This window comes from Heterocephalus glaber, unplaced genomic scaffold, assembly GCF_053883595.1.
Source record: "Heterocephalus glaber isolate CG9 unplaced genomic scaffold, H.glaber_assembly_v1.0 deba00001666, whole genome shotgun sequence".
Classification (NCBI taxonomy): domain Eukaryota; kingdom Metazoa; phylum Chordata; class Mammalia; order Rodentia; family Bathyergidae; genus Heterocephalus; species Heterocephalus glaber.
The window spans coordinates 21,754,811-21,876,706 of record NW_028258406.1 but is presented as its reverse complement, the minus strand read 5'-3'; the positions used below and the strand labels follow the sequence as shown (position 1 = coordinate 21,876,706).

Genomic DNA, 121,896 nt, shown 5'->3' with positions numbered 1-121,896 from the left:
ATTTCTCAGACAAAGAAGTCAAAATAGCAAATAAATACATGAAAAAATGTTGAACATCACCGGTCATTCGAGAGATGCCAATGAAAACAACACTGAGATTCCACTTCACTCCAGAAAGAATGGCTGCTATCATGAAATCAACCAATAACAAATGCTGGCCATGCTGTGGGGTAAGAGGAACCCTGCTCCACTGCTGGTGGGCGTGTAGACTGGTGCAACCACTGTGGAAATCAGTATGGAGATACCTCAAAGAACTAGGACTGGAAGTCCCATTTGACCCCACTATTCCACTGCTGGGGATCTTCCCCAAAGAATTAAAAGAATCATACCACAGTGATATATGTGCACCCATGTTCATAGCAGCACAGTTTGTAATAGCTACAACTTGGAAACAGCCCAAATGCCCATCAACTAGAGACTGGATAAAGAAAATGTGTTTTTTTAATAAAATGGAGTACCACTCAGCCATAAAAAAATGAGAAATTAGAGACATTTATAGCTAAGTGCATGCACATTGAGGTGATACTCTTAAGTGAAATAAATAGGACACACATGAGTAAATACCGAATAATTTCTCTGGTGTGAGAAACTGAAAGTGTAAATAAGGACTAAATGTATAATAGGTAATGCGCAATAGGAAGAAAAGGGGCAAAGGGGAAGGGGAAGTAGGACAGGTGGGGCAAAGGAAAGCGGAGAGTGGAATTAATATGAGAAAATGAAAAAATGGAAGCAAAGTCTTTGTGAATTGGGGGGGGGATGGAGGGGTTGAAGGGCGGGCAGGGGATGGGGGAAAAATAAGAACCAAGAGAGATTATGTAAAGGTGCAAATTTCCAATGATGAATGTCATTGTACTGTATACCTAAAATGTACCAATAAAACGAATTTTAAAAAAAATCACAGTTTCTTGGGAGGCTGAGGCAGGATGATCCCAAGTTTTATGGTGGTTTCTGCAACTTTGTGAGACACTGTCTCAGAAAAGGGGAGGGGAGAGAGAGAGAGAGAATGGCTTGGGATGTAGCTTAGTGCAAAGGCTGTGGGTTAGATCTCCAATACTGCAAAAAGGAGGGGAAAGGGGGAGGTCGTCCTTTTGTGTGTGATTGTGTTGTACTTTGGTGTGCGTTGGTTTGGGGACACAGGAACACATCAAATTATGGCTATGCAGCAGGCAGCTAAAAAGTCAAGTCTAGCCCTTAGGAAAATGTGACAATTGGACTGGCAAATTGGGCACACAGGGTCAGAACAGAAAGGAAGACCAGGGCAAAATGAAAGGACACGTTCAGTGTTTCTCAAATCTGAAAGCAAAGGCTGAGTAAGGTCCAGAACAGAACATGACCAGCCAAGTTCCCTGGAATGGTCACCCGTGGTTGGGTCACAATCCTGACACTGCTGCCAGGTACCTGAGCGCACAGACAGCTCCCTTTTCCCGGCATAGGCAACACTGCATAGAAAAAGCACTGCTAAGGAGCTGGGAGAGGGCCTTGAGCTCTAAAACTGACCAAAGAAGCCAGGAGGTCCCTGCAGGCATGCAGAACCAGCTCCTGTGATGAGTGCAGGCCCAGACAGTCACAAAGCTTCATGGCCAAGGAAGATTCCGGGGCTCCTGGCATGGAGCAAGCTAGCTTGTATTCGGCACAAGAGGTTCATTTTGCAGGAAGTAGGATATAACTCTTAGAGTAGAATAGGATGAAGAGTTTGCTGCTGCCTAAGTCAGTTCCCTTGGTTCTTCCAGGTTACAGATTTTTCAGTCTGCAGACCATGGTCAAGGGCAAAGGCCCTGGCAATAGATTCATTCTATTCATTAGTCTCTTCTTGCACCTATGTCATAGCATAAGGAAGGATCTTCCTTATAGCATAAGAAAGGAGCTCGGGAGGAAATGGAATATTCTGGCCTTATTGCACGGAGGGCAAGATTAGCTTCTGAGCAGAGCAATCTGGGGGATTGGGGGCATTTGGGAAGTTGGAGCAGGTTTGCATCATTCAAGCATGTGAGAGATGAATGAAAATAGGGCAAATAGCAGAGGGGTGGTGTGACGAGAGTGACTCAGCCCTGTGTGGTCTTGAAGTTATGGGATGGAAGCAGAGCAACTTCTGAGAGGGCTGGGGCCTGGGTTTTAACACACACGCACATATATATTATATATGAGCTGAGGCTCAGAGAAGTGAGATATCTTGCCCTTGGTTCACATAGTGAGTAAGAGAACAAGAATTAAGAGCCAAGTCTTTTGGTGCCAAAATGAGACTCTTCTTTGTGGCTGTAGCAGAGGTTAATTCTATTTTATCTGTCAGGAGGGTTCTAAAATCTATGGGTAAATGGTAAATAGCAATGATGGTAGTAGGAAGTTAGTCGCAATGGCCCAGATGATGTCTCTCCCATCCAATCCTGTGTCTCCAGCACCTAACTGGCTGCCTGATGTATAGTTGGGACACAGTAACTACTTGTTTAATGAGTGACAAGAAGCACTTACACTCAGAGAAATGAATTAAAAAGAGTAGAAGTCCTCCACTGATAATGAAAATCCTATCAGTTTTCAAGTGTCTCAGGGGAGTGTGGGGTGAGAGGTCATAACTTATCTGCCCAATGCCTGCACTCTCTTCTCACTGGGGAGATGAGCAACTGGAGTTGGCTTTGTGGTTGCAGATTGTGGATGGGCATGCAGAACGGGCTCCGCTAAGGGGGATCCCCATATACAAAGGCTAGCAGAGTGGCCAGGAGCCTCCATTTTCTCATCAGGACTCCAACCTCGTCACTTGCCCTCTGCTTTTCAGATTTTAAAGACAGAAGACTTCAAGATCACTGGAGACAGTCAGTCCTCCAGGCATGCTGCCAGCGGTCACTCCTCCTGGCCCTGTCCACGGTGTGGCTGGAGGACATCTGAGGAGGCACAGCCAACACTCATGGGCCGCTCTCTCCCCCCCCCCGGTGTTGTCAATTCCATCCCCTAAGCGTGGAGGCCTCCAAATTGGACCAAAAGAGTGACCCTATGGAGAAAATCCCTAAGGAAAAATCTGCTCTCAAAAAACTTAATTTCCTATGAGGAACCACATTGAGGAAACTTAAATGACAGTGAAATGAGAGTGCACACTAGATTCTTTAGTCTTAAATTAGAGCTACAAAGCTATGCACCTTTCCCTTTTTGCCCTGGCTTCGAGGACATTCAGTTCCAGGAGAGCAGTTGTGTTTTGCTTTACTAAATATTGACATCTCTGTAGACTCCTTTTTCTTGGCTGGAACTTTGTTACTATTTACCTTGTCTTTTTTCAATGTAATTTAGGTTACATCAATAGATATCAACAAGACAGAAAATTGAACACCAAATAATAAACTGAACCTTCCTAGTGGAAAAGGGCAGTGAGGGAGCCTCCTGGATACAATGGCCACCAGGTGGCACCAAAGCCTCCCCATGGCTGTTTTCAGTGGGGCGGTGCCCTGAGTTTCTGTGCAGCCCACCATATCCTGGACTACTCCACACGCAGTCCAAAATACTCTGGGCTTACCTGTAGGGACAGCAGAGCTGACCCAACAGGAGTCGGGGTGGCCTTATAAGATAAATGTCACAAATGTTTCCAGTGGGCCGGGATCGCTCCCTTTGGAAGCTGGCCATCACAGGGCTATGGAGCAGCTTCATTTTTCTAGGCCATCATGGGCACCTGGAGGTGACAGTTTCATCCCAAATGGAGAGTTCCAGGAGGCTGTCAGAGAGCATGGGAGGAGTTTTCTAACCTGCGCCAAATGTTCTAGCGCTTCTGTCTGCAATGAGTACTGTATATTGTTCCTAATATTGCCACATCACTGGACAATCATTATTGCCTCTGAACTACAAACCGGGTGTTAAAACAACCCATGTATGTCAACACTGTCATTCATGTTTGCCTCCACTATCTATTCAGAGAAATTATGTCATTTAAAGCCACTTTGTCATTATACCTTTATGCCCCAAATTAGAAAAAGCTTTGGTAAAAATTGCAAGAATGCACTTACGTATCATCTTTACTTTCAGTTCCTCACCTCGCCTGAATTCATTTGTTTTAGTAATCCATTTTTCATGCTGACTTCTCTGTGTTCTCTCAAATCTCTGCAGTATCTGATCAATTGTATTTCTAGAAGATTAAGGAGAAGTAGAATCTGACAGATGAGGAGGGTATATATGCCCAGGCCAGGCCCATGCAGCAACGTGGCCTGGAGTGAAGAAGGAGAAGGTCACTGGTCAGACATTGCTATCTTCGAATTGAGACCTGGGCTTCACTGGCCAGAACTAGTCATGATACCATTCTCAGAGTGTGGGAGGGAGGATTCTCTGTGGTTGGTACCATAGTGCCTTTTTTCCCGTTCTCTCCCCCTCTCCCTCTCCTTCTCCTTCTCCCTCTCCCCACTCCTTTCCTGTGCTGGGGTCTCACATGTGCTCGGCAAGTGTTCTGCTACTGAACTTCACCCTCAGACCTCTATACTTGATCTTATTTGTCCTCAAAACTCTTTTCAGGAACTCTGACTCTACTCAAGTGCCCTTAGCTGATGGCTTGCAGTATGTGTTCATTTACAGAAAGTGAGGGGATGGGAAGATGCCTGCACTACTCCTAATTTCCTTGGGGATGAAAATACTCCCTGAAGAATCTTCACAACCATAGCAAACACCTGGTCCAATGCTCCACTTTGATATCCTCCTGTCCTTTAGGCTCAAGTATCCTCAGTACTAAAACCCAATTTGTTCTACCACGTCACCCCTCCCACTGTCACAAAAGGCTCATAGCCTACCGATATGGTCCTTCTGCTCATTTTAACCAATTGAGGTGACCCAAAAGGACTCCTGTAGTGTTTGCTAGTCAGTGGGGACAAAGTGACCTGGCAGATGTTTCTATCTACTCTTTAAAGTGTACCTCTTTAAAGGTGGTGCTTAGTATAGGCCAAGATAGGACCCTCAGCAGGAATTTAGAAAAGAGGCAGATAAGGGAAGAGGTGTGAACTTGACCAAAACACTTACGAACCCAGCCCTCTAGGCAATGATGGGGGTTGAGGGTGCAAGGCCAAGAGATTGGTTTCCATTAAAGTGACATAATTGATACTTCCAATATCATAGAACCAAGTCAGGAGAGGAATAACTTAGATCTTGAGATGACCTCAGAGTTTTTGAATTGAAAAAACTTAATGAGCACCTATAGTATCCCAGCATCTATCACATGGCTAATCAGGATCAGTACTGGGTGAACCCTTTTGCATAAGGGACATGTTAGTAGTGCAGCCAGAGATGGAAGCCAAAACACTGCTAAATGTGTGCTCATGGCTCCTTCTCCATAGAAGCATTGCCACCTCCAGACTACAGCACAGGAATGCCTACATTGTGGTCTCTAGTGGGCTCTCTTTCCTTCTTTCCTAGTTTTATGGGGGCATTTATCATCCCTTCTTCCAAATGGTGTCTTTGACATTCTTTTGGGTCACTCAGCTTGGTGGACTTCACTTTGAGGAGGATGAGGGTGGAGAGCACGAGTCTAGGCTCTAAAGCAATTCTAGAGGGGCATGTGAATATGCCAAAATGGGGGTAGCCAGTGAAGATGTAACCAGAAGCCATCACTTGGCATGTGGTCCACCCATTTTGGCCTAATTGGCTTTTTCCATTTTTTTGTGGCACTAGAGATTGAGCCCAGAGCCTTTGCACTGAGCTACCTCCCCACCCCTTTTTATTTTTTGGAACAAGGTCTCACTAAGTTGCCAGTCAGGATGTGAACTTGTTATCCTCCTGCCTCATCCTCCCAAAGTGCTGGGATTGCAGGTATGTGCACCCGGCTGCCTCATTAATGTTTGCTACTTATGTGCTTGCTCCCCTCTCTGCTGGAGGCTATGTCATCATCAATAAGTTATTTGTTTCTCTCTTCTAATGTGAGCATGCTGCTTTTCATCATCAGCTACTGACTCTGACTCACATTTCCAGGCAGGCAGCAGACTGCTAGTAGCTAAGAATCAGCTCTTCAGAAAGATGACCTGTACCATTCTGAACCCTGTGGTTCTATATTCATTGGCTTGACTAGAGTGGTCCATTTTCTTGGTGTTCCACACACACAGCAGTGGGTGCAGACTTAGACTTGTTGACTGCAGCTGGACTCTTGAGTTAACTTTAGGCAGTAGTCTAGCTCAAGGCTTGGCCCACTATCTACCTCCCTTGGGCCAAATCTGTCCCCACCCACTCGTTCTTGTGAATAAAGTTTTATTGCAGCTCAGTCATGCCCATTGCTTTACATTTTATTGTTCATGCTACAATGGGAGCAGGTGCAACAGAGACTGACAAAGTTTAAAACATGACTGACAACATTTAAGATATTATATAGCCCTTTTCAGGAAAAGTTTCATTTCAAGTCCAGAATTAGAAAAGACCATATTTTTTAAAATTTATTTCTATGGGAGCACAATATTACAATTCCAAGTCTTGGGAAGTCCAGGATGTGGGATGTAGGATCTAAGGCTCTCATTTCAAGGATGGCAGACCTGAGGCTGCCTGGGAAGCCCAGGTGGGAAGGACTCTGGGGCTGTGTTCAAGCTGGTGTGGGCCCCACCAGACAAATGAAAACTGGGCCATAAGTAATTTAGACAAGGAGCACCATGCTGGGAAATGAACAGTGCAGATCCATGTTCTTCCCCAAAGACAAACAGCATCCAGGGGCAGCTTGGCATTGCCCCTGATGCCAGCACTTGACATGGCTGAGGATGGAGTTGTAAACATACCCCTACCAGGCAATTTCAATACCATTCACACTGTGACAGAAGCAGACAACAGACAGGGAAAGTCAAGATCAGGCTAAAGCACCAGCTTTAATTAAGGCTCCTGTGATTCATGGCAGGCTAGCAGTGCACCAGTGATCATTCAGGAGAGCATTTTGCGTGGTGTCCCATTTTGTGGAAGGAGGACATTTGTTCATTTGTGCAATCAAAATGCCAGTTAAATGTTCCATATCATTTCGAAATGAAAACCACAGGGTGTGGCTGTGCATGTTTCCTGGAGAAAGCATTATAAAATGTGACTCCTATCATTTATATACAGAGATATATGCAGCCCTTAAATTGTGCTTTTTAAAGCTAAAGAATCTTAAGTCTGTCTACCTATTATGCCAAGATAATATTATTCTGTAACTTTAAAGAATGAGTCTTTCTCAGTGACCCAAATCAGTCCAGAGAATGGAGGTGTCTTCTGTAGCTCTTCATTCATTACAGGAATGTGTTGTTGAAAGGTGTATACAAATTTAGGTTTTAGAACTCATCATATTTTATGTGCACCAGGAATCTGTTATGGTAAATCTTTAAAAAGTACATTAGCCACTTTTGCATAAATCCAGATTTTCAGATGTTGATGAATTCAAAGTAAGGTGCTCTGCAGTCTGACGTATTCTGACTGCTGTCTTAGCACCTGGCTTGTCCACTATAAGCAGGACTTGTCAATTCCTGGGGCCACTATTCACTGGTAATGTAAATATAAGAGCATCTGTAGAACCTGGTAAGGAGTAATTCTGTTATTGTGCACTACTCTCTCGTGCAAGTCATTTAGTATCTTTCCCACATTTTGGCATTGACTGCTTTTCTTTCACAGCATGAAAAATTGCCAAATCAGCTCTGGCTGACTGGGTTTTCTTTTCATTTCAAATAATTATACGAAGTATTTAAATTATATAAGGGGACTAAACCATGCCTCAAGTTGAGTATTCAAAAATATATTTTATGACTTAAATTTGTTGAGAATTTATTTGCATAAATGTCAGTGTTTTCACTGAGTCCCTAGAAATATACTACCTCTCAGCTAAGAGCAGCAGCATGGCCAATGTGCTAATGTTCCCCCTGAAATAGATAATTAAGTTCCAGACAGCCCTGGAGTTGAGAGTTAAGAACACTAGCGTGTTCAGAGGGCAGAGGGGTAGGGGGACCTGAGTCTGTGTATCTCAATGTGTTTAGAAAACAAGAAATGTTCAGATGTAGAACTCCTCCATGTCATTATCCTTAGGATCAGCTAATGCTGGGGGTGGTGGCACATCTTGACCAGTCTGTGTGGCTTTGGGAGCATCACAAGGGACCTCTGAGGATGACTCTGTGAGGGAGGGGGCCTTGGAGGCCAGAGGAGAAAGAGCAGAGATGGCTGTCACCAAGGAGCTGGAAGACCCTTTGGTTAGGAAAGGGAGAGAAGCCCAGGAAGCCTCTGCAGTTCCCCCACTGCCAGTGGGCAGTGGTCCTGCTCTGGGACCCTTATGTGCTGACCAGTGGCTGATGTATCCCTCAGAGGGGAGGGCCGTCTCCCCTGTGCCACAGAACTGACTGGGTGCAGAATATGCAGAGACCACAGACAAGTCTGAAGAGGACAGCTGCAAGCCCGTGTCAACATCTGTCTCCTGAGCTCCCTCTAAGTCATCCATGGAGAGGAGGGGGCCATGCCTATGTTCGTATGCCCTTTGCCCCAAGGGACCTGTGTTTGAAGACCACTGTGGTTCAGTGCAGGAGGCTGAGGTGGGGCCCACTGTGGGCAAACAAAATAAGGACTTGCTTCTTGGGAAAGACCAGGGAGGGCTTGGGGTGCTTCTGGCTCGTCTGGCACATTCCTCTTGGTGTCCAGAAGGCAAGTTCAGTTGGTTGGGGCCCAGGAACAGGGCATCACACAGGGCTGGCTGGCCACTGCCCAGTGTGTGGCTCAGTGCAGTGGCACTCAGTGAAGGAATAGAACAAGGCTGCTTCTCAGAGGAGTGGTGTGCCCTGCTGGGCTTGGGAAACCTTTTGTGCACCCTCTGTGCCTGCAGGGGGAGAGAACATACCTTGTTAGTCAGGACAGGGGTTCAATGGTAAATGCTGCATGAAACACAATGTTCATCACTGGAAACTTCTAGCGAGGTCCCAGAATTAAAGTGGTGTCAGAAATTTGGCTCTTTAAACTTGAGGGCAAAGAGAGCAGTAGCAGAGGTTGGAGGAGCCCAGACGGAGACCTGTCTGTCTGAGGAGCCACCTCATCGTTGGCAGCTAGCTTCTTTTCATGACAGGAAATAATACTGCTCAAAGTATACAAGTGCTGGGCATGGTGGTGCACACCTATAATCCCAGCACTCGGGAGGCTGAGACAGGAGGATCACTGCGAGTTCGAGGCCAGTCCGGGCTACACAGTGAGTTCAAGGCCAGCCTGAACTACAGCAAGACCCTGTCTCAAAAATAAAATATACAAGAAATTAACAAAAAGAATAAGGGCCTGGCCAAGCATGCTAATGGAAATAAGAATCACCATGAAACACAAACAGAATGTGTATGGGTTTATGCTTCCCTCCAACCAAAGCATCAGCAACAAGCTCCCCCTGTAAACACTGTTTGAAAGTATTGAGAGGAGGACACAAGGGATCAGGATGGCCTTGCACAGGCAATTTCTGATCACACCAACATGGGACTGCATTCCAGTACCTGTGTAACCTCAGGACACAATGCTGGGGGTGACCCATGGCTCAGGCAGGAAATCTTCCACAAATGAGAGGTTCTTAGGAAATTAGCACTTATTTACTTGATGCTAGGAACTACTGCTTCTGGTCTCTTGTCTTTCAGGAATTAGGTATAGCAAAAGGATTACTGACTAAAAAATCCTCAGGGTGCTCAGTAGGGTGAGCAGTTTCACCCTGTGACATCTCACCTGTCTGCCTATTGTACACCCCAGGCCTCCCCTGGTCAGCAAAACCCCTTTCCAGGAACCTGGTTCTGGTGCACTAAACTGAGTACTTCTCTTCCAAAGCATATTTCCACTTGCTTTGCTTCTCTCAATTCTCCTACAGGACAAAACTACAGGCCAACCATTTCAATTAAATAATTGGTTTGAGGATAGTGGATCAGGCTTTATTTAGTACAGGATCATGTGACTTATGAATATCTGAAATAACAATAGGGTTCTGAGTAGGGTTTACTAGGAGGCATATTTCCTTCTAGTAAATATACAGTAGGCTGAGACACTGGCTTTCACAACAAACACTCCTTGTTAATCTGGAATCTGGTTTCTCATGGCCACATATTTATTGAAGATTTATTATGGGTAAAGGAGGAGAAAGTACAATGAGATTCTGCCTTGACCACATGAAATTTAAACTTCATTGAAAGGATCAAAAATGACCAGGACTAGAAAATGTGATGACAGGCTCCATGCATGGCACTAAGGAGGAGATCGTGCCTGCCCACAGGGTAGAGTCCTCAGTGCAGAGGGCCTACAGTAGGTGTGCTCCTAGAGGATGGCATCAGTGAGAGGCTGTGTGCTGCGAAGAGAGGCCTGTGAGGATCCTGTGGGGCAGCAGCAGTTTGCAGCCTAGGTGCCTGAAGAGCAGTGATGGAAGGTCAAATTGGGATGAAGTCTAGGGCCATGCTGGTTAAGGGGGCCTTTACCACCTGGATCAGAAATCCACTAACTTATCCTTCTATTGGTGTCATATTCAGTCTTAATTATTTGTTCTCTGTGATTATTCCTTTCATTGATTTCTAAGATCCTTATTTGCCTGATTCCAGAAATCTCTTAATCCTAGAGACAAACTAATTGACTCACTCTTTCAACCAACTCTAACTGAGGGTTTTTTATGAACAGGTTCTCACCTGGTGTGTTCAGGCTTCACATGGGTGATTAAAGATGTGACAAGATATTGACCTCCTTCACAAGCAATGTTGTGTCACATATATATATATATATATATATATATACACAATATATATATTTGGTGGATATATATATGTGTGTGTGTGTGTGTATATATATATATATATATATATATATATATATATATAACACCATGAGCATTTTCTGTGTATTCTTTGATATAGAAAAGGTCCAGAAGGCCAGACACAATTAATTTTTAGAAGACATAATCTTAGGTCCCAAGAATGGACAACACAGCATTCAAATATAGTAAAGCCATGATTCAAGTCTGTCTAGGGCAGGCTGGGGCACAGAGGAAGGGTGGTCAATTTGATGGAGGAGGAGGCAGTATGAGGAAGCAACACTTGCCTTGGAAATCATGCTGGACAAAATCTTGGAAGCTGACAAGGTGTGCACGGGGTGGAGGGCAGTATGTGCAGTATTGAAAGGGCATTTTTATGGTTTGGATAAAAAATGTTCCCCAAAGCCCAGCTGTTGGGATTTTGAGAAGTGATAGGATCATGAGGGTGCTACATTCTGCAATGGATTAATCCATTCATTAATTCATAGCCCAATGGAATATTAGGAGGTGGGGCCTAGACAGCAGGTCATGGAGGTGTGACCCCAGGGACTGTGTCTCGTTCCTGCACCCCCTTTTGTCTTCCCTGAAGTGAGTAGCTCTGCTTTAGCATACCATAGGCCCAGAACAATCGAGCCAGCCAGCCATGGATTGAAATTCTGAAATGATAGCCCAAACCAGCCTTTCCTCCATTTAGTTGCTTTTCTCGGGTATTTTGTCACAGTGACAAAAAGCTATTTTAGGTGTGCAAGCATTGAACCAGTCTGAACAGAGGCTGGGCCATGAACCAGACCAAGAGGGGAGCCTGAAGAAGTACGAGGAGTCAGGTCATGGTGGGTTCTGAATCACAAGCAAATATAAGACACTGCACTTCAAAACCTGAAGACTTTACAGCAAGATGACAGCACCCAGCTGAGTGAAGGAGAATGGATTAGATGGAGGCAGGAGACCATTTAGAAGACACCAAAGTCATCTTTCATTTCTTATGCGTTGGGTCAAATGAACTACATTTGCAGTTCACATGAGATTCTTCTCAATCATGGATTTGGATATCGAGGATTTTCTAGGAATTCTATGGCTGGCATCTTCTCTGCAGTCCTCAGTCTCTGCATTCTGTTTGTGTCCTAGACAGGTCTTGCCATTCGATCCCCTGCCTTAAGGCTATGCACATTAGCCTATGAAATTCCTTATGATTTATGAGAGTCTGAATTATGGGTCCTTAAAGAATGTGATGCAAAATTGTTTTAGTACAGGTGGTAACTTGGCAAGGTGTGGATCTTCTAAAGCTCATATGTCATAGGGCACTATCACCATGCAACTTCATTCAGGAGCAGCTCCAGACTACATGGGCATGGGAACCTTGCTAAGTAAGGGGTAGGAATGTTCTGGGCAGAGATGGCTCTTCCTGGTGTATGACCTACTCACCAAGGCTTGCTGTCCCTTGGACTCCCATCCCGTCCCTGTGACTGCCCTGTCCTGCTCTGGTAGACGCTCTGTAATTCTCTGCAGGGCTCTGTACTCTTATGAGGGAGATCCTTCTCAGCACATGTGTTGCCCACTCCTGGCCCAAGAGCATGAATGCAGAATCACCCCTTGTGATGGGATCAGCAGTAGCCTCAGAAGGCACAAGTGTGCCTGAGGGGTGTCACAGTGGGGTGGCTGTTGGAGAGAAACTAATTTTCTCCATCATTTGAGCTTGGCTGAGTAAGAGAGAAAAGGAGAGATTCAGCTGTTGGGAGAAGAACACATTTTGAGGTGGAGGCTGCCTCTGAGGTAGGGAAGAAAGCCATATTTATTAACTAAATATCTATTTTATTTTTTCCAGAGGCCAATTTCCCTGGGTCCCCTAGTGTCATTTTTTCATAGTGGAGGACCTGCCCTTGTGAGTTGGCAGTCTAAATCTGCATGAAAAAGGTAGCCTTTGTAGGCACTACTTCAAAATATGCAAAAGGTCAAGGTTCCCATGCAAGGAATGCTGGGAGGCATCTAAATCTTTTCACTATCAGGGAACAGGGTAATGTTAAGTTCCGTTTAAAATTAGGCACAACTGGCAAAAGACAAATACCTCATGGTTTAACAAAGATTTAAATGACTGCAATTACTTCACAGAAACATACCTATATGCGGTCTAATTTTTACTTCATGATGAAGGCAGGAGTCCAGAGCAACACTTTAATATGTAGCTTTGAAGAGAGGTGGCACCTGGTCTTTTTCACTGAGGGGTGCTCACATACAAATGGAGTGCCTGCTGGGTGAGGGGGAATTGGGGTTGGCACTGTTTTGTGAATAAATGCAGGCATCCCGGGGTGGGAGCTGGAGGCAGGGAGGTTGCAGGGCCTCCCTCCCCCATCCCATCTCTGCCTAGAGCCGATGTGTACACGGGAACCGCCTGGAGCAGATCTCGTAGTGTTCTCTGGTTCTTCCCTGTGGTAGAAGAATCAGCTAGCTTCCAGAAGTAGGGGCTTATCTGACCTAAAGACAACTTGTGTGTACAAAGCATGGAACTCCTTTATGTACTGTTCCCATGCTGCGGTTCTATTTCCTGCCTCTTTTGTCTGCTTGTTCAGGAACACTAGAGGCTGAGAATGAATCATGGCAGATGTGTTCAGAGACTCTCCTTCAGTGGGGCCTCTCAGGGTGAGACTAGAGGCTTTGTTTTTCTTGCATGGCTTTCAGGTCTTGGGGGCTCCCCTCCCGAACTCTCTGAGGGACAGTAGGCAGCATGAGGCCATGGGAGCAGCTTCCTTTCTTCTCTGTGAAGAATTGCAGCCTAGATGCCTCCCTGGAATCCAGAAGTTCCCTTCATTGCTATTTAAGGAACTTTCTCTAAGGAACAGAATAGTGCTACATAAATTAATTTTCATAGGGCAACCAGCCAGGGAGTTCTGGTTATGTTCAAGCCACTAGAAAATTGGAATTCATATGGCTCACTGAGCCAAAGCGTCTTTCTCAAGGGCCTGTCAAGAGGCTCATTCTCTGGCATATGGGGAGAATCTTTTCTTCTTAACTTGCTGGTAAAGGTGGTCCTGCCCCTCTTCCAGTAACCTGGCAGTGTCTTGTTTGGGGTCAGGAAGTTCTCCCTCAGCTTCACCTCTCTTTGAGTAAAGCCATGTCCTCTTTCTGTCCTTGGCAGAAACATGACCAGCGTGGCACTGTCCATTCTCTAATGAAGCAGTGATGAATTTTTTAACCCAGGAACTAATAAATACTAGTCTCAAAAAATTGGGCAATGGGGTCACATAAGGAATCAGAATTTTGCTTTAAAGAAACACATATTTTGCCTCTCCTCATTCTGCTCATGGTGGTTTCATATACTTGCTAGAGAAACTGCCCACTGACAAAGCCTGTGTTGAATAGTCAGAAGAAAGGAGGATTCAGAAAAAAGCGCAAGGTAAACTTAAGTGGACAAAGCCTGTGCACATTTTGTAAATCAGTGACATTTTTAGGTCAAAGGTTTGAAAATTGTCAAAGGGATTCTTGGTTATATAGGATGGTGATTTAAGTAACATGGCTGGACTCATTTGCCTATTTGCCTTTCCTTTTTGCCATTAATGGAAATCTATGGCTTTCCAGAGAATCATCAGGTCCATTCCTCATAGAATAGCAGGCAGTATAATTCAGGCATAAGAAAAGCACTTATTCTCCAGAATGGTAAAATGGCAGTAAAGTGATAATCATCCATCCCAATTGGCTTCCTAAGTTTTATACCTCTTCTAGCTTCACCCAACATCTGAGTGATTTTCCCCAAATAGATACCCAAACATATCCCTTGACAAAATCCACTCCTTTGTAAAACCCCACTCCTTTGGCACTGTGTCCTTTTGGAATCCTAACCTCTAAGTTCCAGCCACTGGGAACTGCTATCATTTTCAAACACCCTGGGTTCATTTATATCTCTATGACTTTTCAGGGTGCTCCCTATGTCCATCTGCTTAGAGAGAACATCTTCTTGCTTAGAGAGAACACCTGCCCATCTTTTGAGACAAAATTCAAGGTGATGCTGTGGGGCCCCATCTTGCCACTTCCCCTATTTTGCAAAACAATATGCACTTATTTCTCTTGGACATATTGCTAGGAGAGCAACTGCTCAGTACAGGGTGAGGATATTTTTAGCTTTAGTATACTTTCAGGTATTTCTAAATTGATGGTATCAATTTGTAATTCTACCAGGAATTTATAAGTATTGTGACTGCTCCACATCCTCACTAAGAGTTAATATTGTCATTGTTTTTAATTTTAGCCATTCTTGTGGGTAATGGTATACATTTGCATTTCCCTTATGATTGATTACGTGGAGCATTTTTCTATAGGTTTATCGCTCATTTGGAAATTCCTGTTCTTTATACATATTATAGATTCAATACCTTTCTTAGATAATGGATTGCAAATATCATTATCCAGTCTGTAGCTCACCTCTTTAGTCTCTTAGTGTTTTCTTTTGATGAACTGATGTTCTTATTTTCAATACTTATTTATCTTTTTTCTTTCAAAGATGGTATTTTTTTCATATTAAGAACTCCTTCTATCCCATCTAGTAGCCTATTTGAAGCAGGGGGTGAAGGGCAGCATAGAAAAGAATCTGGATCCGTAAGGACTCTAGACTACCACATGGAGGAGAGAAAAATATGCAATTTGTTTTATTAAGTCACTATTTTTTAATCCTTGTGATCTCCACTTGAACTGGAGCAAGGGACATTTTACAGAAATGTACATTTATATGTTTAGAGGAACTGTGTTAATTGCAACATCTTTACTTAATGCTGTGAGACTTTTAGAACCTTAGTTGATTGACCTCTGGTACCTATGGTTATATAAGTGTTCAAACAATTATTCATACTTGCACATACTAGGCACTAAATAAATTCCTGCTGAATAAATCAAATACACAAATATATATAATATATAATATTTATCTTCTAAGACAACTGTTATAAAAATTTTAAGGTGTTTTATACATGTATAAACACACACATATATTGTAAATAGCATTTATTTATGAACACAGGGCTTTGCACTGAGCCCTTTTAAATTTTTTACTTTGAGAGTGGGTCTTGGTAAACTGCTATGTTACCCAGGCTGTCCTTGATCTTTCAATCCTCCTATATCAGCCTCCTAGAGTGCTGGGATTACAGATCTAGTGAGAAGAAAAAAGTCCTCAGGAATCTGGTATTATGGGCAAAATAATAACAATATCTAATGATAACAAGAATTTTTCCTAGTTGAGAAATATTTGAGGGATGCTTCAAGGATCCACTTTGTTTACTATGGGAGCAACTCTTGGGAACATGTGCCAAGTGTCATAGGAGATACAAAACAGAAAGGGACTGAGCACCTAGAAGTACTAGGAATGAACCGGACTATTGATCTGATATACAGTCTAGTAAGAAAGAGGAACAACAGAGAAAATCAAGGTCATGTCTGAGGACTAGGAGCTCAAGCTGACAGATCTAGTGATAGAATCTGTAAAACTAAAAGACTAGAAAGAACACCATGGCCAGGTGCAAGGCTTTCTCTTTGTATAAGTTCTTTATTCTCCTTTGTCCATATCATTTGTGATTTTCTCTGCCCATTGGCTGTAAGGCACAGAACTAGATGGAACTGACAAAAGATTGTCAGAATTTCATTAAATATCACTGACCCATCGACTTTTTTTTTCAACTCCTTTTAATAAAGACTTAAACCAATGTTCCAATTTTACCACCTCCTCATCTGTGCACAAACACTATATGGAATCTGTCTGTCTCCCCTACAGCTTAATTACCTCCCTTTTCCCCTTCCTTAGAATTATTGCAGCACCAGGCCTGGAGCATCGAGTCTTCCCCATTCCATGGCTGACAATGATAAACACAAGAGACAATCAGTGAGGGCAGGAAGAAGATATGGTTTCACCTTGCCGGGAACAGGGGGATGGATGCGTACTTCCAAAGATACTCTACTGACCTCATATGCCCCTGACCCCTTATATGGAGCTGAGGTAGAGGAAGGTCTGGTTCTGTTTAATTGTGCCACCCAGCCTGCCTGGAGGAGGGAAGTGGCTGGTCTGGTGGGTAGTGCTCCTCTGAACTTCAAATGTGGGATGTTTGTCAGTTTTTGGCTTGGGCTCCAATCTGTAATTCAGGAACGACTAGGCACCCACTACTATCATCTGACATAGATAAAAATGGGTTATCAAAACCCAAAGACATTACAATTACAGAGCTGAGCTACCTGACCATATCAGAAAAGGAATCACACTTAAAACTGTGTGAACACCAATGAGGTAGGTCCACTAACTATCTTAAAACTCTCTACTGCCTTTGGTAAGTTCCTATCACTGCTTAGATGACAGCCGGTCATCCATTTCCCTCCCTTCCACTCTCAACTGGGACTACTTACACCATCATTTGAATCACTGAATATATATATTTTCTAGAAAAGATGCTAACAAAGAGGCCTCAAAACTGATACTATAATGAAAATATGCCAAGTACAGAAATGAAAGCAGAATTTATGTGGTGACTTCACAGTATTTCATAATCCTCGCAGCACTTAAGAATCTTCTGCAAAGATTAAAAAAAAAAATACCCTACTTGAAAGCAGCTGAAGCCGAATCTCTGGGCTGAGTTCCAGGCCAAAGCTCTACAGAGACTGCTGCCGTGGGCTGGCTTTCTGATTTCTCCTATGCCCAGCTACCTTTTTTTTTCTTGAAGGGGCCCATACCTATTTTCATGCTTACAGAAGTTAGCATGTTCTGGGTGACTATATATTTTCATGATTATGCAGTCTTCAGAACTTTAAAACCCTCTCTCTTGCTCTCTGTGAAGTAAACTCTTGCAGCCTTTCACCTCTAAAAATCTGTGCTTTTGGAAGGCTGTAAAGATGAAGAAAGACTGCCTTTCTCTTGTACAATTCAGAAAGCTAGAGAGAGGTGAGGCCAGCACAGAGAAATATTTTTTTCTTTTTGTCTTGCCCTTTGCTATGCTAATTTATTTAGCATTCATTCCCCCCCTTTTTGTACAATTATTTTGGCTAAAGTATACTGAACTTGTCTCCTCAATTAACCTGTTTGGAAAATGATACGGACAATGGAAATTCCAGAGAATGAGTTTCCACTTCCACGTTCCCCCTCCATAATTGTTCATTTTCTTCTTATCTGCAAAGCTGTTTTCATAACAAAACCTGCTTTTTAGCCTTGAATCCTCATCAGTTCTATGGCTTGCAGAAGTTTGCTCGGACAGTATTATCTGCTAACTCACTTGAAACAGAAAACAACTGAGTGTGCTTGTAATGTGTATGCCAGAAACACAGGCTACTTACATCAGAAGAGATCAACTGACTGCCCACAGAACAAAGGCCAGGCTGAACAAAAGCTCCCTCCAGCCTTGCTCAGAACACATGGACATCATTGCCGTTGGACATTATAAAGAGTAAAGACAGATCTCATCTTTTCCATAAACCTATCTAACTGGAGGGAGGCAATGATTGTTGAGATTGGTTTTGTAACAACAATACCTCTACTCAGCAAATAGAATTTAGACCAGCACCCTAAAGATTGATAAGTTATTAAGAAGCACGCCAGGAATATGTCAGGGACTCACTTTTGCTATTATCCACAAGGTATCAATTCTCATTGTATTCTGAGTTGCTTTTCTGGCCAGAATTCTGTGTGGCCTTTCTTGGTTGGTAAAAACATTAAATAATAACTTTTAAATTCTATCTTTCAAGTGCTTATTATAAAGATACAGATGTAGAAACAGAAGGACTTAAAAACAAAAGAACTCTATAGATAGTCAATAAAGATGCCAACTAAGTATCTTTGGACAAAGGTAGGATGTATCTCTTTTTTTTGTTTTTTTTGGTACCGGGGATTGAACTTGGGACCTTGCGCTTTCGAGGCAGGAGCCGGAACCACTGAGCTAAATCCCCGGCCTGGTAGGATGTATCTTTGAGGAGTGTAAGTGAGGAATTATCTCAGGTTTACATTTTCAGATCTGGTAATAGCCTGATGTGTGGTCAGTTGGCCAGCTGTCTAAGGAAATACCTGCTGGGGACATGAGGGATGGAGGACAAATCTGGGTCTTGGGTGTCTGGTTCAGGTTAGGTCCATCTTGGAGTTGCAGAGGACCTTACAGAAGATTGGCCAGATGCCCATTTCCATGGGATCTTGGAAAGCCCAGAGCAAAGAGAACACTCTGGGAACACTGTCAACTAGAATGGGTCCTCAGAATACCTCAATGATCCTTAACTCTCTCCATTCAGTAACTGGTTCTTGGTATTTCTAAGTCTTCGGGGCCCATCCCAGCTCTATCTAGACCAGTCTTGGCTAAGATTAAACTAACCCTCCATTATTCAGGGTAAGGGTCTACACAATCAATTAAAATTTGAGAGTGTTAATATAGGTTTTTAGATCTGCCTTCATGCACAGAAAAAAATCAAAGCTACATTTAAAAATTAATATTCAGTGCTCGGCACATAGTTCACTGGTAGGACACTTGCCTAGCATGAGAGAGGCTGCGAGTTCAATCCCCAGCACCCCCCACACAATTCAATTAATGTTATCAATTTCTGTTCCATTTTCTCTTAAATATATTGATTTGACTTCAATTTATAAATCTTATTACTCTTTTGATAAATCCAGCAAATGTTAACAATTAATTATTTTAAAGGGCCTTTTGAAGCTTAATTTCCTTTGACATCCTCAACTGCTTTTATACATTTAACGCATTGATTTTCTTTAATTTTTGCTTTTCTTTTTTTTTGCCTGTGTTGGGATTCACACCAGGGACTCATGTGTGCTGGGAAAGTACTTCACAACTGGTGTACCTGCAGCCCCTTGATTTTCTTTTTAAGTAGTTCAGTGGTCTCATTAATAAACAAAATATTTGAAGCATGTAAATAATTCTTATAAATCTAATTAATTAGATATAAACAAGTGAATGTTAAATCCTCTTAAATGGTTCAGTGTTACAAGTTTACTAAAACTTTATTTTTATATCCGCTAACCTGAAAGTACAAATGTAAATCAATGCTAAATTACATTTAAAATTGGAATAACAAGGTTGACATCTAGTTCTAAAAGGTCACATGCTCTAAAACACAACAAATTCTTAAAATACCAAACATGAACAAACTGTTTTTGAACTTATCACAAAAATGCTGATATTAGTAATTTGTGATTTTTTTGGCCTTAATTCTAAATGTTTCTAGTATTAGATAAGTGTCTACCAGGGAGGGAATTATGTCATTCCAAACAGTTTGGGGTTGCTTTTCTAGCTAACTGAAATTATACATGGATGGTGATTTGGCTTGGAGGGGTCCCAACAAGGAGGGACAGGTAGAGCCTTCTTTAATGGTTACTTTAGCAGGGGTTCCAGAGTTGAAAGTGGTTGTTTACATGGCCTATCTCCCTGGACTTGCATCATTACCTAATTCCTCTCTGCAGACAGACTGCTGCAACCCCACTCAAACTGTGGCTAATTTCCATCGATGCTTCATTAGCTTGCCATGTCTTTGTTTCTCTTGATACCTACCACTCAGTTGGATTCTACATTTCTCTCAAGCCTTTACTGGCTTTGTAGTCATATAACAAGCAAGTAGTCTTGGGTTAATGGAAGAGACAAGCGAGTTGAACTTGGAAGGCCAAGATATTTGACACGTTCCACTCCAAAGTGGTACCAAAGGAGCAACCTCACACATACCAGCTGGGCAACTGAAGTGGGAAGCAGGATAAGGAAAGAGAGCAGGTAAAGCTGCTCATAATCGCATCATTAGACATAAGGGGATCTCAGAAAGCAATTTCCTTCCCTGGCTTCCATAGGTTTACAATATGGTGTCCCTTGAGAGCATTCACATTCCACAGGCCTCCAAAGAGCCAACTTTCTCCCAAGGCCCTGGTTCTACAAGTTCATGCCAAGTGATCCTACTCCTACCGTCTGATGATTGAGCCAAGGGTGAATACTTGATTTTAGAGAAAGCAATAAAAAGATTAAGCTGAACCCACTGGACTCACCCTCCTGACCAGACACATACTGTAGTGGAAGGGGGTCACAAGAACAGTACAGCATGAGACTGAAGTTGTGTCTAATGGAAAAGTTACTAGTTCTGATTTAACCCCATTTCTTCTGGTGGAAAGGAGACTAAAAAGACCTTCTTATAACATAGCCCTTTCAAAGGACAGAGATCAGCACTGAATTTTGTCCACTATTTTACTCTTTTCATGCACAAGGACAGAAATCCCACACACACTAAAAAGAAGTACCCTGGGAGGCTGAGGCAGGATTGCAAGTTTGAGCCCAGCCTGGGCAACTTAGTGAGACCTTGACTCAAAATAAAAAATAAAGAGGGCTAGGAATGTAGCTCAGTACAAAAAGCCCTGGGTTAAATCCCTGTACAAAAAAAGGGAGACTGAATTTATATTAAATTTAATTTACATCAATACCGAGGACTGCAGACTTGCAGGTGACCCACAAGATAAGTGGAGCTTAGAGATCGGACACAATGGGGCTAGTGCCTTCTTTTCTCTGGTCTCTCTGTAGGTCAGCACCATTTGCTACTGAGCACTCCCAGGCTTTACATGTTGGAGCTTTGGCTATCAGGAGGGAGAAGAACTTTTCTTTTCCAGTACCAGGGCTCTAATGGCAACATGACAGCAGGTGGACAGAGTCTGGACACAGCTACCACCAGGGAGGCAGGAGTGGGTCATCCCAATACGGCGCCCCAGCTGTACTCATGTGAATGGTGAGGGAGACTGTCAAGCAAGGATTGCTGGGAAGGGAATACCTTACGTGGCCTCAACATGGAGCTGACCAGCACTCAACTGCAGCTGACCCATTAAATATTAGGAGAAGGGCATCTTGACCTTTCACTCTGATGTCTGCTTATATGGTTCAAGAGCAGCTGTTTCTCATACACAGCTAAATTACATTTATCATGCATACTGTATAAATGTCTTGAATTAGAAAAGGAGAATATTTCTTTTAAAGCTATGTCACAAAAAAACCTGTGAAACTTGATTTCTTGAAATTTATAGGAAATAAACAGGCCAATAGTCTAATGATGTAGGTGACTTCAGCCTTGTAATATGAAGTATTTTCTTTGCTTCTCAATTTCAGGAAGCTATTTTCTTTTTTTAAAAAAGTAAAAATCTACTTGCAATTCCTACAGCAAATATTTCAGTAAGCAATATACTGATATCAAACAAAAAGGACATTTTGTAATTTTTAATTTACTATATATATTTTGTATATGCAAAAGCAGATGAATGAATTTGAAAATGAATGTGGTTTTTTTCTTCCTGGGTTACCAGGGAATCTCAGCATGTGTGAGGACAATTCTTGCTTCAATACAGTAACTAAAAATCCTTAGGCTTTGACATCTTATGTTTTGATAAACAAAACCAGCCTCATATTACAAGTTTCAGAAAGCAAATTGAATCTATTTCTCCCATAGCACCTCTTAACACACTATATAATTTTTATTATGTCTCTCGTTTATTATCTACCTCCCCCTGTTGGAATATAATTTCACTAGGGCAAAAACATAGGTCTGTGCAGGCACTTTGTAATCTGACTGAATGAACAACTGGTTAAATTTAGGCATGATACGGATTCCTCATGACCTAAAGATTACAGGTCTGTGTGATGCCAGCAACTGCCCCAATGATGAATTATAGGAGCAGATGCTGTGGGAGGACTTCTCCTGTTCCCAGGAGCCAGCATGAGGGCAGCCTGCCCAGTGGCAGCCAGGGCCCAGTGTAAGTAGAGGCTAAGGAACACAGCCACACAAGAGGCAGGCCCCTCTTCCTAAGAAGGCGGCCTTGTCTTTTAGAGTGACAATACTCAAGCTTTGTGCCCTTACCACTTTCACTCCCACTTACAGACATATTTTATGATGGCTATAAACTTGCAGTGTTATTGGTAAGCCATTAGTCTATGGGGCTCATATTGGCCTCATTGCCTTCTAAGACTTAGCTGTCAAGTTCTGCCATAAACAAACACCTGTGCCTATATCCTCAGAGCATTACTGAATTGGTTCTGGGATGGACAGGTAGATTCTTGGGCAATAATGCACATTTAAAGTACAGCTTATGAATACAGAAACATTGTATTTATTTTATATTGTACTAAGCATCTGATAGTTTTAATGTATTCTAAATAGATATCTGGCAATGTCTAATCAGTGGGCTCCATAGGTGAAAGGCTGTCAAACCCTCTCCTAAAAACGGTTGAAAATGTGTGATCTTTTCTCCAGTGTTTATTACAAAACTTTTCAAATACCCAAAAGTGTTGAAAAGAACAGAATAAGAAACATCCCTGTGACTACCATTTAGATAAAATTATTTTCTCTTACTTTAATCTATGTAAGTACATGTATACCATTGTTTATCTATATGTTATACATACACATTTAAGAACATTTGTATTTAATAAAATGTATAATTTTTCTCTCTTTTGCTGAACTACTTGAAGGTAATTTGTAGCTTCTTCTTTTTTTTTTTTTTTTTTGCAGTACCAGGGACTGAACTCAGGACCTTGAGCTTGCGAGGCAGGCGCGGTGCCACTGAGCTAAATCCCTGGCCCTGTAGCTTCTTCTAAGGGTGAATCATTTAAGTCCTGTGTATGAGGTATGATCAAAGTATATAGTGAATGTTTATGTTTTAAAAAATTATTATAGTTGAAAAAACATTGCCATTAATCCCCTTTGAAATACCCTTCCCTCAATTTGAACACATTCACGCCATCATTCTTGCCACTGTCTGAAGCAGTTCTGGAAGTCCTCTTTTATGTCTTTTTGTGGCTGCCTCAATATCCTGAATTGATTCATAACATTTATGGAAATTTCTGTCCTCATTAACTTTATTATTTTTTTTTCCAAGATCTGGCCCCATGAGACTTCTGGCTCTTACCCAGAGTCAAAATGACCATGAAAGGTAAATGTTCTGAATTGATTCAGGACATTGCGGCTGCTGTGACAGTGCAACGAAAGACATTCAAAAAAAGACTACCTTGTATGTGACTGAGATAGGAACATGTCCAATCTTGAATTCTTGTCGCAGGAAGGAAGGTGCTTTTTTTGTGATACAGGGAGAGGCCTATTAGAAGACCTGGAAAGCTATTAAATTTAGGTAATGGTAGAGCCATCTCAAAGAATTCTTACTGGGCCATTCTAGCTGGGACTCTTGGGGTGAATGGCTTGCAGGCTCAAATGATGATAGTGATGGTGACAATGATACTATTACTAATAACAGCAGCAGCAAATTCTTAATAGTCCTTACTGTGTGCCAGGATTTATTATTCTAAATCCTTTCTCTATATTTTACTTATTTTATTCCCATAACCACCGTGTCCTTGAACTGTGTTGCTTTAGCTATACTGGAAGTACATTTCCCAGAATAAAGCTCCAGAGAATCAGATGGAAATCTCCTTGAAATCAAAGAATCTAAGAAGGTAATCTATATGGATGGGTGGAAGATTGGTAGAGGAAAGAGAAAACTAACAAAGAGGCTGGAAGCCCATTTAGTAAAAGGTTCTTTTTCTAGATTTTTTGGCATAAGTGAGGAAGAAAAAGTGAAAAAATTTTTGGAAAACAAAAATTGGCACATACTGCTCCCATGTAACTAAACAATCTGTTAATGTGGTAGTACCATGAGTAGATTTGTTTTTTCACTAACTCAAAATTTGGAGAGTTAATAGTTTTATTACTTTCTAATAAAATAAAATGTGAAAACATCAAGGGGAGGCTAATTGGTAGATATTTAAAAATATATTAACAAAGGAAGAAAATTCACTGGAAATTACAGTAGGCTTTGATTTGTGGAACTGTCCAGCCATCAGGCACACAGGATTTGGGTCTCTACAGCCCAGTGTCCTACTTGCTGCTCCCATAGGGTGCTGTTGTCATCTTCCCCTGGCCCCAGGGCTGGAACAGCATGTTTCTGGAGTAGCACCTCACTTCTGTGTGCTGAGGCTTACATCATGCCCACATGAAATACTCTGGACCAGCTATGAAATTGGGGCTTAGGACCGTGTAGCTCATTTTTTCCCCCTCCTGGGTCTGGCTGAAAGGAGATGTTCAAAGCAGAAATGAGTCCACCACAACTGAGGAACAGTGAGCAGGACAGGCCAATGTGGAAGGAGCAGAGTGAGCAAGGGGGAGATAAATAAAGCCAGAGAGGCAAGAAGGGGCTTGCTGATGGAAATCCTTGGCCTCGGTAAAGATCTGGAATGGCCTGTCTCTTCTACAGATGTTTTCCATAGACTCAGGCACCACTGTTACTTACTTTGCTTCTCCGATGGTAGAGAACAACCTGCTTTCAACATTTTCTAGCCTAAAATTGCAGCCTCTTTCTCATTGTGGAATTGGGCTTGGGGTCCTTACCTGTGCCTTTGTTTGTGTGTCTGAATGGACCCCAAATTACTTCTTAAGAAGAACTGTGGTCCTGTTCACATACCTCCCTAGCAGTGGGTGGCCTTCTTTTCAGGCCTGTGTCCTTGTCAGGCTCCTTAGAGCTCCCTAAGAAGGTAACATTTCTGCCAGCTTGGCCAACTTGTAGCACAGACTCTCCTTTACCTACTGGGGACGGGTGTTCTCCAAGAACCTGGCTTGGGATAAGAAATACAAACTCACTGTCAATGGCTAGCTTTGAAAAGCTTGCAAACAAACTTGGGAATTATCTGAAGATAATTATCTAATTATCTGAATTATTTCTCCCTCTGGGATTCAGCAAGGCCACCAGGAGCTATAGGTGAGGATCACCTGGTTCTGCTCAGGCTCCCTGTGCAGAGTCTTCTCTGAGCTACACCTGGCTGGCATGCCTGTGGGCACCACATGACACAGAGCCTTGCAAGCCCCAGTGTGGTGAGTCTGGAGGTGCAGTTGAGGATGGGCTGTTGATACCCCTGTGCACACGGGAAGATGGAAGACTCTGCTCGTGGGATGTAGAACCAGGGATATTTCTGCACTGAATGCATCACTGATTTTTCTCTTGTGGACTTTGCATCACATCACTGATGATTTTCCATTTTGCTTTTAGTACTAAGAAACCCCAAGTCAAATTTGGGACCTACTTTGGGAAAAGGGCTGTCCAATTGAACTTTCTGCCGTGAAGGAAATTTTCTGTCTCTGCATGGTTCAATATGGTAGCTGTTAGCCACAAGTGGCTGCTGAGCATCTGAAATATATTTAGCATGACTAAGAAATAACATCTTAAATTTAGCTTAAAATTTAAATTTCAGTGGCCACACATGGCTAGTGACTACCATGAACAGCACTGCTCTGGAAAGTATATAGAAAATTACATGCTTTCCAGATGTTGCACATGGTTAATCTTATTTTTCTATCAACATTTGGTCTTTCTTCAAATTCTTCTATAGCTATTTTTGGGGGTTAATTTTCTTGTGTAGTATATATCTTGGTCAGCCATTTTAAGTTTCTTTTTCACAGTGTGAGATCTATTTATAAATTTAAAAAATACTAGAAAGATAACAGTTATATTCCCAACCCTTTAGTATAATAGAGATAATACCATGTTCATTTAGGGAAGAGAGTCTCACATGCAGGAGAGCAGCCTTTTCTTCTGTCTGTGTCTATGTTTTGTTTCTTTAGTTGTGTGCTACTCACACAAATGTTTAATCCATGAAATTTGATGAGTTGTATGTTTATGACTTGTACACTTTGCTGTATGTATATTTATATTCCTCTCTTTTAAAAGTAAACAAAAACATCTATAAGGAGAACCTAATGCATTCAAAGTTCAATGTCAGTTTAATACTATGGAAGTAGAAAGTTTTATTAAACACAGTCCTTAACTCCACAAGGCTATAGTTTAGTATCACGAAGCATCAATGCATTTCTAAAATGCATGGATCTCTGATAACTCCTGATGCTAGTGACTTTCCACTCTCCCCTAAACTGGGCAACATCAAGAAGGAAGGAGAGATGAGTATCAGGAGAAGGATAGCTTTCCTCTCATCTTGTGAGATCTTGGTAAAAGATATCTCCTAATTCTTAAGCTCTTAAGCCTTTTTTTTTTTTTTTTGGTACTGGGGATCGAACTCAGGACCTTGCGCTTTTGAGGCAGGTGGGGTGCCACTGAGCTAAATCGCCAGCCAGTCTCCTAATTCTTATAAGGGGATGAGTGGCTTTTAGAAAAAGACAATCTCAGTTTTTCTCTTCCAGAGGAATTAAAAAGGGAGGAGTGAGTCTCTGATATATGGAATATGAAATCCGTAGAGCAGGGTGAAAATGTAAAATACAATCTTTATTTTAACCAGGTGACTAAAAACTACTCAAGAATTTCTTCAATATATAACTGCATCCACTTTAACAAAAATTATCTTAATAGTAATAGATGAGAATAGACTTAGGGAGCAGATATTGGATTGCTAAAGAAAATGTGTATGAAAAGGTGTTCTCTGCACTGCTCTTCCCTCTGAGACCTGAATATCTTCATTTTGCTGAAGACTGAAATATAAATTTTTACTTTGAAAATGTAGGGGGATGGATAGGTGTATGTCTTATAGTAAAGCAGAAGGCTGCTCTCTGCAGCAGTGAGGATGAACAGTAACCTGTTTGCATGGTTATCAAGAGTCATGAGGGGGATACTTTTCATTTCTCTCCCTGTTAATTGAACATACTATTACTCAACAAAGGTCTGTAATCCCGAGTCCCAAGATATAAAACTTTTTTTTTCCTCTTTTGTGGATCTCCCTAACTTCAAAAGCCTGCGCTGTATAGACTTTATAATCATTTAAATATGTAGATCTTTGAAATATTCTTTCAAAGTTTCCTTTGAGTAGAGCTCAGGCCAAGATTTCATACTCTGTTCTTTCATTTATGTTACCAGAAGGATCAAGAGAAGTTTTCCCATTACTAAGAAGAGGAAGAAATCAGAAATAATCATATTCATTTTGGTCTTTTAGAATAAACACAATCCTTTGCATTTCATTAACTTTTACTTGGTACAACTGTATTCTGCTTTGCATAAAGAATCAGTAGTTATCAGATGCAGAAGAAAAATTTTCTCACATTTCAAAGGGGATTATAGAGCAAATGCTAGCGCTCTGCTTACTGAACAATAAAGCAACATTATTCAGTTTCTTCAAAAGGAAGTCTGAAAATGATCTAGTTCCTGTGAATGGGTATCTCAAGGTGACCCTTCTGACTGGAGCAATGAGCCCTGGCTTTTGTTTGGACCAGCTATCAGAAATGCCAAATCCTCATTTCATCTTATGATATGGGGATTATGATTGTGGAGTTTAGAGCCAAAACCAACAAAACCTGCAACTTTACCTGTAATTCCTGTAACCACAGTCAGCACTTTTGAAGCAATGCCCCCCAACTGACTATCACTTTTCTCTTTTCAGGCATGAAAACTAAGATGCTAGAGATTGAGGCTTTTCAGAATTACAAAGCCCTACACACCAGGAACTAACTTACCTATTAATTAGAGAATGTCTGGGTTGGAAAGCATTATCAGATAAGGGCAGGTGTAGGATATTCTTTAATCTCCATGGTGAATTTTAAATTCCAGAGCATATTATCTCTAATGAGTTTAGGACACCCCAGGTAAGGATCAGAGAAAAAAGGGGGCTGGTAATGCCAAGGTACTAGTGGTGGAAGGGCTGGGCCAATCTTGTCTTTAAAATGTATTCACTCACCCTTCCTAGCTGAGTGAATCCAGAAGCTTCAAAGGCATGACTTTCCCTTTCAAATCTTTATAAGGGCATCACTTTCCAAGGGTCCACAGAATGTTAATACCCTCCACCATCAGGGAGAAAGTAGGGAAAGGGCAGAAGGCAGGCAAAGGGAATAGGGGAAAGGGAACAGATGTCTGCCCTGTGGAATGTTAACGAACTTTGCACTTTTTAACCTTGAGTTTTCCTGAAGTTCCTTTGTAGGAGTGAAATGTACGTAGGCTAAAAACCGCCAAGTGTGAGGGAGCAGATTCAGGAATCTTTAATGGCAAGTTCCCCAGGTTAGGAGCTAGTGTGACATCTCCAGGAGGCATGGGTGGTGGTGGTGGTGGTGGTGGTGGGGCAGACTTGGTGGCTAAAACAACTAGGCACCTTTGCTAAGGCACTGGTGCTGTGACAACAGAATGTAAAGCACCACTGGGAGATGCCTTTTTGCCTTTGTTTGGACGGAATATAGACAGATCTTGACCTTGGTTTGGGATGGTCAGGGCCACTAATCTTTTTCCTAGCATGGCTCAGTAACAGGTAGGAAGCTTTCCAACAGAACTAACTGACTTGTTTTGCCCTCCCCTCAGTCAGACAGACAGTCAACCCAAGTACCTGCAGAAGGATCCTGTTGCCATCATGATCCTCTGTCTGCCAGCGCCCCTCACTGATGGGGCTACAGGGATTGGGCAGGAGAGGTACCAGCTCCCCAATGTCCTTTACCCGGAACTCCAGCACGGAGGAGTCGGTGGGCACCGGGCTCTGATCACAGGGCAGTCTTTTCAGGGAAAACTGGATGTCCACATCCAGATTGGAGAAAATGGGGAAGATGCAGAAGTCCGCTTTCCTCTGACTGGGGCTCCGGCGCAGGATCAGCTCATAGAACCGAAGGCTGTCTGCATAGCTGTCGTGGCGACAGTAGATAGTGAACCGCACAATCTCCTTGCCATAGTGCACAGGCCGGATGGCCCACAGCGGGGTCCCAGGGGCCAGCATGAAGAAGTCCTGGCTGCAGGGCAGGTAGGGGAGGAACCGGCCGTGCACTCGCTCTGTGTGGTGGTGGCGCCAGGGCGGGCGCTGCAGCGTGCGGTGCAGCTGGAGGATCTGCTCCTCACCATACTCCTCCTGAAGGAACAGTACCACGGCCAGTGCTGGCTGTGCGCCCTTGGGGGTTTTCCGACGCCTCCGGCCTGCCCTCTCTGACACACGGAACAGTGGGAGGTTGGGATGGATCCATGCCAAGACCTTGTCAATGGCTTCCTGCAGTGGCTGGGCCTCACCTGGGTCTGCGATGATGTGGATGCTTACCAGGAAAGGGTCCTGTGCCTCTTCTAGGGATAGCTCACCTGAAGGCATGGAATGAACAATGAACCAAGTGAATGAATGAATGGATAAATTGATCATTATTCCACAAAGGTGTCCAGTGATGACATGTACTTAGCAAGAAAAAAGCCAAGTTCTAACTGGACTTAATCCATGACCTATGATTTTCTGGTCTCAAATTTACACACAAAAACTACTATGGTTGCATCCAAGCATCCAGAGGAAAGGGTTATTGCCAGAATCGGTTCCCACACTGCACAGTGTTAGGAAAACGCTGGCCCTGCATTTCATCAGGTTGAGTGCACTTTCTATTAGACAAGAGAAAGTCCAGCCTCTACTTTGGAAGGGATAACAGGCTAATAAGAGACCATGCTGTGGCATCACCAGCAGGCCATTTGGTTTTGCCTGGAATGAACACAGTGCCTTACCTCATTAAAGTTCCCAACACCATGGTACCCTTCTTGTATGCTCACCTCACTGGTTTATTTTGCTCAGTCATTTAACAGACATGCAGGGACTCCCTCAGGCCCAAGTGGAGTGCAGACACATGTGCTTGCCTCTGGGCACTCACTCTAACTGAGAGATGAGGTGTCATGTCCACAGTTTCCCCCTTTTGGAGAGAGGGAGGCTGGTTGTGATTGTTGCTGAGACACAGGGAAGAACAGCCCAGGACAAGTGCCATGTTCTTGCTGTCTGCTGAAGCCTACTGGGGTAGAGGTTACTGGTGGGGGAAAGCATAGTGAGACCACAACTGCCCGGTCAGGCTGCCTTTGTGGGCACGCCCACCCAGAAGCCCACAGGTCCTGAATGGGCTGGGTACCCTCCCTGTGTCCTCTGGTAGGCATTTGCCAAGGGTGAAGCTGACTGTTTGACTTGGCAACATCTTCTCATGGGATGACGCAGTTTGCTGGCCACAGTGGCCTATTTCAAAAGAGGCTTTGTTTATCTGAATTCTGTGATAAATCTAATGGTAACCAAGATATCCTTAGGTCAGTTGTGACAAGGGAGACAACACCGGAGTCATTTAGAATCTAGACCTGTCTATGTGTGCTCCATAATGTCCACTAATTGTTAGGTCTAGAATGATTAGTGGACAATAATTTCTCAGAAATGGGATGTGCTTTTAGGAACCATAAGCTCGGTTAGTGCCCCAAATAAAAGATGGTTTTTTTGGTAGGTAAACAAGACATTCCTAGTGGGCTCATAAGTCCATTTTACCATGTGCACCTACACTAGCATGGGTTTAATTTTGTTGGATCAAAACTTGTCTGAGTCAGGCATGGTAGCACATACCTGTAATCCCAGCCCTCCTGGAGGCTGAGGCAGGAAGACTGCAAGTTTGAGCCCAGCCTGGGCAGCTTAGTGACTTAGTGAGACCCTGTCTCAAAAAGAGTTAAAAAAATGCTGGAGATGTAGTTCAGTGCAAAGGCTCCAAGTTCAATCCCCCGTAACACAAAAACAAGAATAATAAACATGTCTTAATTTTCATCCCAATCCTCACAGCTATATATTGTTGCCTTCTTTCTTATTCAACCATTCCTTAAGCAAGCAATATATTCAAGGTACTAGGGAGACAAGGAAGCTGGCACCACTGGGGACTATGGGAGTCTGTCTACATAGACTCTGGCATGAACAGTGTACGTGAACCTATACAACCAAAGGTTGCAGCATTTTAAAGGACTATAAGCCACAGGTGAGGATTTCCTGAAACACAGATATAAAAAATTAAAATTTAATTTGATATATGCCTATAAGGAATGCAACACAATAGCACCTTGGGGTGGGGATTAGGTTCTAAAGTTATCATGGGGTTAGGATTACCTATAGACAATATTAACACTGACAGTCCCCTTAACTTCCAGTAAAGCACAGGATGGCACTGACCCGCAACAAGACAACACAACCAGATGTGCAAATGTTTCTTTGGTTAGAACCCATATGAAAGGGCTGCAAGGGCAGGCACAACAGAATAGCCTACTTCTTTTTTTTTTTTTCCAGTACCAGGGATCGAACTCAGGACCTTGTGCTTGTAAGGCAGGTGTGGTGCCACTGAACTAAATCCCAGGCCCCTGGTCTGCTTGACAGACACTAAACCTCCACTCTACAAACCAAACCTACATTGTATAAGAGGATTTCAGGAGCTGAACAGCTTCTGGAACCTAAGAATGACTAAAGTGGTCCCAGTGCTTTCATAGTCATGGAGTAGAATGGCAGGTAGAATTAGTCCAACTGTCCTGTCTTCTTCCCTCCTGGCTGAGCATGTATTCCTGAATTTGTAGGAGTTAAATATGAGCATGATTCAATTCTGATTTACTACCATGTAACAAAGGAAGAAGCAACTCTTTTCTCTCTAGCACTTCTGAGAAGGCTTTCTGGGAGATACCAGGTGAACTGGGTCTTGAAGGGTAAACTCACTTAAAATAAACCCAAATGTGGGAGAGATTGCTGCAGCAGGAGGGAGACTATTTATGAAGGCACAGAACTGTGCAAAAACAAGCACATTTGGAAGGGGGTGATGAATGATTCTGAAACATGGCAACAGATGCAACTGGAAAAAAAATTGGAGGCAAGTTCTGTAAGACTTGAGCTCAATTTCATAGGTGATGGAAGTTTTTCATACAGGAATGTCAGGATCAAGTCAGGGAGGAGGCTGACTACAGGTAAAGTGAGTAAAGTAAGGAGTTAGAGGATTAGTGAAGAGTCCAGCCAAAGAATAACAAGCACTTACTTGGCACAGTTTGCATTACTGGCCCTAGCTTTTTTGTCCTATGCTATGTTTTGCCTCTCTGTCACATGACTTTGTAGTTCTTCTCACTAAATGTGTGATGTGCAATCCCCACTTCCCCTTTGACACTGGAGTAGACTACGTGTTCAGGTTTGGCCAATAGAAAGTGAGCTGGACACATGTTTTGGCTTGCCTTCCCATGCTTCTGACATTTCTACGAGAAGAACTGGCTTGAGCTATCCCACTAGTCCCAGGAGGAGGATGAGATACATGGAGCAGAGCTAGCTCAGCTGAGCTGAGCCTAGATCAAACAAAGGCACACAGTAAGAACTACCCAGCTGAGTCTGGTCTAGATTAGCTGACCCAAGATACACACGGGAAATAACAAATAACTGTCGTTTCAAGCCAGGAATCTGGGTGTAGTTGTTACACAGCAGTACTTAGAGATGCACACAGAATCAGTGGGTAAATAGAAAATGCATAGAGTTACAGATTATTTAGGAGGCACACCTGACAGGCCTTGGAACTGACAGGTGTGAGCAGATGTTATACAAAATGAATATACCTTGATATTTCTGGCTTGAGTAACTGGTCTTGCGTTATATTGTACAGACAGAAAACAGAGGCAGAAAGGCAGAGGTTTTGGGCGGCGGGGGGAGTGAGAAAAGGAGTTCTACTTTGGTCACTTGGCTTGAAATGTATGATAACTTCTAGGAGGGATGTCCTTTTGGCAACTGGACCTTTGTGTTGCTGAGGTGATAGGCTGAACTTAAAGATGGATCTGTTACCTTCTGTGACTTGATTGTCAACCATGATTGGCTTGAGAGACACCCAGATTAGTGACACATACCTCTGAGTGTGTGTAGGGGGATCACAGCGGGTGTGACCTTGGGGACTGTATCAGGTGTCTGGCCCTTATTCTCTGGTGCTTTTTCCCTTTGCTCTGGTTCTTGGCTGCCACAATGTGAGCAGCTTTGCTTCACACACTCTTCTACATATTTCTACCATGGAGCCAGCCAATCATGGACTGAAACCTCTGAAACCATGAGCCACATAAACTATTTCCTCCTTTAAATTGTGTATGTCAGGCAGTTCATCCCAGCAATGAGAAAGCTGACTTATACATCTTTAGGCCATATTCTTGCTTTTTTGCAGTTATCTGCTACGTGTGTGTGCCCCATACTGATTTGAATCATGAAAACTCATCATGATGACTTAGAGAAAACAATCAGAACTCAGAAATCATTCTGGCCCTTTTCTTTACTTGTTCTTTCTGCCCACTTGACTTCTGTTTCACTGAGCATTAACACCATTATCAGCAGATATGTCACTGAAGAAAAGGTAGTGGAGATACAAATCAGTGAAATTATCACCAGTTACTCTATAACAAAGATGCCACCATCACTAAAATATAGATTTCCCTCTTCCATGGTGCCTGGAACTCTCTCAACAGTGACACGTTAGCTAACACACATCCTTTTTCAGAGTTCTACATTTATGAGCTCATTTAATCCTTTCAGAAATTCTGGAAGGGGATGCTACCCTTGTTTTCATTTCAGACAGCAGGAAATTGGGGCACAGAGAGGCAAAGTCATCTGCCAAAGGCACACAGAGCAAGTGGCTGAGCACTCACTGCAGCACTGAGGACTGTGCACCATTGTTTCTCTTCCTCTCTGCTAAACCCATTTCACAGAGGGAGGGTTAGTTGCCACTCTCATCCATGTCCTTGAGGTACCTTGCTCCTTCCTCTCTGTGGCTCTGCCTCCTGCTGGCTGCCTTCCTATAGCTGGCTAGCTTTCTATAGGGGACCACCAATAGCTCTGTGTCTTGGACATCCATTTAAGTCTCTTTCCTCTGGCCCTGGTCTCAGAGGAAGAATACACCATGCTGTCACCCTGCTGGGACATGCCAAGGTCCTTACATCTCTGCACTGCCCTCAAGGGTGACTGAAACAAACTGGCACCCAGGTGTGTACACTAGGGAAAGAAAAGCAGAACAGTGACCTCAAGAAAGCCTGTAGCTGGTGGGGGCAGGGGCAGGGGAGAGGCCAGGGTGTGAAGAGGGGGAGGTGGTATTTGAGTTGTCAGGGCTCTCAGCCTTGTGCCACCTCCAGCAGTAGCACAAAGGTTTCCAAGGGAAACAAGGGCAGTAACAAGGGCCATGCTAAAGCCTGCATGGATGAGTGAATGTTTACAGCTCTGCAAATGGGCAGGCTGCTCAGCCTCAGAGCGGGGACCAGCCTGAAAGGCATTCCACTGGGCCCCAGAGCAGTTGGCAGTTGGGTATGCGGCCAAGAGCAAGTAGGCAAAGGAGGCCAAGACTTGCCTGGCCCCCTGGTACCACGTAAACCAAGGAGATGTATGTGGTGAAAATCCTACCCCAGAAGAGCGAAGGAGGTGCGACAATGGCATTAGTATGCTGTGGCCATCTCTAGCACGGCCCAGTGCACAGGACTCAAAAAACCACAGAAAGCAGTTCCCAACTGTCATCAGGTGCTAGGGTTACACATGGCTCAGGGAAATCTGTTTCTACAGAGCTGCCTGGGGAACCAAGTATTTGAGGGGAGGGAGAGAAAATGTGAATAATTAATTGTCATGAAAAGCCTCTAGGCTTCCCTGGAGAAGTAGAGACGATGCACCTGTGGGATGTGCTCCTCCTTTATCATATCTATTACCTGTCTTCTCCAAGGACCGCACAGAGCACCTGTTCCTTCAGGGCAAAGCAGATCAGACTGCAGCCAGGCAGTGGGAATGACCTGCTGGTTAGAGGATGGAGCCCATCACATAGTCTCAAGCAGGCTTCCAAAAAGGAAAAGGAAGACTCTCTCGTGGGATGGACAATGAGAGTTTCCATTGATAAAGTAAAACAAAAACAACTTCAAGGAAAGCACTGTACAAGGCAAGGCAGAAAGTGCTAAATTAGCCCAGGTATTCACTACCTCCCACCCCCAATGTTACACATCTCCCTTTTTTGCCACCTAAATTTAACAGAAAAATTTTAACAATAAGCATTTACTAAGTGCTCATTATGTGCCAGACATTGTCCTAAAAGCTTTACATGTATTATCTGATTTAATGTTTAAAACAATGCTATGATAGAGGTGTATATTCCCCTCCTTTTTGCAGCTGAAACGTTAACTGACTTGCTCAAGCTGTTTAGCAAGAGAAGAGTAGCTTAGGCTGTCTGAGCCCCAAACCTCCCCACTAGTACACTGTTACTTCACAGCCCACCATCCTTATATTCAACCTGTTGGCTATTTCCCCAGAACCTCAGCCTGCTTGGCTGGGGCTCCGAACCTATGCCTTGGCTCCCTCAGCCAACTTGGTGGGTGATCCTGCTGTGACTAGACTGACCATTGGCTTAGGAGGGCATCTTTTGCTGAGTGCTACCAGGCCAGGGCAGAGGACCCAACCCTTCTACCTATTGGCAGACTTCTGGATGCTGGATTGCTGCTTCGCTACCTCAGTGCTGCCTGCATCAGCCCCCTCTCTGTCATTCTCTGCAGCCCAGAGCTTCACATCAGCCTCACCTGTGCTGTCCCTCTACCAGTCTGGTGCCACTAACCAACACTGGCCACTAGTATGTCCCCAAAGCATTGACTTCCCAGAAGTGGGCATGTGCAATTGAAGATCAAGGTGTCTCATTTCAAAGGATTGCCTGAAGTAATCTTAGGATATGACAAGGTTAGATACCTCTTTCTAGAATTTTTGAGTAACAACTGATATCACTGTCATTTTATCCATAGGTTGACACTCACACTTTGCAATTCAGTTGTAATCATTTACTTAATCAAAAAATGTTTATTGAGCACCTACAATGTGTCAGGCACTGAAGGATACAATGGTGAATAAAAAGTCTCTGCTTTCACAGACCTTATAGCCTAGTGGGGCAGAGAGATGATAAATATACATAATGGAGTTTGGTAGCTGTAGACACTTTACTAAACAAACACATGTTCAATGTGGGCATGATAACAGGTTTCCAAAGCAGCAGCCAGAAGCATTTACCATTAACTGAAAAAATCACCATGCACCCTTCCAGTGCCAAAAGTACTGCCAACACCTGTGTCCTATGAACTCCCAGAGGGCTGAAGGAATCAGAGCAAGGGCACCTCCTGCTGCTGGGAGCTGTCTGGTGTAAGGCGGCTGGCCTCGCAGCCTGATTTGAGGCCATATAAGCTCATATGCCTGAGGGTGAATAAACTCTATTTGAATTTCTAAAGCTCCTTTTGGTGGCACTGAATAAATCTGGAGCTTGGATACAAGTAAGCCAGCCAGATCCACTTGACCCAGTGGCAGAAAACCCAGGTGAGGTGAAAATCAGACTCATACCAAAGACATTCCCTAGGCTTCAAACAGGCTCAATCTGAACATGAATGTTGCGTGGGAAGAAAGCCAGGAAAAGGCTCTAGAATTCTCCAAGGAGGACAAAATCCACAGAGGGCCACTGTCTCCTATGAAGTGGTATAGTCATCCCACAATGCCAGAAATAAATGTCCTCAGAAAGGAGCTTCCATGTTGCTTCTTGGAAGAGTCTATTCACTCAGAATCTAGTAAATAACTTGCTTTCTTTGAATTTTTTCCCAGTTTTTAAAGCCAGTTCTTTAAACCTCTGAATTAACAAGAAAGTCTGTAACCAATTCCCTTATCCCACCAGGATTTAATTGTTGGTGATTTTATAATTTCAAAAAAGCCATTAGTTGACCTGCAACTTTGGACTGTTAAAGTGGCAAGGCTGGTCCCAGTGCTACGCCCAAATAAAGCCCAAATCAGATGCTGAGTTAGGAATCATGGTACATGGTGGCAGTGAGGTGAGATATATACCATATATATATATGATATATACCCATATACATGATATATATGGTATATTTTTTCTATAGCGGGTCCAAATTGTGTTTACAATGCAGATAATATAGTTCTTTTCCCTTGGCCTGAATTCCCAGAACTTTTCTGCAACTAAAGAATTGAACACAGGCTGAAATGGTTAAGCTGAAACCTGTATTACTTCCACTTGGCAAAGGAGAAGAATAAGTAATCTTTCTGATCCTTGAGCCCTTTCAAGCTTTTGTAAGGGGGACGCTTTTGCTCTAACTCCAGTTATTCCACTGCTCTCTCAATTTTCATCATCTGCTGCAGAACAATGTCAGGGGCCTGCATGTCTGATTTGTACTCTTGAGCTCATTCTGAAAGGAGGATACTATTAAGAGAAATAATATAGAAAGTAAGGCAGATACTTCGGATGCCCTGGGTATTTTCCACTTGGAGATGGGACATCCATTTCACTGTAAAAGCATGTCTAAGCTTCATTCAGAAACATCATTCTGAAACCCTCCTGATAGGAAGAGGAGGGGAAGCAAAAGCCAGACACCAACTAGAGAGTGATGACAAAGACACTTTAAACTCTGACATAGTTTGACACAGATTCTGGGAGAGGACCAGGAGGTTGGTATGTAATTAGCCTGAGGAAGTACAAATGCAGCTAGAAACACTTAAACACATCTGGCATATTTATGTAATCCTGGACTGTAATGACTTTGGAAGTTTATGAGAAGGTAACTCAGGTATAAGGCACCCCAATATCCTGTGCTTAATGATATACTTAGACTCCCTTCACATAAAATTTTGAGTGTTTGAAAGAACTTATGAGACTATGGCATTTTATACAGGATCCTTTCTTCTGCCCAATAATTTTAATTATATGCCTGTCATTTTCATGGATAACAAAGGCATCCTGAGAAAGTCAAGATCTTAATAAAATTCTGTAGATTTACAGATGCCACAACACGGCTTGGAAGCAACAGGACTAGAATAAATATTCATCTTATTTTAAGAAATGAAATACATATACCCCAACAAAAAAAAGACAAAAGAGGAACATGTGAACCAAAACCAATCCCATAGACTTTTTCACCAGGGAATTCTTGGCCCCTCAGTCTTACATTAGTGAGACAATCATCACAAGTGATAAATAATCACAAGTGATAAAATCCAGAATTGGCTTTGCTCATGATCCGACTATCAGTGCAGGAAATGGAGCTTGGAGACTTTCTTGGCCTAAAATTCTGTGGAATATTCAAATGATACATCAGTTTGCATATACTATTGACATACTCTTGGTTCTTGTTTCCATTCTCCTCAGAAAATATGTCCTTCAGGGTCCATTTGAAAAGCAAGCTTCCAGGACATGTATAGAAATTAAAGACAGGTAAGCATTTCATCCAGGCTCTTTGTTTACAGATAAGGTTGGGCAACTTGTCTAGGCTGACCATTTGGCCAACAGCAGGTCTAATGGACACCTCCCAACTCCTACTTCAGGGCTCTGAGCTTCATAACTCAGCTGCCCCAGCCCTGGGGTGCCCAAAGCTGTTAAAGGCTCTGGGAACTGCAAAGTAGGAGGAAACATAGCTTGTCACTCTTCAGGAGCTATCTAACTGAGAAAGCAAGATGTTCACACATGACAGAGAAAAACACCATAGTGGGTGATAACTTCCAAATGACATACAGAATGAAGTGCCAAGATAGTAACTAGGTCTCCCTTTCTTATAATTGCCCTACTGTCTTGTGGCCCTCACCTGCAGGGTCTAGGATTCAAGGACAGTGAAGGTAAGTAGATAAATTCAGTAATCGAGTTTCTGAAGGTTTTTTTTTGTCTTCTCATAGCAGAGGAAATAGTCTGAAGGGCAGGGCTTGCATGAGTTGAGCTTTTGGAGTCACCAACTGATGGTGACCCTTAAGGATGCCATCACATAGAAAGACCTCCAGCTCCTCAGTCCACATGATCTGTGACCACATGCATTTTACCCTCACTCTCCTCAAGGCTGAGGCAATGGCAGATTAACCATGGAATCACAATGCCCAATTCTCCCCATAACTGACAAAGCAAAGAGGTCTGGCAACTAATCTTGTCACAAAAGAAGGAAAACCTTTCTTCCAAGCACAGGTTGAACAGTTCAGCCTCACTACTTTTATGAGCCAATAATAACATCAGAAGATGTTAGAGCGAGATAAAAATAAAGGGGGAATGAGGACACATGGAGCATTCCTTCTCCTCCATAATTACTGTATTACATGAAATAATAGTTTAATAAATGCACTGGAAAGAGAAAAGGAAGAAAGGAGCTTTCTTAGTCAATTATGAATTTTGGGACTCCTAAGAGGTTATGACCTGACTTTTTGCACAACCTTCCCCAGATACTTCCAACCTGTTATCCTGCCATATGTTAAAGGCAGCAGTATGGACACTGAATGAAGATAGAAACTGTTTACTGTATTCTTGCCATGAACCTTGTTCACTGATGGCTTTGACGTGGCCATTACTGCTGTCTGAGGCTGGAATGAGTGTGAAATCAACACTATACCTTCAGTGAGGCACACAGCAATTCTATTCACTGTATATATACTGTGCATATATTGTATATGTGTCTTCCTGTACATTGAATCACGTGAGACCCTAGCATGCTCAGCCAGTGGAGAGAAATGGCACCTTTGAAGAATAATCTGGCAAAAGGGATCAGAAGCGTTACAAACTGCTTATACTTTTAACTGCAGCAATTCCACTTGTAGTTTATTCTCATAATGAAGGATGAATACAAGGGTTAGTGCAGAGAGGTTCCTAGTAATAGTGTTATAATAGTGAGAAACTCAATACAACCTATAAGACCTATATTAGGGCACTGATGAGTAAACACAGTATAGAAACACAATGGGATACTACATGGATACTCAAACTATTGAGAAGTTAATTCCTGACATATAAAGATGTTGAATATAGTGAGAAAATTAGACTATAACATAATAGTCGTTCTGGAATAATAAATATATCTATAGAAATACAATTGATCTGAAAAATATCTATAAAGGGAGACACCAAATTATGAATAATGGTTGTTTCTGGGTGGTAAGATTTTGGGCTCTTATTCTTTTTGTTAATTTGTATTTTCTGACTTTTCTATAATGACCATATTGTTTGGGTAATAATCAGTATTCTCAAATTGAAGAAGCACCAGCCATATCATGGGTAGGTGTGGTGGCAGCTACTCACTCTTGTACCCTCCCTTGGGGACCTGACAACCCTGGCACACAAATGTCCCTGAGGTATTACTTTAGCTTCTTGGAGAAAATGCAGTCAGGAGAGTCTGTCTCCATTTTTCTTTTATATCCTGGGTAGAAATCAACACTGTCTGTGTAGTTGAAGTTACACAATTAGAACTTATCTTTGAAGCCAGAAGGATTAAACCATATTTTTTTGGGAAACAAATGTCGGTGTAGCAAGGCATTGAAGGAATTGTCTGTGTGGTATATTGCCCTTACCCTTTGATTTTCTGATGCATATCTTTGGTTATTGCTTTTTTCTTATCAACTGTCAAGCAGTAATATTATCTAGCTTTTCAAGTTGTCATTCAGAGAAAATATAGACCACCAAATAACACATTATCAAATAACAGCCTTAAAGCACAGATGCTTTCACCTTGGTTGTTTCTTTTATCTCAGAGGTTTTATTTGCTACTTCCATGATGCTACAAGTAATGCTTTGCTTCTTAAAAAAAGCCCAAAGGGAAATACTCCATGCTTAAAAATAAACCAATCTTAGTAGGAGATATAAATTTTTATTTTAAATTTTCAATAAAATAATTCAAATATTTATCAAGTGAAAAACTTTCTCAGCCAGATATTATGCAGATCCTATATCCTATAGATTATACTGTTAAATTAGAATTGAAGCATGAAAAATTTGGATAAGCTACATCTCTCGGGGATGATTTAAAAGCAACCTTGGTTAGTTACAAGATGGGCTAGCTCAGTGCCTCTGAAACCTGGTGCAGGGGTGGGACCTGGAGTTCTGCATTTCTGGTGCCAATGTGGTGTCCCTGGACCATATTCAGAGCTGTGAATTTCGTGATTTTTATATGTTCTACCAGGCCGAGAACCCAGTTTCTGGGCAGCTGACAAAACATAGGGCCAGCAGGATTCACTGACCTACATATGCTAGTGTTCTATTGTTCTTAGCCTATGGCTGAGCCTTCACTTGAATGGCTACAAGACCCAGATCTGCCACAAATGACACAATCAGGCTGTGGCCTTTTGATTAGTGTCACCTACAAATCATATATGCTCATGGCTCCAGCTCTGAGAGGAAGGCCCAGAAACATGACATCTGTCCAAAACCAGAAACCGTATTTGCTACAGAAAACTGCAGTGTATGAGGCTGTGGGAGGAGCTGTCCCCAGCACACTCTTTTTTCCCCATTTAGGGCAAGATAGAGTGCAGCTATTATCCTCTGGGCATGAAGAAAAAGCCCTAATTCATAGTACTCTCCCACCCAGCTACATGGACTATAGGTATAGGTATCCTAGCTGCCCATGCCAGGGAATGCAAGAGAAACTTCTGAAGCTTTAATCCTATAGTCCTCTTGGAGGTCAAAGCCACAAAGGAGGACAGACTGAATGAGGGAATCAGATTGATCTGCTTATGTGTACGACATCTTAGTGGTTTCTCTCTGGTCTATGCAGCCATGTCTATACACCAATATGGAGCATGTTGTCACTGACATCATTGTTTAACATCTGGCTACTCACAGAGAACCCTGTGTAGGCCTGCAGAGTAACACCACTGGGCAGCATCTCACCCAAAAACTCCTTTGAGAACAGTTCTGTACACAAACATGACTGCTGTGCCAGACTATGGTCTTAAATGTAATAAAAATGGAAATGATTCTTATTTGGGGTTCATTTGCTGAAAGTGAACATTCAATTCTGTGGAGTAGCAGAGTAAAAGTTCAAACTCCAGGACTGATTTTCCTCCATTTGAAAAATAAGTACACTATCTCTCCAGTGCTTGCTTTTGCTTCATGTCGGCTTTTGGGTTAAAATGGTATATGAAAAACACCGTTAATATTGCTAATAAGCCTTTCGGAAACAGAGGAAGTAGAAAATTAATGAAAAACATGACAGACATGAATTGAGACACTCATATTCCATAATTTTCTCTAAAAACTTACATTCTAACTAGAGAATACAGGTGAATATCTGTGACTCTTCTTTTGAGGCATTCACTGAAGTGGAGTGTGAAACTGGGGACATAACAGGTGAATTTTTGAGTCTGTCTGTGTTAGGGCTTATATTTAGATCTTTCCTCACAGGCTTATGTGGTCACAGGTGGGGAGTTTTGGAGGTTCCTGGATTTAGGGTATGTGAACGTGGATTAAGGGTGTAGATGAAAGCCCCATTCTGGTTATGGGTAGCACCAATAAATAGGCTGATAGCCTGGATGGAATTTAAATGGACAGAAAGAAAGCGGGCTTGCTGCTTGCTGCCTTCTGCTTGCCACACAGTGGACTATTTCTACTCTGTCGCGGCCCCTCTACCATGTTGCCCTGACTTGGAGCCAGCTGACTACGGACCGGAACCTCTATGAACTGTGAGTTGAAATAAACCTTTCCTCTTTTAACTTTAGGTGTTAGGTATTTTGTCTCAGCAATGAGAAAAGTAACTCTAAGACAGATTTTGATAGGAAATTAATGAAAATCATGGCAGATATGAATTGAGATACTCACATTTTATAATTTTCTCTAAAAACTTACATTCTAACTTAGAGAACGCTGGTGAATACTCATGACTTTTCCTCTGATACATTTACTGAAGAGGAGTGTGAAACTGGGGATGGAGCAGGTGAATTTCTGAGTCTATTTGCAAATATTAAGCAACTTCAATAGTTAAAATAGCCCTTCATGAGGATTAAGAAATAGGCCTGAGTTTTGCCTAGATCTTATGGAATAAGACTCTGAAAGATTATTTGTTCTGACAACCTCTAGGGGAAAATATTGTACACAGAAAAGAATGAAGACTATAACATTTATAAATGGATTGATGTTAAACTGGCTACTACCACTTCTTCCGAAATACTGATCTTCCTTTTTAGGGGACATGATCAAAACTGGCTTTAAATTGAGAAGAATCTCTCAGCAAGATATTATCTTCTATAATAAAAACAGAAAGAAAATAATAAACATGTCATTATACCACATCTACATTTGGCTCCTGGACTTGAAGATACACATAACATATATTCAAATATTCTCCCTCAGGGATGAGTTCTATAGTGTGCAATTATGTCTTCTCATAGCTGATTTTCAAGCTCCTATGTATACAGTGAGTTTATCTTTCCAAAATGCTGAGGGGTTGCACAAATGTGTTCAATGCTAAAATCAAAATATATAAGGATTCAGTACCCTAAAATTGCAGGAAAGTTGAAACTACTTAGAGACTAGAGAGACAATAGTATTTCAATGGGAAGATACACCTGAAAGAAAAAGACATCCCTGGGAAGGGATGAGATGGTCTTCTCAGGAAGAGCAGGGAAGCAGACCTGACAAGCCCACATGGTGCCTCCAGGCCAGCTACAGTGCCACTGCCTTGCAATCAACCAACATGCCTGGACTTTCCAATCCACAAAACACCTGTGATCTCCCTGATCCTTTTTCTTGAGATGAGAGTGTGTTCAGAGGCTCAGAGCACCAGCTGGGGCTATCTGAGGCCGACTTCAGGGCAGTTCATAGATTTGGCAGCTGAGGGAGTGAATATCACTGGCCTTTGGAAGTGCTGGGGCAGCAGGAGGATATGAGCATGGAAGAAAGAGGTCATGTGAGTCACCAGAAGGACAGAGCACGAAGTTGGGAAAAGAAAGCTAAGGAAAACACAGAGGGCAGAATCTGAAGACCTGGTAAAGTTAAGAATTAATGGAGGGACTCCTGCCCATCATCATGTTTGTCTTTTTTGCACAGCTTATGATCTGTTCCTAGGCTCCAATCATAGAGCACAAGGTTTAGGGCCATTCCTATTTTCACAGACACAGGATTCCTTGGTGCATTGCCCAGCTCCTGGGAGACACCCTGTGTATCACTTTGACTGATCTTTGACCATCTGGGTTTTGAGACGCATGAAAGAACACAAAACTGCGAAGCATTCTTGCAGTCACTGGCAGTTCATAAGGGAAAAAGTTAACAACTTTCCTGAGTTTTGAGGTGGAATAATTTTGGGCCAAAATTAAGAAGGTTCTGCAAAATAGCTCGAAACAGAGAGAAGTGGTTAATTCTTTGACTACTTCCTACTGGCATTTTTAGGGGGCTAGATATCCTTAAGATATGTCACATGTTCCTAAACATATAATTTTTAAGTTCTTAGCATCTTCTAGGAGTAATTCTCCAACTATGATTAGATTCTTAACTTGAATGGAAACATTTAATCACATATGATGGGAATTTCATTAGCCTTACATGTCACACTTGTTTTTTTTTCCTGGCATAATTACTGTTTTTCTTTTATACTGTTTATAAAAATTTCCTTTTATTCAAATCACTTAAAAATGCAAATTGTGCACTATGGCTTGATGATATTCTCACCAGATTTCTGGATAAACAACCTAAAATTCTGAGAGTATGAATTAAATTCATTTTCCTTAGGAAGAATCATGACTGAGATTTCCTGGGGGCCAGTGTTTAGAGCTCTTCAGAAAGCACAAAGGAAAAGCTTGCCTTCCCTGGCAATCTAAAAAAGGCAAACGGACCACTTGCAACTGGAAAAAATTCACTCAAACAACTAAATCATCCATTAAATAAGTCTCCAGCCATGCCCTCCAGTGTTGGATGGTGACAGAGGATCAGCTAGTGGAAGTGGGAGTCCAGGATCCATAAGGCTGAAGGCAAGAGGATGGCGTCTAACCATGTATGCACCCTCTCCTAGCCCAGACCTAGGTAGTTCTTGGAAAGCAGTGGGATAAAAAGCAGTAACTACCTGTTAGCCCAGTCTCTCTGCCATCACTTACTTCTAGGTCATTCACAGCATACAGAACTCTGATTCCAATCAGACCTTACTACAGGATTAACACTTGAGGCACCAGAGAGGATGCCCAGCCCTCAGAAAAGGTACAATCCTCCATCCTCCCCCCTTCCTCTTCTCTCCCCCACCCCCTCCAGGAGTTTCTAAGGCATTCACATCTTAGCATACTCTGGAAGGGTCCTTGGAGGCCACCCTGTCCAGCCACCTAATTCTACAGAGGAGAAAACCGGCTCAGAGAGGATGCTATGGTTGTCCCTGGGTGACAAACCCTAAGTGTTCATATGCAGGAGGTGTAGTCAGTCCCCAGTGAGGGGTCTGTAAGAAGAGAGGGCTAGTAAGAAGTAACTGGGTCCCTGTGGGTGCTGTATGCAGAAGGGATTGATGTAGTCTCCTAGGATCCCACTTAGCTTCCTAATAGTGCATTAGTACTAAACAGCAAGACCGGCCTCTCCTCTGTGGTGTCCTGTCTCGCCATGTGATTTCTTCCACATATGCCACTGCAGTGCCATCTACCATGAGGCCCTTGCTGAGCTGATACTGGAACCATGCTCTTAAGCCTTCAGAACTGTGAGTTAAATAAGCCTTCTTTCCTGAGAAAGCTCTCAGCCTCAGGCATTTTGTTATAGCAACAGAAAGTGGATTAAAACAGGGGATAAATGAGAGGCTAGAGAGCACATGGGTAACTTATGGCGAAACCAGCGAGTGAAATTATGGCACCTCATCATACCACTGCTCTTGGATCTTTCCCATGGTAAGGACCTTTAGCATCAGAAGGCAGTGTCCTGCATTTTGAAGAAAAAGATGACAACAAAAAAGAACGATTGGTTTTCTCTGCAAGAAACTCTCATGGTAATTTTTGGCAACGAAAATCCATCCGCTGATAAACAGGCACCAAGGTTGAGGCTAACAGTGCTACCCCGAGGATACACCTGTGAGTTCAGCACAGCCAGGTAAAGGAGCAGCAGGGAGAGGCTGAGAAGAACCATTCACAGTCAGAAGGAAATCCATGTTCTGGTAAGGAATGATGAGTATCAATGTTTACATCTCACACAGGAACCAGTAATAACTCAGCCACTGAGAGAGGCTGACAGTGGCAGTGGAATGACAGTGAGGTAGGGAGCTGCTCCCAGACCCTTAAGGCCCTGTAGTGTCAGGCAGCCCTCAGCATTGTGGTCACATAGAGGGCAGCACACCCAGTCACTTTGAGGGGGAGCCCTATAATGGATCCTTCAGCACAAATAACAAATCAGCACCTTTCTCTCTACTCAGCCCCTGCAGTATGGTTACCTGGTGGGTGGGGAAAAAGTATTTTAACAGTCTTCTTGGATAATGCTTTTTCTTCTCTCTCTCTCTCTCCCACTCCCCTTTCCTCTCTCCTTCTCTTTCTTGGCAGTATTGGGAATGGAACTCAGGGCCTTACCTTAAGCTACCCCCAGCCCTCTGTACATTTTATTTTTCATTTTGAGTCAAAGTCTCACTCTGTTGTCCATGTTCAAACTTGTGATCCTCTTGCGTCAGCCTTCTGAGTAGCTGGGATCACAAGTGGGTGTCATCACACTTGGCAGAAAATACTTTTTCTTATTGCAGCACAGTCAAACCTATGCTTTAAAGACAGATTTAAGACTTGATATTTAATTTTTTTCTTTACAGAAAGTCCACTTTGTTATCTTTCACTGACTGCTCAAGGGGCTTTCTCCTGCCTGTGGATGGGGCCAGGATTCATGCTCCTGGCTGGGAGCAGAGGGAGGCCAGGCCCTTCCTTCCTAGTGGAAGTGGGTTGGTGGTAGCAATGTAGTCAAAGAAAACAACATTGTCCAGACCTCCTTGGGATAAATATGTGACAAGATCTGGCCAAAAGGGATAAGAGTAATTATTGGCAAAACTCCTTAAAAAATTGGGATGTTCCAGCTTGCGGGTGCCTTTTGACCTTCCTTTTTCTTTCTTCCAGCTGAGAATAAGGATGTGATGCCTGTGATAGAGACAATCATACTATAACTCTGAGGTAACCCTGAGGATGGAAGCCAAAAGTTGAGAATGATGTAGATGATTGGAGGAGCTTCTATATCAGACATACACATATAGCCTCCTCTGGACCTTTTTTTATGATAGATAAAAACCAAATCTTTCTTGTTTAATCAGTGTTTTCCTTACACACACACACTCTTACCAAGAGGCCCCATCACCAAAGAGTGAGGCAGAAACACAGCTACCAAATATTTAAAGTGAAAAGGAAGAGCAACAGCAGGGCATTGATCCCAACTGCACTAAGAGAAATTTCAACTCAGAGACTGCAATTAAAATAACGGAGAGGAAAACATCCCAAACTAAATTGCCAGTTTTGCTTCCTAGAGAGGTGCTTTGTTGTGACCCAGAGGACTGATTTGAGAGCTACAAATTATGCAAAGCTTCAGGCAAGTCTTTTAGAAAAATAATTCTTAAAGAAATGTAGCCTCTGGGCCAAACAGTGGAATGAAAATGGTGTCACAGAGAGACAGAGAGTTCAAGGCTGTCTCTGGTTTGAGGAATTAGAGCTTCAGGGAATAAGCGCAAGTCATTGGTGCATTATTCTCATGATTACTAATGGATCTTTATAACTAAGGGGCAATGTTGGGTCTCTGGGTGGCTGAAATGATCAGAAATTGCTCACTGCAGTTATTCTAATAACTAAATATAATTTGACACTAAATTACAATTCCAGATATTTCCCCGCAGCTCCTCATTGCAAAGGGAAACTAAGCCAGTACATCAATAAATAGAATAATCCAATTAAGCGTCTCTCCATTTGGGAACCATTTAGCATTGAGAGTTTAACAGGACAGTGAGATAATACAGAACAACTCAGTATTTACTGATTTAAAAATCAGGACTCTTATTGTAAGATGATTATTTTTTGTTATTTGAAAATAAGTGTCATTCAGTCTGAATGGCTTTGATGTAGTGATTTAAACCAAGATAAATTCTTTCTAGACAAAAGGCATCATTTCTCAGGAATATACTTGTACGTTAATATTAAATATAAGTACCTTGTTATGTTCAAAGCATCTTTATAAACACATTCCCAATCACTTTTTACCACATATAATGATCACCAGTAAGCCAGGAATTACAAATACAGAAAAATGGATTGATAAAGATGTCCACATTCCTTTTAGCTATATTTAAGGGGAGAAATGGTAGCTAAATTGCCTCATTATAGCCTATGTTGGGGTTGCTGTTAACACACTTAGCAGGATTTTGTCAGAGATGGGCATGTCCTCTACAATGGGAGGGGATGATATTTGCTTGCAGAAGCAGAAAAACAAGGGAAGCCCCCCCTACACCCCCCCGACCATTTGTTTGAGCTGTATCATGGAAATTGCAGCTGTGTTCTGAGCTTTCTGTTAGCAGGAATTAGAGAGATATTCAAAGAAGAAGTTAATAAGTTCTTGGAGAAGGTGTTCCTAAAAGTTTCTATAAGAAGCTGATAAAGCCTAGGATACATCTCTCAGGCTAAATTTTTTCAGGAAAGAAGTGGCATATCTCATACTCAAATCAGGGTACAATCAAACTCTCCAGGAAAAGCCTCTAGGCCCAGAGTTAGAGGTTCCTGTGATGTTTTTCTTGCAAGGATTCCTCTGATGATTCCTGTGTACGTACTATTAAAGCATGTGCTACATAGATGGCCTCCATGGTACTGGTCCCTAGTGAGACCGTTACAACAAAGTTTAAGTACATTTAAAAGATACTTACTACTGGTAGATGACAGGTGGCTGTAGTCTGACCTGAAACACAAAACCCCAGTATTAGCAAGATTTGTATATCATTTTTCTTCATCCAAATGATTTATTCAACTAGAAGTTTTAAAATAGAAGTTTAAAAGTCAGTGGTGAGTACAACAGCAGGGCCTGTTTGCTCTGTCCTCATGGACAATGGCCAAAGTATTGGGGCAGCTCAGAGACACACCAAATGAGAAAACTTTTTCCTCTTCCACAAAAGCAGGGCTGCAGGGAGCAGCATAATGGCCACTTCCTCTGCCAAGGAACTTGAGGAATGGTTCTCAAATCTTTCAAACCGAGTCACTAATTTTTTTTCTAATAGGGAACAATTAATTACAAACCACCCATTGAGAAGCATCACCTGTCACAGCCCTACTTCAAAACATTTCTTCTGGAACCTGTAAACAAAGCTGTCTTAACTTCAAAAGCACCAGAAATGGAAAGATCATAAATGCTCAGAGGGGAGACCTTGAGAAGTCAGCTCAAGCCAGAGGGGCTGCAACCCCCACCCCACCCACGCACCCTCTGTGTTCTCACCCAGTCAGAGCCACAGCACCCAAGAGAAGGCGGTGGTGGGCACAGGGCTGCCCCTAAGACCCTGTGCTCCTCTCTAATGGGGGCTACAGCTGATCTCCCTTCTCCCCTTTCTCTCTCTGTAGTTTTTTTTTCTTTCCCGAGACCAGCCTCCTTATGTTGCCCAGGCTGGTCATGATCTCCTGGGCCTCCTGACTCAGGTGCCAAGTAGCTAGGACTATAGATGCAAGCCATGGTGCCCGGCTTTCTTGTAATTTTTGTTTTCTGCAAGTCACCTGTATTATGCTTATGATGGAAATGGAAAAAATAAAAGTATATTTAAGTCTTACCATTTAACTGGTAATGTCACCAATTAAAAACCATAGTGCAAACAAAAATTATGCCTGAATTTGAAAGCAAAACTTATAAAGGTATTTTAGGATTTGGGGTCTTTCACATGGGCTCTGTGAGACCCCTGATGGGATTCAGGAGACTTCCAAGTTTGATGGCAAATTTTCAAGTGGCTATTTTTCCGGAAGAAAGGTCCAAAGTTTTTAACAGATCCATGACTCCCCAAAGGTAAAACCACTGCAAATGAGCACCCTTGAAATGTTTGCACACCTCATGAGTGAATGTCTCTTTGCTGAATTAGCACAGTATTGTCAGAGGGGATAGAGAGAACCTGGGCCACCAGGGCATCCACCTTTAGGTGTGGCTGGCCATCAGGGAGCCCAAAGGCACTGTGATATTTTAACAGATTTCAGTTCCACTGAGAAGAAATCCTGCTGAATATCAGAGGCGTGATGTGGGCTGTGATATGGGAGGGAAAAGGCAAGGTTAGGTCTCCGGTGAAAGAACTCATTAGGATTTTAGACTGAAACACCAGTGAAGGCACTGAGCTAAGAGAATGGGCCTCTGGCCAAAGGCCTGCCTTGCTAATCTCTGATGAGTTTCTGCCCTACTTGCAGGGCTGCTAAGAATTCTTTCTCTGGCAACAAATTTGGTGTAAAAGCTATTTATTTTCTTTCCTACCGGTGTTCCAAAGTAATTCTCAGTAGGAAATTAATCACTTGAGCGTGTAAAGATTTATTCTGCCTGCTAGTGAGGGGATGTAGTTATGCAAATAAACTGGTTAATTATATTTAATTTTATAGCTATATACTCCTTTTATTTTCTTAGTCTCATGTTGCCTTTCTTGACTCATCCAATTTTCACTACATTGAGCTTCTTACCACATTAATAAATACATATAAAACTTAAAAAAAATCATAAGAAGCATAGCTCTTACTTGTTAAAATAATGTGCATTGCTCAAACCAAATGATTTATTGGTAGTGGAACCAAATGGAACAAAAACAGCATGTGGTTTTCTTTTTCAAATGAAATATTTTAGTAGTCAAAGAATCATTAAATTTTAAAACTGGAAAAAATAACAACTAACACTTGCATACCCTTTTTTACTTTATAAACTGCATTTGCACATATCCAATTCAATTTTTATTTTACTAACTGGAAAATTAAAGTGATACTATTTGTAAGGAGACCAGGAGGTGAGGAATGATAAGGGTTTGGACTCTGCAGGGTAGGTAGCAAGGAATGAGTTATAAAATAGGATGGATCAGCCAGGGCATGGTGACACATAGCTAACGGAAGTGAAAGAATCAGCACCATTCTATAACTCAGGATTTGTAGCCCCAGTACTGGCACATTGAATTCATTCTGGAACCAAGCAGGGCATAAATAAACTTTAGGACAATACTTAGAAATGTAACTATATAAAAATGCAGTGAATGCTCAGCAAGCATGCATGGTGGTAGATGTAACACCAACATAATTCCATTACAAAATGATCATCTTAAAATGCCCAGACTTTAAAAAGATTGCATGACTATCGAAATAAAACTTATAATAAGAACATGCAATATTACTACTTCTCTTATATTAAAAAAATGTGTCAGCCTTTTCAGCTAGAATTTTCTAACTACTCCTGAAGCAGATGGGATTCACATATGCAGGCATTTTAAAGATCTGCACACAGATGGATATGTATGTAGAATCAAATTTATATTGGGAACACGGTTTGGGAATCTTAAAGTACAGTGGTAGCGTTTTAGGACAGGTGCTAGCATAACAAATGCCCCTCCATGAATTCTCCCAAATCTTTTGTAACAAAAAGGCACTGACTGGGTTAGGCCTGTTAACTGGTCAGTCTTCAATAGTCCCTCTCCTCTGCTCCAACTCCTTCTCCAGACAGCAGCCAATATTTGCAAAGCACAAATCTGATCATGTCTCTCTCTGGATGAGATTCAAGCTTGCTACTTGAAACACAAACCCCTCTCTCCACAATGGATGGTCTCTGCCCAGCTCTGCAGCTCAGTTTCCATCCCTGTCCACTGTGGAAAGAGAAGTCAAACAGAAAAAAACTCACCTGAAAACCTGTGTTGCTTTCCAGACTCTAGTCCTAAGTTTATGCAATTTGTGCACAGTTGCCATAATAATGGAGATTCAATTCTGAACTGCTCTTTTCCCTTAACGTCATTCCAGCATGCTACTACATAGCTCCTTAAGTATCATTTAGGTAGAATTTACTCAACCATTTCCCTTTTGTTAGCTTATGATTGCTCCTGATTGTTCACTTTTACAAAGCACAAGGCAATGATATTTAGAAATATAGCTTTACATTTATTTTCTTGTTCTTAGAAAAATCACCATGAGTGGGAATATAGACTGAGTTGAGGTACGAACATTTTTATAGCTCTTAAAATATATCCCAAGTAATCCTAACAGGTTATTTCCTGGAGATATTGCCAATGAAAGAAAAATTATAAAACTTCAGAAAATTTTGTGCATGAACAGATTAAAATAATTTCAAAAAAGAACCAGATATATGACCAGGGGTCTCCGGAGGAGTTTTTAAAGCCCAGTTTCCTTTGAGAAGGGAGGAACAGCAGTTTGGTACCCAGCCTTGAGATGTATATTTACTGGTCTCAAATTATAAGAATTTACCCAGCTGACTCTGCATATGACATTAAGCCTAAAGCATGAAAGGTGAATCCATGAATTTTAGGATGCAAAATTTTTGTTTCACTTTGTTTTGGTGCTAGGGACTGAACTCAGGACTTTGTGCTTGCCAGGCAGGTGCTGTGGCACTGTGGCCTAGGATGCAAAATTTTTGAACACATGACATACAGGAGCAGAATAATACAAGGCTTATATATCATCATACACTGGACACATATAAAAATACATTTCCAAATGCTGTATTTATTTAATATCTGTGTCAATAATAAAAAAAGTTAAGAGTGGACCCTTGACTGTATTTTAATGATAGATGTAGAGGTTATATATAAAGGCATTCTGTACTTAAGATAGCTTAGCACTGTTAGCTACCTACTTGCCAATTTATACATACATTAATTTTATAAAAATAAAATAATTTTCAAAATATCTTCTGAAACTATTTTTTCCAGGAAAACCGTAGCATAAAAATTTGATCTTGGCATTTCGGTAAAAGTGGTCCTGACATTTCTGCAAAACATCAGCATGATATATCACAGACCTTGTCTGCTAACTTTCAGTGCACTGAATGCCATGGTAACTTGGAGTTAACTAGCTACACTTGAATACAAAGTTAATAGAGTATTATAGACAGTCTTGTCTTCTATGCAAGATTTTCCCTTTTATTTTTTAAAACCTGTTCCACTTTTATATTTATTGCACGTATTCTCTGTCACCCACTTGTTTAAACTCTCAACCCATAGATTTTTTTAATCACTTAAGCCACAATGAAGTATCAGCTGAAGGTCACCCAAAGATACAGGGCAGGCTGTAACCTTGGCATGGGTCAGAAGTTCAGTGATTGCTGACACAGAAGTGGAAATTCAATAATGCCAGGCCAACCTTTTTAATGAAAATAATACATCAGGTATAATCATATGTAAAAGAGTGACCTAGAGAACAAATCTTGCAGATATCACTAAAGAAACAGTCATTATAAAGTATGGGCTTTTATTTGGATTTATAAGGGCCCACCTGCCTTTCCATTAAGAGGTCTGTTTCTTAAGCTAGTTTACCACTGTCAGCAGCTGACTTGCTAGTTTTTTCTAACAGAAACTACACAGAAGCACAAGGCCTGCTTTCAAGAGGACTAGGGAAATGGGAGCTTCAAAATGACATCAGTTGTCAATACGAATACTTGTTTGCTTTTAGTCTTGGGCTATAGTAGATCAGACAGCAAAGGCAGTATTTCAAGCAAAAGAAAATGTCTGATCAGAAAACAAAAATTAATTAACAGACATCAAAGGGCTTCTTACAAGACAAAGTCACTAGGAAGGAAACCCACTGGAGACCCAGGATTTAATTGAGGTCACTAAAGAGCCATGTGCCCTCTAGGTCCCCATTTCCTCACCTGTAAAATAATAACTAATATCCTGATGCAGACCTTATAGCCTATAGGATGTCTTGAATAGTGATTAAATTGCTTAAGTTATTTAAAAGCATCTGGACATCTAATATGATAAGTATAAAGAACACACAAGGTCTTGGGGTCACTGTTTTTTATTATTTAAAACTATCATTTGGAGTGTTCTATGTAACAGTAACAATGATATGATGAGAAATAATGGACTGAGATTGATTTATGTCAGGTACTGTTCTAGGGGCTTTGAATGCACACTTGTTTAATCCTCACAACAACCCTATGATGGTGGTATTGCCATCATTCCCACTGTTCAGAGAGGAAAACTGAGGACAAAGAGAGATTAAGTTCCACAGCTCATAGTTCTACAATTCCTAAATGGAGGAGCCAGAATCTGAATGCAGGCAGGCTGGTTCTTATGGCTGAACTTTCAGAGTGATCAGGACAGGTTGCTCACTACCAGTGGGACTCACATCTGATAGAAAACAGAATAATCAGTTTAAGCATTACCCTAAAATCCCTTGATTCTCTGCTTTGTTCACACTCATCTAGCAACAATCCCTCCTCCCCCTATCTGTGATGATCCCAACCATGCCCACCTTTCTGCCTGTCCCTAGGTCCCTGGGTTGTTTAGTAGTGCTGCAGGAAAATAGGTAGCAAATTGACTCCTATCTCTGTAAATACATAATCATTCATCTTAACTGGCTCTCACCAAAACACCCAAACAATATTTCCAATCTCCATTCTCCTGGGCAGGGGTTTCAATCACACCCACTGACAACCCCATCTCCCCTTCCTTACCTCTTGTAAGAGTTAGGTCCCCTTCCTACCCAAAGCTCATCCATCCACATGTGGTGTGAAGTCCATCTGCCTCCACTTCTCAGAAAGCTGACATGGTGCATGATCACCTTTTCTCCTATGTCTTTATCCTTTCCCTTTTCACAGTCCTTTCAGGAGTGCTGTCCAACTAGCCCGCATGTTAAGGAACTCCTTCTCTAACTCTCGCTTCTAGTTTCTGGCTTCTGCCTCTGTGCCCTCCTCTGTTCCAAACAAATGGTTCTTGCTGTCACCTCTGCCTCAACTTCTACACCCTTCTGAGTCACTCTAATCTGGCTTCTGCCTCCACTACCCACTGTTAAATATTCACTTCAGGGTCTCCATTAATAAAAGGACACTTTATATTCCTCATCTCAGTTTCTCAGTAGCACAGCTGATTTCTCCTTTCTTTTTCCAAATTTCAAACTTTCCTTGGTTTTAGTATATCACATTATCCTTCTTTGATTCCATGCAGACTCTTTCTCAGGTTCCTTTATCAGCTCAGCCTCTTTTACCTGACATTTAAATGTTTGGGTTTTTTTCTGACATTTAAATGTTGTGGCTTCTCAAGGCTGGTTCTAAAGACTACCGGCTGCTCAGTTGCTGAAGGAGTCAATGAGCCAATGAAATGCATAAAGGTTTAGGATAGTCAGTGGTACATAGTAAATGCTAAATTACCTTTGTTTGATTTAATCTCTCTCAGGCTTCAAAAGCCATGTTTAGGTAGACACTCTCAAAGGTGATGTCACCATACAGACCTCCACACTGAGTGCCAAAGCTATACCTCACTGCAGACTCATCATCTTTACTGAGATGCCTCTCAAAACTTCAAGATACATACTACAAATGAAACATCTTATACTCTGCCCAAACTTGATTTGGAAGGGGTCAGAGGCTACTTTGAGAATCTGATAAGTTCTCTTCTCATAAAAATTTATGAAGTGCATTATTTTGCATACAACTTGACACAATTCATGGACCCCAAGTTAAGGGTCATTACCTTAGTGCACATGTCACTTGAGCTTGTTCTTGAAAGGACAGAGTTTCACCTAGTGGACAGGCATGCCGGGTGGAAACAGCAGGGCAGCTTGATAAAGGCAAGGCAGCAGGAAAACCTGCTGCATGTGGCTAGGTGCAGGGTGAAGAGAAGGACATGTGCAGAAACAGGGTCAGAGAGAAAAAGGAGGGACTCCATAACTCCAGGGCTTATAGACATGTTAAACTCTTGCATTTGATAGGTGACAGAGCCATAAAGTTTGGAAAGGAGAGACATGATCAGATTTATGTTTAAAAAATAATAATTATAGCAAACATTTATTAAGTGCTTTCTCTGTGTTTTATATTCAGTGCCTATGGGTTGGCATCTAAAAGCTGGAGATGAGATGCGGTTTTTTTTTTATAAAATGGAGTACTACTCAGCCATAAATAACGAGAAACTAGAGACATTTATAGCTAAATGGATGCATATTGAGGCCATACTCCTAAGTGAAATAAATAGGACACACATGTGTAAATACCGAATAGTTTCTCTGGTGTGAGATATTGAAACTGTAAATAAGGATTAAAATGATTAAAACAAATAATTGATAATTTGAAATAGGACGAAAAGGTTCAAAAGGGTAGGAGAAGTGGGAGGGGGAGGGGAAAGGAAAGAAGGGAAAGGAAAAATTATAAGAAAAGGAAAAAATGGAAACAAAGTCTTTGTAAATAGGGAAGGGTGGAGGGGGTGAAGGGAGGACAGGGAATGGGAAAAAAGTAAGAACAAAGATACATCATGTAAAGGTACAAGTTCCCAATGATGAATGTAAATGTATTGTATACCTAAAATGTACCAATAAAAGAATTTAAGCAAAAAAAAAAGAAAAAAAGCTGGAGATGGGAAGGGGGTGGGGCAAGCTCCAGAAAAGTGAGGAAACCATGAATAGCTTTTCTGATAACTAAAGTAAAATTCAAGGACCATATGAATGCATGACAAATACAAGAATAATGAGCAAGTATTGAAACTATTTTATTTAAACGCATGCCATTTTACCTTTATTTTAGCTTAAGGATGCTAGTGATGGAATCAGAAAATTTTTAAACAACTCTGTCCTGTTACTGTCACACATTTTAGGGAGAGAGGCAGAGAACAGAAGCTCTGGAGTTACCATGCTTGGCCAGCCCCTCCCCCAAGCCCTGGTGGCTGTCATGCTGATGCTTGGTTCCTGGGGTGATGTCCCCCAGGATCAGGGCTTCCTTTTCTTCTCCAAGAAAGAGTCCTTGAAAAAAATCTGTTTTAGGCAAGTTCTACAAATTGAAAGTGAATGGACTAGTGATCATCTTATCAATTCAGCTACAAAGGAGCTACTGAGTAATTTTGAGTGTTTCTTTTGTCCATGATCCAGCTAACTAGAGGCAAAAGGGGGGAAAAAAAACTAACAGTCTTCACGTAAAGTTGATAAATGCTGGAGGTGTAGCTCAGTGATAGAACACTTGTCTAGCATACACAAGCCCTGGGTTTGGTCCCCAGCACAAATAAATAAAGTTGATAAATGGCACATGTACAAAGTGTGGGAACAGGCAAGGAAGTTCAGTATTTGGAATCAGGTTACTCCAGCATAAGTCCAAATCTCAAAGTTGGATAACAGAAAAATCTCATTGCAGGATATATGTAAAGACCCAGATTTTGGCCAGGAATGGTGGTGGAGGGTGCCAGGAAGGGTGGGTTGGGGGGCAGGAAGGGAGGGCAGTGTGTGGGGTCTTTCTGGGGGTCAGGTCAGAATTCTGTCTCCATTCTGGGCCTGGACTCTTCCTGTCGGCACAGGTCGCCAAATCCTGACATTAGCTTCAACCTCCCTCCTCTTCCAGGAATGAGTCCTTCTGTAGTCCGGCCAGCTCCTGCCTTCTTGCAGGGTCACTCCAGATAGGAAAAGACACCCTTCCCTCCTGGGGCAGCAACCATATCCTGGATATGGTGCTGACTCCGCACAGGAAAATCCTCTAGCGATAGGCGCTGGGTGAAAGCGTTTACAAGGACATTCATCTCCAAAAAGACACGCAGTCTTTTGTCCCACTCAGGAAAACTGTTGTTGGAGAGGGCTGTCTCCAAAGGTCTGAGCTAATTGCTGAGCTCGCTGAAGCGAATAGGACATTTTTTAAATAAGCAGAGCCCGACCTCAGCGCCCTCTCCATCCGAAGGGTGCCCAAGGCACGAGGTCCCAGCCAGGACAGGTGCACTGAGAGTCAGAAGTTCTGCGGGGCTCGAGAAGTTGAGAAGCCGAGAAGCGGCATCAGTGGCTCAGAATAAAGCCCCACAGTGCAGCATAAAGTGAGCAGAGCCATCCTTTGAGAGTTCTAGGAGACTTTTCGGTGCCAAGCGTCCCACCCTGTCTTTCTGCTCTCGAAACTCCAGGGCTGGCCTCCAAGGGGTCCGGAGTCGAGGGAGGAAAGTCCCCGCGGAGGCGGACACAAGCGCAGGAACATCTCTAGTTTCTGACAGGGACGATAAGGGGGCCCTGCGCTGGCCTGGAGCTCACCTGATGCCTGAGGGCAAGAGGAACCGGGTGGGATTACCCAGAACCTCGACCCCGCTCCCAGTGTGGCCCGCCCTCCGCGGGGGCCGTTCCGGACCACGCGGCGGTGGCCCCGTAGCTAGCCCGGAGCAAGCGGGCCCCACCTCTCCGTTTCCTAGGGGTCAAGGCCGAGGGGACCCCCTGTGCCCAGGCTCCGCCATGGAGGCACCACCCGACCTGGAGAGCGCCCCCCGCTCGCCTCTGGCCAGGCCTGGCCCGGCCCGGCCCGGCCCGGCCCCGCACAGCTCACCCTCCGGTTTCGGCGCCCGAGTCCACGCAGTCCTCCTCCTCGCCGCCGCCCGCCTTCGGATCCATGGCGCGCGTCCCCGCTGCGCTCCCTCCGGGCCGCCCAGCCCAGCCTTGCCCGGCTCCAGCTGGCCAGGCAGCCTCGGAACGTCTCGCAGCCCGGTCTCCCGTGAGCAACTCGGGCGCAGGCAGCCGCCCCTCGCCGCGCCCTCTCTCGGCCCCGCCCACCCCGCAGCAGCCGCCGCGCCCGCCCCGCCCCTCGCCGCTCGCCGGTAGGAGCGTGTGCACGAGTGTGCACGGAGGGGATACATGCTGTGTGCATGAAGTGTGAGCGAGGATATCGGCGTGCGTGCGCGCGCGAGTTTGCTAAAGGGTGACAATGTGTGCATGAGGATGTGTGTGAACGAGGGTGTTCGTGCGTGCATGGGATACATGCGTGTGCATCAGCTTAGGTGAGCCCTCGTACTTCTCTTGCTTGTGTGCGTGAGTGGGCGAGATGGAGATGTATCTGTGTATCTGTGTATGTGGTGTGTTGTGGGTGTGGTGTGTATTTACTGTAGCACTTGTCTGTATCTGCTGAGGGCTTGTGCCAGTCTGTGGTTTGTGACCTCTTGCAGTGTGTGTGTGTGTGTGTGTGTGTGTGTGTGTGTGTACACACGCGCAGGAAAGCAGCCCTCTCCGCTGGGCGCACAGGAGGCAATCTGGAGGCTCAGGGAGTGCCTCCGGTTTTTTAAGCTCTGTCTTTGAGAAGTACCGAGAAATACCACAGGGGAAACGGAGAAATGGTTCCTCTTTGGGGGCCTGGGTTGTTTTCTTATGGTTCCCTCAGAATTGCCAACACTGAATCCTTTATCACTTTTCTCAGTGCCGGACTGAGTGGCTTCTCACCACCCAACTTTCCGTCTCCAATAGTGTCATGCATTCTTTTGTTTTATATATCCCTTTTAAAAAACAAGGTGAAGAAAAAAATAAAAATAAAGTAAGGTGAAGAGTATTGGATGTACTGGCATCACGATGATGTAAAGCACCCCCTTACCTCCAGTGAGTTAGAGATCAGTGGTGGAGGGGGCTCTTCCTCTGAGAGTGAGGTGGGGCCAAGTTGGTGGGAGGGGGAAAGGGAGGGAGTCTGAACAACTTGGATTTATTTCTGACTTCCCTGTCCTAGCCATTCTAAGGCATTCATTTCCACTCGCCTACCTTCCAAGGCAGGATATTTAAACCTATCTGAGTTTGAATTGCCTCATCTGTTCGATAGGGCTATTACTGTCTACCTGTATCTCTGTTGGGAATTGCATGACATCATGTCTGTGAAATACTTACCATGGTCCTAAAACACACCAAGCACTAGTCCTGGGCAACTGCCATTCCATGTAAAGCACGGAGCTAGCTGTGTTCCCTCTCTCGACCTACAAAGCAGTAGTCCCACTGGGTGACAAGTGATTGGTGAAGAGGAACATGGTTTCTTTTCTCCCTCCCTGTTCTTTCTACTTACCTACCTAAATATCACCCTTTCTGATTTTTACTTCAGCTAAATTACACTAAAGAAAAAGTCAATCAACAAAAGCAGAACAGAAAAGCAATCTTATCATCAGGAAAAAACAGGCAAATATGCCAATCCCGAATCTAAATAGGCCTTACTGATCCTGAAACTCCTTGTACCCAAAGCAGAAGTGGACATTGATGTTCATTAGCTGACAGAAGGAAGCAGCTCTTCAAGGGAGACTTTCCTTCACACACTGATTCCTAAAAGAAAATTCTCAGAAGGCAAGGAACATTGTGGGTGGTGTACTGCATGGTATCATCAGTAATCTTTTTTAAGCTATCAGTTCATTCAATAACTATTTACCAAAGGAGAAGTTAACATGGGACATCTAAAGGAGGTAAAATAGCAACAGAAAAGATACTTGCCTTGTTGGAGCTTATAATCTGTGGAGGGACACTAATTAAATGGGGGCAGGGGAGGAGAATAGTGTATCCTGAAAAAGAAAAACAGAACAGAATTTAAATTGGATATGTGAGGGAAAGCTCTCTCAGAAAGGGATATTTAAGTCCTCTTCTGCTTTTGCACTTTCTGTTCCTTCTTTCTGGAACATTTTCTCGCAGATTTTCTGTGCGACTCTTTCCATATTTCCTTTAGGACTGTGTTCAAATGACCCTGCATCAGAGAGACCTTCCCAACTAGTCCTACATCACAGCAAACTGCTCTACTCATTCTTATAACCCACCAGCACTTGGTAAATGATATATTTATTTACTGATTACCTGCTACAAGATTAGGGACTTGGAGCTGGCTGCTGTGTCCCAGCACCTGGAGCAGTCCTAGAGCAGTCTATACACCTGGAGTAAATGGAGAGCAGCTCCACCAGGAGGTGGGAGCAAAGCGGGTGCTCCAGGTGGAGAGACCAGCAAGTAAAGGCAGCATTGGGCACTGAGCATACACAGTTGGAGTGGGAGTGAGGGAAAGCTGGGTGACTCGAGCTGCACAAAATGGCAAAAGCAATAGTGAGACATTGGGCATAAATGTGACACCTCCAGGAAGCTACTGATAGATTTCTATAGCTTACTTGGACTGTAGAAGGACAAATGGAGTGCCAGTAAATCTAGATTAAAAGAAGTGATGAAAGTACCAACTAGGTAAGTGTAGCGGGCATTCTACATCTTGATACCTTCATAGCCTTACGCTGTGTAGGGAACATTTAGACATGTACCTCATTTAGTTCTTCGTAAAGCTCTGTGAAGTAGGTTTATTTTTCAGTTTACAGTCAAGAAAAATAAACCCTATTGAGTTCAAGCACCTTGTCCAGGCCACCTATGCCATGAGGAGGGGAGCCAGGATATCCACACAATGTGGATGGAATTCGTGTCATCCCGTGCAGGTTGTATATTTAGGGAGATGGAACTAAGAAAAAGGTCAGGGAAGAAAGACTTCGAGAAATGAGATAATTTCAGCCTCTCTTCATATCCAACAAAGGTCAGACTGAACCAAACTTCTGAGCTACATCTTCAAATGATGCATTGAGGTGGATTCCCCTCATCAACAGGGGACACAGTGTTATTCAATATTGGCATAGCTGTCAGCTGGCAATCTTATGATATGTTTCTTATCTGGGAGAGAAGCTTGAATAGTGTCACTGTGTCCAGGTTATAACAGGATCCTGCAGAAATTGCACGTCTTAGTAGCCTCACTTTTGGTAGGAGAGCTTTGGTTAGGTAACTAGCGCAGGAACGTTGTGTCAGCCAGCACAGGGCATTTAGCCCACAAGCTTATGTGGCTCCCAGATTCTATTTTCAAGTTACTTAACATCATTCACTCTAGTCATAGGGGTGCAGTACCCACTTCCATTGTCCCTGTAAGGTGAGGACGAGGGTGTCACTGGTCTGTGTTGGGTGCTCAGATCTTCCCAGCTGAGCCTGAGGACAGCATCAGAGCAACACTGAAGTATGGCAGGAAATGTGGCAGGCCAGCAAACATGAACCCTGACTTCTGGACCTGAAAGGTCATATACTGGTTATTTAAATGCCAGGAATCAGGCTAGGGGTTTCATATACATGATACCTTTAATTATCATAAAAATCTAGTGAGGCTTCCATTGTCCTTACAATGGTGTGGTTGTTCTGAATCTTACAGGGTATTGAAGCCCTTTAGAAACTGTGAAGCCTATCAACATATGAAATTGCTGATTTTAATTACTTTTTGTCAGTTCTGAATATCATGGTCATGTTGCATTTCACCTTTACTGCTCATTTCTGACTCTGTTGTTATTATTGCATGGGTTTGTGTAGTAGAAAAAAAGTCCATCCATTCATCTATTTATTGAACTCTCAGTGTGCCAGAATGGTGCCAGAGATACAGTGAGTAGCAGCCAGAGCTGGCTCCTGGTCTAATAGAGCTTTGGGAGGTCAAGAGAAGGTATTTTTCATGTCCCGTGGCCATGGTGGGGGCCTGGGTGGCTTTTCTACCAAGCCAATGCTCCCGTAGATGCCACCTGGAAACCCCGGCATACATCTAACAGGTTAACGGTACCCTTGACTGCTACAGTAAGGTTGGAATATCAAAGCCCTTTATGGAGGAAAAAGCTCAAAATAATTTGATAGGTAAAAAAGAAAGCATTCACTTTACTGATGAAAGACAGATTAGTAATCAAGGAAGCCCAAAGTAAATGCGAGGAGGCCAAAGTCCTAATCTAATACAGTCCAGTAAATAAAATATGTATTGAGGTTACCAGCACAGATAGAACTGGAAAAGATATTAGTTTGGAAAGTTTTGTTTGTTAATTTTAATTATTTTACTTAAGAAAAGCACATTTTAGGTTAGAGAAACATGGGAAAAAATTCACTTTCTTCCAAGGCTCCAGAAGAGTATGTCTGATGTGGAAAATAAATATTATGATCATGAGAAGAAAAATTATAAACTATTGACAAATCTACTTAGACAAAGAAAACCACTAGCCCTACATGCAAGCATAAGGGGACCAGATGGCAAAGGGATACATGAAATGAAAGATAAACTGCGGAGCTGGAAAATAATCCCATTAAAATATAAATGACTCTGCTTTGATAGGGAGAGCAGAGACAGTGCTCCTGCCTTAGAGCTGTCCCAGGTCTCTTGCTTAGCCTGCAGGTTACGGGGATGATATCTGGGGTCTAAGCCAGACACCTGCCTACATGCCCACCATGGTCCCCCAAATGGCAGGCTGATGGGTGTAAAATGAGACTTCTGGGAAAGTACTGTGGAAATTTAAGAATGTGAAGGAAACACTAGACCCAGGGGGTCTCTGGGCCCCTGCAGGGACAGATGTGTGTTCTGGGAATTGTGGCAAATTCACCTATTTACTATGATACTAAGGACCTAGGCTTGGAAAGCATTGGTCCTGTCCTCTTCTCAGACTCACTCTTCCCTTCAGGACCCAGTCTTCTGAACCCCCACTGCCTGTGTTTTATTCTGCTAGGACTGTCATAGAAAAGCACGAGAGCCTGGGTGGCTTCAAAAATTATGTGTCCTGGTTCCGGAGGCCAGATATCCAAGATCGAGGTGGAGACAGGGTTGGTTTGCTCTGAGGCCTGTCACCTGGGCTTGTGAATGGCCACTTTCCCCCGTGTCCTCACTTGGTCTTTCCTCAGCATGTAGCTCTTTAGTGTCTCTTGGTGTGTTCAGACTTCCTCTTCTTCTAGACTCCAGCCAGACTGGGTTTGGGCAATTATAACAGTCCCATTTTAAGTTAATCAAAGGCCTCCAGATATAGTTACGTTCATAGGTACTGGGGTTTGGGATTTAGAAAAACATGCATTTGAAGGATACAATTCAGCCTACTACATTGCTGTTGAAGTCATCTCATAGAGGAGGCAAGAATTTTCAAGGGTAGAACTGGAAATTTCAACACCAGTTAGACTGGCCAAGTTCCAATTCTCTCTCTGTTATTGACTAGGTTTGGGTTCTGGGGCAAGCTCTAAGACTTAGTTTACTTGTCTATGGGAAACATTGGGTATTGTCATTTGTCTCTGCAGCCAGCTTCCAAATCTCAGTCTTTTTGCATGACCTCTATCAGGTTCTGTGTCTGACTGTCCCAGAGCTCTTTGTCTCTCTCCATACCCTGGCAGGCACTCACGCTTCCTCCTCAACTTAGCCTGACCTGCATATTCTGCTGGATCTGGTCTAAATAAGACAGAAAGAAACCCTGCCCTTGAGCCCTGGGAGAGCCAGGCAAGTTAGCCCCAAACCTCAACACAATGTGATTAGTGTTATGACAGTTGTGTGAGAATCTCAGCTGAGAAACACGTAGATGCTGGGAGTGGGGGTGGGGTGATATATCCTGAACAGGGCTGGGAGGGAGGGGAGAAGGAGAGAAGGAAGTGTTGGGGAAAGGTTTCCCCCAACAGATAATGAATGCTGAGTTTTAAAGAGTGAATAGGGTTTAGCCAAGAGCCCAAGAGGGAAAGGCAGGCACTTTTCTTCTCCAAGGTTCCAAGGTCCTGCCTTCCCTGCACCCCACTCCTCATTGTTGCTGGTGTGTGGGTATCATGAATGCCGTGGTTCCTCTGTCTGGCCCAGTGAGGACCTTGGCATCTGATTTAGGCTTTTCCTCTCCACCTCTGTTCTTGTCTTCATTTTGCACTGCTCTCACTATGCAATTTGAAACCATAAGAAGCAAATTTATGACTACCAGTTCCAGTTCTTCATACTGTCATTGCTGTCTCTCCACCTGTTCCCTAATCTTACAAAGACCCTGTTTATGCTTCTCAGAGTGAACTATACTAAAAAGTTTGTGGACAAACTTGCTGCTTTGCTCCCTGGGCTATTGCCCCACAGCTCTAAGAACTTCCCTGGCTGCCATCTACTCAGAGAATACAAGTGATTCCTCAACTCAGTATTTATTTTTCAGCCTTCTTCTTCTGTACATTTCTGTTCCTAGAGATGTATCCTGTCTTCGTGGCCCGTTAACTACTCCATGCCAGGGCCAGGGCTAGGCCCTGGGGACTTAGATCAAAGAGGACATCAATCTTGCCTGTAGGAGCTGCCACCTGTATCGAAGAGTTAAAAAGTAGACAGTGTGAAGACAATGTGATAATCTTTCTTTCTTTCTTTTTTTTGCTTAAATTCTTTTATTGGTACATTTTAGGTATACAATACATTTACATTTCTCATTGGGAACTTGTACCTTTACATGATGTATCTTGGTTCTTATTTTTTCCCCATTCCCCTGCCCTCCCTTCACCCCCTCCACCTGTCTCTATTTACAAAGACTTTGTTTCCATTTTTTTCTCTTTTCATAGTTTTCCCTTTCCCTTCTTCCCTTTCCCCTTCCCCTCCCACTTCCCCTATGCCTTTGGACCTTTTCTTCCTATTTCAAATTATCAATTATTCATTTTAATCCTTATTTACACTTTCAATTTCTTACACTAGAGAAACTATTCGGTATTTACACATGTGTGTCCTATTTATTTCACTTAAGAGTATGGTCTCAATACGCATCCATTTAGCTATAAATGTCTCTAGTTTCTCATTCTTTATGGCTGAGTAGTACTCCATCTTATAAAAAAAGTCTTCTTTATCCAGTTTCCAGTTAATGGGGACTTGGGCTGCTTCCAAGGTTTCGCTATCATGAACTGTGCCGCTATAAACATGGGTGCACATATATCGCCGTGGTATGATACTTTTAATTCTTTTGGGAAGATACCCAGCAGGGGAATAGTTGGGTCAAATGGGACCTCTAGCCCTAGTTCTTTGAGGTATCTCCATACTGATTTCCACAGTGGTTGCAGCAGTCTGCACTCCCACCAACAATGGAGAAGGGTTCCTTTCTCTCCATACCCCCGCCAGCATTTGTTATTGGTTGATTTCTTGATAGCTGCCATTCTTTCTGGAGTGAAGTGGAATCTCAGTGTTATTTCATCTGTATCTCTGGAATGACCAGTGATGTTGAATATTTTTTTCATATGTTTATTTGCTGCTTTTACTTCTTTGTCTGAGAAATGTCTGTTCATTTCAGATGCCCATTTTTGAATAGGGTCTTTAAATTTGGGGGGGGTTAATTTTTTTCAGCTCTTTATATATTCTAGATAGTAGTCCTTTGTCTGAGGTACAGCTACTAAAATTTTTCCCCACAATGTAGGTTGCCTCTTAGCTCTCTTGGTCATTTCTCTTGCTGTGTAGAAGCTTTTGAATAAGCTGAGATCCCAGTTGTTGATTCTTTGTGCTAGTTCCCATGCTACTGAGGTTTTGTTCATAAACTCTTTTCCTATGCCAATGTCTTCAAGAGTTCTAACTAACTTATCTTCCAGCAAGTTTAGTGTTTCTGTCTTAATATTTAGATCTTTAATCCACTTCAATCTTAGTTTAGTGTATGGTGATAGATACGGGTCTAGTTTTATTCTTTGACAGGTTGTCATCCAGTTTTCCAACACCATTTATTGAATAGGCTATCTTTCCTCCAGTGAGGGTGGTTGGCTCCTTTGTCAAAGATGAGGTGGCTGAGTATGTCTGGAGTTGTTTCTGCATCTTCTAGTCTATTCCACTGATCCTCTGGTCTGTTTCTTTGCCAGTACCATGCTGTTTTTACCATACTAGCTTTGTAGTATAGTTTCAAATTGGAGATTGTGATACCCCCAGCCATGTCTCTGTTGCCTAGAATTGCTTTTGCTATTCTAGGTCTCTTCTTGTTCCAAATGAATTTTTGGATTGTTTTCTCTAGTTCTGTGAAGTATATTATTGGAATTTCAATTGGCATTGAGTTAAATCTATATAGCAGTTTTGGAAGTATGGCCATTTTCATTATATTGGTTCTTCCTACCCAGGAACAAGGGATATCTTTCCATTTTCTTATATCCTGTTCAATTTCTTTTTTCAGAGTGCTCTAGTTTTCAGTAGAGGTCTTTTGCTTCCTTTCGTAGATTGATTCCTAGATATTTCATTTTTTTGGATGTTATTGTAAAAGGAATTGTTTCCCTAATTTCTCTCTCAGTGAGTCTGTTATTTGTGTATAAGAAGGCTATTGTTTTTTGAGTGTTGATCTTGTAGCCAGCTACTCTACTGAATCTGTTAATTAAGTCTAGAAGTCTTTTCATGGAGTTTTTTTGGGTCTTCTATGTAAATTATCATATTGTCAGCAAATAATGACGGTTTAACTTGTTCCTTTCTTATCTTTATTCTTTTTATTTCTTTCTCTTTTCTAATTGCTGTGGCTAATGTTTCCAGAACTATATTGAACAGAAGTGGTGATAGTGGGCATCCTTGTCTTGTTCCTGATTTTAGTGTGAAAGTATTCAGTTTTTGACCATTTAGTATGATGTTGGCTGTTGGTTTTTCATAAATAATCAGGTTGAGATAAAGACCTTCCATTCCAATTTTCTGTAAGGTTTTTATCACAAATAGGTGTTGGATTTTGTCAAATGCTTTTTCTGCCTCTATTGAGATGATCATATGGTTTTTGTCCTTGACTCTGTTAATATAGTGTATTACATTTATTGATTTATGTATGTTGAACCATCCTTGCATCCCTGGGATAAATCTGACTTGGTCAGGGTGTATGATCTTCTTGACGACCCTCTGTATTCTGTTTGCCAGTATCTTGTTGAGGATCTTTGCATCTATGTTCATTAGGGAGACTGGCCTGTAGCTCTCTTTTTGGGTTGGGTCTTTCCCTGGTTTTGGAATCAAAGTAACACTTGCTTCCAGGAGTGAATTTGGAAGTACTGATTCCCTTTCAATTTCCTTGATGAGTTTTTTTTTTTTTTTTCTGTACCAGGGATCAAACTGGGGTCCTTGTGCTTGCACAGCAGGCAGCGAAACCACTGAGCTAAATATCCGGCCTCCTTGATGAGTTTAAAGAGTAATGGTGATAGTTCTTCTTTAAATGTCTTGTAGAATTCAGCAGTGAAGCCATCAGGCCCTGGGCTTTTCTTTGTTCATAAATTTTTTATTACCTTTTCAATTCCACTCCTTTTTTTATTTTTTAATTTTTTAATCTTTTGGTACCAGGGATCAAACTTGGGTCCTTGCACTTGTGAGGCAGGTGGTGGAACCACTGAGCTAAATCCCCTCCACACCTTTTAAAATTTTTTATTTTGAGACAAGTTCTCACTAAGTTGCCCAGGCTAACCTTAACCTTGTGATCCTCTTGCTTCAGCTTCCCAGAGTCCTGGGATTATAGGCCTGCACCACCATGCCTGGTTCTGTGTTTTGTTTTTTTTTCCAGCATGGTCTGGGGGTCCAGAGCCTTTTTCTGAGTTATGGTTATATAAGTACGGGCAGGGTGTAGATAGAAGAGCCTCAGGCTCAGATTAGCCACTCCATGGGGTAGACTGGTAGGTCGTGACCTAACTTCAGTGGTTGTGCTCAGGGTTACAATGAGAACTGACTGTTTCTTTGAGGTTCTCTGGTGCTGGTGATGATAATCCTTGCTTTTGTAATTGTGTGGTTGTTGTTTTTAATATAATCTGAGAATTTAACCTTGTGAACCCATGCAATGACTACCTTCAATATAAAATCTGTCTAAAGCTCCCATGCCTGTCAGCCTTTTCAGAAACCTTACCCTATTGCTTGCTCCTCCTCTGTGTATCTTGAACTTTTCATGGGGTCTCCACCATCAATATTTAAAAACACTCAACATTTTTATGTTGAAAAAGAAAAATAATATTATAATTTTTTAAATTTCCCATTCTCTTTCATCAGCCAATACTCCACACAGAAAATTTTGTGAAAGTGTTATCTATATTTGTAGTCTCCATTTCCTTTCTGTTATAGGTAGGTTGCAAGTTTCGCAGATAGTGAGGCATTGTGTCCTCCTGTGGTTTCCAGGGCACAAAGTCCCTTGGCTTTCTTGTACCTCTTGGGTGGTGTCTGCTGTGTCTTCTTGGCTGCCTCCTCTGCACAGTGCAATAGACAGATCGTCACAGTTTGTTCTTAGCCCATCTCTCTTGCCTCACATGCTCTCCCCCAGCCCATGTTTTCAACTGGAGCACAAATGATTTCCAACGGGAAGCTCCAGCCCCAGCATGTCCTCTGTGCCTCATACTTGTCCATCTACTGTCTTCTTGGACTCTTTCCTGGCATGTCTCACAGGCACTTCTGGTTAAAGGCAGATAAAACTGAACTCACAGTCAGTACTCCCACCCATCCTGTGGTGAACTGTTCCTTATCTCAGTGAGTGAGTGCTATAATCATTTGTGGTAGTGTGGCAGCCAGAGACCTAGTGGCCAGACCACTTACCTTTGGAATCTCCTTCTTCCTTAACCACTTACCGGTTCATCATCAAGTCTGGTCATTCCTGCTAGCTAGATATGCCCTAGAATTTTTCGCTCCTCTTCAATTACATGCCGTCATCTTATTCCCTTCTTCCCTCATCTCTAGGCTAGCTCACGGCATTAGTCTTGCAAATGGATTCTCATCCATTTCTACCCCTTCTCATACTGCCAGTCACCATACCATAGTCAGGGGGCTCCTTATCGAAGACATCTGGCCATGCCATCCCCCCACCACACACACAGCTGAGAGGATTGAAATACCTTCCTGTTGGTCTTAGAGTGGGTACTAGTATTGTACCCAGTCACCAGCCATGTGTCATCACAGTCCCCCTCATTCTTCCCACATTTTTTGTTTTCCAACTATGATGTCCTTCTTTAGTTCCCTGCAGAACTAATCTTGTCTCCTCTCTGAGCAAAGGACTTTTGCATATGCCTGTTACTTTACCTGAAATAGGCTCCCTGGACGATATTCACCTGGTTCACTTCTATTTGGTCATTAGATTGCCTTTCAATCATTAATTTCCTTCCTGACTAGGTCAAATCCTCCTATTTTAAGTATCCAGGGGACTTCAACAAGGTCATCATTTTATATTTGTTTGTGTGATCCTTTCATTGTTCCCTCCTTCCATCTGTAAATTGTAAGCTCCATAAAGGCCACACTATTTTGCTTACCACTGAACCTAGGTTGTCTAACAGGGTCTCTTTCACATGATGAGACTTACCACAATAAGCACTTCTCTGCCTAGCAGTTAACACCCAGACTAGCACACAGTAGGTGCTCTGCAAATGATCCTAAAAGGCTGATTGATTACATTCAAGCTGAACAAGCTGATGCCTCTTCTAATCCTTGAAGAAAACTAGAAAACTTCCCAAAGATGCTCACTCTTAAAAAAATAGGCTCACAATTTTATTAAAGAGTTCATTGTGGGCAAGGCAAAAACAAAGAAGAGAAGACTCAGTTCAATCATTGTTTCCTTCTACTGGCACATTTACTGGATGAGTCCTGAAAAAAGAGTATACTGAGTAACAGTGGTTAATTCCCACAACCCTTCAAGAACTGACCCAAATGGACACTAGATGACCTCTGGACTCTTCCAGAAATGAGTAATCTAATCTGGAAAACATTGTGAACTGGCTGTACTTTGATGCTTTCCCTTTTTCACAATATTTTCCAGAATATCATCCAAAGTATTATATCTGACTCATCCCTAGGTAAATTAGGTCACTTTCTCCCAGTCAATCTGAGTTTTTAAATCTCCAAATGTAATGGTTGTTGATGCTGAGTCACTCCAGGGTCCTCACAGGGTGGAGGTTGCTAAGTACGTGGAGTTGTTTGTTGAAAATTATAGAATCTTCTCTTCAGGAGGGGAAAGGGGCTGTCTTTTAAACATGGTGATCATTTACATCCTTGGGGTTAGGTTAAATGATCTACTGAAGGGGATCAGAGTGATTCCATGAGTTCCCCAGGTTTCCTTTTGCATTATGATTCCATGATCCTATTAATGTTGGACAGAAGGGCAAGTCTAATGGTGTAATTCTCTACAACCTCTGGATTTTCTCCTGGGACTGAAATTGAATAGAAAATGAAATATATTGTAGTGATGGGAATCTGTTAGTGTGGTTTGGAATAGTAACTAGCTGCAGGGTTTCATCACCTTGGAAACAGGCAAAGCCCAATACAGGGATCTTGAAGGGCTTATGCTACTTAGTCAAAATTTATCTGGATTTGACTTCATGGTGGGAGAGAATACATGTGATATTTTATCTGTGAGTCTTGAAACACTGACAAATGGTGTTCTAAGCAATTTAAGAAACCAACAATCGTAAACCAAAAAAAACAAGGTCCAACCACTGGCATTAAGTTACATAGGTGGGAATGCGGTTAGCAGGCTGTGGAAAGTTTTCAGTTATTTTGAACATGATGCTAAATATCAGAATGATTCATGGGAATAAAAAGACTGCCAAACATCTGCCCATTTGGTTTACGTCATGCCAAACATTGAGATATTTGAAACATTCAAATGTCTGGCATTGGAATGACACATTTCTGGATGAACAGTTACGTGCTTTTTACACCAAATTCTCTATTGTGATGCTGCATAAATAATTTTTGCAAAGTTTTTTTATTAAATAAATGTAACTGGAATTTACAGTGCATATCTAGAACTTTCTAAATAAACATATTCCAATTCCGTCTGAATTTTTCCCAAGAGAAAGATGGTGGAAACTTCAGCTTGATCTCTCAGCAGCAGCACCCACCCTTGGCCACACCCTCCTCCCCAAAGGACTCCTTTCCTTTGGCATCCATAACTTTGCTGCTGCTGGGTTTCTTCCTATTTGTCTGGGTACTGCTTCTCGGGTTCCTTTGCTAGATTCTACAGATCTGTCTGACTTATAGTATTAGAGTCTCTGTTCAGTCCCTCACAGCCCTCTCATTCTTCACTCATTTTCTTGGTGATACCCCTATGCATTCTCATGAATACAAGTACCATTCAATATTCGTATTTTCCCTACAAATATCTACTATGTCTATATTTATATATTTGATCCATTTCTTCAGCTGAGCTTTACTCCTAAGTCTAATTCCTTGCACAACATTTTCACTTGAACATCTCAGAAATGTACCAAATTTAGCATCCCTTAAACAAGTTATGATGTCTCTCCCCAAACCTGCTGTTTTTTCCCTCATGCTTCTGAATAAATGACCTCACTATCCACCAGAACCCAGGGAGTCATCTTTGATACCTCCATCTCTTCCACCTGTCATACCTTGTTACCATACCTCATACTTCTTGAATTGTCTCCTTTTTTCCATCTCCAGTGTCCCTATCCCCTGTCCATCCAATGTCATTGCTGACCTATATGACTTACAATAATCTCTTTACTGGCCCCTCTGCATCCACTCCTCCCTTCTAACAACTTACTCCCTGTTCCTGGCAGAGACCTCTTACGGAAATCCAAGCCAGATCTTTTTTACTACTCTGCTTAGTCTTTCTGTAGCCTCTCAGTACCTTCAGCAGTAGCATGAAGAGTGGGCTTGTAGAACAAGATGAAATTATAACTGAGAAAGGCTGAGCTTGGAATACTCATGATACAATCAAGTAGAGTCCAGGGGGCAGTTGCAGATAGTATTTCCAATAGGAAATTGTACTAATTTGGGCTGCTATAACAAAATACCATAAACTGGATAGCTTATAAACAATAGAAATTTATTTCTTGTCATTCTGGAAGCTGAAAGTCCTAGGTCATGGTGAGAATATGATGGTTGGGTTTTGGTGAGGGTCCTCTTCTAGACTGTGAACAGCCAATTTCTCACTGTATCTGCACATGGGAGGCAGAAGAGAGAGAGAGAGAGAGAGAGAGAGAGAGAGAGATTACTCATGCTCTATCCTTATGATCTAATTATCACCCAAAGGCCCCAAACTGAAATACCAAGAAAGTCTCAGATTTCAGCATGAATTCTTTTTTTTCACTTTATTAAATTCTTTTATTGGTACATTGTAGGTATACAACACAATTACATTTCTCATTGGGAATTGTACCTTTACATAATGCATCTTGGTTCTTATTTTTTCCCCATTCCTAGCCCTCCCTTCACGCCCTCCACCCTTCCCTATTTACAAAGACTTTATTTCCATTTTTTCCATTTCTCATCATTTTGCCTTTCCCTTCTTTCCTTTCCCTTGCCCCTCCCACTACCCCTACCTCTTTGGACCTTATCTTCCTATTTTACATTATCGATTATTCATTCTAATCATTGGTACATTTTAGGTATACAACATAATGACATTCATCATTGGAAATTTGCACCTTTACATAGTCTCTCTTGGTTCTTGTTTTTCACCCTTGCCCAGCCCTCCCTTCAACCCCTCCAGTCCTCCCTATTTACAAAGATTTTGTTCCTATTTTTCCATTTTCTCCTATTAATCCCATTCCCTTCTATCCTTTCCCTTAGCCCTCCCACTTCCTTCCCCTTTACCCCTTTTCTTCCTATTTCACATGACCTATTATACATTTAGTCCTTATTTACACTTTCAGTTTTTCACACCAGAGAAACTATTCGTTATTTATTCTTGTGTATCCTATTTATTTCACTTAAGAGTATTGCCTCAATGTGCATCCACTTAGGTATAAATGTCTCTAATTTCTCATTTTTTATAGCTGAGTAGTACTCCATTTTATTTAAAAACCCCACCTTTTCTTTATCCAGTCTCCAGTTGATGGGCATTTGGGCTGTTTCCAAGTTTTAGCTATTACAAACTGTGTTGCTATGAACATGGGTGCACATATATAACTGTGGTATGATTCTTTTAATTCTTTGGGGAAGATCCCCAGCAGTGGAATAGCGGGATCAAACTGGACTTCCAGTCCTAGTTCTTTGAGGTATCTCCATACTGATTTCCACAGTGCTTGCACCAGTCTACACTCCCACCAGCAGTGGAGCAGGGTTCCTCTTTCCCCACAGCAGGGCCAGCATTTGTTATTGGTTGATTTCATGATAGTGGCCATTCTTTCTGGAGTGAAGTGGAATCTCAGCATTGTTTTCATTTGCATCTCTTGAATGACCAATGATGTTGAACACTTTTTCATGTATTTATTTGCTCTTTCTACTTCTTTGTCTGAGAAATGTCTGTTCATTTCAGATGCCCATTTTTGGATTGGGTCTTTAAATTTGGGAGGTCTGATCTTTTTAAGTTCTTTATAGATTGGAGATACTAGACCTTTGTCTGAGGAAGAGCAGGTGAAATTTTTTCCTGCATTGTGGGTTGTCTCTTCACACTGCTGGTGGTTTCTCTTACTGTACAGAAGCCTTTTAATAAGAAGAGATCCCATTTGTTGATTGTTTGTCCTAGTTCATGGGCAACTGAGGTTTTGTTCACAAAATCTTTTCCTACACCGATGTCTTCAAGGGTTCTACCTAACCTCTGTTCCAACTGGTTCAGAGTTTCTATTTGAATATTTAGATCTTTAATCCATTTTGATTTTAGTTTAGTGCATGGTGAGAGATATAGGTCTAGTTTTAATCTTTGGCAAGTTGAAGCCCGAGTTTTCCAGCACTATTTATTAAAGAGGCTATCTTTTCTCCAGTGAGGGTGTTTGGCTCCTTTATTGAAGATGAGATGGCTGAGTGTGTCTGGTGTTGTTTCTGCATCTTCTAATCTGTTCCACTGGTCCGCAGGTCTGTTTCTTTGCCAGTACCATTCAGCATGAATTCTTTTTTGGTGGGAACAATTATTTATTACATAACAGAGATGCAACTATGGTAGTAGGTGTAGTAATCAGAAAATTAAGATGCTGGATATGATGTCCTGCTGGCAGAGCCTCACACAAGCAATAATACCTGAGTGTGGACATAACATTGAAGAAGCTTTATTGAAATGGGAACTCTAACTTGCTAAAAACCCCAGAATTAACTGTCTTTTAGAGGCTAGTTTTGTATACTCCAAGCTTATAAAAGATGGATTTACAATCAACATGCCAATTCATTAATTTATAGTAAGAAATGCAACTACCAAATTCTCCCGAAGACTTGAGCTCACCACATTCTCTGCCTATAGACAAAGTATTGTAAGAAAAATTATAATCAGAAAGCTGGTTGGTGAGCTTAGATTTCAGTCCAAGGAAATGAGATGAATGAATCTTATTGAGGTATTGGTCCAGAATATTTATTCACATTATGAGACTGTGTCTTAAAATTTAGTAGACGTAACTAAACTTGAAGGTGGGATAAAAACAATGAAGCCTGAAGAAGTTTCTATTGGTACATGAGAACTGTTTTTTCTCCAAATGGATTTTCCTTTTGTCAAACCAAAACAAGACAGCAAACAAAAAAAAAAGGAAAACACAGGCTATATGAATGTTTAGCATTAAGACAGAAATATTCAGCCTAAACTGTATCATGATCCAAAAGGTAACTTTGTACTCTCAACAGGAATCAGCTAGAAGAATATTCTAATTTATTAAATATTTTGCCTTGGGGAAGATACAGTAGTTTAGCACATAGTCATTTGATTCCTCTCTTTGGCTTATGTCTTACGAAAATAAAAAATAACCAAAGAGAAATAAACACCATGTTTTTGATGTAATTACCTTGGGGAAAAAGAATTAGTGAGAAGTGAATTGTGCTCTGATGAGCAGAAATTGAGAGACATATAATGGAAGTTCTAAGCTCAGAACTGATGAGATTTGTGGTATTTCACCTGCCTATTAAGATGATATTGAGAATTTAATTCTGAGGCAGACACTGTTCTATATCCTTGAAATTTATTAACTGACTGACTCCTCAAACCTTTATGAGTTAGATACTTTATTTGTCCCCAGTTTGTGGATATGAAAACTGAGGTACAGTGAGGCAGATAACTGTTAAAGCACACATGTAGCCATGAAAGTGGCTGAGCTGGAATTTGAATTTAGGTGATTTAATTCCTGAGTTCAGTCTCAAAAGCCGACCATTTGCTTTTGCTGTCCTTTGAGGAGACAGTGTGTCCTAAACTCATGGTGCATGGTCCTGAAGGAGACAATAACACAATGTCTGCAGGAAGCCATGACTTCTTGTGGAGATAGATACTTGCAGCCCATGGAGTGTCCTACCACAGGACATGGGAAGGGGATGGGATTGCAGTAGTGATTGGGATATTGATGTTTTTAAAAAATTTTCTTTCTTACCCACATAACCAAAATGGGATTCTTTTCTTAAGTACTCTGGCTCTAGACTCCTTACTTCAGGCAAACTATATGGGGGATGTGAGCTCTTGGGTCGGCCCAAGTGGCCCCCTCTCTTCTGGTCTCATAGAGGCACAATTGGACTGGCATTGGACATATGGACAACATTTTATGTGAGAGTTTCTCTAGGCTATCTGGTGACTACATCTTTCCATTCACGTCTTTCTTCAGAAAGAGCAAAATATGATCACTCAAGATTCCAGTTTTCTTAGTTAAAATCCTACTCCAATTGTGCCTTTCTGGGATGAGGCTACTCCCAAGCTAGCCTTCCCAGGCTTGGATGAATGAATAAGTTTCGTATTCACACACAATCTCTCTGTTTCCTTCTCTAGATGGTTAACATTATCCACTATGTTGTTTTTCTGATTAACACTCAGCAGGTAACATTACTTATAAGTTACAATGGCAGTGGCCACAGAGTAGCTCACTTATTTAAGTTAACACCTGGGGAATGCTATAAGCATCTTAGTGGGAGCCAGTGCCAGGGAGAGAAAAGAGTCAAAACAAACCTTGGGAACATGGCCATTTAAGGGAGTATCCCAAGAAGGAGGGTGTGAAGAAAGAACACTTGACATTAGTAGGAAATCATGTCATGACAGCCAAAACAAGAGAGGATTTTGGAAAGGGGGTTGGTCAACATCAGTGTCAAACATTATGCAGTGGTCAAGTAGCATGAGTCCTCTGAAGAAGCCTTACCAGGCAAGTGAGACAAGGTATTGTCACAGTGGCTGCAGAATCTGAGGCACACAGTCAGAGACATGCTGAGTCAGGTGGTAGAGAGGCTTACTGCTTCCTGTTCAGAGGATTGCAAGCTGAACTCTGACATGAGAATTAGTGTGAGGTTGAGAGATTACTTCATAAGGCAGGAGTGAATTAAAGGTCCTTCTCAGAATAATGTCTACAAAAGGGAGCTCAAGTCTTCTTGCTCAGGGTCTTTGGAAAATTGCCTTGAATGGTTAGTAAGCAAATTCCATTCTCAGAGGAATTATCCTATTTTGGGGCCAGTCATTTCAGTTTTCTTGGGCTACCAACTCTAGCCTGCTCTAGTTCCCTTAAAACAGTAATCCTCCTATGATTGAGATAGTAAAATTGCAGTCTAGAGATGAAAGAAGTGATGAAGTAGATCAAATCTATTGTATTGATGTCTTGTGTCAAGTTCAGGAATAAGCTGTGTAGATTTGAAGTGTAAAGTTTACAAGAATTGTTTGGTCAAACACTTTCTACCTCAGGGACTTTGCAATTGCTACTCTTCTGCCTAGAAATCTCTTCTACCTGCTTTACTTTTCTAAATCCTCCTAGTTTTCACTCAAATATTAACTCATCAATAAAGCTTTTCATTATCACCTGTGTAAAGATTCATCTTTCCTCTGACTCCTGGATAATTTTCTTTATAGTGTGTGCCTAACTTGGACACAACTGTTTACTTGTCCTCACTGTGCACCAGGTGGTGTGCTATGTGCTGGAGGTAAACAAAACTTTTTTTTTTTTGCAAAATGTCTCTGCAAGCTGTGTGGAGGTGAGAGTGTCATCAAAAATGTGTTAAGGTAGAAAAGATGGTAACGAGGATGTCTTCTCAGGCCCAACAGAAGGGGAGAGGAGAAAATTATACAAAAGGATTCCAGGCATCTTAACACAAATTAAGTTCTTATGCTATATTAAATTATTATTGAGTCAGTGATATGATTTTTAATCTTAAAGTATAGTGTAAAAAGGTTCAATAGTACAAATCTTAAACCATGAAAAGTGAAACTATTCCATTCCTAACTTCTTGTTCCACTTACCTAAGTCCCTCCAATAGTTTTTGTTTTGTTTTTGGTACCAGGGATCAAACTCAGGACTCCAATAGTTTTTTCTGCATTTTTCAGGATATTTTCTGTGGAAATACATATCTGATTGTATTATTTTTTGTCTACATGCAACATTATACACAGACTATGTTTTGTCTCGATCATTTCATTTAAAGTATTTTCAACATATTCTCCTATAAATACATACCAGTCTGCTTCCTTTTATATTTTACTGAATGTTGACAAATCACAATTGTGTGAGGTACATATTGTAAGAATGTAATAAAATGTGAAATATTAAATCAAGCTAATTGACATATCCGTCACTTTGAATACTTGTATTTTTTATGGGGAGAACATTTTTAATTACTCCGACTCCTTTAAAAAAGCTTTTTAAAATGTTTCTTTGCGTGGTTCACTACATCTTAAATAAGTAAACTATTTACATATCCAAGCAATATCTTAATGAACATCTTTGTAGTACTTGTTTTCTAATTTGTCCATGTGTAAATATATTTTTAGGACAAATTGTTAGGAGCAGAATTGCTGACATGAATGTACAGTATCGCTTCCTCAAAGTCTAGTTTAGATGAATACAAACTTGGTTTTACTTTTAGTATTTCCATTGTGTCAGACTAACATAGGGCTTGATACTCACCCTTTGTAGTCTAATTTCCTATCCTGATAATAAAAGATATTTAATAGCTATGCAAATAACACACTGGAGATGTAATTTATTAAAGCAGCACCGGAAAGTACCACTTACACACTCAGAGACTGACTTATTAATTCAATTGCACAAGTCTGTGAAAGCCTTAATTTATGGGCCTGATTCATCCTTTTGTGCACGTCTCAGTCCCATGTGTCCCAACCCAGAGAGTTGGGGGAGCACTTGTTGCACCTCACTATTGGAAACTGCAGCAGGGCTCAAGCTGCAGGCCAGGGCTTTGGTGGCCACCTGGAGAAGTTTCCATGGACACACATTAAGGGAAAATCTCTCTTTCCTAGGGAATCATGAGAGCATTTGGTTTCTCCCAGAAGACGTTTGCTCCCAGAGGTTTGCTCCACCTCTGCCTGTAACCTTGTTTCAGGGACACTGCAGGGTTGGCACAGCCCACATATGTGGAAGTCCTTGCAGAGATACTAGGGCAGAGGGAACATAATTGCACGTCTTAGGCTCATGAATAGCTCTTAGAATATTCCTTAAAACATCCTGGGAGGAAAAATTACTACAAAAGTCAAGTCCCCATCCCATTTTTTGTTTGTTTTTCAATAAGGCAAAAATATTATCAAGAAATGAAGCCACACATTTCTAGTTCTTTGGGCAGGGATTGAGGTGGAAGAAGCCTGCTTTATGGCATTTGCCAATTTCTATAAGTGTCAATTCTACCTCATCCCATGGCCAGTAGGGAGATGTACACAGTTGGTTCTCAGTAGCCAGTATGACCTGTGCACATTAGTAAACTTGGGTCTTGCTTGCAGATTTTTAATTGTGTCAATACTGCTAATTGTGTAGTTGATACTGTAAGGTTAGAAATCTTTTGTAACCAACAATAAAGAATATTGGTATTTTATTACTATTGCTTCTAATGAAACCCCATACGTAATGGCCCTCCAAACTATTTCACTGTGCTTATGGATTTTAGAGGTCAGGAATTTGGACAAAAGAGATTTGTGGATAGCTCATCTTTGCTATATGAGAAGGACTTCAGTCAGGTTAACTCCAAGGCTGGGCTCCAGTTGGTAATGGGAGGGGGTAGATTCATTTAGAAGGCTTCCTTACAATGGTGTCAGGTTCACACTGTCTTTCACCTGGACCACAGTGGAGGCTGTTGGCCGGAACAGCTAAGCACAGTCTCTAGGAGTAGCTGCTCAGGCATTCTTCTAGGATGTAGCTAGGTTCTTAGAATAAGCGACCCCAGAGAACCAGCTGGAAGTGGTATTGTTGCCTCTTATGAGATATCCTTATTTCTTGCTTTTTTCAAGAAAACTTATGAGACACAGTATCATTTCCATTAAAGTTATAAACTTGCCCAGATTCTCCAAGTGGGGGAATATAGACTCTACCAATCTAAAGGGGGAGTGTCAAAGTCACAGGGTAATAAGAGGGTGTAGAATAGATAATACTTTTGTGATCATCTTTAGCAAATATTATATTCTAGAATTGATTTGTATGGAACTCTTCAGGGTTATTGTAAAAATGTTGATAAGTGTTGTTTCATTGGAGTGGAGAAACCAAAAGCTCAATTGGAGTAGGAGGATGAGAAAGTGGAGACAGTATTTATGGCCAAAGATCTTCAGGGTTTTTACTGGGAAACACAAAAGAGAAATGCAGCATTACCATTTTCGAAATTTAGCTCTCCAGAATACTAGTTATATTAGATATGAATTGTCTTAATACAATTGGAAAGTTTTGTGAAAACTGAGGTTTTAAAAAGACTTTACCACCTATCTTTACTGTCTTTTTTTTTTTTTTTTTTTTTTGGTACCGGGGATTGAACTTGGGACCTTGATTTACTGTGTCTTGATAAGATAATGTACATGGTGGATTTTTTTGCCTTATTTGATGTCAGTGGGCATTTTTTTCTCCTTTTAAAAAATGCTCAAGTTGCATCTTGCAATACTACTGGAACAAACTTTAGGAAGCACTGAGTATACTTGAATTTTTTGTTATCAAGTTTTATTGAGGAATAATACAAAGAAAGCTTACTAGATGTGCATTTCTGTATCCTTCGCAAAACTGTAAGAAGCACGTTGTAAATTGAGTTAGTCAATGTTCCCGATATAAAGAATTTTGTGACCAATTCCCCGTAAGAATCAGTACCAAGAGGTCAAAATTGCTTCTCTAAATGAATTGGGACATTTAGTGATCAAAATGAAGGATGAATCACAACATTCTAGAACTAAAATTGACCTTTATATAATCTGGTGAATCCCACTGCTTTCAGAGGAGAAGAGAAGACAGGAATGTTAAAGAAGCTGGTTCTTCTCCAGGTGCCTTAGTGGCAAGGCCCTCTGCCCAGCCAGGTCCTCCCCCAGTCACTGCCTGTGGGACCATAGGAGACCTGCCATCCACCACATGAGCTCCCAGAGTACTGGCAGTAGATGTTGTCCTCAACTGTGGGGACTGGCTTATCCCATTTGCCTAATAACATCTATTGCTCTCTCTTAAAATTATTTTTTCCTGGTTTTTAATGAGCTTGCTTCGCTTGGGTTTTAGTTAACAGCTCCAGATATTTTCAGAAGGCACAATAATGAATTACATTGGTTTTAAGTAATGAGTATGCAGACAGATTTACAAGTTAATCTCGTATGCTTGCAAGCTGGAAAATATTTTCCTAATAAACCATGTTCAACATAGTGGTCCATTTCAACCTTTCTCTGCCTCTCTGTCTCTGTCTCTCTGTTTCTCTCTGTCTCTCTGGCTCTCTCTGGCTTTCTGTCTCTCTGTCTCTCACATACTGTACTAATGATGTTTTATTTATTAAATACTTTCCAGTTAATTACTGTCATTATTCTTTTTAATGTTCAAGTTGTCTCAAATTTTGGTCAGTGGAAACCTCTTCAAGAAACCTCCTGTGTTTCTTTGACTTCTTCCCATTAGGCTGTAAATGCTTATTTGCTTGTGGACACAGCAAGATGTCCAAATGCAATTGACTTTTGCATATTGATCTTCCATGTTAAACTCACTTATTAATTCTAATAATCTGCATATTATTTGGGACTTTCTACCCATAGTTGTCTCATCCTCAGATGATGCTAGTTGTAATTCTTCTCATTGAATATATATAATGTGTAAGTTTTTTTTGTTTGTTTTTGGCTTTCTTGTACTTGCTAGAACCTCCAGGAAAACGTTGAATAGACGTGAAAATGGTAGTCATCCTTGTCTTTCCTTCATTTCCAAGCATAAACTTTCAGTGTTTCAGTGTTAGGTATGATGTTTGTAGATACTTCTCATCAGATCAGAAACATTGTATTCTACTCCTAGTTTACTAATAACACACATGGGCTTTGTAATTATACATGTGGGATTTTAACAAAACCTTTTCCTGGATCTCTTGAGATAACCGTGTAGCTTCTTGCCACTATGCTATTTGTGTTTTGCCTTACATGTTTTTCTCATATCAAACTATTCTTTCATTCTGGAATTAGGCCTAATTTTCTTATGACATATTATAATTATTATACATTTATAAACTAATAATATTTTGATTAGAAATTTTACATATGTGTTATCAGAAAAGTTGGCTTGTGATTTTCGTTCACATATATCTACAGAAACTGTTGATGTCAAAGTGTATAGAGTGCTTATGCACCTACATTTTAAGTGGACTGATTCTCACACCCTCTTCCTTTGAGGCTTCCATTGCTCCATATTCTTTGATGTTTGATCTCATCCCTTATTAATATGTTTTCTCATTTTTGGACTTGTGAAGTCTTGCAGCATTTTAGGCATTAATATTAAGTTTCATGGAAGCTGTGGCTTTTAGGAGGTAGGAGCAGGGAGCAGACTTGCATAAGGGCTGGGGTAAATTGAGTAGGAACAGAGGGGTGTCAGAGAGTAGTTTGTATGTGAGGAGGGTGGAGATAAAATCTTTTCAGGAAGGTCTGGAATACAATTCCACAAATCTCCAGTAAAGACCTTAGAAAGGATGGCATTGTTGGGTGATTTCATTTCCTGTAGAAACTGCTGAGAGGCTAAGTTCATATCTTGGTTGGGTCAGCCCAAATCAGGGGGAACAGGCATGAATGGGGGAGTATGAATCTGGTGGGTAAAAGTTTTTTGATGGGACACTAGGAACTTGGCATTCAAGGATGTAGACAATTCCTGATGATGACCGGGTCCAGTGACTGGTTATGGTAGAGGTGATGACAAAAGGAGTGGCAATAGTGGTTATAGGAACTGATGAAATGAAACACTGAGGCAGAACTCAATCATAACAACTTCATGCTCTGATTATCATTGGTTCTCATTACAGCTATCACTATAACGAGCCAATCATTGCTTTTCTAAGTGTTTTCTATCTGCCACATCTATTAACATCAAATATCCGGAGGAAAAGTGAAAAATATCCAGATGAAAAGTGAAAAATTGAGAGTCCCTAAGAAGGTACGTTGAGTACCAGTAAGCATCCAGCAGTGGGAAGACAAAAATGTGAAGGTGATTGATGCATTTCCCTTTTTTAGTCAGACATTTTGAAGTCAGGTAGGAATATTCAGAAAGTGGATACTAGCAGATAATTTCCCAGAAATGAAATTGAAAAGGTGGAATAGATCAGTTGTAACTGAGCTAAGAGCTTGCAGAGAATGAGAGCTCCATATTTTCTCAAGTTAAAGCTGGCCAAAACCAACCAACCAAACAAACAACAGCACAACAACAACAAAAATGAGGAAAGGCAGATGAGAGCCTGGGAAGCCTGTCCAAGGAAAAATTTAAAAAAAGTTAGATGGCAGGAGATGAATGACAATGTCACAGTAAAGACCAAACAGTTTTTGAAATAAAACCCATGGAAAAAGTAAAGGACAAAAAATAGAGAAGACATAATGCTGAAGATGACAGTGGTTCAGGCCTATAGGAAATGCTTTTCTGAAAATAAAATGAGATGGGAAGATCCTATCAATAGGATCTGTAAAAAGCTTGAAACTGGAAGACTATAATTAACAACAATTTTTTGTGTATTTCAACTAAGCTGGAAGAGAATTTTGGAATGCTTTCAACACAAAGAACTGGTAATGTTTAAAGTAATGGAATGCTAATTACCCTGATTTCATCATTACACATTACCTAGGTGTGTCAAAATACCACATTGTACTCTATGAATATGCACAATTATTTTGTCAATTCAAAAATTTTAACATAAATAAAAATAAATCTGAAAATGTGTAAAGCCTTAATTTTTACTTGTGGAATAAGACAGGATTTGAAATCTGAAGGGAGTAAGGTAGAGATGAAAAATGAATGAAATTTAAGTGTACCAGAAGTTTGGATAATAAGAATGGAGAAAGGGGGACCAGTTCTGTTGGCCATCTCAGTAGCCAAGGGCTTCCCAGACACCTGATGTGTGTAGAATTACCTGGGAAGTGGTTAAATGCAGATTTAGAGTCACTATATCTGGGGTGAAACCAGAGAGCCTGCATTTCTAATAATATCCCAATGGATGCCCACTGTGTCTTCAAGCCACACTTTGAGTGACAAGGGCTGTGGAACAAGGACTTGCACACATGGATTCGTAATAAAGTTCCTAGGCATGAGGTAGGATTTCAAACCAAAACTACTGAAAAACTTGTTGGAAGAAACCGAGAAATCAGAACATGATTGAAGCTTCTTCTGTAAATAAAATGGTTTCTCTCCCAGAAGTGTGTGAGAAAAAATATTGCAGGTATTTGTATAAAATCCTTAAAACAGCTATCAGAAATTTAGGATATGGGCTAGTATATTTTTAATAAACCTTCCCTTATCTGTTTTAAAGATGTTGAAATCTTCATATAAATAAAAAAAGATAAGTTGGGTGTGGTGATGCATGCCTGTAATCCCAGTACTTGGGAGGCTGAGGCAGGAGGATCTTTGTGAGTTTGAGGCCAGCCTGGGTCTGCATAGTGAGTTCAAGACTGGCCTGAACGACATAGTAAGACCTTGTCTCAAAAATATAAAAATAAATAAATAAATAAAAGGATAGATGGAATAAGTCTGGAGACATATGAACACTTTTATAGTTTCTTGAATCATACTTTTATTTATTTGGATAATAAATGTAGCCAGAAACTTTTGAATATTTGAGGAGCTGTGAGCAAGGTGTATGTGTGTGTGTGTGTGTGTGTGTGTTTTTGAGTGTATGTGTGTATGAATGTTGTGTGTATAAAAGTGCAAGCATGAGTGTGTGTGTATGTTCGGTCAGAGAATCCCATGTGCATGGGAAGCCAGGGATGAGCAATGCTGACATCTTGATCTAGTGTCAGAGTAGTCACCTAAAGCACCAAACTAAAATGAAAGTAACAGTGAAACCTTTAATCATTCACTATGATAGTTTACACAAGAGGCTCAGGTTGGAGAAAGTATCAACTCTCTCCTGTTCCATTTTCTCCCATGAAGTTGCATGCTGGCAAAGACCAAATGGATCAATACAGACATGGGGTTATTTCACCATTGAGTGATCCTTAATAAAAGGCTTCTGAAGTTGAACAGATTGTATATAAATATGGATAGACTTCTGCTTCATCTGAGGACTGGAGGGAGGAAGGAAGAAAACAAAGGCAGAATTAGAAAAATACTGAATCCTGAGTCAAGAGTGGGGAAAGTCTCTTCAGGGTTTCCTGATCAGGAGACTTCCGTTTGGAGGCGCCTGGACTACCAGCAAGGCTCTGGTGACAGTGTGGGCAGGCAGAGAGGGCTGAGGACCTGCCTGCAGCTCCTGCAGAGACCTCGATGCACACACTGTGGACCCAAGCTGGTGTGGGAGGGCAGCTCCTCCTGCCTCCTGTGATGCCCACCAGGCAAACCTTTGTAATTGCCAATGACCAGGGCTGAAAAAGTCACACAAAGGTTTGTAGCCAGTGCCCAAACTCTGCAAATGTCCTTTTATCAAATAGAAGAGTATATAGAGTTTTGGTAGCATTATAAAATCCAAAAAAATTTGGTTTTCCCTCATGTCTCACTTTTATCATAGTAAGGAAGTTAAGAATTGACAATGACTGGCATTTTTATTTCTAATCCTCCTTGTACCAGGAATCCTTATACTATGAAGAATAATAAGGATTCAAAAACCTCCTGGGTTCAAAGCACTTATAGATTTCATCTTACCAAAACTTTTACTACTAATCATCTCAGCTATGATTGAACTCTAGTCACAAGAATATGGTACTTCTGAAGTAATTCACCACATATTCTCAGATTGTTAAAAAATTCTTTTTTTTTTCTTTCTGTGCTGGGAATCTAACCCAGGGCCTCACATGTTTAGACATGTACTCTACTACTGAGCTACATCCAGAAAATTTCTTATGAGAGGAAGTTTTCTTTTTTTTTTTTTAGTTCTTTTATTGGTACATTTTAGGTATACAATTCATTTACATTTATCATTGGGTGTTTGTACCTGTACATGATATATTTTGGTTATTTTTTTCCCCATTACCTGTGTGCCCTTCACCCCCTCCACCCTTCCCTATTTACATAGACATCATTTCCATTTTTTTTTCTTTTCTCATAGTTTTTCCTTTCCCTCTTTTCCTTTCCCCTTTCCCTCCCTTCACCCCTTCTTCCTTGGACCTTTTTTCCTATTTCAAACTATCAATTATTCATTTTAATCATTTTAACTCTTGTTTACACTATCAGTTTCTCACACTAGAGAAATTATTCGGTATTTACACATGTGTGTCCTATTTATTTCACTTAAGAGTATGGCCTCCATATGCATCCATTTAGCTATAAATGATTCTAGTTTTTCATTCTTTAGGACTGAGCAGTACTCCAGAGAGGAAGTTTTCTACTCAAGTCTTATGACCATTTACAACAAGAGTATTCTTTCTTTCAGTAGGCAGGTCTTCAAATGTTGTGATCTACAAAAATCTTCCCAAATCTACCTCCAACATAAAATCACTCTTGTTTTAGAACATTTTTTAAAACCTGCAATCTGACCAGGTTGGTGGTGCATGCCTGTAATCCCAGCACTCAGAAAGGCTGAGGCATGAGGATTGCTGTGAATTTGAGGTCAGCTGGGGCTACATAGTGAGACTTTGTCTCAAAAAACAAAGCAAAACAAAAGTCCTGCGATCTGGGAAGCAGAATCTCAAAATAATATACATTTTTTTTTATTAAAGTAGATTGGTTGGTATAATAAAAATGAAACCAAACTATTTCAGAATTCCACTTTCTGTCTTTGGAGTCTGGCTGGGTTTCTTGGATATTAAGGATCCTAAGGTCCCACTTCTCAGAGAGCTAGAACTGGATACAGGAAGAAGTCAAAGATGTCTTAGCATCCAGGGAGAACCGAATAGATGGTGATACCTTTAACATAGGTATGAAAATAGGTTTAAATAAAGAAGGTGACCTAACAGGAGTACAGAGAAGAATCCTCAACCCCAAAGAGTTAAAAAAAAAAAACAAATTGGAAAGTAAATATTTTCCAATATGTTTCTAGGGTAGAAGAGGCCATGAAGAGTAGACGAGTCTATTCTTTGGAGCAAGATCATCCTTGGAAGGGAGAAGATAATGCACTGAAGTTACCAATTGGCAAATGTGACATACCTTCATGCACTACCTACTTTTTCTCTGATTATGTATTTCACCCAGCAATGTTCTGATTCTTTCATTTAGCTTTTCATCATTAAAGCAACATTTGCTCACAGTAGGAAACTTATAGCTAAATGGATGGATATTGAGGCCATACTCTTAAGTGAAATAAATAGGACACACATGTGTAAATACCGAATAGTTCCTCTAGTGTGAGAAAATGAAAGTGTAAATAAGGATTAAAATGATTAAAATGAATAATTGATAATTTGAAATAGGAAAAGGTCCAAAGGTGTAGGGGTGGTGGGAGGGGAAGGGGAAAGGAAAGAAGAGAAAGGAAAAATTATAAGAAAAGAAAGAAAAATGGAAATGAAATCTATGTAAATAGGGAAGGGTGGAGGGGTTGAAGGGCTCACAGGTAATGGGGAAAAAAATAACCAAAATATATCATGTACAGGTACAAACACCCAATGATAAATGTAAATGAATTGTATACCTAAAATGTACCAATAAAAGAATTTAAGGGAAAAAATAGAAAAAGTATAAAGAAGAGAACAAAACCACACCTAAGCATACAGTCTAATAAAATGAAAGCAAATTTTTGAGTCTTTTAATACTATACTTATAATATTTATATATATATTATTCTTCAAACAATACATTTTGGTGACTACAAATATCCCCTTTTGGATATTTAGATCATTTTGCTATATTACTATAGAAGGCATGATATGGACATTCATGTCATATACATTTTCCTGCTTTTCTGTTTCTTAAGATACATTCTTGAAAGTTGCATCACTTGGTCAAAGCACATTAACAGTTTGGTTTTTAATTCTTTTATTGGTACATTTTAGGTATACAACACATTTATATTTCTCATTGGGAACTGTACCTTTACATGATGCATCTTGGTTGTTATTTTTTCTCTATTCCTAGCCCTCCCTTTACCCCCTCCACCCTTCCCTATTTACAAAGACTTTATTTCCATTTTTTCCATTTCTCAGTATTTTTCCTTTCCCTTCTTTCCTTTCCCCCGCCCCTCCCACTTCCCCTACCCCTTTGGACCTTTCCTTCCTATTTTGCATTATCAATTATTCATTCTAATCATTGGTACATTTTAGGTATACAATGTAATGACATTCACCATTGGAAATTTGCACCTTTACATAATCTGTCTTGGTTCTTATTTTTCACCCTTGCCCAGCCCTCCCTTCAACACCTCCATCACTCCCTATTTACAAAGACTTTGTTTCCATTTTTCAATTTTCTCATATTAATTCCATTCCCTTCTTTCTTTTCCCCTACCCCTCCCACTTCCCCTTGCCCTTTGCCCCCTTTCTTCCTATTTCACTATATCTGTTATAACTTTTAGTCCTTATTTACACTTTCAGTTTCTCACACTGGAGAAACTATTAGGTATTTATACATGTGTATCCTATTTATTTCACTTAAGAGTATCGCCTCAATGTGCATCCACTTAGCTATAAATGTCTCTAATTTCTCATTTTTTATTACTGAGTAGTACTCCATTTTATAAAAAAACCCCACATTTTCTTTATCCAGTCTCCAGTTGATGGGCATCTGGGCTGTTTCCAAGTTTTAGCTATTACAAACTGCGCTGCTATGAACATGGGTGCACATATATCACTGTGGTATGATTCTTTTAATTCTTTGGGGAAGATCTCCAGCAGTAGAATAGCGGGGTCAAATGGGACTTCCAGTCGTAGTTCTTTGAGGTATCTCCATACTGATTTCCACAGTGCTTGCACCAGTCTACACTCCTACCAGCAGTGGAGCAGGGTTCCTCTTTCCCCACAGCCCTGCCAGCATTTGTTATTGGTTGATTTCATGATAGCAGCCATTCTTTCTGGAGTGAGGTGGAATCCACTATCATCACTCCTGTTCAATATAGTTTTGGAAACATTAGCCATAGCAATTAGACAAGAGAAAGAAATAAAAGGAATAAAGATAGGAAATGAAGTGAAATTATAATTATTTGCAGATGACATGATACTGTATATAGAAGACCCCAAGGACTCCACCAAAAGTCTTCTAGACTTAATAACCAAATTCAGTAAAGTAGCTGGATACAAGGTCAACACACAAAAATCAATAGCTTTCCTCTACACAAACAATAGACTCACTGAGAGAGAAATAGGGCAAACTATTCCTTTCATAATAGCATCCAAAAAACTGAAATACCTAGGAATCAACCTAATGAAAGAAATCAAAGACTTCTTCTCTGAAAACTATAGCACTCTAAAAAGAGAGATTGAAGATGATATCAGGAAATAGAAAGACATCCATTGCTCCTGGGTAGGAAGGATCAATATAGGGAAAATGGCCATACTTCCAAAACTTCTATATAGATTCAATGTAATTCTAATTGAGATCCCAACAGCATACTTCATGGACCCTGAGAAAACAATCCAAAAATTCATTTGGAACAAGAAGAGACCCAGAATAGCAAAAGCAATTCTAGGTAACAGAGATATGGCAGGAGGTATCACAATCCCCATCTTGAAACTATACTACAAAGCTACTGTGATAAAAACAGCATGATACCGGCAAAGAAACAGACCTGAGGACTAGTGGAACAGATTAGAATATGCAGAAACAACTCCAGAATCACTCAGTCATCTTATTTTTGATAAAGGAGCCAAACACCCTCACTGGAGGCAAGATAGCCTCTTTAATAAATGGTGCTGGAAAAATTGGGTTTCAACTTGCCAAAGATTAAAACTAGACTGGTATCTCTCACTATTCACTAAACTGAAATCAAAATGTATTAAAGATCTCAATATTAAAATAGAAATGCTGAATCACCTGGAACAGAATTTAGGTAGAACTCTTGAAGACATTTGTGTAGGAAAGGATTTTATAAACAAAACCTCGGTGGCCCATGAAGTAGCACAAACAATTAACATGTGGGATCTCTTCTTATTAAAAAGCTTCTGCACAGCAAGAGAAACCACCAACAGTGTGAAAAGATAACCCACAATGTGGGGAAAATCTTCACCTGCTGTTCCTCAGACAAAGGTCTACTATCTCAAATCTATAAAGAACTTAAAAAGATCAGACCTCCCAAATTTAAAGACCCAATCCAAAAATGGGCCTCTGAAATGAACAGACATATCTCAGACAAAGAAGTAGAAATAGCAAATAAACATATGGAAAAGTGTTCAACATCGCTGGTCATTTGAGAGATGTGAATGCAAACAATGCTGAGATTCCACCTCACTCCAGAAAGAATGGCTGCTATCCTGAAATCATCCAATAACAAATGCTGGCAGGGCTGTGGGGAAAGAGGAACCCTGCTCCACTGCTGGTGGGAATGTACACTGGTGTAACCCCTGTGGAAATCAATATGGAGATACCTCAAAGAACTAGGACTGGAAGCCCCATTTGACCCAGCTATTCCCCTGCTGGGTATCTTACCCAAAGAATTAAGAGAAGCATACCACAATGATATATGTGTACCCATGTTCATACCAGCACAATCTGTAATAGCTAAAACTTGAAAGCAGCCCAAATGCCCATCAGCTGGAGACTAGATAAAGAAAATGTGTTTTTTATAATAAAATGGAGTACTACTCAGCCAAAAATGAGAAATTAGAGACATTTATAGCTAAATGGATGCACATTGAGGTGATACTCTTAAGTGAAATAAATAGGACACACATGTGTAAATACTAAATAGTTTCTGTGGTTGAGAAACTGTAAGTGTAAATAAGGACTAAAAGGTATAATAGATAATGTGAAATAGGAGGAAAAGGGGCAAAGCGTAAGGGGAAGTGGGAGGGTTAGGGGAAATTAAAGAATGGAATGGAATTAATATGAGAAAATGAAAAAATGGAAACAAATCTTTGTAAATAAGGAGGGATGGAGGGGTTGAAGGGAGGGCAGGGGAAGGGGGAAAAATAAGAACGAAGAGAGATTATGTAAAGGTGCAAATTTCCAATGATGAATGTCATTATATTGTATACCTAAAATGCACCAATAGAATAAAATTTAAAAAAATAGTGAGGGATCATGTGAAATCAATCCAGCATCTGCTAAATGATGCAAAGAATAACATAAGATTGATTGGAGTCAATGAAAAAGTAGGAGATAGAACAAATGACATAAAAAAACCAGTTCTCAGAAGAAATTGCAGAAAACTTCCCAAACAGGGAAAAAAAATTTGACATATAGACAAGTGAGGCATATAGGACTCCAATTAGCCATGATTAAAAATATCTTCCCCAAGGCATATAATATGCAAGATTCCAGAAATTGAACACAATGACAGAATATTAAAAGCTGTTAAAGAAAAGAAACACATCCCCTATAGAGGAAAGCCCATGAGAATCTCAGCAGACTTCTCAACAGGAACTCTCAAGTCAAGGAGAGCTTGGAGTGAAGTATTTCAAGCCCTTAAGGAAAACAGCCTCCAACCCAGATTGATGTACTCTGCAAAACTATCCTTCAGAATTGATGGAGAAATAAGATACTTCCACAATAAAGAACATCTGAAGAAATTCATGACCACAAATCAGCACTTCAGTGTGTTTTGAATGATATTCTAGAAAGAAACAATAAGGATTACAACTCCAAGAACCCTAACAGAATGAATCCACCAGGCAAGGCAAGAAATTAAACAGAAAAGGAAAGAAGGAAGCCAATGGCAGGAAAATAACATGACAGAGATAAGACAGTACATATCAGTTATACCCATCAATCTCAATGGTCTCAATTCACCAATCAAAAGAAAGAGACTGGAAAAATGGATCAAGAAGCAAGATCCAACAAAATGCTGCATAAAAGAAACATATTTAATTGAAAAATAAATTCATAGACTGAAGGCCAAGGATTGGAAAACAGTATTCCATTCAACAGAAACCCAGAAAAGAAGCAGAGGTAGCTATTCTATTTGCAGACAAGGTGGATTTCAAGCCAAGACTGATCAGGAGAGACAAACAAGATTACTATGTCCTGGTAAATGGAACAATCCAAGAGGAAGTGATAACAATCATAAATGTACATGCACCAAATAGCAGTGCACCCAACTATACAAAACAAATATTAACAGACAAGAAAAATCATATAAACACAAATGCAGTTGTAATGGAGGACCTCATTACTACACTGTCATAGATAGACAGATCAACTAGACAAAAAAAATCAACAGTGAAATATTAGAATTGAACCAAACTTTTGAACAAATGGACTTAGTAGATGTCTACAAAATGTTCCACCTGAAAACATCAGAATACACTTTCTTCTCAGCTGCACCTGGGACTTTCTCCAAAATAGACCATATACTAGCTAATAGAACATGCTTAAGTAAATGCAAAGAAATTGAAATAATCCCATGCATATTATCAGACCATTGGGCAATTAAACTGGAAATCAACAACAAAAGAAACTATAAGAACTTCATAAACACATGCAAATTAAATAACACCCTCCTGAACAACCAATGGGTCACAGATGAAATTAAAGAAAAAATCAGACAATTTCTACAATTAAATGATAATGACAATACAACATACTGGAACTTATGGGGCTCAATAAAAGTGCCTTATGAAAGCACTCCTACAAGGGAAATTTATAATGGTGAATTCCCATATCAGGAAAACAGAGCAGACTCAAATAAACAACCTAATTAATGTTGAACCTCAAGCTTCTAGAAAAGGAAGAGCAGGTCAAGTGCAATGCTCGTATGAGGGAGGACATTATAAAGATCAAAGCAGAAATTAATGCAATGGAGACTAAGAAAAGAATATAAAGAATCAAAGAATCAAAGAGTTGGTTCTTTGAAAGATTAAATGAAACTGAAAAACCCTTAGCCAATCTTATCAAAAAGAGTAAAGAAAAGACCAAATCCATGCAATTAGGAATTAAAAGGGTGAAATCACAACAGACCCTGCAGAAATCCAGGATATCATCAATACTTACTTTGAGAACCTGTATTCTAATAAGATGGAAAATATGGAAGAAATGGACAGATTCCTAGATACATATGAATTACCAAAACTGAATCAAGAAGATATAGCAATTCTACATTAACCAGTATCAGTCAATGAAATTGAATATGTAATTAAAAAAACTACCAACAAAGAAAAGCCCTGGCCCTGATGGATTCACTGCTGAATTTTATAAGAAATTTAGATACAATCTAATGCTGCTACTCCTTAAACTCTTTGATGAAATTAAAAGGGAAGCAATACTCCCAAATTAATTCCTGGAAGCAAACACTACCCTGATTCCAAAAACAGAGAAGGATTCAACCAAAAACAAGATCTCCCTAATTAACGCAGATGTAAAAATCCTCATTCTGTTTGCTGTAAATCATCAAGAAGGTTATATACCATGACCAAGTTGGATTCATCCCAGGGATGCAGGGATAGTTCAACATGTGCAAATCAATAAATGTAATACATTTAACAGAGCCAAGGACAGAAACTATATGATCCTCTCAATAGATGCAGAAAAGTGTTTGACAAGGTCCAACACCCATTCATGATAAAAACACTACAGAAAATTGATATAGATGGTCTTTATCTCAATCTGATAAGAGCCATCTATTACAAAGCAACAGCCAACATCATACAAAATGAATAAAAACTGAAAGCTTTCACTCTAAAATTAAAAATAAGACAAGGATGTTCACTGTCACAACTCTTATTCAATATGGTTCTGGAAACACTAGCCTGAGAAATTAGACAAGAGAAAGAAATAAAATGAATAAGGATAGGAAAGGAAGAAGTTAAATTATCATTAGTTGTGGATGACATGATACTTTACATAGAAGACCCCCAAAACTGCACCAAAAGACTTTTAAATTTGATAACCAAATTCAGTGGCATAGCTGGATACAAAGTTAACACTCAAATATCAATAGCCTTCCTGTACACAAATAAGAGACTCACAGAGAAATTAGAGAAACAATTCCTTTCACAATAGCATCCAAAAAAGTGAAATATCTAGGAGTCAATCCAACGAAGGAAGTAAAAGACCTCTACATTGAAAACTATAGCACTTTGAAAAAGGAGAGTGAAGAGGATATCAGAAAATGGAAACTATCCCTTATTCTTGGATAAGAAGAACCAATATAGTGAAAATGGCCATGTTCCAAAATTGTTATACAGATTCAATGCAATTTCAATCAAAATCCCAATAGTATACCTCACAGAACTAGAAAAAACAATACTAAAATTCATTTGGAATCAGAAGAGATCTAGAATAGCAAGAGATCTAGAATAGTAGTTCTGGGCTACAAAGGCAAAAGCAGGGGTATCACAATCCCTCACTTTAAACTATACTACAATGCTACAGTGATAAAAACAGCATGGTACTGGCAAAAGAACAGACTTGAGGATCAATGGAACAGACCAGAGGATGCAGAAACAACTCCACACATACCCAACCACATTATCTTTGACAAAGGAGCCAAACACTTTCCCTGGAAGAAAGGTAGCTTCTTTAATAAATGGTGCTGGAAAAACTGCTTTCCACATGCTGAAGACTGAAACTAGACCCACATCTTTCACCATGCACGAACCTAAAATCCAAATGGATCAAAGATCTAAATATTAAAACAGAAACACTAAATCTGCTGGAAGAGAGAATAGGTAGAACGATTGAGGACATAGGCAAAGATTTCATGAACAAAACCCAGACCTCACAGAAAATACTGCAAAGCATCAGCAACTGGGACCTCATCTTATTTAAAAGATTTTTCACAGTAAGAGAAACCATCAACAGAGTAAAGAGAAAACTGACAGAGTGAGAAAAAAATTTTTTTTTTGGTATTGGGGATCGAACTCAGGACCTTGTGCTTGAGAAGCAGTCACAGTGCCACTGGGCTAAATCCCTGGCTCAGGAAAGAAATTTTTATCAGCTATTCAGATAAAGGACTATTATCTATAATATATAAAGAACTCAAAAATATAAGACCCCCCAAATTTAAAGACCCAATGAAAAAATGGGTATCTGAAATGATACTTCTCAGATAGAGAATTAGAACTGGCAAATAAATATAAGAAAAAATGTTCAACATCACTAGTCATTCATTATATGCAAATTAAAACAATGATGAGGTTTCATCTTTAGACAGAATGGCTGCTATGAAGAAATCAACCAATACCAAATGCTGGAGAGGGCATGGGGGAAAAGGAACCCTTCTCCACTGTTGTAGTGTAGACTGGTGTAACCACTGTGGAAATCAGTGGAGATTTCTCAAAAAACTAAAACTAGAAGTTCCATTTGACCCAGCTGTACCTCTATCTTCCCAAAAGAATTAAAAGCATCATACCACAGTGATATATGCACACCAATGTTTATAGCAGCACAGTTTACAATAGCTAAACAGCCCAAATGCCCATCAACTGATGAGTGGATAAAGAAGATGTAGTTTTTTTTTTAATATATACAATGGCACTATTCTTCCATAAAGAAGGATGAGCTTCAAACAATCATAACTAAATGGATGCACCTTGAGTCCATATTCTTAAGTGAAATAAATTGGACACACATGGTCAAATATTGCACTGTTTCTCTGGTGTGAGAAAACAAAAGTGGGAAATAAGGACTGAAATGTATAATGGATATTGGGAAATGGGAAGAAAGTGTTCAAATGGGAAGGGGAATAAGGTAGGAGGGAGGAGAAAGAAAGGAAAGGACAAGAAAACAAGTGAAAATAGAAGGAAAAAATGGAAACAAAGCTGTTGTACGTAGTGAGAGGAGGTGGCTAAAGGGGAGAAATGGGATAAAATAAAATAAAATTTATAAAGATGTTGAGGGCCAGAGATTTAGCTCAGTGGTGCCACTGCCTGCCTCACAAGCGCAAGGTCATCAGTTCAATCCCCAGTACCAAAAAAATAAAAAAATAAAAAGTTGGACCAACCATGGATACTTGTTCGGCTTCTACCTATATGTAATGTATTAGTCAGCTTTCCCACTGCAGGAACCAAATACCTGACACCCACAATTTACAGGAAGAGAAGTTTATTTGCTTTATATTTTGGGAGGTTTCAGTCCAAGGTAGGCTGGCTCCAAGACAGAAATGGCATGATGGAAAGGCTGACAGGAGAAAGCTATTCAACTCATGGCAGCCAGGAAGCAGAGAAAGCAGGAAGAGCCAGAGGGGTGTGTGTGTGCATGTGTGTGCGGATATGCATGTGTGTGCATGTGTTATTCTCCAATGGCATGCCTATAGTGACCTACTTCCTCCAAGTGGGGCCCATTTCCTAACAGCACATTCAGCTATGATCTTTAATGGATTAATCCACCAATGAGAAAAGTTACCCCGTGATACAATTACTTTCCAAAAACTTCATCTGAGAACACATGAGACTTTGAGGGCCTTTTCATATCACAAACAAGGTACCCAACTATGCTTCCAAATTTCCTGGAAAAAATCCTAATTCTAATAATGTAATTCTTCCATTTTTTACTTGTTTCTGATAATTCTTGAGCTGTCTTTCCCCCATGTGTTTACTAGTCATTTATATTTGCTTTTTAATGAATTCATCCATCAATGCTTTTGCCTATTTTCCCGTTGAACAAGATCTTAGGAACTATTAGCAGTGTAGTTGTCAAGGCTCAGAAAACTTACGAACATCACCTGGACTGTCAGGTTACCTAGCTGGACCCTAACTTTGCCTCTTTCTAATTTCAAAGTCAGTGTTTTCAGCTACTATATTCATACCTACATTCTCAGGAAGTCCCTATAAAAGGAATAATCACCCAAAAAACAAACAAATGTAGAGAATATTTTACTGTCACATATTACCTCATTAGAATATCTTAGAAGCAATAGCACCTTTCCTGATAGGGCTTTGGATGTTACCAAGTTTTCTCATTTTTCAAAAAAATCTTTTAACTGTATATATTTCTCTCCATGCAAAATTAGTAGCTTTTTTTAAAAAAAAATTACTAGCATTTGAAAGTGTTCTGTGGTCAACAAAATCTTCCCATTAAGATGTTCTATTCTTACATTTACCTAAGTCTCTTTGAGAGAACAATGCGTGCTCTCTGAAAAAGGATAAGAGGAAAAATACAACCTTCTTTAAAAAGATATTTTAGTTAGACTGCATATTTGGTCATGGTGGCAGAAATCCAAAGTGATAGTGAGCTAAACAAAATATGAATTTCTTTCTTGTTAAAGTCATATGGTGGGTAGGGTGGCATCATGGCATCAGTGAAAAGGACATGTTCTGCTCTATATTTTCTCTCTCTCGGGCCTTCCCTCCTCCACAGAATCCAGGATGACTCATGACCAATTTTGCCTTCTCTGGTCGGGAAGCAGGAAGAGAAAGCTCTTAAAAAAAAAAAAAGAACAAGCAAGAAGAAGTTCATACCAATTCCACCTACTTCCCATTAGTCCAAATTTTGATACATAACTTACATTGTGTTATAAGAAAAGCTAGAAAATACAGCCTTTATTTTGGGAAGCCATTAATTCAGTTAAAATCAGGAAAAGAGGGAATTCTTATTGGGAAATAACTAGCAATGTTTGTCTTCACCAGACAGAAGGTAACTTTTCATCCTACATAAGCAATTGACTGAGTTCAAATCTTGATTTTGCCTCTTGCAAACTGGACCTCTCTCAGGCATATTTTCTTACCTATGAAACAGATAATAAATAGACACTAGTATTTATAGTTATCCTTCAGAGAATCTTGCATATAGTATGTGGTCAACAATGAAGGGTCACTTTCTTCCTCCCCTCCTAGAAAGTAGACAACTGGAAATCCCATCAGAAGGCTGTGTTGAATGGTAGCTGAAGGCTTAGAGCCCAGACTTGTTCATGGGAATGTCACCTTCTGTATGGATATATGCACTGAGAGACAACCACTGGAGAGTTTAAAATAAATGACTATGAAAGCTTCTCTCTGAGCATGCAGAGTTCATAGAGATTAAAAATGAAAGCCATGGGCCGAGGATTTAGCTCAGTGGTTTCGCCGCCTGCTGCGCAAGCACAAGGACCCGAGTTCGATCCCCGGTACCAAAAAAAAAAAAAAAAAGAAAGCCATAAGGCAGCAGGCTGTACAGTGCAACCAAAGCCTGGTAATCAAGTCAGTAACTTGTGTTATCTTTCAACATACATGAGTGAAATCAGAAATGCTGATTAGCTGAGGCCCAATCTGGCATTTATACCTATATAAAAGAGACATGGATTTAAAAATAAATAAATGAAGCACTGAGACTTTTCTAACCATGAAAATAGAATTATAAAGCCATTTGTTATTTTCCTATCATTTTGCTTCACAAAGACACTTGTAGTCCTCAGGGGCAAGCCTATTCTCCCTCCTATTCACCCAACAGCTTCTCTGGTGCCACTGAGAGGGGAAGTCCAGCCCATCTGTGGCTAAGTCTTTTGTCTCTGATTGTTAGAGGAATTTTCGGACTTCTAGAGTCATGGATTGCAGCTGGACAAAAGTCTATACAGGAAATCCACTCCTTTCTCTGACTTGGCCAAAGACACACAATGCCTAGGTCACTCCCCCAGCCCTATCCCTCCTAGAGAAGTGTATGTACGTGTCCTTTGGAGTTCAAAGGTGGCAAACTGCCAGTAAGTATTTGATATTTGAACTTAAAAAAACCTTAATTTTCAACAAACATTGGATAATTGGATATTTCATATTTAAATATGAAATTGAGCCTGGTTGAGGCAATCATTGTTATGGCTTATATCTAGATGTCCCCTCAAAGCCTTATGCAGTATTAGATGGGGCTTTTCAGAGGTGGCTTGATCTAGACAGTGTGATGCTGGGATTAAAGGTATAATGTTGGGATTAGGGGTGTGATGCTGGAATTAAGGGTGTGTGATTACTAAATTAGTCTAATAATTGGTTTAACATAGTTCCAGGTGTGGAGAATAGGAAGGCCCAACTAAAGGTGGGTGGCACCATCCAAAAGGAGGGTAGCCTGGAAAAGATAAAAGGGAGAGGCAGGCTGCTTCTTGCTGCTTCTGGTCTTCTACCTGCCCTGCCATGCTATGTTTTTCCTCTGTGTGATGCCCCTCTGCCATGCAACCCTTCCTTAGAGCCAACCACCTTTGGGCTGGAACCTCTCCAAACTGAGACAAATAAACCTTTCCTCCTTTAATTTTGGGCATTGGGTATTTTGTCTTAGCAACAAGGAAAGTAACTAAGACAATCATATTTATCCTATACAAGTTTAAAGTCATTCTTGATTTTTAAAACAACCCTTTGAATTATAAATTCATTTGTACACTATTTCAAAGCATCTGGCTCCTCTACTTTCTGGTTTTCTAGATTTGGAGAAATTATGTAACTTGTCTGTGTCTCAGTTTCATGTTTGAACCCTACTCCAAGAACATAAATTCTATTCAGCAGACATATTTTCCTCTTTTGATTACTGATGTATCCTCTGTGGTTAGAATGGTACTTAGCCCATAGTAGGTATTCAATAGCTGCTAAATGAATCAATCAAATGGGAATGATAATTCAGTATTATTATAAATATTAAATAATCCAGTATTGGCAAAGCACCTGGCCCTGAACCTAACTCTTGCTGCTTGTTTAATGTTGGCTGTCATTATTTGATGAGTATCTACATTTACATCATGCTGTACTGATTAAAAATATGATTAAAATACTGATTAAAAGTATGCTTGAGCATACTTTTATATCAAATGTCCCCTAAACTATGATTATTTATTGCCATCAGGAAGAGATTAGTAGAATCACTTTTTGCTTTGTATTTGTGTACACAGTACAAGAAAGTGCTCCATCAACATTCCACTGACATTGCTGTTGTCACAGTGATTGGTGACGGCCATATTGCTTACCCAATGGCATGTCTGCAGTCAGTCCTTGTCTCATATGCCCTGTGTACTCCACAGGCACAGCTGATCATTCTTCCTAAACTTCTTCCCTTGTTTGGTATCCAGAGTGCCTATACTTTCCTTTGTTTTCTCCTCCTCCACTTATGGCTCCTTTTAGTCTCTTTCCCAGTCTATTAAGTTGGCATCTGCAAATCTCAATCCTTGGAGTTATATTTATATTTTCTCCCTGTGTTGATCAAGGCCCTGACAGAAGAGTTGAATGATGAACATTATTTGAAGGTTGGACAAAAATCCCACAATTCTATTCCTCAGGATCATTCTGTAGTCTTCAGGATTCAGATGATACCAGGGAGGCTTCCATTCAGCCTTTCAGAGAGGACATTCTGACCCACATGATCTTGTCTGCAGGAAGATGTTTGTGGCAATCACAGTGCAGGAGTGAAGCAGCTGTTTCTTCACATAATAGTTATCCCATATACCTTCTTCTGCTGCTACCATCAGCTCACCTGTGTTCAGGTCCACACCCACAAGTTGACCTGACTCTGAATGTTCTGCTTGAATTTTAACTAATGTTTCCTGGAGGTCAAAGCCAGAGTTCTGAGCAAGGACCTTGGGAATAATGAGCAATGTGTCAGCAAATGCCTGTATCCCGAGCTGGACCCAGCCCTTTACACTGGTCTTGTGTTTAATCAGCGCTTGTGCCATCGCCACTTCTACTGCGCCAGGACTGGTAACCACACAGCCATCATCAATAGCATTTTTTACAGCCCTCAAGCTATCTCTTATTGCTTCCTTGATTTGAGTGAGAGTGTGCTTATTTGCTCCTTTGATCAATAATGTGACAGAGTAGGGATTGCTACATTTCTCAATAAAGGTGAACTTCTCTTCTCCCAAAGTATACTCATAAACCAGTCCTGCATGTCCCAGACAGTCAGGATTTAGGTCATCAAAGGAATTTAGAGCCACCCCAAAACAAAAAAGAGTCAGTCTCTTCATATTTCTTCTTTTAGCTCTATGCAGAGCTACTATGCCTTCTTTTGCATGAGCATCCAAGAAAAAAGGATCAATTCCCTTTTGACTAATAACAACAAATCCTCTATCTGAATCACCACAGACCTTCTTTTTCAGTTCTACTATTTTTTTAACTCTATCTTCAATGAATTTTCTTTCAGCTTTTACTAGTTTTTCTCTCTCTTCCACATTCTTGTAGAAAAAGCCAGAATTCACTTCTGTTTTCTCATATTCCAAGGAGACATTACACATGAGAATGTATGCATTTTCCACTCTGTTTTTCATACCAGGATGCCAGGCCCCGTGGTCCAAAACAAGCCTTCTGATTAAGCTTGTATCAGTTTCAGATTTATGTTTCATCTCCATGATTTCAACCATGAACAGGTTAGTAGGTTCATCTTTTTTTCTAATGGCCAAAGTGGAATCTACTACAGCCTCTGGTAGGACATCTGTAAGTTCAGCATGAACTTTAGTGCATAGAGATATTCTGACCACATCTATAAGTGTTTTCCTGTCCATCTCTCTGCTTACTTCGACTTGTTCCAAAAACTGCAGGGCCTTTTGGTTTGGAGCTTCAAAACCTGCACTAATTATTCTGGGATGAAGACCCTTAGAAATGTAGAGATCTGCCTTCAGCAGCTCTCCAATGATAAGGACGTTGGGAGTAGTACCATCACCAGTTATATCATCCTGGGCTTTTGCTACTTTTGCTATTAATGAGGCTGTGGAGTATTGAATTTGCATTTCATGAAGCAGTGCATTGCCATCTTTAGTAAGCTTGCTGTCTCCAGCTCCAGAACTAAGCATCTCCATAGTCCCTTTAGGCCCCAAGTTGGTCCTCAGCATGTCCTGAAGTCCCCACACCATGCTGATGTTAACCACAAGTGCAGCCTGTGTTCAAGCCACCTCGGCTTTGGGGTTCAGGGTCTTCATGGTGGGCATAGCCTCCCCACTTCAGGGAGAGGGGGAAACTGGCTTGTGGTACACAGCCCTGGCCCCGCGTGGCCAAGGTGATGAGATTTTTTTTTTTATAATGATGTGAGCATTGTTTAGGAACATTAACAACAGACTGTGCAGTACAGATGCTCCTCACTTATGATGGGGTCATGTGGCAATAAACCCACTATTGAAAATATTGTGATTTGGAAATGCATTGAATACTCTTAACCTATGAACATCATAGTTTAGCAACACACAGTACACAGTGTACTATAGAGTGTTGGCTATTTTCCCTTGTAATCGTGGGGTTGACTGGGAGCTTCATCTCACTGGCTCTGCCCTGCATCTCAAGAAACTGTCACACCACATCATCACTAACCTAGAAAAGATAAAAAATTCAAACATCAAAGTGCAGTTTGCACTGAATATATATCACTTTCACATTCACATAAAGTAAAAAAAATGTTAAACTGAATGAAAAGCCTCAAGGGGCTCCAGGCAGCAGTGGTTGCTGGTTACCCAGAAAGAGTAGTGGAATGTGTAGGGTGACTGGAGGGAGCTACACCCTTTGGTGCAGGGGCAGCATCAATTCACACCTTAGCAGAGGGGGTAGAATCTGGAGAAATTGGCAGTCCCACATCCTCTCCTTACACTCACTAATCCCTCGCTGATGCTCCCATTGGCCGAGCTCAAATGAAAGTCAGAAATATCATTAACTGAGTCCAGTCTCCTAGAGTACCAAGCTGGATGGGGAAAGATGGGAAATGGAAATGCAGAGGCAAAGGGAAGATAGTCAGCATACTTTGGAGTGATTTCAACCATCTCTATGGTAAAGACTTACAGGCCATCTAACTGCCTACTTGTCATCTCAACTTGGATGCTTAGTGGATATCTCCAGTTTAGCATGTATAAAACCAAACTCCCACCTGGTCCCTTTTCTTATCTGCCACCCCCACCCACATCCTTCCTCATACCACTTAATGTGAACTGGCAGCATCAGCAATGTTTTAAAATATGGGTTTTATTATTATTCAGGTATGATGAGGCCAATAGTTAGGAGACAACTTCCACTGAAAGAGAATTTGTTACTCATAGTTTCCAAGAAAAGAAGGCATGCCATGCCACACAGGGCTACCCAGAGGAGTCCTAGGGTTGGCCAAGAGGCAGAAAGAATAGGATAAAAACATGGCGAGAGTCTTTATTTTAGTTTCTAATGGAAAGAATTTGTTAAGACAGGGTTTGGAGTTGACAAGTTTGAATTTCAGCAGGCTCTGGGGTATAGAAGTTGTTCTGAATATCTGTTACCGGGTTCTAGGCCAATTAGGCAAAGAAATATTGGCCTGGAGTGGAAAAGCCTATTGAAATAGTGAAGAGGGGCATACACTCTGGATTGGTTAGTTTGCATTTGGAGGGAACCCACAGAGATAGTAATAATATTGCTAGAGATAGTAGTATCTCTAGCAATTGACCAGTCCTGGTTGGTCAGGCCCCATATGACAAAACTTCAGATTAAAGACGGGTGATTAATATAAGCAATAGTTGAGACTCATATCCATGCATTCTTGCTTCTATAACTTGAGTAGTATATTTGGTAGGATTTATTTATTAATAAATTATGATTTAACAAAGCATTATATAAACCAGTGAACCTATGTGTACAAAAAGACAAGTTATCTTTTTCAAAACTAAGTAGGAAAGGCTTGATGAGAAAAACTTCTTTTAAATATATGTAGGTTAGGCAATACAAAATAAGACAAAAACAAAACAACAAAAATAAAATTTAAAAACTTTGATGATTTAGAAGACTATTGCTTCACAAGTATCTTTAAATTGTGGTCCACTGCAAATAAACTAGAAATTAAAAATGATATGTATGAGTATCATTTGTGTAAGAAAGATGTCAAGGAAAAATTCAGGAAATAAAATTGTTACCATGAAGTTGTTAATTTGGAGGAGCAAATAAAATTTTAAAAAATTGGCATTTTATTAACCTTGGAGGGAATGACCTAATTTCCCTGACCTAATTTCCTTCCACTGGGCTCCACCTCCTAAAGACTACACCACTTCCAATAATACCACCAGTTGGTGACCAAGTGTTTAACACATAGGCCTTTGTGGAAGAACATTCAAGATCCAAACTATAGCAGACACTGTTATGACTTCTATACCTCCTATGGAATAAGAAGAATACATCAACTATGTGCTAGTCTGGTTAATAGCATTAAACCTGAATCTAATGATGAGTACACAATGGGACAAATCCAGATCATGAGACATTCTATGAGACTATTTTCCAGACTTTTAAAAGTATGTCAACATCATGAAAATCTTAAAAAGTAAAAGGACTATTCTACATTAAAGGGGACCTAAGGCAATATGATGAACAAATGGAAAGTGTGAACCCTCTTTGGATCCTGCATTTCAAGTCTGTCATACAGTATTTTCATTGAGACAATTAGGGATATTTGAATATCATTTGCTTAAGAGTTAATATTATTTGATCAATATCAAATTTGGGGGGTGCAATTAACAAACAACAACATTGCATCACCCAAACAAAGCCCCAATACTGGGTTTTAACATTGCTTAGACTTTGATGATCTAAGAGTAGGTCCATGTTTTGGTAAGTGCTGTCAAACAGCAACCCACCTTAGACCAGAACCCTAATGTTTATAAAACTCTTCCTCCTTGTTGACCACCTAGTCTTTCTGGTCCTAATCATTGCAATGATACTTTAAAAGTGATTCGGTCTTGTAAGAACAAGAAAGTAGGATTCTGTGCCTACTTTGTTTATCACTGTATCCCTAAGCACCTAGAACAGTGGTACATAGTAAATGCTGTATAAATACCTATCAGCTCAGTGAACCAGCTATGTGAAGTCAATCAGTACAGTAAGGTCCCAACTTATAAATAATTGAGTTGTGAACTTTCACAAATATGAATGGACCTCACAGTAGGAATATTCATAGAAGCAAACAAATTGCAGAAGTAGCTCACGTGTCTGTCAGACATTGTCACAGTTGCGCTGCTGTGTGCTTACTGTACAGTGCAATAGTGTACAGTAGTACAGTGCTCAATCAGAGCCCAGGATGTCCAGAAGCAAAAGGAAAAGCAGTGGTGATGTGGAGGGGACTGCTACGAAGAGCTAAGCAATATGCATTTGCGTCAAGACTCACTTGTGATAAGACTAACTTTGTTGGACTTAGAATTGAATCTGACTTACAAATGTTCTTCTGGAATGGAACTTGTTCATAAATTGGGGACTTACTGTATATAGGTTTTTGTATGAAATAGCAGTGTGGAGCTCTTATTAATTCTACTTATTTGCAGATATTTCTTGATTTTCTTTATGGACAATCATATCAACTTTGAAAAAAATGGTTTGCTTTTTTGTTTTCAACCCTTGTAGAATTTATTTCTTTTTCTTACTATGTTGGCAGAATCTCTAATACTACAATGTTGACCAGGAGTGCTGATTATAGGGTCCCTTGCCTTATTCCTTATTTCAGAGTGAATGCTTTCAGTAATTGACACCAGGAATAGCATTTGCCGTGAGATTTTAACAGACACTTTTAAAAAGTCAGGTTAAGAAATTTCCTTTCTATTTCTAGTTTGCTAAGAGATTTTAATCATTTATGAGTGTCCCCACTTATTTATCATCTGCCACTTTGAGGATGTTCTTCTAATACCATTGAGAAATAATTACTCCTTTTCTAGTGCCTTATAGTAAGATTCACAATTCTTTATTAGTTTTCAGTGAGGGAGGCATGTTGCTTGACTTTTGTACACCATAAAGTTATCAATATGGAGGAGCAAATCAAATTTTTAAAATTCTCATTATGTTGACCCAACCTTAATGTCACATTGCATTATATGAGTTGGCAGGAATGAGACATTCCATGCCATATAAAATGCATAAAAATGTGAAATATACACTGCATATTTCAAATCAACTGACTTATAGAGCTTTATGGTAAGTGAGACTCCATGTCCTTACAATGCACATTTCAGTTGCATGTTAATTTCAAAATTCCTGTGATTTCAGAGCAACAATGGAATAACAATCACACCCACAAAGACTCAGAGACTGATTTTTCTGAAAAATTAATAAAAATTCAACTATAACCCATTTCCTAAAAGGGAGTCCAGAAGCTTATGTCTTCCCTTGGCTGAGGGAAGCTATTTCCTCACTGGCTATTCTATTCTCCACCCTTAACCCTGTCCTGACATCTGTTTTTCTAATCACTGTCAGTGAAAAGAAGTGTGATACTGTCTGAAATCTACTAATAAAAACTCTTGGGGAAGAAAATATAAAATCTTAGGCTTGCAAATCATCAACCCTGAGAGTTGGCACATTGTTGACTTGCTTAAGAGTCTGCACTTTCATTTAACATGAAAATCAGCTTTGATGAGTACGATTAGTGGTTGTGGTGGTGGAACATACAAAACAATGGTTTCAGTGACTCAGAACTGGCTAAAGTCTCTCTCTGTGTCTCTCTTTCTTTTTCCTTCTCTCTCTCTCTCTCTCTCTCTCTCTCTCTCTCTCTCTCTCTCCCTCTCTCCCTCTCTCACTTGGTGATTCATTTGGAATTGAATCAGTTCCTGAGAATGGTAAAAACTTTGAAAGGGAGCCAGCTTATCAGCATATTGATATGTAATGAAAGTCTTCTTAAATGCTTTCCAATTCCCTTTGCAGAAGTGAAGAATAAAAACCACTGTCATTGGAAAAAATTATTTGCCAGAACATTCTTTAACAAGCAGATTCATTAATTTTCTGGGGAGTACACTATCATTTTGTCTCTATCACACTGGAAGAACTGGCTGGTGTAATCAATTCCATAGAGCACCCATCCATTCAGTTAGATAACCAGTGAGGAGGAAAAGCCCCAGAAATCAATAGTAGTTGTTTCACTGAATTGATGGGTTATTGTTCGTCATTCAGATCTGTCCGTTGACTTGAGTGTTTAGTTGCTGTCCGTGGAGTGTGATGTGAGATTTTCAGGCCAAAGACAGGCCCTGTTGGAAGGCCCACAGAGTGAAAGGTGATGAGATGCAGGCATACCATGGACAGCGCTGCTGCTTGAGCTGGGGAAGGCATGGCTGATGTCATCACTGCTGGCAACTCACCTCCGCTGAACACCTGACCATTGACCCAACATCCCCCTTTGCTGAGTGCTACTGGTGAGAGAAGCACTTAACACATATTATTAGCTTTTAACAAACCCGCAAGGTAGGAATTGTTATCCTTTCCTGCTCTTTTCTTGCTTGACCATTGAAGGGAAGCCATTTCATTCTATTACCCAGCAAGGAGAGGCAGATTCAGCAACCTACCTCTGTCAAAACCCATCTCCTCTTCAGGATATCCTCTGCCCTTCATCCAGGCTTAGTGGAGTGACTGAGAATGTAAGTTCCAGAATCGTACTGGGTAATCTTGATTGTCAACTTGACTGCATTAAAAGACTACTGGAGAGGTGAATGGATTGTACAAAAATGTCAGACCTAGCCAAATTGTGTTTGCTCTTCACTTCCCTCCTGTAGGTTAAAATAGCAAAAGTCCTAAGCATCTGGTAGGCTCATGGTCCTGCTTCTCTTCTTCTGCAACAACTCCTGCATCCTAGGCCAAGTTGGACTGAGGTCCCCTGTCACTTTAGCTCTCTGATCATGCCACTATTATCCTTAGGGTAACCTAAGAGGAAACTTTCTAGTTTTTCAGTTTCTACATTATGTTGGACACAAAAGAGACTGAGAGCTGCTGGAAGGAGAGTTTTTCCAAATCCTCATCAGATTTGGGGAATTGAACCCTTGCTGATCCACATTGCAATAAGAATGGTCTTTATGTAAATAGGGATCTCCTTCTGAGGTCACCTGTGGTGAGTCAAGCAGAATCACTTCCCTGGCAATCAGAATGTAGAAGTGAGAAATGTTCACATCAAGCAGTCTTGTCCTTTGAATGAAAGAGATACAAAGTGAAAAGTGTGGGCAGCCACTTTCCACCTAGTCTCTTCAGAAATACACTGAGAAAGGAAGTGTGGAGCAACAGGGGTGGTAAAACAAATGTTCAGATAAGAGCAGGGGCAAGGTACACAGACTGAAGGAGATCCGTCACTAGGGGACCCAAGGCTGCCATGAGACCACTGAACATCCTTATCTGAGAATTACCTCTCTTGTTTAAGCCAGATCTAGCAGGTTCCACCGCTAGTAGCTTAGGAGTTCAAACAAATCCACCTGGGCTGAGTAATTAAAAGAAAACCCACTCCATTTACAATTTCAGGAAGTCTTTTCCGAATGCCCTAGGGTGAGTTGTGAGCTCTGCCATATGTGGATGGTTCCTCTGCCCTACAGCTTTAGCTGTATCTTAGTCTTAGTTCTTTTCTTGAGTTTTAAGATGCCTGTATTAAAAATCATATTTGTCTGTGAAATCCACAAGGAGTTTTGAAAATGCAGTCATTTGAGTTGCACTCTAGATTTTTGGTCTCATCTGTATAGTTCCTGCTTGATTTCTTTATATTTTTACCATTCTTTTTATATTTAGTTTATATTTATATTCATGTAACTTCCTTCTTAAAACTGAGCTCCATCCAAGAAACACTTAAAAAATGAGGGTTTAATGTACAGATATAAATTCTAAACGTAGATTAAAGTGAATATGCACCTATTAAAAATAAAAGATACTTATGTGCTACCTAAAATCATCTCATGTACCAGTTTAGAAACTCCTGTCCTAGTTTTTCAGCCCCTTGCAGGTAGGGACAGTGACCAATGCACAGGCAGCTCCTCCTGCCTGGGCAGAGCTCAACACTTGTCCTTTATGGTATTTGTCACAATAAACCATCAGATGCACAATTAGCTGTGTGTGAAACTCTCACATGTATTTCTTACTACTCTGTCCTCAGTGCTCTCAATTGATCAGGTGCCTAGTTCACATTCAATACACACATACTGACTGACAACATGCACGGATAAATGAAAAGCACTTCCAGAATGTGCTCCTGACTGGTGGTGACACAGATGGGGGTGGGACCTCATACTCAGTGTCTCACTTTTTTCATTTGCTCTGCAGTGGTAGTGACAATAGCAGGTCATGCATATTTTTTAAAAAGTTTAGTTTGGGGGGCTGATGAGAACTTTTAGCCTGGCTGCCCTTTGATATTAATGAGTCATACATACCCTGGCTGGTCATGGCAGAGCCAGCTGCATAATTTACACAGCCTAGTTTAAAACAAAAGTGTTCAAAAAGCAAGAGTACCCTTGATCCAGCAATTTTATTTCTGGGTATTTATGCAAATAAGTTTAAAGCAAGATCAAAGATGTTTGCACACACATGTTTATAGCTTCATTAGCCAAGAGATGGAAGCAACTCAAGTGTTCATTGATGGATGAATGGATAAACAAAATGTGGTCTATGCGTACAATGAAATAGTATTCAGCCTAAGAAAGGAAGGAAATTCTGATGCTTGCTACAACATGGATGAACCTTGGGAACACTATGCTAAGTGAAATAAAATAGTCACAAGAAGACAAACCCAGTATGATTCCATTTACATGAGGTAGTTAGAGTGGTCAGATTCAGAGAAACAGAAAGTAAAATGGTGTCTACCAGGGGTTTGGGAGAGAGGGAAGTGGGAAATTATGGTTTAATAGATCCAGAGTTTTAGTTTCACAGGTTGAAAATAGTTCTGCAGCTCGATTGCAGAACAATGTGAATAGCTTCGTACTACTGGACTGAACATGTAAAAATGGTTAAGAAGTTAATCTTATGTGAACTTTACAACAATTAAAAGAAAACAGGAGAAAAGCTTTTTCCTCATTTTTTGTGGTCTCTCTTGGCTTGTTATGTTTTGAGGTTTTTTAAACTTTTTTTTTAACTTGCTATTTCATGTTGGGAAACAATGGTTCATGTAGAAGAGTACAGACTCGGCTGGGGACACCATCATGCACTCAGTGAGCTGAGGGTGCAGGTACATTGGGGGTTTGAGGCTGGCCCTAACCCTCTAGGAGCCCAGCCCAGTCTGAGGGGTGGGGAAAGAGGACCTTGGGCTGGGTAGGGGAGAACCCCTGCAAGGGAAAGGGTGGGAGGGAGGTGGGACCCTGAAAGCAGAGGTTTCAAGTCCTAACGTATGTTCCTTTATACCCTCAGACTTCACTTAGACAATGTCAAGGCAAAGACAAAATCTCTGAGTTTTAAGAATGTCATACTTCCACTCCAGCTGGGTGCAGAATCCTGGCCAGTGCTCTGCACAAACCCTCAGAAAGCCAGAGTTAGTGTACCACAGAAAGGCAACAGAATTTCAGCCCCCGTGATGAAAGTGCCTCTGGGCCTCCAGTGGAGTAGGAAACAGCTCCGCGTGTGTGTAGCATCCACAGCCAAGCAGAGATGGAGTTCATCCAGCACAGCAAAGAGGCCGGAGATTGGGGAACACAGCCCCAAGCCCATTAAGGGCTGTTGGTCGTCTTGCAGGACTGAAATTCTGAGAGCCAAGGCTTGACTTTACCACAACCTCCTGATCACTGATGGCAGGAGGAGTAAATTAAAACTCAGAGATTTGACAACTGAGATGTTAGGGTAAATTGTCATGGGAGTGAGATCCTCAGGCTAGAGGAAAAAAAAATTGCTCCATTAGAATTTACTAGAGCTGAAGTCACATTTTCTAACCAAGAAACGGGTGATGTTTGTGGCCAGCTTAATGTTTTCATAGGAGCTGTATGAGTGGATCATGTATGTGATATTTATGTGAACACTGAGAAATAGCACAGAGCCTAGGTGCACTGTTCTGAGCTTGGCCATATAGCGTACAGGTCTTCTGAACGACCTCCGGTGTTATCAGCTTTATACTTGTGAGATATTTCTGGAACCTGAGGGCTGTTCTCACCCTACTGAACAAGGAGGATGAGAATACTGTTATTGAAGACAGGGATTCTCAAACTCTAATGCACACCCGAGTCCACTGGGGATTTCGTTAGAATGCAGATTCTGCCTTGGCAGTGCTGGGCTAGTTCTAGGAGTCAGAATTTTTCACAAGCTCTCTGGAGAGGCTGATGTTACTGGCCATTGGGCCACACTTTGAGGATCCAGAGTCCAGATCAGTCTGGACAATAAAGAAATGCGCCCACGTCAACACTTATACCCTAAATGAGAACTAACTAGAAGGCCCCGAAACCACGAGTGTGGAGCTGTTCAGACCAGACCCCTGCTCTTGGCCTTCTGGGCTCAGCTGGAAGGTCTCTCCCTCCAGGAAGACTTCTGGAATTCCCCAGGCACAGGAGAGCACCTTCCAGTTAGTGCTTCCTCAGGGCTTGGTGCAAGACTTCAGACTTTGCTTTAACTATATGTGCATATTTCTTTCTTTCTTTCTTTCTTTCTTTCTTTCTTTCTTTCTTTCTTTCTTTCTTTCTTTCTTTCTTCCCTTCTTTCTTTCTTTCTTTCTTTTCTTTTTTTTTGTACTGGGGATCGAACTCAGAGCCTTGCTCTTGTGAGGCAGGTGTGGTGCCACTGAGCTGAATCCCTGGCCCTACTTTTCTGTCCCTATACACAACACTATGTGTCCCTGGGAGGCTGAGCACCTCTGCCTCCTCATGGCTGGTTTAGTGCCTGGTCATGGAGGGTGCCTGTATGAATTTCCTATTGCTGCCAGAACAAATGACTGATCACAACCTTGGTAGCTTAAACCAACACAAATATATTTTCTTACCATTCTGTAGGTTGGGTGTCCATGAAACATGGGTCTCATCAGGCTAACATCAAAGGGTCAACAGGGCTACATTCCTTTGGCAGGATCTAGGGTAAAATCTGTTTTATTTTGTTTTATCTTTCCCAATTTCTAAGGCCCACCTGCATGCCTTGGCCTGTGGCCCTCTTCTCTGTCTTCAAAGTCACCAGGGTGTGTCCTCACATTGCACTTCTCCTGTTGCCCTCTTTCATTTTTAGTGAAGACAATTCAAGGCACTCTTTCTATCTCAAACTGATGGGCAAGCCTAGTTGTTCTTGACACATAATATAAAATATCCACAAGTTGTGAGGATTAACCGTCATTTTGGGGATGATTATTCTATCTGTGACAATGTTTGACTAGTATTTAGAGTGGATTTATGCCTGTGGGTTGGTCCTATGGACGGAGCTCAGGGCAGATGAATTGTGAAGAGTTAAGGATTCTTAGTTCTGCACTTCTGTGGCCAATTTTGTAGTATTTTTGCTATTTTTTGTTATACTTGGATTATGTGTGACTCCTGTCATCTAAAAGACCTTGGCAGCCCCTCAATTCTAGTCATGTACACCTAGGCAGGGTCTACATAATAACAAAGGAGTCCATTCACCTCAACAAGCATTACTTGAAGTCTAGTTTTGGCTTCCATTACAGGTCAAGAACTAGAGATGGGAAGGCACAGAACCAACTACTAGAGTCTCAATGTGCAGCTCTTTCTGGTGGCATAGGAGTGATCCCTAGGGCATCGATTCACTCATTTGGGTTGGTCCATAGTATTTGTTAGGATGACCAAGAAGCTTTCTGGAGAGACAGAGCTCCTTTTATAGAGGTAGTATGTTCATCAGATTTTCAACACCATGACCAAATACCTGAGAAAGTCAATTTAGAGGAGGAAAGATTTATTCTAACCGTTTCAGAGGTGCCAGTCTATGATCTATTGGCTCCATTGCTTTTAGGCTTGTGATAAGGCAGAAACATCATGACAGAAGAAAGCTGCTCACCCCATGGAATGGAAGCAGAGAGACCAAGAGTTCCAGATGAAAGGCCAAGGACTAGGTAGTCCCCAAGGTCATTCCCTCATGATTCACTCCCCTAGCCTCAGTTTCTATTACTCCCAATAATGCCATCAAATTATGACCTCATCAATGAATTAATCCATGCATGAAATTAGAGTCCTTATATCCAATCATCTTTGGAAATATCCAGACACATCCAGAAGTGTGCTTTACTTATTTTCCAGGTGTCTCAATACAATCAAGTTGGCAAGATTAATCATCACAGGCAATCTTCTTAGAAGATATTTGTAACTCTGGTGAAAGTATATATAATTATACAGAATTAACACCAAATCAGAGCCATATATCTTCCTTTAGCTTGTGATCAGGATATAGAAGTGTATTGAGAGAAGCAAATTTCTTTAAGGCTATCTTCCCAAATGACCAAAGTTCTAATTTTACTTCCTAAAGAACTATCTCACACCCATTCCCAGCATGTAAGAAAACGAAGCCCAATATCTCCTTCCCAATGGGAGATGCCTATACCTGAAAATTTGAGTGAAAATTGTGAAGTATGATGACCAAGTGCCCAAAGGTGTTTGCTTGCTCACTTATCACGTGCCCAAAGACTGTGGTTGGTACTAACCAATCTATTGTATGTCAAAAATATGCCCAAAGGTTTCCACAGTAAATGGAAATGTGAGCAGTAAAAGTTTTTCAAGTGTTCTGCTCTCAAAATTATCCTAAAAGTGTGCAGTGTAATGGCTTTACTTGTTGAGGGTTCCATTTATATATGGAAAGTTCTGAAGTAATGTAAAAATGTGTCTTTATACTCTTTTCTAGATAGAGTTGCGTTTCTTGGGCTAAAATGTAGCCTCACAAAGACAGTTAATGTCCTTTTGTTCTTGCTATCCTGGCACCAACTGAACTCTGCCTAAAATCTCAGAAGGGGCTTTTGTACAGATGAAGGAGTAAGAGAGGTGCTGCAGGGGTGTTTACTATCAATGATGGAGATAAATATCCATGCAGTTTTACTTCAAAAGATATAATTACTTGCAGGAACTCAGCAAAATGAATTTTCATTTGCAAAACTCAATTGATTGTTTTGCTAGTAGTGGCTTAATTTCACCACTCTCATCTTCCCTGTCCTCTTGACTTGTATGTTTAGGGGCTAGGGTGGATTGATGAGAACCAGACCACCAGTGATCCAGCAAAATAGCTGCAGTAGCTAGGCCAAAGGATTTTTTCAGCTTGATTATTCAGGATTCATGCCTCTGGTCTGCCTCAAAAGGGAGAGCCTATTAAGAGGATTTTTTCCCCAAAAATGGCTCTTTACAGTAGTCATATCCATGTTTCAGATTTGCTAGTTTTCCTCTGCAAAGATCTTCACTCATCTTTTATCACACTTGCTAGTTATGGAAGATACAGAAAGATTTCTGAGGACCTTTCTGATTTAAGTCTATGGCCACTTCCTATAAAAGATTTCCCTCAGTTTTGAATAAAATTTCTGAGCAGCCTTCCAAGCCAAATTAAATGGTCTGGAAACATGAGCTGTAGAGATCAAGGGCCCCATCTAGTGGGGAAATATGGACCTACTACTGCAGTGATAGCCTGAAATTAGTATGGTGATAGGAATTCCTTCCCAGCCTTTGCTGTGGACACTGGGCAGGGGGTGGGGTGGGTCGTGGTACATGTGTGTGTATTCCACAGCACCCCCGTGCAGAAGCCTCAAGATACTGTCCTTTCTCTGTAACTCCGTGCACCAGGAGGTGGGCAGGCAGAAAGAAACTCCGAGGAGAAGGAAAACAAGCCTCCTCTGTGTGTCATGGAAGGTGCTCCACGTGACTCTGTCCTGAAAAAGGGATGCTTGATTCCATGTGAGAGGCAGTCAGCCTGGGCCATGGGAGTCCAGGCAGCCTCTGTGCTGTAGTCACAGCTACAGGGAACTCTGGGCAGAGGAGGCACTCTCACAAGTGCCTTGGTTCCTGAGGACCTCAGGAATCTGTGTCCCTAGCTGGCCAAGAGGTTTTATAGTTCCACTTCCTAAGGCTTGGCCCTGCCCAGTGGGAGTGGGTTCCTGCTCCGAAGCCCCACCATTTCGCCAAGTGGTAGGGTGAAAACATTTCTTTTCACACAGTTCTCGCCTAATCCACATGTGACCTGAGCCCCTAATGCATGTACCTCCATGTCAGGAGAAATTCTACATAATTTTGGGGGAAAAGAATTTCACAAATTATGATTAGGCTTAGTTTTCCTGCCTACAGGTCACCTATGATATATGGAGACATAACTCCATTTTTGCCTCCGGTCACAGCTAAAACCTCAATGGTCCCATGATGCTGTGACAATCCAGGGCAGGACTGCATCAGCTGAAGACATCCTGGTTCCTTGAGAACCCAGTAGTAAGAGAAAAGTCTCACCTGGGGAGGGACAAATTCCTTCTCAACTTAACTCCTCTTACTGTTGTAAAAATGCTCTCCAATCCTCACCTGATGCTCCCTCTCATATAGGGGGAATAGATGTGACTCCCAAACCTGCTAGATATCTGAAACATGAGTTCCTGTTCTCTAAAATGGAAGAATGAATTCTAGAAGCAACAGAGGGTAAGACTAGGAAAATTCATTGAAAGATAGCTTCTGTCTAAGAGAGACAGGAGGGGAACCGGAAAGTGGGAAAACCACGTGGTGAGGTGGGTGCAAAGTGGGACAAAACTATAAGACCCATTGGAAAATTACAAGATGGGCATGAGGTGGGACAAAACCATGACCATCCAATAAGATTACAAGTACAGTCATTCAGGTAATATTGATTAAATGGGGATCAAATGGGAAAACGAGTCACCTACAAGAAATTTTCTAGTTAGAATATCAATCACTGCTATCTCTAGGGGAAGTAGTACCTCTTTTCTTTTTATAATGCTAACCAGTGAATGTCCCTCAAGGGTTTTCCATGTTGGCTCCTGGTTGTGTTGGCTCCTTGAAGGCTGGTGCCTTGAGGGCATCCCTGTCTAACTGCCTACAAGATATCTAATTAACTTACCTATCTACAATACCTCCAATTATTGTGTGTATCCAATAAATAGTGGCTAGCTTGGAGAGTCTTTTTCTTTGCCCCTCTGAGGCACTGGCCTCCCAGCCCCTTATGTATTTTGAAATTATGCAAGTCTCTGGGTTTTTTTTTGGTACCGGGGATTGAACTCTGGTCCTTGTGCTTGCACAGCAGGCAGTGAAACCACTGAGCTAAATCCCTGGCCCTGTCTTTTTTTTCTTTAGCCCTTGCCACCCCACTACCTAGGCAGTTGGAGGATTGATCACCCTCCAGTATCCCCACTGTCTATTTGTGAGCTTCCTGGCTCTGTATGGGACTGCCTCCTTATTTGCATATAGCTCTCTATTGAAATGTCACCTCCTTGTGGGGCTTTCTGTTATCGCCATTGTTCTCAGCATGGCCCCTTCTGTGGGGCACTTCTCACAAGATGACATCATTTCAGAAGCCCCTGTGTCACCATTATTTCCCCCTGTACGGCAAGGTTGTGCGCTGTTTGGAGTCTGGCCCAGGGAAGGTGATCCAGTGTTTGGGTGAAGAATGAGGAGGTTAGATCCAGAGGCTGGAGGCGGTGGTGGAAAAGGCCTGGGCAGGCCCTTCTCTGCTGGCCCTGGTGGGTTTTCTTCTTCTCCACTGGAAGCCTAAGGGGGGGAGGCAGTTTACCACCTCTTGTTGTTAAGGAAATCACAGGACTACAAAGCACTGTTGCTGTTCGGGTGCAAAGTTGTTCTCAAGGGCAGCTTCATTTCTGTGTGCTCACTTCTATTTACTGCAGGAGGATTTACTCTCTCAGACCCCTAGCTTAGGTAGAAGAGTGAAGTGTAAGAGGGTTTGTTATCACCACAGCCTTGGAACATTGCAAACATCAAGGAGACACCTTGCAGGTTCCTGAGTCCAGGGTCCCTGGAGCCGGTCACATGTTAGAATCAATGGAGCAGTGTTTAGCTGTAGGGCCAGACCTCACCCCTAGAGGTTCTGTTTTACTGGAGCATTGTGGGGCCCAGCACAGGTGCTTTAAGAACCTCTTTAGGTGATTCTGATGTGCACCTGAGGCTGAGGACCAGGAGCAAATCCAGCCCTTGCTTCTGAGTAAATGGATTGGGAGGATAACAGTTCTAACTGTCCCCAGGTGAGCAGCCTGCAGCCCCCTCTGTACATGGAGGGACCGAAGTTCCAGACACAGCAGCAGAATTTGTCTCCAGCAGAACTGACTCTGACAGAGACTGTTCTCTTGCTTTTAAAATAAGAGGGAAGATCCACACCACTCACAGTCCAGGGTCTGAAGGCACTTTGGGTGGGTGTGGAGCAGAAACTGATGCAGCATCCATATGTGGGCTGAGGATATGGGATCCAGACAGGTAGGCAGTACCAGAGCTTTCCTGGGATGTGGCCCCTCCCCAGGGCTGTCTCTGCCTTTGGCAGCTGCGATCATCTCACTGCTTCTAGCAATGACTGGCAATTCTTAGGTAGATAGAAGTCTGGGGAAGTGCTACAAGCTTGGACATCGGCCAGATTGTCAGAGTGGGCTGCCGCAGGGTGAGGAACCTGGCCAGGTGCTGATTACAGTCCAGACAGACTCTGGGATAAGGAAGAAACTCAGATCCTGGCAAGGAGCAATTTTGTTTGCATTTGAGAGGACACAGGAGGCTCATTTTCTTCCAGATGGAACATAGCACACAGATGTAGAAGGGATAAGACATTCTTTGGTGCACAAGTCAGTTTACTGTAATGGCAGGACCCTGGAGCTCACAGATGCAGACAATAGCTTATGAGAGACTACTGAGGCTCTGGGGCTGCACAGTTACACCCCAGAGGCTATGGAGGGTCTGAATCCATAGCTGAGCATCTAAAACTTCAGTTATTCGTTATGGAGCATTGTTTAGAAGTCTATCTTAGTACATAATTTTGGTTAATAAACCAGTATAAGTACATACACTATTTATCAACTTATATAATTTGCATAATGGGTTTGTTTAATTTCCACATGCACTCTGTAGTTTCAGGATTAAAAAGAGCTGCACATGTGTAGAGCTGTACTACACACACACACACACACACACACACACACACACCTTTTGTGGGGCCGCGTGCTTCTGCTGTTCTCATCCCCTTCCACCTCTCACATCCCATTTAGCTAGCCCACCACACCCCTCGGTGTCACTTTGCCCCCATGTATCCCTCAAAGGAGGAGCAGGGGCAGCAAGGACTAGAGAGCAAGACACTGCCTTGCTCACCTCCATACTCCCATGGCAGACAAATGGAAACCAGGCCTCCAGAGCAGAGCCAACTTGGGGGGTTTGGCATTTGCCCAGATTATCCCAGTTGTGGTGAGGACTTCCTAGGGGTTGGGCAGGACTTCCTAGAACCACTGAGTTCATGGATGACACCTCATTCTATAATAAAGTATAATGGAGAGTAATAGGGTTGGCTGAATAAAAAAGAAAATAACATACACAGTGAGTTAAGAGCTAATTCAAATCATACAACTGGTTAAGCTTATTTTTTAAATTTTTAATTTTTATTAGTACACATTTGCAGTACATGATTACACTCAATGTGGGGAGCTGGTTCATGTTCATAACATGTACATCTTAATTCTTTTACTTCTACCTCCACCTCCCTCCTTCCCTCTCTATCTCTTGGTCCCCTTCCCAACTGCAAAAGATTATCTCCCTGTTTCCTATTCAGCCTCTCAAATTAAATGTAGAAAAAAGATAAAGGTTTTTGTTTGTTTCTGAGAATAGCTCCATTTCTATTACAAATCACATTAAAATATATTTTGGAGCCGAGACGATACATTCAAGAACTAGTCTATCTAAGATAACTTTTACTGTTCAAGTACATAGGAATCCATGCCTATTAAAGACCAACTTTCTGATCATCTATCATCTCAGTTGTCTGAGAGGAGGCCCGACCTTTCACCTTCTTTTTACACTTTTGTCTAAATAAAATAAACTTCATAACTATCCTCAGAAGAAACTCATACAACCCTGTGGTGGTAAAATTGTTACAGGAAATAATACCGGAGATGAAATATGAAATATTATATCTCCCAACCTGTTATTTGTATGATATACCGAGTTCTTGCTCTCTAGAAATTGAAGAATGAGTCCTAGGAACAATGGAGGTTTTAGTAGGAAGATATTTATTGATAGAAAAGCTCCTGAGGGGCAGGAGGGGTCCTGAGTAGGCAGCCCAGGAACCCCGCTTTACAGAGGACTTTCATAGGGTAAAACCCTCATGGGTACAAGGTGGGCCACAGCCATGAACATCCAATAAGGTTAAAAGTATAGTCACTTAGGTAATGGTGGTCCAATTGGGAAATGAGTCACATAATAAGCGTGGATGGAAAGAACAGATTCCTCTAGGAAGTGATGGGTCCAGAGGTCTCTGATCACCCACCAGGGTGGTTGATGTCTATCTAGACTTCATTAGATCCACTGTTTGTTCTTTGAGGAAGTATGTAGGTCTGGTCATCTTGTCTTTAATCTTGAGGCCTGGTTTTCAGCTGATGTGTCTCCAGTGCAGCTGTGGCATGTTTCACCTTTGTCCTGACCTCTCGAGGACCTAGTGCTATCTGAGTGCCTTTAGTATTTCTACCTAGCTCATCTATCTATAATAAAATGACATTTGTATCAAGTACTAAAAATGGAGAGAAGGGTGACAAAGAACCAGCAAAAGGAGTGCACTGAGCTAATTGAGGCACAGGAAACAGGACTACAGAGGCACACTTAGTGACATGGCACAGTGCTCCATTCATACTATGAGTGAGTTAACACTTCCCAGTGAGCATCCTCGCTTCTGCTCAAGAGTGACCTTGCTTTCCTATTTCCTATTTATAAACAGACTTGTTATAAAAGCATCTTTAGTCCCCTTTTTTAGGTGAAATTAAATTTTCCTGGTTAACAAAGACACACACAGTAGAAATGGGCACACCTGTTGTCCTGAATATGAGTATTTTTATGTCAGGTGCTTGATTTTACTTAACTAAAGGGGAGACGAAAATACTCATAACTACTCTGCAGTCACAGGGTATCCACATTATACAGTACAGTAAAACCTCAGATTGTAACTTATTCTGTGAGTGTTCCACAAGAAGAGCAAACATCCCTAATAAATTTTAATTTGATAAATGAGCAATGTCTTGCAATACAGTAGTACATGATGCCAAATGTACATGATCACAAATGAGCCAATGGTTCCTCTCTCTCTCTCTGCCTTGCTGCAGGATTGTGGGTAATTATCTCCCAACAGCAAGGGGTTATGGAGGAGATCTCATTTACAGAGCAGAAGGAGAAAAAGGCAAAAGAATCCCTCATGTCAAATGAGAAACACAAGCTTGTTTCTGGAACAATTATTACTGTTTGAGTACTCAAGTAGTGAGGAAAATAATGGGGAAAGATACAGGAAAGTAAAGGATGTGAGACAGACTCCAGGAACACATATGCAAAGATACTAGGAAAGGACAAATGTGGAGTATCACTCCTAGGTATTGGTAGAAATCAGAAGTGTTGTACCCACAGCCAAACAGGAAGAAAACATCTCTGTGATACCAGTATATTGGCTTGGACCTGGAGAGTGGCCTGGCCCCCTTGACACTGAAAGATAGATGGCATGGTGCACTAAGAGGAATGATGAGTGACAGAAGGGGTTCTTGAAAGGGTGATTTCAGGCTGGGATGATGAACAGAACAGAAGCATGGACGTGAGGGATGCACTAGAAACCTCAGAGACATGAGAACCATTTGGGGGAACCAAGGCCCTGGTGGATCCTTCTGTGGAAAAACTGAGCTTTGTCCTTGACCTGAGCAGTCATCCACAGTGTATGTGTTACCCAGTGACCATGGAAAGAAGGAGCATAAGGAAAGGGCTAGAACCTTTGGACGATGGATGCTGGAACTAACCTTTGACTCTGCTTCCTCTTCCTGCCTTCTTCATCCTCAGTGTCCCAAGGTACAGCTAATACACTATTCCTTCTCTCTCCCCTACATCCCTTCTTCCACTCAGTAAAGTCTGATTCCTTTGTTACAAATCCGCAGATCCCACACTCATTTGAACCACCCAGTAATGTTCATGCACTTGAGGCAATTAGAAGTTACATTTTCAATCATGTCAAATATTTCAATACATTTTTAACTGTATGAAAGAATGCCTGATAAGTGAATACCAGCATCTTCCTGGATTAGAGGCTAAAATCCATGTTCTTCAGCACAGTTAGAGGCCTTCCACCACCCCACTGATCCCCCTGCTTACCTCACTGGACTTAATTGACCTACACAACAGGTTTCTCACCTGAGCATTCTTGCTTAAATTGTACCTCTCCCCACATGCCCCCTACCACTTGTATTTTATTTTGTTTTGAGACCAGGTCTCCCTAAGCAGTCCTAGCTGGCCTGAAACTTACAATCCTCCTTGCTTGGCCTCCCTAATGCTGAGATTACAGACATGCAACACCATGCCTGCCTCCTTACTTCTTTTTCACCTCATTAACCTCCATTCCTCCATAAATTTTCAGATCAGAAAGTATCTCTCCTGGTTATTCCTAGTCTCCTACCCATTCCCAGCCTGGCTGCACAAGGTGCCCCTCTGAGTCCTCTTAGGACATTATTTTTAAGTTCATCTGCTGCACTTACATCCTGTCTGTCGGTATCTCTTCAAAGAGCTTCTAAATTCCCTGAGGACATAGATCATCTTAGACTCCACAAATAAAGAGGGAAGCAACCTCTATAGCATTCATGCTTTTGACAACAAGAATATTCTTTAGCTTGCATGGTGTGTGTAGAGAATATTTTGGAAGCAAGGGGACAGATCATGTGGTCTTCTATCTCTTTTTCATCTCCACTCTTCTGCTCTTAACTTGGTTCTGACATTGCTATGGTGATCAACAGTCATAGAACACATACTTAAGTATTCTCTTGCCATGAAGATGCAGAATATGAAGGGTTTGTCACATCTCCTGGTCACACCTCAGAAGTAGAGAGCTTATCTTTCAGGTGATCAGCCATCAAGGTAGGGCACTGTAGACTGGGAATGTGTGTGCAAGTGTACATGTGTGTGTGTGTGTGTGTGCGCGCGCGCCCAAGTGCTCTTCCATGCCTACTTATAGCAAGAGCATAATGGGAAAATGTGGGCTAAATATGTCATTAGCTGGTTGTTTGATGGCCACATAAATGGATATAAGCTTTCTTAAAAGCAATTTAGTACTGACCATCATTAAAACTTCAATGTATTTGTGAACTTATGGCCATAGATCTCACATATAAAAACATAGTTACAGACATGAAAGGACAAATACATGGGTATGCTTCAGATTTAGACCCAATGGTCATTGATAAGACCACTGTTAGTGATCTTAATACTCTAATGGTTATTAATCACCTAATCTAATGGTCATTAATAGGTGA

The 121,896-nt window shown here is 41.2% G+C and overlaps 2 protein-coding genes and 1 long non-coding RNA gene across 3 annotated transcripts in view; 1 reads left to right on the top strand and 2 right to left on the bottom strand.

The window, feature by feature from the left end:
* Window positions 1-6,772: 6,772 nt before the first annotated feature.
* Window positions 6,773-58,728, bottom strand: Fam124a (family with sequence similarity 124 member A). The gene is made up of 4 exons (XM_004844139.3): window positions 58,532-58,728; window positions 48,960-48,991; window positions 28,963-29,693; window positions 6,773-8,755 (listed from the first exon to the last, which is right to left on the bottom strand). The coding sequence occupies exons 1-4, from the start codon at window positions 58,594-58,596 to the stop codon at window positions 7,943-7,945; spliced, it is 1,641 nt and encodes a 546-aa protein (XP_004844196.2). The 5' UTR covers window positions 58,597-58,728; the 3' UTR covers window positions 6,773-7,942.
* Window positions 58,729-100,020: 41,292 nt separating this feature from the next.
* LOC101717841 (T-complex protein 1 subunit zeta) lies at window positions 100,021-101,755 on the bottom strand. The gene is given in 2 exon segments (XM_021257783.2): window positions 100,021-100,207; window positions 100,210-101,755. Coding segments are annotated over 2 exon segments (1,590 nt in total). The 3' UTR covers window positions 100,021-100,163.
* Window positions 101,756-120,833: 19,078 nt separating this feature from the next.
* Window positions 120,834-121,896, top strand: part of LOC147822284 (uncharacterized) — a 2,107-nt gene continuing 1,044 nt past the window's right edge. The window contains exon 1 of the long non-coding RNA XR_015445915.1: window positions 120,834-121,501. This is a non-coding gene — a long non-coding RNA (uncharacterized LOC147822284). The remainder of the gene's footprint in view (window positions 121,502-121,896) is intronic.

What these genes read in the sequence shown, in the direction of transcription:
- Fam124a (XM_004844139.3), bottom strand. Translation starts at nt 58,596, where the DNA reads ATGGATCCGAAGGCGGGCGGCGGCGAGGAGGAGGACTGCGTGGACTCG. An exon ending in CCACCTGTCATCTACCAGTA is followed by an intron (nt 29,694 to 48,959) that starts GTAAGTATCTTT and finishes CCATGCCTTCAG; the next exon opens with GTGAGCTATCCCTAGAAGAG. An exon ending in GCAACAGGATCCTTCTGCAG is followed by an intron (nt 8,756 to 28,962) that starts GTACTTGGGTTG and finishes CTCCCCCTGCAG; the next exon opens with GCACAGAGGGTGCACAAAAG.